This window comes from Solanum dulcamara, chromosome 10, assembly GCF_947179165.1.
Source record: "Solanum dulcamara chromosome 10, daSolDulc1.2, whole genome shotgun sequence".
Lineage (NCBI taxonomy): Eukaryota > Viridiplantae > Streptophyta > Magnoliopsida > Solanales > Solanaceae > Solanum > Solanum dulcamara.
Window position 1 is genome coordinate 72,237,884 of NC_077246.1, and position 128,808 is coordinate 72,366,691.

General features: G+C 33.6%; 21 protein-coding genes, 2 long non-coding RNA genes, 3 other non-coding genes and 1 pseudogene across 29 annotated transcripts in view; 19 read left to right on the forward strand and 8 right to left on the reverse strand.

Annotated features, from left to right (window-relative positions):
* Positions 1-658, forward strand: part of LOC129869960 (leucine-rich repeat receptor-like serine/threonine-protein kinase RGI4) — a 1,101-nt gene extending 443 nt beyond the window's left edge. Inside the window, exon 2 of the mRNA XM_055944513.1 lies at positions 250-658. Within this exon, the coding sequence (XP_055800488.1) occupies positions 250-658 (409 nt within the window). The remainder of the gene's footprint in view (positions 1-249) is intronic.
* A 263-nt stretch (positions 659-921) lies between these two features.
* On the forward strand, positions 922-3,702 carry LOC129871607 (receptor kinase-like protein Xa21). Its single transcript, XM_055946565.1, has 2 exons — positions 922-3,034; positions 3,111-3,702. The coding sequence occupies exons 1-2, from the start codon at positions 922-924 to the stop codon at positions 3,455-3,457; spliced, it is 2,460 nt and encodes an 819-aa protein (XP_055802540.1). The 3' UTR covers positions 3,458-3,702.
* Positions 3,703-4,418: 716 nt separating this feature from the next.
* On the forward strand, positions 4,419-21,062 carry LOC129870749 (tropinone reductase-like 3). Of its 3 annotated transcripts, XM_055945607.1 has the most exons (7): positions 4,419-4,609; positions 5,449-5,565; positions 5,785-5,919; positions 6,113-6,238; positions 6,326-6,427; positions 14,064-14,131; positions 20,751-21,062. In XM_055945607.1, exons 1-7 carry the CDS (start codon positions 4,460-4,462, stop codon positions 21,016-21,018), a joined length of 966 nt encoding a protein of 321 aa, XP_055801582.1. In that variant the 5' UTR covers positions 4,419-4,459; the 3' UTR covers positions 21,019-21,062. The 3 variants fall into 3 exon arrangements, with proteins under 3 accessions (XP_055801582.1, XP_055801583.1, XP_055801584.1); XM_055945608.1 differs by lacking the exons at positions 14,064-14,131; positions 20,751-21,062 and adding an exon at positions 6,518-7,318 and having other exon boundaries at positions 4,424-4,609; XM_055945609.1 differs by lacking the exon at positions 14,064-14,131 and having other exon boundaries at positions 4,426-4,609; positions 20,751-20,878.
* On the reverse strand, positions 10,724-11,208 carry LOC129870750 (uncharacterized membrane protein At1g16860-like). The gene is made up of 2 exons (XM_055945610.1): positions 10,964-11,208; positions 10,724-10,867 (listed from the first exon to the last, which is right to left on the reverse strand). Exons 1-2 carry the CDS (start codon positions 11,071-11,073, stop codon positions 10,738-10,740), a joined length of 240 nt encoding a protein of 79 aa, XP_055801585.1. The 5' UTR covers positions 11,074-11,208; the 3' UTR covers positions 10,724-10,737.
* An 8,332-nt stretch (positions 21,063-29,394) lies between the features above and the next one.
* Positions 29,395-30,603, forward strand: LOC129869961 (probable leucine-rich repeat receptor-like protein kinase At1g35710). The gene has a single exon (XM_055944515.1). The coding sequence runs from the start codon at positions 29,395-29,397 to the stop codon at positions 30,601-30,603; it is 1,209 nt and encodes a 402-aa protein (XP_055800490.1).
* Positions 30,604-30,766: 163 nt separating this feature from the next.
* On the forward strand, positions 30,767-33,045 carry LOC129871550 (receptor kinase-like protein Xa21). The gene is made up of 2 exons (XM_055946493.1): positions 30,767-32,367; positions 32,511-33,045. The coding sequence occupies exons 1-2, from the start codon at positions 30,780-30,782 to the stop codon at positions 32,855-32,857; spliced, it is 1,935 nt and encodes a 644-aa protein (XP_055802468.1). The 5' UTR covers positions 30,767-30,779; the 3' UTR covers positions 32,858-33,045.
* Positions 33,046-34,203: 1,158 nt separating this feature from the next.
* LOC129869999 (tropinone reductase-like 3) lies at positions 34,204-37,124 on the forward strand. The gene is made up of 6 exons (XM_055944558.1): positions 34,204-34,478; positions 35,314-35,430; positions 35,649-35,783; positions 35,977-36,102; positions 36,190-36,291; positions 36,397-37,124. The coding sequence occupies exons 1-6, from the start codon at positions 34,236-34,238 to the stop codon at positions 36,544-36,546; spliced, it is 873 nt and encodes a 290-aa protein (XP_055800533.1). The 5' UTR covers positions 34,204-34,235; the 3' UTR covers positions 36,547-37,124.
* A 692-nt stretch (positions 37,125-37,816) lies between these two features.
* Positions 37,817-43,088, reverse strand: LOC129869998 (uncharacterized membrane protein At1g16860-like). The gene is made up of 4 exons (XM_055944557.1): positions 42,161-43,088; positions 39,468-39,623; positions 38,444-38,655; positions 37,817-38,313 (listed from the first exon to the last, which is right to left on the reverse strand). The coding sequence occupies exons 1-4, from the start codon at positions 42,902-42,904 to the stop codon at positions 38,121-38,123; spliced, it is 1,305 nt and encodes a 434-aa protein (XP_055800532.1). The 5' UTR covers positions 42,905-43,088; the 3' UTR covers positions 37,817-38,120.
* A 6,636-nt stretch (positions 43,089-49,724) lies between these two features.
* LOC129870529 (serine/threonine/tyrosine-protein kinase HT1-like) lies at positions 49,725-54,451 on the forward strand. The gene is made up of 3 exons (XM_055945341.1): positions 49,725-51,028; positions 52,497-52,952; positions 53,951-54,451. The coding sequence occupies exons 1-3, from the start codon at positions 50,603-50,605 to the stop codon at positions 54,200-54,202; spliced, it is 1,134 nt and encodes a 377-aa protein (XP_055801316.1). The 5' UTR covers positions 49,725-50,602; the 3' UTR covers positions 54,203-54,451.
* A 4,565-nt stretch (positions 54,452-59,016) lies between these two features.
* On the reverse strand, positions 59,017-59,998 carry LOC129870796 (uncharacterized). Its single transcript, XM_055945657.1, has one exon. It carries the CDS (start codon positions 59,904-59,906, stop codon positions 59,373-59,375), a length of 534 nt encoding a protein of 177 aa, XP_055801632.1. The 5' UTR covers positions 59,907-59,998; the 3' UTR covers positions 59,017-59,372.
* A 683-nt stretch (positions 59,999-60,681) lies between these two features.
* On the reverse strand, positions 60,682-64,516 carry LOC129871124 (mediator of RNA polymerase II transcription subunit 11). Of its 2 annotated transcripts, none has more exons than XM_055946003.1 (4): positions 64,375-64,516; positions 63,117-63,312; positions 61,642-61,758; positions 60,682-61,221 (listed from the first exon to the last, which is right to left on the reverse strand). In XM_055946003.1, the coding sequence occupies exons 2-4, from the start codon at positions 63,168-63,170 to the stop codon at positions 61,024-61,026; spliced, it is 369 nt and encodes a 122-aa protein (XP_055801978.1). In that variant the 5' UTR covers positions 63,171-63,312; positions 64,375-64,516; the 3' UTR covers positions 60,682-61,023. The 2 variants fall into 2 exon arrangements, with proteins under 2 accessions (XP_055801978.1, XP_055801979.1); XM_055946004.1 differs by having other exon boundaries at positions 63,117-63,271; positions 64,375-64,509.
* Positions 64,517-66,857: 2,341 nt separating this feature from the next.
* Positions 66,858-70,530, reverse strand: LOC129871293 (uncharacterized). Its single transcript, XM_055946198.1, has 3 exons — positions 70,078-70,530; positions 67,683-67,841; positions 66,858-67,410 (listed from the first exon to the last, which is right to left on the reverse strand). Exons 1-3 carry the CDS (start codon positions 70,372-70,374, stop codon positions 67,342-67,344), a joined length of 525 nt encoding a protein of 174 aa, XP_055802173.1. The 5' UTR covers positions 70,375-70,530; the 3' UTR covers positions 66,858-67,341.
* A 1,082-nt stretch (positions 70,531-71,612) lies between these two features.
* LOC129870748 (60S ribosomal protein L6-like) lies at positions 71,613-73,795 on the forward strand. The gene is made up of 2 exons (XM_055945606.1): positions 71,613-72,196; positions 73,509-73,795. The coding sequence occupies exons 1-2, from the start codon at positions 71,663-71,665 to the stop codon at positions 73,662-73,664; spliced, it is 690 nt and encodes a 229-aa protein (XP_055801581.1). The 5' UTR covers positions 71,613-71,662; the 3' UTR covers positions 73,665-73,795.
* LOC129871869 (small nucleolar RNA snoR109) lies at positions 72,794-72,884 on the forward strand. Its single transcript, XR_008762336.1, has one exon. It is a non-coding gene; the product is annotated as a small nucleolar RNA snoR109 (small nucleolar RNA).
* On the forward strand, positions 73,242-73,332 carry LOC129871870 (small nucleolar RNA snoR109). Its single transcript, XR_008762337.1, has one exon. It is a non-coding gene; the product is annotated as a small nucleolar RNA snoR109 (small nucleolar RNA).
* A 181-nt stretch (positions 73,796-73,976) lies between the features above and the next one.
* Positions 73,977-74,067, forward strand: LOC129871872 (small nucleolar RNA snoR109). The gene has a single exon (XR_008762338.1). It is a non-coding gene; the product is annotated as a small nucleolar RNA snoR109 (small nucleolar RNA).
* A 2,586-nt stretch (positions 74,068-76,653) lies between these two features.
* On the forward strand, positions 76,654-80,599 carry LOC129870533 (fumarylacetoacetase-like). The gene is made up of 14 exons (XM_055945344.1): positions 76,654-76,981; positions 77,719-77,797; positions 77,916-77,974; positions 78,052-78,176; positions 78,303-78,377; positions 78,531-78,606; positions 78,683-78,782; positions 78,868-78,927; positions 79,094-79,164; positions 79,231-79,293; positions 79,394-79,458; positions 79,591-79,687; positions 79,813-79,938; positions 80,348-80,599. The coding sequence occupies exons 1-14, from the start codon at positions 76,778-76,780 to the stop codon at positions 80,408-80,410; spliced, it is 1,263 nt and encodes a 420-aa protein (XP_055801319.1). The 5' UTR covers positions 76,654-76,777; the 3' UTR covers positions 80,411-80,599.
* A 1,250-nt stretch (positions 80,600-81,849) lies between these two features.
* On the forward strand, positions 81,850-83,342 carry LOC129870413 (BAG family molecular chaperone regulator 5, mitochondrial-like). Its single transcript, XM_055945198.1, has 2 exons — positions 81,850-82,188; positions 82,918-83,342. The coding sequence occupies exons 1-2, from the start codon at positions 81,898-81,900 to the stop codon at positions 83,260-83,262; spliced, it is 636 nt and encodes a 211-aa protein (XP_055801173.1). The 5' UTR covers positions 81,850-81,897; the 3' UTR covers positions 83,263-83,342.
* A 1,414-nt stretch (positions 83,343-84,756) lies between these two features.
* Positions 84,757-85,392, reverse strand: LOC129871348 (guanine nucleotide-binding protein subunit gamma 4). The gene has a single exon (XM_055946244.1). It carries the CDS (start codon positions 85,259-85,261, stop codon positions 84,944-84,946), a length of 318 nt encoding a protein of 105 aa, XP_055802219.1. The 5' UTR covers positions 85,262-85,392; the 3' UTR covers positions 84,757-84,943.
* A 1,819-nt stretch (positions 85,393-87,211) lies between these two features.
* Positions 87,212-91,305, reverse strand: LOC129871467 (rho GDP-dissociation inhibitor 1-like). Its single transcript, XM_055946376.1, has 5 exons — positions 90,646-91,305; positions 89,569-89,635; positions 88,376-88,594; positions 88,147-88,271; positions 87,212-87,557 (listed from the first exon to the last, which is right to left on the reverse strand). The coding sequence occupies exons 1-5, from the start codon at positions 90,886-90,888 to the stop codon at positions 87,480-87,482; spliced, it is 732 nt and encodes a 243-aa protein (XP_055802351.1). The 5' UTR covers positions 90,889-91,305; the 3' UTR covers positions 87,212-87,479.
* A 6,883-nt stretch (positions 91,306-98,188) lies between these two features.
* LOC129870942 (uncharacterized) lies at positions 98,189-99,497 on the forward strand. The gene is made up of 2 exons (XR_008762162.1): positions 98,189-98,368; positions 99,106-99,497. It is a non-coding gene; the product is annotated as an uncharacterized LOC129870942 (long non-coding RNA).
* Positions 99,498-103,947: 4,450 nt separating this feature from the next.
* On the forward strand, positions 103,948-106,013 carry LOC129870658 (uncharacterized). The gene is made up of 3 exons (XR_008762112.1): positions 103,948-104,159; positions 104,897-105,020; positions 105,730-106,013. It is a non-coding gene; the product is annotated as an uncharacterized LOC129870658 (long non-coding RNA).
* Positions 106,014-107,607: 1,594 nt separating this feature from the next.
* Positions 107,608-107,919, forward strand: LOC129869962 (cysteine proteinase inhibitor 1-like). Its single transcript, XM_055944516.1, has one exon. The coding sequence runs from the start codon at positions 107,608-107,610 to the stop codon at positions 107,917-107,919; it is 312 nt and encodes a 103-aa protein (XP_055800491.1).
* Positions 107,920-109,592: 1,673 nt separating this feature from the next.
* LOC129869963 (cysteine proteinase inhibitor 1-like) lies at positions 109,593-110,000 on the forward strand. The gene has a single exon (XM_055944517.1). It carries the CDS (start codon positions 109,593-109,595, stop codon positions 109,998-110,000), a length of 408 nt encoding a protein of 135 aa, XP_055800492.1.
* A 1,801-nt stretch (positions 110,001-111,801) lies between these two features.
* On the reverse strand, positions 111,802-112,555 carry LOC129869964 (uncharacterized; annotated as a pseudogene).
* A 260-nt stretch (positions 112,556-112,815) lies between these two features.
* LOC129870809 (cysteine proteinase inhibitor 1-like) lies at positions 112,816-113,525 on the forward strand. The gene has a single exon (XM_055945673.1). It carries the CDS (start codon positions 112,978-112,980, stop codon positions 113,380-113,382), a length of 405 nt encoding a protein of 134 aa, XP_055801648.1. The 5' UTR covers positions 112,816-112,977; the 3' UTR covers positions 113,383-113,525.
* Positions 113,526-115,347: 1,822 nt separating this feature from the next.
* Positions 115,348-119,552, forward strand: LOC129870450 (inositol monophosphatase 1). Its single transcript, XM_055945252.1, has 12 exons — positions 115,348-115,474; positions 115,582-115,637; positions 115,752-115,802; positions 116,813-116,893; positions 116,990-117,093; positions 117,193-117,277; positions 117,372-117,426; positions 117,509-117,552; positions 118,467-118,535; positions 118,607-118,707; positions 118,772-118,828; positions 119,152-119,552. Exons 1-12 carry the CDS (start codon positions 115,462-115,464, stop codon positions 119,246-119,248), a joined length of 813 nt encoding a protein of 270 aa, XP_055801227.1. The 5' UTR covers positions 115,348-115,461; the 3' UTR covers positions 119,249-119,552.
* Positions 119,553-128,808: the final 9,256 nt, after the last annotated feature.

The window sequence follows — 128,808 nt, forward strand, 5'->3', positions numbered from 1 at the left end:
GGATTAATACATTTGAAACATAAATCCCTTTGCAGCAATATATATATATAGTAACAGAATGAAGAAGAACATTGTCTTATTGATTCTTCTCTTTGTAATTCAATTTTCTATATCACTTGCTTCCTCAAATGAGACTGACCAACAAGCTTTACTAGCTTTCCAAAATCTTGTTACAAGTCCCACTCATTTTTTGGCCATTAATTGGACCAACAATACTTCTTTTTGCTCTTGGTTCGGTGTCACTTGCAGTTCAAAAAGGCAAAGGGTTGTGGCCTTGGCTCTTCCTAATTTGCAACTGCAAGGCACAATTTCCCCATCTTTGGCCAATTTGTCCTTTCTCAGTCTTCTCAATCTCGACAACAATCAGCTCCAAGAAAGTATACCAGCAAGTTTATTTCAACACCGCAGAGTTCAAGTAATTTCATTGGCCTTCAATAAACTCGGTGGTGAAATGTGGAAAGGGCCATGGTATGTACCCGAACTCAGGGTCTTTGATCTCACCAACAATAGCCTCACGGGGATAATCCCTCCTTCTGTCGGAAATGCCACAAAAATGATGAACTTCAGTTTGTCTGGGAATAGAGTCAGTGGCAACATTCCAAAGGAGGTCGGTAATCTAAGCCAACTTGCAGCCTTGTACTTGTCTGATAATCTTTAACTGGTTCCATTCCCGCAGCACTTTTTAACATTTCGTCGCTACTTTCCATATATCTGGGATACAATATTCTTTCTGGTCCTTTATTGCTAGATGAAGGGAATACTGTGTCAAATCTGAAGTATTTAAATATATCTCACAACCAAATTTCTAGTTGCATTCCTTCCAATATATGCCAACTCACAGAGCTCAAAGTTTTGTCCATATCTTACAACAACATAACTGGAGACATACCCAAAAATATTGATTGTTTATCCAAGCTCGAGATGTTCTATATTGGAGATAATTCAATAAAAGGGACTATTCCCACTTCATTGGGAAATATTTCCACTCTGCAATTTCTTTATTGTGGAAACAATCGCATAGTGGGTCAAATTCCTCAAGAATTAGGGAAGCTATCAAATTTGAAGGAATTGAGCTTTAGTCAGAATTATAATCTTATTGGTCAAATTCCAGAGGCTATTTTCAATATATCTTCCTTGGAAATAATCAATTTCCGTTTCAATAACCTCTCGGGGAGAATTCCAGCCACTACAGGTCTTCATCTTCCGAGCCTTAAAGGACTTTACCTGGGAAAAAATCAGCTGGAAGGGGAAATTCCATTGTTCATAACAAATGCTTCCAAGCTCGAGAAACTGGTGCTAGCAAGGAACTTTCTCACAGGCGCTATTCCTACTAATTTAGGAAATCTTCGTGAGCTGCAATCACTGTTTCTACATCATAATCAACTTACCAATGAACCAAGAGAGCGTGAGTTGCGATTCTTCAATTCTTTGGCAGAATGTAGGATGTTGAAATATCTAGAAGTGGGTGCCAATCCGTTGACTGGTGTTCTGCCCAATTCTATTGGGAATCTTTCATCTACAATTGAAGACTTTACTATAGCAGATGCACACATCAACGGCATCATCCCCACAAGTATAGGCAACATAAGCGGTCTAATGCGCCTAACCTTTCAAGGAAACAACTTGGCAGGGAATATTCCTTCTGAGATTGGTAAGCTTAAGCAACTCCAAGGGATGAATCTACAAAACAATAAATTGCAGGGATATATTCCAGAGGCAGCATGCCATTTGTCTAATTTGTTTCAATTAATTCTGGCTGGTAATGAGCTCTCTGGATCAATTCCAGAATGCTTAGGAAATCTTAGCATGCTACAACATCTTTATTTGGGTTCTAATAAATTTTCATCAAAATTTCCGTTGAGCCTTTGGAAGATGAGTGGCCTTCTCTCTCTAAGCGTGTCACAAAATTCTATAGAGGGAGAAGTTCCATCAGATATTGGAGGACTGAAAGCCATTATAGAACTAGATCTCTCCAGTAACCACTTTTCAGGCATGATACCAACCAGATTCGGGGAACTCCAAAACCTGCAGTCTCTTGACCTATCGAACAATTCATTTTTTGGCCAAATTCCATTATCCTTTGCCAACTTGATAAGCTTAGTATTCTTGGATTTGTCTTTAAATGCATTGTCAGGTACTATTCCTAAGTCATTGGAAAAACTCTCGTCCTTGAAAAGCATTAATGTTTCATTTAATGGTTTAGAAGGTGAAATACCCAGTGACGGTGTGTTTGCAAATTCCACTCTGAAATCATTTCTCGGGAACAAAGGTCTATGTGGAGCACACATATTGGAGATTCCTTCTTGTGCTATCACGAATCCTGGACAACAATCAAAGCTAAAGGAGATTGTGCTAAAAATTGTTACTCCAGTGATTATTTCATCCTTTCTGATATTTTTGTTGGTTTCAATTTGGATAATGAAACGACAGAAGAAAGGAAAGTCCAAAGATGTGGAAAAAGTACCGGAGATCGGGACTTATCAATTTATTTCTTATCACGAGATTCAACGAGCAACAAATAATTTTGATGAATCAAATTTAATTGGTGTGGGAAGTTCTGGCTCTGTGTACAAAGGCACATTATCTAGTGGAAGTGTAGTGGCGATAAAGGTTCTGGATTTGGAAAATGAGCAAGTATGCAGAAGGTTTGATACTGAATGCGAAGTGATGAGAAATGTTAGACACAGAAATCTTGTTCCGGTGATTACTACTTGTTCTAGTGACTATATAAGAGCCTTTGTTCTGCAATATATGCCCAACGGGAGTCTTGAGAATTGGTTGTACAGAGAAGATTGCCACTTGAACTTTCATCAAAGAGTCGCCGTAATGCTTGATGCAGCTATGGCAATTGAATATCTACATCATGGTAATGTTACTCCAATTGTTCATTGTGACCTAAAGCCAGCCAACGTTCTTTTGGATGAAGATATGGTGGCTCGTGTTGGTGATTTTGGAATCTCTAAAATTTTAACCATAAGCAAGTCCATGGCTTATACTGAGACATTGGGCGGCACTCTTGGATACATTGCACCAGGTATAAAAAATCTACTCTCTTTGATTTTCTCTTATCATATTTCGATTGAGTAACTTTTCTTCAATCCTTTTTTAAGAATATGGCTCGGAGGGAATAGTGTCCGCTAGTGGTGATGTTTATAGTTACGGCATCATGTTGATGGAGGTTTTGACCAAAAGAAGGCCAACAGATGAAGAGATATGCAATAAAAATCTTGACTTGAGGAAATGGATCACACAATCATTTTCAGGGACTATGATGGACGTTGTGGATGCCAATCTTTTTTCCGAGGAAGAACAGATCACTTCCCAAAGTGAAATCTGCATAGCCTCCATGATAGAATTGGGTTTAGACTGCACAAAGGAAATGCCAGAATTAAGAATAACCATGAAAGAAGTAGTCAAGAGGCTTAACAAAATCAAGAACACATTTCTGGAAACATAGAAGTGATCAGCATCTCTTTCGATAGTGTTCTTTTCTGATGCTTTTTGGTTTCTTTAGTAAAGTCGTCGTATAGTATTGACTTGGAGTCATGTATTGTTTGTAATTTCATTTGCGTGGTTTTGAACCTGTTCTACTTTTAGTTATTTGTAATTATGTTTTGAATGCTAGCTATAAAGAAACCAGAATGAAATTAATAAAGGTGTTTAGCTGCACTATTTTGCTTTATGTTCATTAGCTTCTTCATTTGTATTCAAGTTTCTGTGATAGTGTGGAAAAAAATAAACAATTAGTGAATTGAGAATTTAATTTATTCTTGGAATTTAGATGCAGGAAATGAGCTAAGAAAGGACATGGAAAGGTAATTCAAAATTTTAAGTATTTTTTTTGTGTTAATCAACCCATTTTTCCGAAAATTTGTTGACCGACTTCGTTGGCTTCGAAACTTGGCTAGCTACGCCTTACAAACCTGTTGATCGATACTCATTGAATGATCATCAGTGGCGTCTCTTTTTTCAGTATTAAGGTGTCACAAAATAGAAATTTAAAATTTTAAGAGATTTTTTACGTGTGTTAGTCCACAATTTTTTCAAAAATTATTTGATCTACTCTTCTAGCCCCAAACTTGTCCAGATTGGGCCTCACGGTCCCGGTGACTAGTACGTATTTCATCTTAACAAATGATGTCTCTTTTTTATCGTTTTGGTGCTACAAAATAGAAATTTAAAATTTTAAGTGTTTTTTTGTATGTTAATCCACTGTCCAAACTTGACCAAGCCAGACTTCACAAGCCTGGAGGACAGTACTTATTACTTTTTCATCAATGACGTCTCTATTTTTCAGTATTTTAGCATCGCCAAATAAAAATTTAAAATTTTAATTATTTATTTTTATATGTGTTATTCCATTAATTTTTCGGAAACGTAACTTTAAACACTCTCAAAACAACCTTTGAGCTAGAGCTATGTCATGACATATTGTTCCGCCTAATTACAGTTGACTTCGATGATCTTTATAATTGGATTATTAAATTCAGAACATCCTCATCGTCTATCCTTGGTCATTTTAGTTGGATTTGATTTGAAGGTGCTTCTGTTGTTATCTCAGAGACTTGGATTTGAAGGTGCTTCTGTTGTTATCTCCTCTCGCAAACAGGTTTTTTTCTTCGCTCCAATTTTTTTTTAAAATTTTGGGTTTTTTTTTTTTTTTTTGGCAAAATTTGGATGATTCTTCAATTGGGTGTTTCAGATTTTGCTTAAAGTTAATGTCTTTATCCTTTTATCTGGTTGTATATGCTAAAAGATTTGTTTCTTGCCAAGATTTGAGTGATTCTTCAAATGGGTATTTGCAGATTTTGTTAAACTTAATGCCTTTATTTTTCATCTGGTTATATATGATAACAAAGGGTGTTTGATGAACTGAAGAACTTGATCTTTTTTAGAATTTCTCTCTCACACACACATGATCCCTATGAATGGCGGATTGTTGGGTTAAATAAGCTCAAAGATCCTCTTTAACATGGTGTGATATTGTCCAATTTGGGCCAACCTCTCACAGTTTTCCTCAGAAAGGTTTACACCATTAAGAGATCCTACATCTCATATGTTGCTTCCTAATCTTTTCAACTACCAATGTGGGACTTTGTTTGCATAGAGGATGAACACATCTAATTCCGTGTGTATTCGGATATTAACTTTTTAGTGCCTTAGGTGTCAATGTTCAAATCGCATTTGTCCAAGCCTTGGTGGGCAGTTACCTGTGTGGATTCGGCAATTAACGTTTTAGTGTCTTAGGTCTTAGGTTCAAATCGCATATGTCCAAGCCTTGGTGGGATATAGTAGGTACCCGTTTGTTACAAGTAATTTGTAACAAAAATAGCATCAAAGAAATAGAAAGAGTGTCACTGTTTTTTTGGGACTTTTCTGTAATTGTGTATTGTTTACTCCCTTCATATCGGGGATTTGACTTTAGGTATTGTCTATTTCATTTTACAGGAAAATGTAGATGAAGCAGTAAAGAAACTGAGAGATGGAGGAATTGACGTGTTGGGATTAGTATGTCATGTCTCAAATGCACAACAGAGGAAGAATTTGATAGACAAAACCATTCAGGTATGAATTGAATTGATACTGTCTTAAATTAACATTTCTTGGTCTGTGCTTGCATATCTTGGAGGTCAATTGTCTATTATTTTCTTCGGAATGGTTTTTGATCTAACAATTTATGTAAAGCTAATTGCTTTTTCTGATGTCTAACTACGGAAAATGAGAAGTCAATGCTTTCTACTTTGTACGATCCAACTTTGTCAATTGAAATTTATAATTTTTCAGAAATATGGGAAACTAGATGTGGTTGTGTCAAATGCCGCTGTCAATCCTTCAGTAGATGCAATCTTAGAAACTAAAGCATCAGTCCTTGACAAGCTTTGGGATATCAATGTCAAAGCGTCTATACTATTACTACAAGTAAGTTGGTGAGAAAAATTTCACGAGAACAACATTGCAAATGCATGTGTTACTTCGTGTAGCATTTATTGAATACATTGGAAGGCAATGACTACTAGTTCTAGTATCACATATTTCCATTTACTTCTAATTCCCGAATTCCTTCATGTTTTGGCCTTTGCACTTAATATTTTGTTCTTTATACTGTTTATAGGATGCAGCTCCTTACCTTAAGAATGGTTCATCAGTTGTTCTAATTTCCTCAATTTCTGGTTACTCGCCACCAGCTTCAATGGGTATGTATGGGGTGACAAAAACTGCGCTACTCGGACTTACAAAGGTACTAATGTTTAACTTGGCGTCCCTGGCACATAACTACTATATCCTATTAAAAGTTTTGTTCTTGTTCTCTTATTCGGAAAGCCAGGCTCTTGCAGCTAAAATGAGTCCAGATACTCGTGTAAACTGTGTAGCACCAGGTTTTTTACCTACCCATTTTGCTGATTTCATCACGAGTAATGAACAAGTGGTAAGTTCTTATTAAATTAAATCTCTTATTCATAGTAAAATCTGAGGAATATTCACTATTTACTTACTAACAACTTGCTGATTGTGTTAGAGGACAGAGATTGAGGGTAAGACATTACTCAATAGGCTTGGAACAACACAAGATATGGCTGCGGCTGTTGCTTATTTGGCTTCTGATGATGTTGCTTATGTAACTGGAGAAACTCTGGTTGTTGCTTGAGGAATGCCTTCGAGACTCTGACTTCTCGATTGCAGTGCCTCCCCTTGTGGTTTTAGCTCGCTTGCGTCGGGCTAGGAGGGACATGCTTATGATGTTATGCAAGTCCTGTGACCGGTACCAAGGGGAAGCATGAATCAGACCAATAAGACACTGCTCTCTGCATGTCGTTACAACAACAGAAGCCCACACTGGAATTTCATTACCTTATTCCTTAAACCACTTTTGTAGAACTTCTTGCTTTTATCTCTCTTCACCTTGAGAGCAAATGGCAGGGTGTCACGTCCCGAGAGGGTACCCTAGACATGACCGGCACTCAGAAACCATTTCTGGCTCCCAAGCGAACCACATAGCCGAATCACACATCCGTTCATTCATTCAATCAGCGGAAGACTTAAAATAAAGAGAATATATGGCGGGCAACTCAAATCATCAATCTAACTCAAGAATAAAGGTCGTGGGCCAACAAATCAACTCCAATATTTGTCATTTAAAAATAGTTTAACAAGAATAATTCAAGGAAAGAAATGCTCAATCGACCCATTACTATCTAGTCTATGAAGCCTCTATCACAACTATCTAATTGGTACCAATGACATGTTCATGGCTACCTCAAATTAAAATGGAAAGGGCTAACTCGACGCGAGAATAACATAAGTGGTGTCCCCCAAATGTAGGGAAGGACTCACCAATACGTTGAGTGTGTACAGATCCTCAATGGTGCTCGTATTGACGATCTCTTAAATCTGTCTCTGCATCATGAAACGATGCAGGTCCAAATGGACGTCAGTACGTGGAATGTACGAGTATGTAATATGGCAGAATGAAACATACCTCAAGGAAGAGTAACGTTGGTTCAAATATCTCAACTCAGAAGGAATAAGATAGACTCAATTAAAGTGGCATAAGTCTAAAGTAAGAACACAGTTAGGCAGAGACCAATCATAAACCATCCAATCCAGTCTAATCATGTACGATACAATTCAATCAAATCATTCAATCCAATTCAATCATATATCCAACCAAATCATGTACAATCCAATCACAATTCGTCTAACCCAATCCGATCATATACCATCAACTCAACAATCAACTCAAAGGACTCAACTCAATAAATATGCAAATTAAACTATGCAATGTTTTACCATTCAACTCAAACATCTACAATCGCAATCAAGCCAATCATATCAAGCACAATTCATTCAATTTGGGAGTTTCTCTAACCGACAACTATCACCATATGAGGGAGTGATAGTACAACAATCCGACGTTGTTGCCACGTCCGTCCATACTTTGCCAGGGTATGAACGATCAACCAATCATAGATCCATAACCAATCAAGTCCTATCATGTCAGGACAATAAAATGGGAAACATCCGACTTTAACGGTTCAATCCCATGGAAAGCATCCAACTTTAACGGTTCAATCCCCTCCTACGTTTGACGACGTAGTTTATTGGTTAGAGTATGGACTATACTCTTACCCAATTCGGTGCTCGATACTCCTCCCAAGACTCAATATGCTCATATCTATCAAGTGAGTAAAATACTCAAAATACTTATTTAGTCTCATTGGACTCTTTTCAAAACTCAGTCAAATCTGGCCTCATTGGACCTTCTTTCCAATCAACTCATCTCAATCATCAAAATCTTATTTTAAAGATTTGATACCATCTCAACTCAATAAATGCAGAAAATATTAGATGTCTTTAAAACATAACTTCAACTCCTCAACTCAAACTCAAAATAGACATTTTACAGTAAAAATGCTCAACTCATTTATACTCAAAATACTCGTGTTCAAAATGATCAAAAGACTTCTCAAACTCAACTCATGCTTAAACTCTCTTTAAATCATAGATGAAAATAATCATTCTTTAAACTCAAATAGTGTATAAATAGTTTATGCAAAAATGTTCGTAAATCATCTATTTAAAACTCCTTCTCAAGGATCGTTCATTTTCAAAATGCTCATAAGACTCCACCACATCAAATTAGGTAAATCACATATCACATAATCACATTAGGCTCCAATCCATTTCATCACACAACATCCTCATCAACATAACCTCTTCATCAATCATTCTACATATGGTAAATAACCACCATTCACATCATCACTCACACCATCATCAAAATATCACCATTCGCATCATTATCAAACATCATCATCCACATCATCATCAAATATTATCATCACATCATTATCAAATATCATCATCACATCAATCGTCAAACATCTACTCCACAATCCTTATTTTAGTCCTATGTTCAATATATAGAAACAAAGGGACATTCTTAACTATCCAATTCATTATTTTCATTCCAATCAATACATATATACACAAAACCATACATCTCAACCTCAACACAATTATGATAAAAGAAATCTCATCTTGGGTTCATGTGAATGAAACATGAATCCATACTCTCAACAAAACTCAACTCAAGAATACCATCAATCCATATTAATTTATAAACAACAATTTATTTGTAGTCTATAATATGAAGGATAACTATTTAGTAACTCAAGTCATGAAATCATCTATCAATTTCTAGTATATAAAGATATTCTAGGGTTTAGGAAATTTCAAGAAAAATCTTCATAAAATGTTTAAATCTTTCACAACTTCTATCCAACACATCTATGGGCATGTGGAAGAACTCAATCCATATTTTTAGGTTAGCCTTACATACCTTGTGAAGACTTTGGAGGAGCCTTGATGTTAGGCCTTCAATGGAAGACTTGAATTCTTGAAACTCTTGAAGGCACCCTTTGTTGGAGAAGGATTTGGAGAAGAAGAAGAAGAGAGATGGACATATTAGGGCTTTTAGAGAGAGAGAGAGGCTGAAAAAAATGGTCCCAAAAACGTTCAAGGCTGGTGTATATATAATTTGGGAAAATACCCAAATTGACCTTTCTCCAAAAATCTGGAAAACAGGCTAAAACGCTCCTGGCGCGATAGTGGCGCGTCGCGCCACTGCGGCGCCAAGCCCAGATTTAGGCTTAAAACCTGCACATCTGATAGTGGCGCATCGCGCCAAGGACCAAACTATTGAGGCTGTTTTGTGGCGCGATAGTGGCGCATCGCGCCCTTACAGCGCCAAGCCCAAGTTTTCTGGGTTCTGGAAAATAGGCTTGAAAATCCTGCATATCTCGTAGTGGCGCTCCGCGCCAGGGACCAAACTACTGAGGCTTGTTCCTGGCGCGATAGTGGTGCGTCGCGCCACTGCGGCGCCAAGCCCAGATTTCCAGCAGTTGCAACCCAAGCCTGAAATTCTTGTCGTGCTAGTTCGTCTTAGGATAGTCATAACTTTTGACTCTGAATTCCAAAAATTACGATCTTAGCGGCGTTGGAAAGAAGACTCAAAGACCTTTGGTTTGATAGGTCATGGGCCACCCAATTCATCCTATTTTGGGAGATATGGTCGTTTGAAGTTGACCCTTATACTAATTCATTCGAAAACTTAATCGAATAGAGTTTCCTTAGACTCGACTTGGTGTTAGAGATCCCTTATGACCCTTAAACACGTCTAACACACTTCAAATACTTAGGAATTAATCATAACTCATGTGTAAAATTACGAGTCCTCCGGTCCGAGTCTACACTCACGTGAAGGAATGTTCGAGTCTTTGCAAAAAAAATTCCGGGGTGTTACAGTTACATTATTATGATGTCATAGGCAAACCGTGTCTTGTCCAGTAGTTGCATGCATTATGATATTCATATAGTCAACCTCGACTTATTTGGGACTGAAACAATAACATGAGCATGAGCTATAAGATTTTTATCTCAATTGATAGATAAAAATCATCAAAAGTTTGAGATAAAACTTCTCCAGCATTACAAGGTGAATAGCCATAGAGGGATAGTTTGGAAAGTGTGCTCTTAATTGAATTATTTGTGTTAGTAGTTTTGCAAATAACAGATTGCGAGGTGATAATAAACACACATGGCCTTGAAAATGCATCTATAGGACACTGATATGGAAACTAAATATTCTACAGAGAATCCCACAGGCAAATGTGCATATGAAATAAAAGCTGAACAAAGATATGAACATATATAAACACCTTGATAGTCTTATGTACATTATACAGGGATCACATCTACATTTTGACATACTGTTGAAATAGGCTCTACTGGTGGAACAATCATTACGACATTCTCATGGCGCCTTACAAGCCCCATTACACTTACAGTGCTTCCTTCTTTGATGTAACTGTCATTAGGAGCCACCATAAAGAATCAGTCAAGTCTCACAAAGTTGTCACAAATTTGTGAAATTGCTGAGATAAACCCACAATCCACAACTTACCCTTCTTTGAGGCGCATTATGTGGTCATCACTTGAGAGGCTCCGATCAGGGAGTTGGGAAACAACTCTTTGTTGACTTGACAAATGGGACAACTTTTGCTCCGTAACCATATTTCACGATAGCTCTTAATCCAGACTATTCATATACACTCCAATTCTAACTCGTAATATGACATTTGCGAGATTACTTGCTTGAATAATTAAGTTAAGAGCACAATTTTCAGATTATGCACTAAAGACAATTCATCTTAATAATGCTGGTGAGTTCACATCTCAGACATTTAATGATTATTGTTTATCCACTAAGATAACAATTGAGCATCCGGGTGGAATCAACTATTTGAATTATCTTTTATTGAACTAATTATTTTGAATGTCCTCATTATTTTTCTTCCTTTTTTCTCCCTTATTTTGTCATAAGTCAAAAAAAATAATTTAAAATTGTAGACAAGATTCCAAGAAGAGAAAAAATGGAAGAGAGAGGGAGTGAAAGAGTAGGAATGTGATTTTACTATTCAACCGATAAGGACCTAAAATACCGTTAAACTATGAGATTTGGTACAATATTGCCCTCACATCTACCTAATGAGTGTGGGCTGTTAAAATAAGGGTATTTTTTAGCCAAAAGATTAACGTCAGGGGTATTTGGGGGCCAAAAGGTAGACGGAGGGTAATTTTATACCAATTCAAATAGTTGAAGGGCATTTTAGGCCCTTCTCCGTTAATTAAACACCTCCAATTAATTGTTAGACCAATGCTTATGAGAACAAAACTTCTCATTTTATTATGGGGTCATGCTATTTTGCATGCAGCAAGTCTTGTGCGGATCAGTCCCACAAACTATCATAAAGTCTCTCCATTACAATTGGCTTTTGGTTAGGAGCTGAACATTTTTCATCTTAAAATATTCAGATGTGCGGTATATGTTCCAATTACTCCACCACAACGTACAAAAATGGGTTCCCAAAGAAGGTTGGGGATATATGTTGGGTATGAATCTCGTTTTATCATAAAATATTTGGAACCTATGACTGGAGATTTAGTTATTGCAAGATTTGTTGATTGTCACTTTGATGAATCACTATACTCAACATTAGAGAGAGAAAATAAGCATATTAAAAAGGAAATAGATTGAAATCTATTATCACTATCTCATTTAGATCCTCGTACAAACAAATGTGAACTGGAAGTTCAAAAGATAATCTATTTGCAAAATATTGTAAATCAACTGCCAGATGCATTCACTGACATATCAAGAGTTACTAAATCTCATATCCAGCTGCTAATGCTCCAATTCGAGTTGATGTCCCAGTAGGACAATAAATTAATGTAAATGAGTCTAAACCGCGCTTAAAACGTGGTAGATCGATCAGTTTCAAAGATAAAAATCCTCGAAAAAGAAAAGGAACAAACAATCAAGATGGTCATAATATGGAAGAACCTGCTCAAGAAAGCGAGGAAACATAACAATTGATAAAACCTTGGAAGAGGTTGAGGCGCCTGAAAATAATGAAGAAATTTTAATAAATTATGTCTCATCTGAAAAAATAAGGAACCGAAATAATGTAATTGTCAACAATAGTTTTGCTTATAATGTTGCTATTGAAATAATGAGCTCGAATTCAACCTAACTCAACATTACTCACTTGAAATTTCTTCAAAGTTTTAAAACTTTAACCTCCTTTAACGGTAGAATCTTTTCCACAACTCCAAATCATTTGAAGTTTTGAACATAGACTCAAAAAAATAATAGGGAACAAGGAGCTAGTGTCAAAAACAACAACAAAAACACGAATCAAAGTAGATTTTTAAAATTTTGGGACTGATTTCTATTTTTTTTGGAAAGTTTTTCTAATATGGGTGAATTTTTTTGATTCCACAAATGATTTTAGAACTTTGCCTTTTAAAAAAAATTAATGACTGGCCGAAATATAATTCGCCACGTATAAAAAATAATTTTGTAAAATCGGAGTTAAAAACAATGGCATGGATGAACAAAACTTTTAACGAATGACATAAAAATAAGTAATTTTTTTCAAAATTCGATGACATATTTAAGTTTTTTTCTTTTTTAAAAATGCAAGTAATTCGACTGACCATATAATATAAATATACTTTTTTCTTTCTTTCATTCTTTCTTTGTCAATCAATTCACCTGTCTTCTTTGTGCCTTTAACGTGATGGCATTAAAGGTTGTGGAAATCACAACCATTCACTTTTTATTGGTCCGTTCAAAAAAGTTTAACAACCAATTTATCTTTATCTAAAAATTTCACCTAAATAATTTAAAATTTATTTCTACTAATTTATGATAACGTTTTAATATCTTTTCTTGAAACATACATGTTTTAACAACTCATATTAATTTCAGCAAATAATTTGTATTATATAAAAAATATGAAGACCCTTAAAATGTTGATTAAACTTTTTATCTTCATTAAAAGACTTTGATTTAGATAAAATTATCTTTTCACTATTTTCTATAAATTATTAATTAATTATTGATTAAGGATGAAATTTCTAATGACAAAAAGGAAAAAAGAGAACACGTACATTATTTGAGATAGAAGTCTTAGTCTCCTAAACTTAGAAAATTATTTCTAACAACGTTATCGTATGTCTTTCTGGCAATGTTAGAAAATTACTTAAGGTAGAAAAATCTCCTAAAATTAGTTGTACTCTAAGATAACTTTTTTAAAAGTTACCTTTAAAAAGTTTTGTAATTAATAATATACGTACACATAACAATTTATTTTTATATAAATATATTAATAATTAACGCGATATACACGTGCAAAGCACGTACGCTTGGCTAGTTTTTAAAAGGGCCATATTAGTCGAAGAGTTGTTGAGACTGAAATACGTGCGATATTGATATTATCTATTAAGTTGTGGAAACATACATGACTTACGTGTTACCTGAGTTATATATTCATATAGAAACTGTTAGATTGAGTTGTTCTGCTGGTAGGTTATAGTTGTGGAGGTTCGGATGAGGTGTCAGAATTACCTGTTCTATTTAGCTTTATATGTGTTTATTGTATTACTTGTTGAGTATTGTGTTGCTCCGTACTCACCCCTTGCTATCTACACCTGTGTAGGTTTCGAGCTCGGACTGTGATTCAGAATTCTCGTTCCTCCATCCGCGACTTTTGGAGTTACTTGAGAGGTAGCTGTTGACGCCAACAATCTCTCTCGTTTCTTTTACATGTTTTGCTCCATTTGAGAGACAAATTGTCACGCCCCAGGAGGGTATTCTAGACGTAACCGGCACTCAGAAACCATTTCTGACTCCCAAACGAACCACATAGCCTGATCACACATCCGTTCATTCATTCATTCAGTGGAAAGTTTTAAAAAATAAAGAATAATTTAGCGGGCAACTCAAATCATCAATCTAACTCGAAGAATAAAGGCCATGGACCAACAAATCAACTCTAATATTTGTCATTAAAAATAGTTTGACAAGAATAATTTAAGGAAAGAAATACTCAATCGACCCATCACTATCTAGTCTATGAAGCCTCTATCACTACTATCTAATTGGTGCCAATGACATGTTCATGGCTATCTCAAATAAAAATGAAAAGGGCTAACTCAATGCAAGATTACATAAATGGTGTCCTCCTAAAGTAGAGGAGGACTCACCAATACGGTGAGTGCGAATAGATCCCCAATGATGCTCCTATTGACGATCTCATAAACCTGTCTCTACATCATGAAATGATGCAGGTCCAAATGGACGTCAGTACGTGGAATGTACGAGTATGTAATATGGCAGAATGAAATATACCTCAAGGAAGAATAACGTTGGTTCAATTATCCCAATTCAGAAAGATAAGGGGGACTCAATCAAAGTGTCATAAGTCTAAAGTAAGAATACCTTTTTGGCAAAGACCAATCATATACCAAACAATCCAATCCAATCATGTACAATACAGTGCAATTAAATCATTCAATCCAATTCAATCATATACTGTGAACTCGAGGTCAATCACATATCATCTAATCCAATCAATTCACATATCCATCCAAATCATGTACAATCCAATCACAACTCGTCTAACCCAATCCGACCATATACCCTTAACTCAACAATTAACTAAAAGGACTCAACTCAATAAATAAGTAACAACTCACTCAAATGTCATAAGTCTAACAAGAAATGGTTTAGACGGGACCAAATCACCTACCACTCAACTCAACTGACTCGGAGTACTATCAAGACCTAAATGGGAGTTTCTCTTATCCGACAACCATCACTTATGAGCCAGTGATAGTACAACAATCAGACGTCGTTGCCACGTCCGTCCATACCTTGCCAGGGCATGAACGCCTCCCTAATCATGGATTTCATCGATTAGTCAAGCCCTATCATTTCAGGATAATAAAATGGGAAACATCCGACTTTAACGGTTTGATCCCACGGGAAGCATCCGACTTTAACGGTTCTATCCCTACCTATGTTGGCGGCGTAGCTTCTAGGGTTCAAGTATGGACTATACTCTCACCCGCTTCGGTTCTCGATACTCCTCCCATGACTCTATGCTCATAAACTCCATCCAATCATCTCAAACAATCCCTCACGGCTAGTTTCATTTAGGACCTTGCCGACTCATCAGCTCTATCCTCAATTCAACTCAAATGAGTCATAATGGCAAGTCTCATTGGACTCTTTTCAAAACTCAACTCAAATCTGGCCTCATTGGACTTCTTTCAAATTGACTCATCTCAAATCATCAAGCTTTTCTCTTTAAAATTTGTACAATCTCAACTCAATGAATGGAGAAAATATTTTGTACATTAAAATATAATTTCAACTTCTCAACTCAATCTCAAAATAGATATTTTAATGTAAAAATACTCAACTCATTTAAAGGCTCCTCATACTCAACTCATATTTAAATGTGACATCTCAGAATTTGTTTCGCAAAGACTCAAACATTTCTTCACGTGTGTGTAGACTCGAACCGGAGGACTTGTAATTCTACACATGAGTTAGGATTAATTCCTAAGTATTTGAAGTGTGTTAGATGTGTTTAGGGGTCATAAGGGATCTCTAACACCAAGTCGAGTCCAAAGAACTCCAATCGATTAAGTTTTTGGACGAGTTAGTATAAGGGTCAACTTCAAATGACCACATCTCCTAGGATATAAAGAACTGGGTGGACCACCACCTACCAAATTAAATTTCATTGAGTCTTCTTTTCAACGCCACCAAGAATGTAATTTTTGGAGTTCGTAGTCGAAATATATGAAAATCCTAAGATGAACTAGCACAACAGCAGGGATTTTCAGGCCTAGGTTGCAATTGCTGGAAAATTGGGATTGGCGCCGCAGTGGCGAGACGCACCACTATAGCGCCAGAAACATGCCTCAGTAGTTTGGGCTCTGGTGCGGTGCGCCACTAAAAGGTGTGCAGGTTTTTTCAAGCCAATTTCCACAACCTAGAAAATATTAGCCTTGGCGCCGTAAGGGCGCGACGCGCCACTATCGCGCCAAGAATGTGCTTCAGCAGTTTGGTCCTTGTCGCGGCGCGCCACTACGAGATGTGCAGGTTTTAGGCGTAATTGGCCTGGCACTGCAATGGCGCGACGCGCCGCTATCGCGCCAGGTGCATTTTTGCCTATTTTTCAGAACTTTTGAGAAGGGGCAATTTGGAAACTTACCCAAATTATATATGTATCACCCTAGACTATTTTGAGACCACATTTGCAGCCCCTACTTTCTCTCTAGAAAAGCCCTAGAAAACTCTCTCTTCTTCATCTTCTTCTTCTTCTTCTCCATTTCCAACAAGAAGGGTCCAAGAGCTTCAAGATTTGAGTTCTCCATTGAAGACCCAACGCAAGGTTTTCTTCAGAGTCTTCAAACAAGGTATGTAATGCTAACCTAAAATATGGATTGAGTTCTTCCATATGCCCATAGATGTGTTGAATAGGAGTTGTGAAAGAGTTGAACCTTCTAAGAAGGTTTTCTTGAAGGTTTTTCCTAAGCTATAGAATGCTTTTAGATACTATTGGTTTATTGATGTTATGTGATGGAGCGGATTGGAGTCTTATGAGTATTTTGAAAATAAAGGATCTTTTGAGAAGGAGTTTTAAATAAATGATTTGTGAGCATTTTTGCATAAACTATTTATACACTATTTTTGAGTTTAAGAAATGATTATTTTCATCTATGATTTAAAAAGAGTTTAAGCATGAGTTGAGTTTGAAGAGTCTTTTAATTATTTTGAACACGAGTATTTTGATCATAAATGAGTTGAGCATTTTTACTTGTTAATATGTCTTATTGATCTCTTTAACCATGTGATTATGTTGCATAAGTCAATTTTCTTGAATGTATTATTCCACTTGAGTTGTTGGGCTAAAAGCTATAGAGTTGCGATGAATCTTGAGGAGATGTCATAAATGCTTATCTAAATGAGGCTTGATTGAGTTGATTTGAGGATGGAATTGACGAGTGGACAAAGCCCTAAATGAGGCTTGCCATTATGACTTAATTGAGTTGAAATGAGAATAGAGTTGATGAGTTGGCAATATACTAAATGAAACTAGCCGTGAGGGCTTGTTTGAGTTGATTGGATGGAGTTTTATGAGCATTGAGTCTTGGGAGAAGTATCGAGCACCGAATTGGGCAAGAGTATAGTCCATACTCAAACCCAATAACTGCGTTGCCAAACGCAGGGGGGATGGAACCATTAAAGTCGGATGCTTCCCCGAGAGATTTATCCTGACATTATAGGACCTGGTTGAATTGGATCCATAATTTGTTGATTCGTTCATACCCTGGAAAAGTATGAACGGACGCGACAACAACGTCGGGTTATTGTACTTTCACTGGCTCATAAGTGATGGTTGTCGGTTAAGAGAAACTCCCAAATAGGTCTTGATAGTACTCTGAGTCAGAGTGAGTTGAATGGTATGTGATTGGTCCCGTCTAAATCATATTTTTGTTTAGACTTAGGACACTTGAGTGAGTTGTTACATATTTAGTGAGTTGAGTCCTTTGAGTTGAATTATAAAACGTTGCATAATTTAATTTGCATATTTACTGAGTTGAGTCCTTTGAGCTGATTGTTGAATTGAATGTTGAGTTGAGTGTATATGATTGGATTGGACTGTATGGTATATGATTGATCTTTGTCTAAAAATGTATTATTACTTTAGACTTATGACGCCTTGTTGAGTCTCTTGTATTTTTCTGATTCGAGATAGTTGATTCGATGTTATTCTTCCTTGAGGTATGTTTCATTCTGCCATATTACATACTCGTACATTCCACGTACTGACGTCTATTTGGACCTGCATAGTTTCATGATGCAGAGACAGGTTTAAGAGATCGTCAATAGGAGCATCATTGGGGATCTATTCGTACTTAGCATGTTGGTGAGTCCTCCCCTACCTTCAGAGGACACCGCTTATGTAATCTTGCATCGAGTTAGCCCTTTCTATTTTTTTTTGATTTGAGGTAGCCATGAACATGTCATTGGCACCAATTAGATAGTAGTGATAGAGGCTCCATAGACTATATAGTGATGGGTCGATTGAGTACTTCTATCTTTGAGTTATTCTTTTCAAACTATTTTTAATGACAAATATTTTAGTTGATCTGTTGGCCCATGGCCTTTATACTTCGAGTTGGATGGGTGATTTGAGTTGCCCGCTAAATTATTCTTTATATTTAAACTTTCCGCTGAATGAATGAATGAACGGATGTGTGATCAGGCTATGTGGTTCGCTTGGGAGCTAGAAATGGTTTCTGAGTGCCGGTTACGTCTAGGGTATCCTCCCGGGGCATGACATTAAACTCTTTTCTAAATCAAAGATGAAACTAATAATTCTTTAGACTCAAAATAGTGTATGAATAGTTTATGCAAAATGGTTCACAAATATTTTATTTAGAGCTCCTCCTCAAAAGATTATTTATTTTCAAAATACCCCTAAGACTCGAATCAACTTAAATTATGCACATCACATACCAAAAATTTACATTAGACTCCGATCCATTTCATCACACAACATCCTCATCAACATAACCTCTTCATTCACATCATCGTCAAATACCATTATTCATATCGTCATCAAACATCATCATCACATCATCATCATCAAACATTATCATCACATCATCATCAAACATTATCATCACATCAATCATCAAACATCTATTCCAAAATTCTTATTTTAGTCCTATGTTCAATTTATGGAAGCAAAAGGACATTCTTAACTATCCAATTCATTCTTTTCATTCCAATCAATACACATATACACAAAACCATCCATCTCAACTCAAGACAAATTATGACCAAAGAAAATCTCATCTTGGGTTCATGTGAATGAAACATGAATCCATACTCTCAACAAAACTCAACTCGAGAATATCGTCAATATCTATAAATCTATGTACAAAGATACATTTGTAATCAATAATATGAAAGATAACTATTTAGTAACTCAAGTCATTAAAAAACATCAATCAACCAATAGTATCTAAAAACATTCTATAGTTTAGGAAAACTTTCAAGAAAACCTTCTTAGAAGGTTCAACTCTTTCACAACTCCTATCCAACACATCTATGGGCATATGGAAGAACTAAATCCATATTTTAGGTTAGCCTTACATACCTTGTGAAGACTTTGAAGAGACCTAGTTGTTGGGTCTTCAATGGGAGACTTGAATCCTTGAAACTCTTGAAGGCACCCTTTGTTGGAGAAGGATTTGGACAAGAAGAAGAGGAAGAGAGAGGATCTTTCTAGGGCTTTTCTAGAGAGAGAGAGGGGGGCTGAAAATATGTCCCCAAAATGTTCAAGGATGATACATATATAATTTGGCACAAATTCCCAAATTGCCTTTTTTCCAAAATTCTGAAAAATAGGCTGAAAATGCTCCTAGCGTGATAGTGGAGCATCGCGCCATTGCAGCGCCAGGTCGATTAGGCCTAAAACTTGCACACCCGTTAAGGGCGCGCCGCGCCAAGGACCAAACTACTGAGGCGTGTTCTTGGCACGATAGTGGCGCGTCGCGCCCTTATAGCGCCACGCCCAAGTTTTCTGGGTTCAGAAAAATAGGCTTGAAAAACCCTGCTACCCAATAGTGGCGCGTCGCGCCAGGGATTAAACTACTGAGGCATGTTCTTGGCGCGATAGTGGCGAGTCGCGCCCTTGCGGCGCCAAGGCCATATTCCCAGCAGTTGCAACCTATGCCTAAAATTCTTGTCGAGCTAGTTCGTCTTAGGATCGTCATATCTTTCGACTCCGAACTCTAAAAATTACAGTCTTGATGGCGTTGGAAAGAAGACTCGACGACCTTTAATTTGGTAGGTCGTGGTCCATCCAGTTCATCATATTTCAAATGATATGGTCGTTTGAAGTTGATCCTTATACTAACTCCTCCGAAAACTTAATCGATTGGACATCTTTGGACTCGGTTTGGTGTTAGATATCCCTTATGACCCCTAAACACATATAACACACTTCAGATACTTAGGAATTGATCTCAACTCAAATATAAAATTACAATTCCTTCGGTTCGGGTCTACACACACTTGAAAATGTTCGAATCTTAGCAAAAAATTTTGGGGGGTGTTACACAAACGCATTTTTGAGACTTATAATTATTTCATTTCTATTGTAACAGAGACTTGTACATGTGACAACTAATCCTTTGGGGTTTTATAATGATTAAGACTTGCGCATTTTCGTATATTTCTATCTACTTGAACTGTTTTCGCTTTATTTGTGCTTTATTTGAGTTTTGGCTGACTTGTCTCGCTGGATTGAAATAAGTGTCATCGCACCCGGATTCATGTTGCGACAAGAACTCAAATGGGCAGAAAGATGGTGTAAATGCAAGAGTAGTAGGGCTCAGATATACAAAATAGCCCTGGCAGCAACAATATATCATGTATGGGAGGAGAGAAACCGAAGGATATTTCAGAAGAAGTGTAACAACATTGATACAATCTTGCAACAGATAGCCCAAGAAGTGTATTTCACAGCACATTTGAAGCCACAACAGAGACAACATATACAAAAACTTACTTGCTATCCATAGTCTGTAAAGTTAGGAGTATGTAGTAGTGGGATATAACAGGGGCTGGGCCTGTCCAAACCTGTTTTCCTATACATAAACTTGAGCTTTAAACTGTCATACTTGGTAATCAAATGCTTTATTTACCAAAAAAAAATATTCAATAAATATTATTAATATTGATAGATTTTAAGTGGTATTGACAAAATATACCTACGTGTGGAGTTTGAGAATTATATATATTAAAGCCCCTTCTACAAGAATTTCTCTAAATTGTGTCATAAGGTAAATTTTTTTTTCATCAGCAAGTGTATTTATCATCATCTACTTCACTAATTTGTTCTTTCTATTGATGTATAGCTCTTTTATAAGTAATTAATTAATTGTTAATCCTTGTCATCGATCTTATGCGTATTCTGTGTAACAAGCTTGATTATTTCCTTGAAATTTATAAATTTCAATTGATTATTTTCATGAGTTATTTTTAGACAGAGAATTTTATAGGAAATTTCTTGAAATATTTTTCTAAAAATAACTTATGATTACCATATGATTGAGCAAATTATATTAGACATACTAATTATTTTAACTAAAAGATTTGGAGGGAATCTTTAGATTAAACAACAGTATTAGAGTTATCTATATATCAGTAACTATATAGTAAGCCAAGTGTATAAAATTCTTATATATAATTTTTTTTTACGGGAAGGGACCCTACACGAGGCTCCCACCTCTCGTGCACAGTCAGGGGTTGAGCAGCACCCCCAAGCCTTATCATACATAAAATATAAAGATACAAAGAGGGGGATATAACCTTACCTCCGAATTAAGGTGGTTCATAAGTCTGCAAACCTACTAAGGTCGGCTAACTCATCCCCGATACTAGAAAGTGCTTCCTAAATACTAGAAAAGCAGTAAACCTATGAGAGGACTCCTCTCGATACAATGCGACTAGGAAAAACCATAAATGAGGAAGACTCTCCCCTTCCATGTGAATACAAGAAAGATACCTACACTAGTCCTATTCAAATAAGCTACATTTTATACATAGCTAAATGAAGAAGATCAAGTATACGATACATCTTTCTCTTCCCAATTTTGTCATATCAATTTTGTCCAAGTTAGGAACATTAGAGATAAAAAATGTTCAAGGAGGTTGTTTTATCCTTTTTAATCTTCTTCTCCTGAAGCTTGCCATTCCTATCTTGTCTAGCTTTATGTAGCCCTTGGTTTCTTGTGGAAGTTGTTGAAGGTTGTAGAAGTGTTGTGTATTATCAAGTGTATGGCTGTACTTAGATAATGTATCAGCTGGAAAATTTGCTTCCCGAAAAACATGTTTGCATTGGAAGAATTCTAGCAGTTGGACCAGTTGTTGGAGTTCATTAACGTAGTTTTGAATGTTCCAGGGTGGTTTGATGTCCAGATTCAGCCACTTGATCACAAGTTCAGAATCTACTTCTAATATTACTCTATTATAACCATGTTGAATGCACCAATTAATGCCAAAACTGGTTGCCTGCACTTCCGCTTGATTATTGGTTCCAACTCCCAAAGGAGAGGCAAAAGCAAAAGCATATATCAGATTACCCTTATGATCCCTTATTATGCCTCCTGCTCCTATCTTTCCTGGGTTGCCTATGGCACTCCCATCAGTGTTAAGTTTAACTATGTTAGGGGGGGTTTGAGCCATTTAACCTGGATTACTTTTATGTCATGCTTATAGTTTTCTATCCAAATAATTAGATCCTTCCAAGCTGGTGGCCATGGGATATATGGAAAAGCTGTAGTAATAAGCATGTATATTTCTTTGATTATATTGAACTTTACTCTAGTAGTACTAGATTTCTTTCCTCCATATTTACTTGCACACTTGTTCTTCCAGACATTCCAGCAAATAAATATAGGGAGGGCTTGCAACATGAGTTTATGTACAACATTGTTTGGTTTGTAGGTCCACCATCTCATCAAGATGCCTCTAATGGAGTTGTGGTCCTGCATGATTCCCCCCTAGTTGGAGAAATATGTCCAGATGTGTTTAGCAAAGCTTCCAGAGACAAATATGTGATCTATGTTGTCCAAACCAGGCCTGTAGCAGCATGAGCACTCTGCAGTTTCTCTCCCAAAAGAAATCAGTTTATCATTGGTTGGCAGTTTGTGTCTCAATGCTCTCCAAAGCAAGAATGAAGCCTTGAAAGGGATGTTAGTATGCCAGGTCATCCTATCTATCAATGTCTTGTTTTTTTTCTTTCTCACATTTTCCCAAGCTAATTTACAAGTGAAATTTCCATGTGATTGCAGCTTCCATTGAGCTTGATCTAATGTGTTTTGTTGGTACATGATTTTAGTATTGAGAATTGTGTGTATCATGTGTTGAGGGGCCTGTTGCCTCATTTTCTCTTCATTCCATTTTCCATTTGTCAAGAACATGGAGACAGTGGAGTTGTTGAATCTTGGAATATATTCATAGTGATTGGCTAGAGGGCCAATACCCATCCAATCATCCCACCAGAAACTGCAGTTCCCTGAACATAAGGTCCACTTAATGTGAGGTTCTATGTCACCTTTGTTCTTCATCATGTTCTTCCACATGAGAGATTGACCTGTGTGCCACTTTTTTGTGACAGGGTGAGCTCTTTGGCAGTATTTAGCTCTCAAGAAATCCCCCCATAAAGATCTCTTAGTTCTGAACAACCACCAATATTTGTATTGCATTGCCAGGCATATATCTTCCAAGTTTTTTACACCAATACATCCCTCCTCATATGGTAAGCTAAGGGTTTCCCAAGAGGCCCAGTGGTACTTCCTTTTCTCCTTATCCCAACCCCAGAAGAAGTCAGCAATAAGGCATTTTATTTGTTTCAAAGTGGTTCTGGTAGGGGTTATGGCAGATAACATATGTATAGGAAGTGATTGAAGCACTGATTTGATCAAAGTGGCTCTCCGCCCATAGCTTAGCATCTTTGTCTGCCACCCTTGAATTTTAGCAATCACTTTTGAAACTATACCAGTGAAATATATGACCCTTTGTCTTCCTATATACAATGGACATCCCAAGTATGTCATAGGCCCATGAGTGCATTTATAACCAGTGATGGTCACTACTCTATCCATTATATCATCAGGTGTATTGGTAGGGATTAAGATTTGGCTTTTGTCCTTATTAATAAGCTGTCCAGAAATACCTTCATACATCTGAAGAGTCTTCATGATGAGTTGAAGGGAATACTTGGAAGTTGAGGTGAAAATAATAATGTTATCTGCAAAACTCAAGTGGTTAATTTGAGGACCCCTTTTCTCTATTTGAAAACCAGTGTATAGATAGTGCTGATGAAGGTTGTTTAACATTCTGGTCAGCACCTCTGCACCAAGAACAAAGAGAGAAGGAGAGAGTGGGTCTCCCTGTTTGAGACCTCTTGTTGAGTGGAAAAAACCATGCCTGCTGCCATTTATGATGACAGAGTACCAATTGTTAGACATTATTCTCCATACCATGTCTATGAAGGTTTCCCCAAATCCCATCTTTCTCATGACAAGACAGATAAAGGACCATGAGACTCTATCATAAGCCTTGGCCATGTCAAGTTTAATAACTACATTATCTCCAATTTTGGGTTTGTTTATGTTATGCATAATTTCTTGTGCCAGCATAATATTCTCAGATATGCTCCTTCCTTGGACAAATCCAGACTGATTATCAGAAATAAGATGTGGAAGGATGGGAGTCAGTCTGCTACTAAGGAGTTTGGAGATTATTTTGCTACTAAAATTGCTGAGAGATATAGGTCTGAATTCAGATAGTCTATTAGGATGTTCAACTTTTGGGAGTAGAACCAGACATGCATGGGAGACGTATTTTGGGATGTCATGGCCATTAAAGAAAAACAGAATCAGCTCCAAAAGGTCCTCACTGATAATGTCCCAGCATACCTGGAAAAACTTGTCACTCATCCCATCAGGACCTGCAGCAGAAGTACCACTCATAGAGAAAATCACTTTCTGTAACTCCTCTTTAGTAGGTACCCTTTGCAACATGTGGTTTTGATTGTCACTGACCTTTCTAGGTATGTACTTAAGGAAATCTTCATTGATTTTCTTGTTGTCTGTAGTAAATATCTTTTCAAAGTAATGACATGCAGCCTTGGCAATTTCCTCATTTCCCTGAATACTATTACCCTAATCATCCTCAATTTTGTGAATATACAGTCTTCTCCTTCTCCCTCTAATGATAGCATGGAAGTAATTGGAGTTGGCATCCCCTTCCTTAAACCATTGGAGTTGAGTTTTTTGTTTGAGGATGGATTGCTCTATCTTTAGATACTTGATGTATTTGGCATTGATCAAGTTCAACTTGGTTCTATTATATTCGGAGTTATCACTGATTATTGCATCCTCAGCCTCTTTAACTTTTGTCTCAAAATCAGTGATGGAAGAGAAAATATCACCATATTCTTGTCTTGACCACTTACTCAGAGTGCTTCACACTCTTTTCATTTTTTCCTGAAATCTTCTCATAGGATTTCCTGCAGCAGGTTTTCCCCAGCACGTTTTCACTACATCAAGGAAGCTATCATTATCAACCCAGCAGTGTAGAAACTTAAAATACTCAGGGGCATTGTTCTGTCTCTCTGCACACTCCATGAATAAAGGGCAATGGTCTGATCCAGTGGAAGCTAAATGAGTAATAGTAGTCATAGGCATCATGTCTAACCACTTATCATTTACCATAGCTCTATCTAGTCTCTTCCAAATCCTGGCATCATTATCTCTATTGTTACACCATGTATACTTTGCACCATGAAAATCCAAGTCTATGAGTCCACAAGCTTCAATAGTACTTATGAATTCAAAACTTTTGTTCATGTTGTAGGGTATGCCCCCCAGCTTCTCTTCAATGCCAGTGATTACATTAAAATCCCCTATTGTACACCATGGTTTGCCTACACTGGAATATAACAGTAGTTTATCCCAAAGATCTCTTCTCAAATGATCTTTACATTTAGCATAAACAAAGGTTGTGAGATAGGTAATATGCCATGTAACATGTTTGATCTCACAGGTAATCTGCTGCTCATCCTGATCTATAATGGAGCATGCTACATCTTTATTCCACAAGAGCCAAATTTTGTTGTTGGAATTATGAATAGCACTGTCCATATTAAGCTGAATTTTATGGGAATTGAGGTGTGATTGGTTTGAGAATGGTTCAAGAATTGCCATCATAGATATTTTGTGATAGTCTTTGAGTTTTTGGAGTCTATCCAGTGAACCTTGAGTATCAATACTCCTTGCATTCCAGCATATGGTATTAATCATTGAGACTTATTTGATTTGGACCTTGTTTTGATGCCACTTTTGCAAATAGCATTATCAACACCTATGGGCAGAAAGATGGTGTAAAGGCAAGAGTAGTATGGCTGAGATCTACAAAATAGCCCTGGCAGCAACAATATATCATGTGTGGGAGGAGAGAAACCAAAGGATATTTCAGAAGAAGTGTAACAACATTGATACAATCTTGCAACAGATAGCCCAAGAAGTGTATTTCACAGCACATTTGAAGCCACAACAGAGACAACATATACAAAAACTTACTTGCTATCCATAGTCTGTAAAGTTAGGAGTATGTAGTAGTGGGATATAACAGGGGTTGGGCCTGTCCAAACCTGTTTTCCTATACATAAACTTGAGCTTTAAACTGTCATACTTGGTAATCAAATGCTTTATTTACCAAAAAAAATATTCGATAAATATTATTAATATTGATAGATTTTATGTGGTATTGATAAAATAATTTTAAATTTTTACTCTAAAATAAATTACAATATACATTTGTGTGGTAGTAAATCATTTTATTATATTTTTGCGCAAATTTAATGCGAAGAGACCCATTGAAATGTACATAATTAAAGTATTTTTTATTAAACGTTCTTTTTCACTCAAAGTAATTACAATTTTTTTACAAATGTTACCGACATTCAAAATAATAAAGCCATAATTAAAGAATTTGTATTTAAAACTAAAGGTCATAACTAAAACAGGTTCCAAAATTTTGAAAAAATTGTACACTGATTAAATTTAAGTAGAACAAAAAAAAACATTTTTTAATTTTTTTTTGAAAATGTCCTTACTGAAGCAAGCACGTCGACGGAGACGTGTCTGATTCAACCTCAACTCACTCTTATATAATAAGAGAAAATATATATATATATGTTTTTCTATTTCTTTCCTAATAGGGAAAAAACTCAAATATGTCATCGAACTTTGAAAAAAGGCTCATTTATGTCATTCGTTAAAAGTTTGGCTCATCTATTCTCGAGAAAAGACTCATCTATGTCATTATCTTTTAACTCCAGTTTTGCGAAACCATTTTTACACGTGGCCAATTATAGTTGGAGCACATCATTAATTTTTATTCTTTTTTAAAAAAACCCAACCTAACTCAACAAGACCCCAGACAACGTTTAACACTTTTCAATTGAAGTTTTGGATTAAATGTACTCTTTTTGCTTCTTCTTCCTCAATAACACATGAAGAACAACAAGAACTCCCAAATTTCCAACTTCTTCAATTCTTCGCAAAATCACCTTAAAGAGTAGCGTTCCTCCGAGCTAGATATCAAAATTCAATATCTTTTGAGCTCGAATTCAACCTAACTCAACAAGACCACTTGAAATTTCTTCAAGGTTTCAAAACTTTAACATCCTTTAACGGTAGAATCCATTCCACAACTCCAAATCACTTAAAGTTTTGAACACAGACTCAAAAAAATACTAGGGAACAAGAATCTAGTGTCAGAAACAACAATAAAAACACGAATCAAAGCAGATTTTTAAAATTTTGGAACGGATTTCCATTTTGTTTTTGGAATATTTTTTCTAATAAGGGTGGATTTTTTTAATTCCACAAATGATTTTAGAATTTTGCCTTTTAAAAAAAAATTAATGACTGGCCAAAATATAATTGGCCACGTATAAAAAATAATTTTGTAAAATCGGAGTTAAAAAATAATGGCATGGACAAGCAAAACTTTTAACGAATGACACAAAAATAAGTCTTTTTCTCAAAGTTCGATGACATATTTAAGTTTTTTCCTTCTTAAAAATGTAAGTAAATGAATGACCATATAATATAAATATACTTTTTCCTTTCTTTCTTTCTTTCTTTCTTTCTTTGTCTATCAATTCACCTGTCTTCTTTGTTCTTTCACCTTTATAAAGTCGACCAATGTATTCTTCAACGTGATGGCATAAAAGGTTGTGGAAATCACAACCATTCACCTTTATTGGTCTGTTCAAAAAAGTTTAACAACCAATTTATCTTTACCTAAAAATTACACATAAATAATTTAAAATTTATTTCTACTAATTTATGATAACATTTTAATATGTTTTCTTGAAACATACATGTTTTAACAACTCATATTAATTTTAGCAAATAATCTGTACTATATTAAAAACATGAAGATCCTTAAAATATTGATTGAACTTTTTGTCCTTTATTAAAAAAATTATTTTAGATAAAATTATCTTTTCACTATTTTCTATAAATTATTAATTAATTATTGAGTAAGGATGAAATTTCTAATGACAAAAAGGAAAAAAGAGAACACACAGATTATTTGAGATAGAAGTCTAAGTCTCCTAAACGTAGAAAATTATTTCTAACAACGTTATTATATGCCTTTCTGGCAATGTTAGAAAATTACGTAAGGTAGAAAAATCTCCTAAAATTAATTGTACTCTAAGATAACTTTTTAAAAAATGACCTCTAAAAAGTTTTGTAATTAATAATATAACGTACACATAACAATTTATTTTTATATATATTTATTATTAATTAACGTGATATGCAAGTGCAAAACATGTACGCTTGGCTAGTTTTAAAAAGGGGCATATTGGTCGAAGAGTTATTGTATAGGGGGTAATGAAGAGTTTTAAAAGAGAAAATTGACTAAATGACATATTAAAGACTACATACTACTAGTCCTAGCAAGACTACAAAAGCTTGATTAATGTTTAGTCGACTCAACTTGATATAGACACTACTATTGAGACTTGGTTAATGTAATTTGTTTAAATTAAAGGGTTAGGTGTAATTTTTTATCTTATAGATGTGTAAATACAATGATTTGGTGTAGTAATTCTTACAATAAATAAATCTTCTGTATAAGAAGAAATTATAAATTACCATGTTAAGTAAATAAAATTAAATACAATCAATTCAAATTGAATAAATGATATATTAAAATTAAATATAATTTCCAATGTTTGATGCCGTGAAGACTTGGGAAAAGACCAATTGCTCTGTCATGTCAACAACATAAGTGGTGCTATATATATATAATGGATTAATACATTTGAAACATAAATCCCTTTGCAGCAATCTATATATAGTAACAGAATGAAGAAGAACATTGTCTTATTGATTCTTCTCTTTGTAATTCAATTTTCTATATCACTTGCTTCCTCAAATGAGACTGACCAACAAGCTTTACTAGCTTTCCAAAATCTTGTTACAAGTCCCACTCATTTTTTGGCCATTAATTGGACCAACAATACTTCTTTTTGCTCTTGGTTCGGTGTCACTTGCAGTTCAAAAAGGCAAAGGGTTGTGGCCTTGGCTCTTCCTAATTTGCAACTGCAAGGCACAATTTCCCCATCTTTGGCCAATTTGTCCTTTCTCAGTCTTCTCAATCTCGACAACAATCAGCTGGAAGGAAGTATACCAACAAGTTTATTTCAACACCGGAGAGTTCAAGTAATTTCATTGGCCTTCAATAAACTCGGTGGTGAAATGTGGAAAGGGCCATGGTATGTACCCGAACTTAGAGTGTTAAATCTCAGGAACAATAGCCTCACAGGTATAATCCCTCCTTCTGTCGGAAATGCCACAAAAATGATGAACTTTAGTTTGTCTGGGAATAGAGTCAGTGGCAACATTCCAAAGGAGGTCGGTAATCTGAGTCAACTTGCAGACTTGTACTTGACTCATAATCAATTAATTGGTTCCATTCCTGCAGCACTGTTTAATATCTCATCATTGCTTGCCATAAGTCTGTACAACAATAGCCTTTCTGGCTGTCTCTTGCTTGATGAAGGGAATATTGTGTCAAATCTGAAGTTTTTAAGTATAAGTTACAACCAAATTTCTGGTTGCATTCCTTCCAATATATGCCAACTCACAGAGCTCAAAATTTTGTCCATATCTTTCAACAACATAACTGGAGACATACCCAGAAATATTGGTTGTTTATCCAAGTTGGAGTTGTTCTTAATGGGCGTTAATGCAATAAATGGGACTATTCCCACTTCCTTGGGAAATATTTCCACTCTGCAATTTCTTGATTGTGCAGAAAATCGCATAGTGGGTCAAATTCCTCCGGAATTAGGGAAGCTATCAAATTTGAGGAAATTAAACTTTGAGCAGAATTATAATCTTATTGGTCAAATTCCGGAGGCTATTTTTAATATGTTTCTTTGGAATTCATTGCATTTGATTTCAATAACCTCTCGAGGAGAATTCCAGCCACTACAGGTCTTCATCTTCCGAACCTTAAAGGACTTTACCTGGATAACAATCAGTTGGAAGGGGAAATTCCATTGTTCATAATAAATGCTTCCAAGCTTGAGATACTGGCACTAGACGAGAACTTTCTCACAGGCGCTATTCCTACTAATTTAGGAAATCTTCGTGAGCTGCGAGCGCTGTTCCTACATCATAATCAACTTACCAATCAACCAAGAGAGCGTGAGTTGCGATTCTTCAATTCTTTGGCGGACTGTAGGATGTTGCGATATCTACAAGTGGGTGCCAATCCATTGAATGGCGTTCTGCCCAATTCTATTGGGAATCTTTCATCTACAATTGAAGACTTTTATATAGCAGATGCACACATCAACGGCCTCATCCCCACAAGTATAGGCAACATAAGCGGTCTAATGAGCCTAGACTTTCAAGGAAACAACTTGGCAGGGAATATTCCTTCTGAGATTGGTAAGCTTAAGCAACTCCAAGGGATGTATCTACAAAACAATAAATTGCAGGGACATATTCCAGAGTCGGTATGCCATTTATCCAATTTGGTTCAATTATTTCTGCATGGTAATGAGCTCTCTGGATCAATTCCAGAATGCTTAGGAAATCTTAGCATGCTACAAAAGCTTTATTTGGGTTCTAATAAATTTTCATCAAAATTTCCATTGAGCCTTTGGAAGATGAGTGGCCTTCTCTCTCTAAGCGTGTCACAAAATTCTATAGAGGGAGAAGTTCCATCAGATATTGGAGGACTGAAAGCCATTGTAGAACTAAATCTTTCCAGTAACCACTTTTCAAGCATGATACCAACCAGATTCGGGGAACTCCAAAACCTGCAATCTCTTGACCTATCGAACAATTCATTTTTTGGCCAAATTCCATTATCCCTTGCCAACTTGATAAGCTTGGAATTCTTGAATTTGTCTTTAAATGCATTGTCAGGTACTATTCCTAAGTCATTGGAAAAACTCTCGTCCCTGAAAAGCATTAATGTTTCATTTAATGGTTTAGAAGGTGAAATACCCGGTGACGGTGTGTTTGCAAATTCCACTTTGCAATCATTTCTCGGGAACAAGGGTCTATGTGGAGCACACATATTGGAGATTCCTTCTTGTGCTATCACCAATCCTGGACAACAATCAAAGCTAAAGGAGATTGTGCTAAAAATTGTTACTCCAGTGATTATTTCATCCTTTCTGATATTTTTGTTGGTTTCAATTTGGATAATGAAACGACAGAAGAAAGGAAAGTCCAAAGGTGTGGAAAAAGTACCGGAGATCGGGACTTATCAATTTGTTTCTTATCTCGAGATTCAACGAGCAACAAATAATTTTGATGAATCAAATTTAATTGGTGTGGGAAGTTCTGGCTCTGTGTACAAAGGCACATTATCTGGTGGAAGTGTAGTGGCGATAAAGGTTCTAGATTTGGAAAATGAGCAAGTATGCAGAAGGTTTGATACTGAATGCGAAGTGATGAGAAATGTTAGACACAGAAATCTTGTTCCGGTGATTACTACTTGTTCTAGTGACTATATAAGAGCCTTTGTTCTGCGATATATGCCCAACGGGAGTCTTGAGAATTGGTTGTACAGAGAAGATTGCCACTTGAACCTTCATCAAAGAGTCGCCGTAATGCTTGATGCAGCTATGGCAATTGAATATCTACATCATGGTAATGTTACTCCAATTGTTCATTGTGACCTAAAGCCAGCCAACGTTCTTTTGGATGAAGATATGGTGGCTCGTGTTGGTGATTTTGGAATCTCTAAAATTTTAGCCATAAGCAAGTCCATGGCTTATACTGAGACATTGGGCACTCTTGGATACATTGCACCAGGTATAAAAAATCTACTCTTTTTGATTTTCTCTTATCATAATTAAGTCTCTCCAAATTCTACAAAGTAAAAAGAGCAAGTTTTTATTTATGCAAAATTATTGTTGTATTTCGATTGAGTAACTTTTCTTCAATCCTTTTTTAAGAATATGGCTCGGAGGGAATAGTGTCCGCTAGTGGTGATGTTTATAGTTACGGCATCATGTTGATGGAGGTTTTGACCAAAAGAAGGCCAACAGATGAAGAGATATGCAATGAAAATCTTGACTTGAGGAAATGGATCACACAATCATTTTCAGGGACTATGATGGACGTTGTGGATGCCAATCTTTTTTCCGAGGAAGAACAGATCACTTCCCAAAGTGAAATCTGCATAGCCTCCATGATAGAATTGGGTTTAGACTGCACAAAGGAAATGCCAGAATCAAGAATAACCATGAAAGAAGTAGTCAAGAGGCTTAACAAAATCAAGAACACATTTCTGGAAACATAGAAGTGATCAGCATCTCTTTCGATAGCGTTCTTTTCTGATGCTTTTTGGTTTCTTTAGTAAAGTCATCGTATAGTACTTACTTGGAGTCATGTATTGTCTGTAATTTCATTTGAGTGGTTTTGAACCTGTTCTACTTTTAGCTATTTGTAATTATGTTTTGAATGCTAGCTATAAAGAAATTAATAAAGGTGTTTAGCTGCACTATTTTGCTTTTTATTCATTAGCTTCTTTATTTGTATTCAATAAACTTGTTTTGTACTCTCTGTGATAGTGTGAAAAAAAATAAACAATTAGTGAATTGAGAATGTACTGTATTCTTGGAATTTAGATGCAGAACAGGAAATGAGCTTTAATAAGAAAGGACATGGAAAGGAAATTCAAAATTTTAAGTATTTTTTTTGTGTGTTAATCCAAAAAACCTGTTGGCTTCGAAACTTGGCTAGGCTACGCCTTACAAACCTGTTGATCGATACTCATTGAATGATCATCAGTGGTGTCTCTTTTTTCATTATTAATGTGTCAGAAAATAGAAATTCAAGATTTTAAGAGGTTTTTTATGTGTGTTAGTCCACAATTTTTTTGAAAATTATTTGATCTACTCTTCTAGCCCCAAACTTGTCCAGATTGGGCCTCACGGTCCCAGTGACTAGTACGCATTTCATCTTAACAAATGATGTCTCTTTTTTATCGTTTTGGTGTTACAAAATAGAAATTTAAAATTTTAAGTGTTTTTTTGTATGTTAATCCACTGTCCAAACTTGACCAAGCATGGAGGACAGTACTTATTACCTTTTCATGAATGACGTCTCTATTTTTCAGTATTTTAGCATCGCCAAATAAAAATTTGAAATTTTAATTATTTATTTTTATATGTGTGAGTCCATTAATTTTTCAGACCTTTAAACACACTCAAAACAACCTTTGATTGTGAGTCCATTAAGAATGACGTTTCTAGTCTCCTTGTATAGTAATGTCTTCAACATTCTCATTTGAATTGTGCTATTAATGGCACAGGAAAAATATGGCTAGGCAGAGCATGGGGAGCATATGCTACTGTTATTTTCTCAAAAAAAAAAAAAAAAAAAGAAGACAGAAGAGGAAATTATACAGAATTAGGAAACTCTAGGCTTTGTGTATATGTTTATAGAGAGAGGAGATATGGGCTATATCGGAAATGGGCTTTAGGTGAAAGAAGCTCCCTCTCTTTTTTGCTCTTTCTTTCTGCATTGTACTATGAATTTGGGTAATAGGCCCAAATGAGTTTGTATTTATTTTGATATTAATAAAATACCAAAAATTCTCTTAAAAAAACAAAAAGAAAGAAAAAAGAAAGAGCTATGTCATGACATATTGTTCCGCCTAATTACAGTTGACTTCGATGATCTTTATAATTGGATTATTAAATTCAGAACATCCTCCTCATCGTCTATCCAAGAAGAAGAACCAAATCTCCTATTTCTCTCTCTATAATCACAAAACTCATATAACAATGGAGAAAATTGGGAAAAGATTTGAAGGGAAAGTGGTGATTGTAACAGCTTCTACCCAAGGTATTGGATTTAGCATAGCTCAGAGACTTGGATTTGAAGGTGCTTCTGTTGTTATCTCCTCTCGCAAACAGGTTTTTTTCTTCGCTCCAATTTTTTTAAAAAATTTTGGGGTTTGTTTTTTTTTTGGCAAAATTTGGATGATTCTTCAATTGGGTGTTTCAGATTTTGCTTAAAGTTAATGTCTTTATCCTTTTATCTGGTTGTATATGCTAAAAGATTTGTTTCTTGCCAAGATTTGAGTGATTCTTCAAATGGGTATTTGCAGATTTTGTTTAAGTTAATGCCTTTATTTTTCATCTGGTTATATATGATAACAAAGGGTGTTTGATGAACTGAAGAACTTGATCTTTTTTAGAATTTCTCACACACACACATGATCCCTATGAATGGCGGATTGTTGGGTTAAATAAGCTCAAAGATACTCTTTAACATGGTGTGATATTGTCCAATTTGGGCCAAGCTCTCACAGTTTTCCTCAGAAAGGTTTACACCATTAAGAGATCCTACATCTCATATGTTGCTTCCTAATCTTTTCAACTACCAATGTGGGACTTTGTTTGCATAGAGGATGAACACATCTAATTCCGTGTGTATTCGGATATTAACTTTTTAGTGCCTTAGGTGTCAATGTTCAAATCGCATTTGTCCAAGCCTTGGTGGGCAGTTACCTGTGTGGATTCGGCAATTAACGTTTTAGTGTCTTAGGTCTTAGGTTCAAATCGCATATGTCTAAGCCTTGGTGGGATATAGTAGGTACCTGTTTGTTACAAGTAATTTGTAACAAAAATAGCATCAAAGAAATAGAAAGAGTGTCACTGTTTTTTTGGGACTTTTCTGTAATTGTGTATTGTTTACTCCCTTCATATCGGGGATTTGACTTTAGGTATTGTCTATTTCATTTTACAGGAAAATGTAGATGAAGCAGTAAAGAAACTGAGAGATGGAGGAATTGACGTGTTGGGATTAGTATGTCATGTCTCAAATGCACAACAGAGGAAGAATTTGATAGACAAGACTATTCAGGTATGAATTGAATTGATATTGTCTTAAATTAACATTTCTTGGTCTGTGCTTGCATATCTTGGAGTCAATTGTCTGTTATTTTCTTGGGAATGGTTTTTGATCTAACAATTTATGTAAAGCTAATTGCTTTTTCTGATGTCTAACTACGGAAAATGAGAAGTCAATGCTTTCTACTTTGTACGATCTAACTTTGTCAATTGAAATTTATAATTTTTCAGAAATATGGGAAACTAGATGTGGTTGTGTCAAATGCCGCTGTCAATCCTTCAGTAGATGCAATCTTAGAAACTAAAGCATCAGTCCTTGACAAGCTTTGGGATATCAATGTCAAAGCGTCTATACTATTACTACAAGTAAGTTGGTGAGAAAAATTTCACGAGAACAACATTGCAAATGCATGTGTTACTTCGTGTAGCATTTATTGAATACATTGGAAGGCAATGACTACTAGTTCTAGTATCACATATTTCCATTTACTTCTAATTCCCGAATTCCTTCATGTTTTGGCCTTTGCACTTAATATTTTGTTCTTTATACTGTTTATAGGATGCAGCTCCTTACCTTAAGAATGGTTCATCAGTTGTTCTAATTTCCTCAATTTCTGGTTACTCGCCACCAGCTTCAATGGGTATGTATGGGGTGACAAAAACTGCGCTACTCGGACTTACAAAGGTACTAATGTTTAACTTGGCGTCCCTGGCACATAACTACTATATCCTATTAAAAGTTTTGTTCTTGTTCTCTTATTCGGAAAGCCAGGCTCTTGCAGCTGAAATGAGTCCAGATACTCGTGTAAACTGTGTAGCACCAGGTTTTGTACCAACCCATTTTGCTGATTTCATCACGAGTAATGAACAAGTGGTAAGTTGTTATTAAATTAAATCTCTTAGTCATAGTAAAATCTGATGAATATTCACTATTTACTTACTAACTATTTACTTACTAACAACTTGCTGATTGTGTTAGAGGAGAGAGATTGAGGGTAAGACATTACTCCATAGGCTTGGAACAACACAAGATATGGCTGCGGCTGTTGCTTATTTGGCTTCTGATGATGCTGCTTATGTAACTGGAGAAACTCTGGTTGTTGCTGGAGGAATGCCTTCCAGACTCTGACTTCTCGATTGCAGTGCCTCCCCTTGTGGTTTTAGCTCGCTTGCGTCGGGCTAGGAGGGACATGCTTATGATGTTATGCAAGTCCTGTGACCGGTACCAAGGGGAAGCATGAATCAGACCAATAAGACACTGCTCTCTGCATGTTGTTACAACAACAGAAGCCCACACTGGAATTTCATTACCTTATTCCTTAAACCACTTTTGTAGAACTTCTTGCTTTTAGCTCTCTTCACCTTGAGAGCAAATGGCAGGGTTACATTATTATGATGTCAGAGGCAAACCGTGTCTTGTCCAGTAGTTGCATGCATTATGATATTCATATAGTCAACCTCGACTTATTTAGCACTGAAACAATAACATGAGCATGAGCTACAAGATTTTTATCTCAATTGATAGGTAAAAATCATCAAAAGTTTGAGGTGAAACTTCTTTAGCATTACAAGGTGAATAGCCTTAGAGGGATAGTTTGGAAAGTGTGCTCTGAATTGAATTATTTGTGTCAGTAGTTAGCAGATTGCGAGATGATAATAAACACACATAGCATTGAAAATGCATCTATAGGACATTTGAATTTTCAATGATTTATCTCATCATTATTTATCTAGGTCCTAGGATGACCTAATGATCATGCCAAAGCACAATTGTGATAATACGACGATTCATTGTTTACTTATTTACTGGTGTTTAGAGGCTGCAGCTGTTGCTTATTTGGCTTCTGATTATGCTGTAACAGGAGAAACTCTGGTTGTCGCTGGGGGAATGCTTTCTGGACTTTTTAACTTCTTGATCGGTTTTATTTGGGGACAACCGATAAAATTGGAACGAAACAAAGATTTTAATCACTTGATTGTGGTGTCTTTCCCTTCTGGTTTTGGACTTGCTTATGATAAGCCACGTCATACCGTGTAGCACACTAGCATTTGTTTGCTTTTACCGAGGAAATGATCACTTATAAATTGAATAGAAGAAAACGATCTTCTCAAATGTCATATGTATAAAGAGGACATAAAACTAAAAATAAATGGAAGTGTTTACGGAACCTTACCCCTGCCTTGCAAGTGTAGAGAGGTTGTTTCTGATGAACCCTCGGCTCAAGTACAGCAAAAAGTGAGAAATAAATTCTTAATTACTAGTTGGTGAAGGCAGATATTAGGAATTAATGAAATAGTAATAGTAAAACTTATACAATTATAAGAGAAGCTGAATCATTACACTGATATGGAAACTAAATACTCTACAGAGAAACCCACAGGCAAATGTGCATGTGAAATGAAAGCTAAACAAAGATATGAACATATATAAACACCTTGATAGTTTTATGTACATAATAAAGTAAGTAGCTGAAATCACACAAGATATAGCACGCTTTTATCCTCCTCATTTTCCGGATATCAGCTAAAACGTGGGAAGATAAACTTTAGACATCTACAATCTTCAGTTTTTCTCTGCTCATGTTCCCTATGGGTATTATCAGGGGAATAACCGATCGAGGCTATGCTGTCCTCGCATTGCCATCTGCTCAAATCTTTCGCCATGACTCATCAGAAATCAAAATTGAAACTATATGAGCAAACTTATACAGGGATCACATCTGCATTTTGAGTGTCGTCACATGTCAAGATGAGACCTTCGATGTAAGTAGGGAGAAGACAACGGGTCCACTGACATCCTGTTGAAATAGGCTCTACTGGTGGAACAATCATTAGGACATTCTCATGGCGCCTTACAAGCCCCATTACACTAACAGTGCTTCCTTCTTTGATGTAACTGTCATTAGGAGCCACCATAAAGAATCAGCCAAGTCTCAGAAAGTTGTCACAAATTTATAATGAAAGCACGTAATATGAGCTATCAAATTTGTGAAATGGCTGAGATAAACCCACAATCCACAACTTACCCTTCTTTGAGGCGCATTATGTGGTCATCACTTGAGAGGCTCCGATCAGCAAGCCAGCGCAGGAAGTTGGGAGACAACTCTTTGTTACTCTTTGTTACATCAATGACTGTAGTTGCCTTGACAAATGGGACAACTTTTGCTCCGTAACCTGCCTTCACGATAGCTCTTAAACCAGACTGGAAGTCCGAGATGTAGAAATCAGCCACATATTTCTGTTATCGAAAGGTAAAAACAACCCATGAATTTCCGATAGGAGTTTTGGACAAAATATTTGGAGTTGGTGCCAATGCAGAAACCCGGTTGGCAAGAAGCATCTATGTCTTGGGTGTTAATACAGCACAAGAAGAATTTACTATCACTAATACTGCAGCAACAGAAGTCAACAGCCATGCAAAAGCTAACCAGCCGAAGCCTTAGTCAGGAATTTACCATATGATGAAGTTACTGATATTTAATAAGTCCAATTGTTAGCATATGATGTTGATCAGGAGGCCTGTTGACATTATACAAACTTGCAGGAGTTGGCATGTCATGTAAATTTGTTCAACCTTGAACAGTGATGGCCAGCCCATGGCAGGCTTTTTGACATTCTATGAACTTGCAAGGGTTAAGATGCCTCACTAAGAAATAATATCAGCATAACTAATACCAACATTACTAATACATCATATCCCGCACTATTCATATATACTCTACCAAACGACTCCTAATTGTTCAACCTTGAACAGTAACAGTCTATGGGCTCCCACATGCCCTGGCTCCCAACCTATCAGGTTGCTCATAAAGTTAATAGAACTTCATTTAAGTTCCTACATAATAAAACTATAATACTATAGCAGTCACTTGGAAGCATTACAAAACTTCTCATGGAGATAAAGTCATACAAGGACCCAGCAAGTGTATCTTTGCAACTGTGTTATAAAAGAATAATATGATACTTGAAATAAAACACCGACATGGTTACTACCAATTCAGTCTTCCAAATAAGCCTATAAATGCAATATTTAATATATGCAAAACTAACCTCCGAATGTCTGCGGCCCCATGAGAAGCAACGGTGGCTAGGATTTGCTGATTTTCCACCCCAACCTTTGTATTCATCCAGTTCTGTAGAAGCATATACACATCTTGGTGTCCGCTGAAAAGAAGTTTCAAGTGGTATACTTCCACAAGTGACAACCTACACAAAACAATATATTATATACCCTTCATATAATTGTCGGAATTTAATGTATAATTGGATATCTGACTACACCCTAACAGCATGCTATGAAAATTCAAACAAACATTAGTAACTGTGAGCTAATTTCTGTAGAGTTCTCTTTCAAAGGCTCTCGAATGTGGGGAAAAAAATTTAATCAGAAAAATGTGTAAGAAATTCTGTATAGTGTCCAGCCAAATATGTAGAACCCACCTCATATGCCCAATTTCTGAACTCGAGAGTAATTCTTAAGGAGGAATATAAAATTCATTTTGGATAATAGAAGTAGTTCAATCCCACAGGTTAACCATCATACTCTAAGTACTCTTGCAGTCTGAGAAGGATGATTACCATGGAACCTTAAAAATGGACTCCTGCAAACTGATTTATAACTGAGCGATTTCCAAGGGAGAGCCGAAACAAGGTTTGATGCTTGGTGAATAATGGACTTGTCCCTCTACCCTTCTCCATTTATATACAAAGATATCACCAACAGGATTCAAATTTGTGACATACTCCTAACCGACACATCACAGATTGTGCTCTTATCACTACGGTGTCCAGGCCAGTTGCTACACACCTCTACAATTACACAGAGTTGTCCTACTAAAGCATTTCACATTTAAAAGAGCCTTCAATCATAGTTCCCAGAGCTTAGTTCTAGTGGCAAAGGTTGAAGGACTTCTGACTTGGGTCACATGATCGAGCCTTGCACCATGCTAACTAAACCTGATATATAAGACGAGAAGCTAAGAGGAGCGAACTCATTAACCCCGAGTTTCGAAGACTGCTGTTGGACCCACACAAATTTTCTTGCTCATCAAAAAAAAAAAAAAACTAACCTTACATATATTCAAATACTTTCTCCACTGAATTTTTGTCTGACTCAATGTATTTCAGTTTTTCTTAAATTTGAAATATATTTAAAAATCTTCCGACCAAAAATTGCATAAAATACAGATTCGGTGCCTAGCATTAGTGAGCAGTGTGGCTAGTAGATTACATCGAGCTTCCACACAGAGGTGAGCCATCCACTCTTCTACTGTGGTGGCTCTGCTTAATTTCTATTTTTGTTTCATTTATGTCATTGAGTTGTGTCCAAACCTAAGTTGCGCGGACTCTTCATATTTGTTGCTGCACCCGTGTCGACACGAGACGGGTGCGGGTGCGGATGCGGATGCGGGATACGTGTGGGATTCGGTCAACCCACATCGGATACTTTGACCACGAGTCCATGGACAACCTACATCAGATACATCAAACACCACGGATGTGGGTGTGGGTGCGGGTGTGGGTGCAGTCAACCCACATCAGATATTTTGACCAAGATATTTTTCCTCTTGGTCAATATTCGTAGCTTCATGTTTCAAGCCAAACAAAGAGACGCTAAATATTCAAGCGGTTGTGTTCCGACTTATGGTAGACAGTAACAATGGTTTGTAAGGAGAGTTGGTTGAAGGTCTTGAATGACTTTCTCTATCTTTTCTGAGGGGAAGAATATCTTTTATCTTTATAATTATATTTTTATAATATTGAATATTTTTAGCCAAATCCCCGCACCCGTATCCATACACAGATTCGCATCCCCAAATCTTAAAATTTAGATTTTGCCGAATCCAACTCTCGGATTCGCATCCGTCTCAGACACCCGCACCCGAGTCCGAGTAACTTAGGTCCAAACTAGTACTTTGGATTATATCAGCGTACTGTGGGATTTATTTAGCTAGTATACTCTTATATTATGGATTATAGGCCAGGTTGGCTCGGCAAGGGTGGTGCCAGGTGCCTGTCACGGATCCCATAGTTTGTGTCATGACACTATCCCCTCTGACATTCCTACAACAAATCTGCCCCCATTAAGAACCTAGAAACTCTTTAGAGTATCTATACTTTTGCAACCACAGATAAAGTTATATGCTTTAACCCACCCTTAAGAAGAATCTTGGTTACTTCTAACTAAACCAATAGGGACATATTTTTCTGTCTAACTCAAAATCAAAGCACAATAAAGATCCTCACATATAGAATCTCATTCCAGAACATAAATAAGCAATCCTTCTTAATCTATACCTCCAAGGACAAAATGGTAAATCTCAAAACTAGCATTAATTATGTCCTGCTAAACCAACTACAATTAAGTTAATAACTACCACCTAATGACAAAACCATAACTAAAGACAAGAATTAGAACATCAACCTCACCAAATCATACTCAACACTTACTTCGTTTCCATTTATTTGTCATACTTTCTTTTTTAGTCCGCTTCATAAAGAATGTGTCTTTACTTTTTTTGGCAACCCTTTAATTACTTTACACCTAGCATGTTTAAGACCACACAAGATTAAAGTATATTTTAATACATTTTGAGTGTAATTAGTTTAAGACAAAGAGATTCAGATTCAAAAGTTTCTTCACTTTCATAAATTCCGTCTGAAGTCAAAACCAGACAAACAAGAATGCAAATTAGAATGAAATCACTAATATAAGCAAAGCTAGAATATGGATGTGAAATTACCCCAGTGACCTTGACAAATTGTCCATCAATGGCACCTCTAAGCTCAGCATCAGGATATCTCTTCAGATAACCCAACAATCCTCGTTCTTTATACGCGAAATTCCACAGTAAAATCACCACCAATGGAGCTAAAACTCCAGCTACTGCAACAAGAATTATCGCCTTTTTCACTGCCACCATCAGAAAAGCACCCACTACTAAACCCATCAACACCACCACCAGAAACACCCACATTGCCACTTTTGAAACCCTAAAACCCAGCTTTATCTCATCATTTAAGCTTGTCACCGACGAACCATACACAACTTTCTTAAACGAACCAGCTGGTTCAAGCTGACCCGACCGCCGACCCGTATTAGAACTCAACGGACCAGAAGTAATCAGACCAGTAGGTTGAATCGGAGTCATAAGCTGACCGGAGAAAGACCCAGATGATTTCTTCGGCATCGAACCGGAGTTAGTAAGTTTATGACCAACCGGACCGGAATTCGGACCGGATCTCACCGATCCACTGTTATGCTGTGAAGCAGATGATCCCCTTGACGAGGGTTTCAAAATGGGTGGTGGGCCCGGGTAGTCCCCAACACCATACATTTTCCCAAGCTCACCGGATTTCTTGACATCACCGCCGGTGTACGGCACTGCACGGGAACCCATTGTAGGCTGACGTTCCTTGAGCTGTTCGGGTCGACCCGATACTATCAACCCGTTGCTTAGCTGGTGTGACCCGGTTCGAGAACCCATTTTTTAGAGAGAGAGAGTGTTGAGTGTGAAGTTGCAGAAGCAGAGTGTTTTGGAGTGAGTGTGAAATGGTGATGAGAAATGGAGGTGATGGAACTGTGAAAAGACGAAAAAGGACATGAAGATTAGTGATAATGATGCTTATGTCCCTCGTCTATAAATTTTCAGTACAACGTGAGCTGTCTTACTACTTTGTTATGTCGCTGTATTACGCGCTCTTCAAATTTAAAGCTTTATTTCGTGTTCGAGCTTTTAAAAAAAAAAAAAAAAAATTGATAAAGAGTGTTGTTTCAGAAATAGATTCTTTAATGAATGAATTTATATTTAATTAAATTTTAATATAGATATTAAATATCAAATAAGAAAAATTACAATATTATTATGTTCTTTGAAATATACGAAGGTTGCAGAGAAAATATGACGTTCGTGACGCAAAATAGAAGTAGAAAGAGAAAATTTTAAAAATGACTATAGTTTGGTTGCATATTACGAGTTTTAGTTAAATTTTTACTAGTTATAATTTGTAGTAAAATTTGGTTGCCATGCAATTGTATTTATATAGTATTAGTGAGTTTGTTCGCGAAATGAATACAATCAAAATAAAATACATATAAAAAATCATAAGTATATACAATAATAATAATATTTATTTTTTAAAATCAATATATGATATTAGGATTGGGGTTCAAATAAGGATTATAAGGTGGAAATTAAATTTCTCTACGGTAAAGTAAAAGTTCAGATAACCAACATAACTATTAAAATTCAACCACATTATAGAATCGATCTATATTTCCAATAAAACTTCTTTTATTTTCATAAGCTCAACTTCGAGACTTTAGATTAAGAATAAAGGGATCGGATCGAACCATCATTCAACTATCCATATTGTTAAGCACTTTCTGTTTACGTTGTTTTTTGTGTTAATATAAAAAACAATGACGTTAGACAACATATCTTGATTTGACAGTTTACTCCATCAATTTTTTGGCTTTTTATGATGATTAATTTAAATAATCCTTAAATTATATTTTTTTTATTTCTCTTTTTTATTTTATTTGTGTCGGTGGCAAATACTAAAACTATTGGGATCTCTATGTCCTAGAATTATCATGTGAATAACTTGGGTCAAGGTCCCCTACGTATTATTATTATTATATTATTCAAAGTTTAATTAAATTATTAAATAGATATAAATAGATCCTTTAGTAAATAATGTGTTTAACTTGGAATTTCGATTAGTGAGTAAAGGGAACAATACGGTGCACTTGGGACTTAGCTTTTAATGTGAATTCTCGTTTAGTCGATTAATTTGTTTGATTAAAAAAATAATTAGAGGTAAAAAAAGATATCGATATAAAATAGTTAAAGATTTTTTTTTCGCTTTAAGACTATCACTCTATTTGCTTTGAGCCAAAGTAAACACTGTCCATGGAGAGCCTTTTTCGTATTTACGCAGGATCCGAGAAAAATTCACACTTTAAGAAATATGATGTAAATAATCTATCATTAGTGATTGCTTTCACGGTTCGATCCCGTAAGATTTTGGTTAGTGAGTAATCTCTATTACGGATATTATAAAGGAGGTATAGTCAATTTTCTTTATAACAATGTCGTTTTTCCAGATATCTTTTAGGTACTATGACAAAATGTTATTTTAGAGGACAAATAATATAACGTACATTAAAATTTAATTTCAAAGAAAACTTGTCTATAATAGCAAAATGTCACTATAACGCAGTCCTTAGTTACATAATTGTGTTTTAAATTAAATTTGAGTTTCTTATATGTCCTTCACTTCATTCCGATTGATCCTCAAAAAGAATTTAAATTACTCGTATAAATTAATTGTATTATTAATATTTTGATTATGTATTTATATTCATCAATTTTTAAATAATGATATTTATATTCAGATTTATACGTTTTATTTTTAAAAAAAAATAAAATCGTTATAAAGGAATCTATATTAGAGATTTAGAAGGTACCCAAATGAAATGCAAGACATATAATTGATGTTTGAATTTCTTGTTAAACTTAATAGTCACTTTCAAATCTTGTGTCCAAAAAGGGTGGTTGACCTTTTGTTATCACAATTTGGACTCAAATTAATGAAACACATTCATTTTTTTTAAGCTTAATAAACTCCACATTAATATAGGACAATTTTGCAATTATCACATCGTAGTCAAATATACCAAGATACGATAATGTAGTGGTGAACAAAAATATCCTCGAATTTACCATCAAAAGTTATGATAAGGTGATACGTGTCCTTCATTTTGAATCAAAAATTTTAAATCTGCTTCCGAAAAATGAAATTCATCTTGATATAGCAATTCACCACCAGCAATAGCGATTAATATTGACATAATGAAAGTAAGTATACGTCGATCAGTTAAACATTTGAAAGTATTATTGATGATCAAAGACTATATATATTAATTAAAAAAAGAATTATTAATTATGTTTTAATAGATAAATTGAAAAAAATTACAGTATACTGATGCTTGACAATAAAACACTTTGAAAAATCCATATGATAGGAAACTTTTTGTTGCAGTTGGAAAGATAAGAAATATCACTCTTATTAATATGGAGATTGAAGTGGAGTATGAAAATTAGGCGCGAAATGAGTTTTTTTTAATGCAAATTCAAATTAATCGATCCTCAAAAATAAATACCAAATACAAAATGAGAAAAAAAATTCTAGATTTCCACCAATTTCAATTTTGTATACAAAATTTGAGATAAATATATCCAATAGAAATTTTCTTTTAACAAGTCTATAATATACATTTTCCTTTAGAAAAATTGTTCAATAAAATAAAATTACACGTTTAAAGGACTCAAGAAATCTATTCAAGTGACTATACAAATGAAATAACTTGTTTTTTTTGTACTTATTTATTTCAATTTGTAATTTTTTATGGGACAGATCATTTATAACTTGGTAAGTATTTATTTATTTAATGTTTCTTAAAATAGCAAGGTTGTTATTTGACGTAGACAGAAATTAATGCATTTGTTGACTAAACATGGGCAAGGTTTCTAATTTTAAAATTTTAAAATCGTACCAACCAAATCATTCTATTAAATAACTTTGGCTAATCATATGCTTCAAAAAATTAATAATTTTAATAAAACACCATCAATTGTGAGGAATCAACCTGGGTCGTGGTTGAAATGGTTCAGAATTTCTTCACTCTTAATTAAAAGTCTCAATCTTTGACTTCTAAGAATGAAGAAATCGTGTTGAAAGCGTTTTCCTAAAAATTAAACTCTAAATGTGTGAAATTAAATTTAGTCAAATTTTAATGTGAATATCGAATATCGAATGAAAAAAATTATCATAGGAAAACTTGAGCCGAAGGAATATACAAATACCTAACTTTAGGCTTAAGAAAGCTATTTTTGTAAGTTATGTTTGGTACTCATTATTATAGACAATTGATGATTGTTAGCTACTAACTATGATAGTTAGCTACTTAGCTTCTATCAATTAAAATTAACAATAACGGCGAATTCAAAATTCTCACTAAATAAAATATTTTTAAAAAATACATGAAAAGCCAACAAACTTTAGCATCTATTTTATATGATAAAATATTTTAACCTTTTATATATAATATAATTTCTTGATAAAGAAAATTTGATTGAACTCTCTACGTCCCCCCTAAATCATCCATGTTATTAATTAAGCATAACAAAATGACTTTCTAGCTAGAAACTCTTAACGAAATATTTGAATTTAATTACAAGATCACCTTTATAATTATTTTTTTTCAAAATTTATTGAAATTTGTGTTTTCAACTCAAGTAGAGAGTATTATGATTTAATCAGAGAAAGGTTAACCAATGATTGATACTAATCATATTCATTTCTTGATCTCTTACTTTATTAATTAGTTGATAATGATTCATTTAAAGGTATAAATTCTCTACTATTTATTAACACGAGTACCTACCAACTATGAAAATCGATAGATGTATAATTTTCAAATTATTTGAGGTGTTTTGTCAACAAAATTAAGTACAAGGAGAAATGTGATTTCAAAATTCAAACTAGTGGGGGCTCTTCATTCATTTCCTATTAGGAGAAAATAAATTTGGTATTGCCAATTAAATTTTGTAAATAGTGTTGCTGCATTTAAAAAAAAAGAGTATAAATTAGTTATGGTTGATTTATGTAAATGTCCCTTTTTAGGTCATCACGTAGATATTATACTTATTTCTAAAACTTGTGCCAATATAGCCTTTGGAGAAAAATATAATATTAGATTGTCGTCTAAGTCTATAATGTTTTGAGCGTGGTCTAACGTTTTCATTATTTTTTATATGACTTTTTTATTAGTATTTTTTTTTTCAAACTAGCTTTGAAATGCTTTACTTGAGTCGGGAGTCTATCGAAAATAGTCTCTCTACCTTTACAATGTAAGGGTAAGATTTGCGTACACAACACCCTCTCCAGACCCCACTTATGAAATCACATTAGTACACGAAAGGTCTAACGTTTTGACATAAGTTATTTAGTTTTGTTCAACAAGATGTGTATTTTTACTATAGTCTAAAATGTCCATGAGTTATAAGAGAAATAAAAAGATGATCATTTCTTAAACATTTATTTGGGCTTCCTCCTAAGCCCAGAACAATTTTGTGTTTTCAAGTGTTGGGCCTGAAGTCACTCCAGATCCATCATCTTCCTGGTGGACCATCTTTTGGTTGTTCTTACAAATTGAAATTTAAACCCAAGATGAAATATTTATTTGTCCATCTTACAAAATGAAATATTTATGAGATTTGTATATTTCTTATTGTTTATTTTATTCCATATTTGTACCATATCGAAGGGGACCGTTGGAGTAACTGGTAAAGTTGCTGTAAAAAAAAGTTGGTCTGCACCTATTTTTTTAAAAAAATTTATAAACTGCTTAAAAATAAGTCAATCCAAACAGGCTAACAGTGGTAGATACAGATAGGGCTACATTTGTTGGGGTAATGCAAATGATTGCCCCCTTCCCGATTCTTTTAGACTAATAGAGTGATTTAAAAGGGTTCTTTTCATCTACGATCACTTGGAGTGAAGGGTTAATATTGACCCTCTTAACTCTCAACTATGTGTTGTGCCTTCTTAAAAATTAATGGAAAAAATTGACAATTTGGAGAAAAATGACAATGCGTTGTATACCATCTTGCTCTTTGTCATTTGAAGACAAAAAAAAAGAGAAGAATTTGTGACAATGTTCGTGAAGAAATTAGGGTAATTTTTTTGATAAATGATCACTACGAAACAAATTCAATAGAATTTAATTGATCCTATTTTTTTGACGTTAAGGTGAAAAACTGAATTAAGAATTCTCTTTCTTCAATCAACTGTTCACGAGAATATGATCTTATCCTGTCTTAAATAGGAAGGTATCCTACTTGAAACAATTCCAAGCTTATAGGAATTATTTTGGAATAGTAGACTAATCTCACAAGCAAATTGAAGACACATGAGGCTATACTTTGATTCCCTTGCCTAATTTAGGATCTCCTAGCTATATCTTGATTCAAAATTTTCCAAATCAAACAATAGAATATTAACAAGAATAATCAACTTTTTAGTAAAGGATTGCCTATTAAGGCTTCTCTTATCCTTAAGAATATAAAAAGTGTTGAAATGACATTGATGAATTGCTAATACCATATACAAATAGTTCTTGAATATTTTTTTTCCATGCAGTTGTCACTAATTATTGTGTAGTTTATTATACTACAAAAAAATAATAAGATGTAATATAGACATGAAGGGAATCAAAGAAAGGGATGGAAGGCTAACATAGTCTTAATAAAAATAAACAATTCTTACTTCAAAAATTATAACATTGATATATAATTTTGAATTAGGTATTCACCTTAGGGTCACGACTATTTCAAATTCGCATTGTGTAAGATTCATTAAAGGGAAAGCGCTACATACCTACCACAATTTTTCTTGTACCTATGGCTTGAATTCCAAACTTCTAATTAGGTGGAGGAATCATATTCATTCCATCATAACCCTTGGTGGTTTAATCTTCTTCAACATTATTAATCTAAAGATGCTCTTAATTTTTGATTAATTATCTAGGAATTGAATATTCAGGTCCCACTTGTGGGATTACATAAACTCTCTAATCCGTATGTGTACACAGTAGCAGATTCAGGATTTTCATGCAAGGGTTCAAAAAATAAAAATATAAATGTCACACCTACCAAGAATTGAACCTACAAATTAGGGATAGTATTTGTGGCCCAAGTTGCACAATGTAGTACCATTGGGCTATCTCTCTTCTTTGATTTAGGTGGTTCGAAATTAATATATGTACAAAAACATAGAAAATCTATCATATATATAGTGTAATTTTTTGTCGAGGAGGTTCGGGTGAACCCGACACCCATGTAGGTCTGCCCATGTGCTTACATACTATCCTCTTCAGATTTCACCTATGGACTACATTGGATAAGTTGTTGTATATTATCCTTGTCAGATTCAATGAGATTAGACTGAGTATGTTGTTGTTACATTGAAAATCGAGAAAATTTTCAAAAATAAAAATAAAAATAAGAAGTGATAATTTATAAACCTTTTGACTATGTGGCCACTTTCCCACTTTTAAACATTAATTGTTTGATGCAAAGGGAAACAAGAGAAAGAGTTGGATTTTACATACAAAGAACTTTTTTAAGACAGTCACAAGACATCCCTGAAAAAACTCTCTGCTTTTTAATTGCATTTTCATGAGCCTTCTTCTTCTTTACTACTATCAATTTTACTTTTTTCCATTTCTGTTTCTTGTAACTTGTTATAACTCTTCATGGAGTTTTTTCTTTTTTGGAGATTAACTTTTATTTGATAAACTTCACTTCTATTTAACTCTTTTTTTTCCCCTTTTGGAATCCATGTTTCTTGAATCACTTCATGCATTTCTTGAAATCAATGCAAACATCCAGAAGAAGAACACCCTTTGAGAAAAGTTCCTATCTTGACACTTTTCAAGTGAAAAATATTTGATCTTTTTAACCAATTTTTCTTTTGTTGTTTCTTGTAACTTGTTGAAAGTCTTGATGGATTTTTTTCTTCTTTGGAGATTAACTCATCTTTCCTTCTTTTTTCACAGATACATGAATAAAGTTCACTTCTTTTTAACTTATTCCTTTTGAAGTCCATGTTTCTTGAATTAGTTCATGCATTTCTTGAAATCCAAAAACACAAACACCCTTTGAAAGTGTCTCTATTTTGGCAATTTCCAACATCTTTCTTTTGGCTAAAAAAAGATTAGATTTGATCTTTACCCAATGTTTGGTTTATGTCAAATGGTTACTTCTTGTTAACACTTCCCAACATCTTGATAAAGACTTGATCTATAACCAACATTTGGTCTTCATTTAAATGGCTACTTCTTGTTAACACTTTCCAACATCCTTTTAGGCTGAAACAAGTAAAAAAGATTTGATTTTTAACCAACATATGGTTTCCATTTTTATGGCTACTTCTTGTTAACACTTCCCAACATCCTTTTAGGCTGAAGCAAGTGAAAAAGATTTGATCTTCAACCAACTATTGGTCTCCGTCTTAATGGCAACTTCTTGTTAACACTTGCCAACATCTTTCTAGCCTGAAACAAGTGAAAAAGACTTGATCTGTAACCAAGAATTGGTTTCTATTTCAACTTTTCAATGGCTACATCTTGTTTCAATCCGTTTAGGCTGAGAAGATCAAGGAGAAAACCGTTATCAGTTCCATCCTCCTCCTCAAGAACACAGTGGAATTCATCCAATATAGAAACAATGGAGAAGAAAAGATTTGATAGTTTGGAGTCATGGTCAATGATATTGGAATCTGATAATGTTGAGACTTGGGAAACTTCAAAGGAGGATCAAAAAGAAGAATGGACAGCTGATTTATCTCAGCTTTTTATTGGTAATAAATTTGCCTCAGGTGCACATAGCAGGATTTATAGAGGGATTTACAAGCAGAGAGCAGTAGCTGTGAAAATGGTGAGGATTCCAACTCATAAGGAGGAGACTAGAGCTAAGCTTGAACAACAGTTCAAGTCTGAAGTTGCTTTGCTTTCTAGACTCTATCATCCCAATATAGTTCAGGTCAAATTCCTTTACTTATATACCATTAATTCTTATTTATGTGACGTAGTTTGACTCGATATAGAGTTTAAGATAGAAAGGAAGAGTCTTGAAACTTGTGGTCTAAAACGTGTTGTAACATTTGTGTGGATGTATGTCTTTTGAAACTTGCATTCTTAAATATGTCGTAATATTAGTGTGGTTGTAAGAGTTTTGAAACTTGTAGTCTTAAACATCTCATAATACTAGTATGACTATAAGACTTCTGAAAGTTGTGGTCTAAAATGTGTGGGAACATTTGTGTGGTCAAGTGTTATGAAACTCATCATCTTAAACAAGTAATAACGTTTGTGTAGATAATAAGACTTTTGATACTCATTGTCTTAAATAAGTTGTACCGTTTGTGTGGCCGTAAGTATTCTGAAATTTGTAGTCTTAAACATATCATAACATTAGTGAAACCATAAGACTTTTGAAATTTGTGGTCTAAAATGTGTCGTAACATTTGTATAGCTGTAAGTGTTTTGAAATTCGACATCTTAAACATGTAACAACGTTTGTGTAAAATGGAAAGTTTAAAGTTAAATTGTTTAATGTTTCATCTTTTTCGGAACATAATAAAAAGGAAATGCTGACACTGGAACAGAGTGAGTATAACATTTACTTGTCGTCTTCCGGTTGAAACTTGAAAGCACAATCAGAACCTACAAATTCACAAGTAAAGGTTTTTAGATGATTATTTAAGAAAGAATCATAGTTGAATTGAAATATTTTTATTTTTGGCATAATACATAAACAGATACTTAAAATTAATTTGAATTGGCAAATAAATACTCCAACTCAGAGAGTGCACGTCTAACCACCTCAACTTGATTTCAATTAGTAACTAAATACTCCAACTCGTCCCACTCTGTCTCGTATACAGCCGATGTTGAGGTGTCTAGATGATTGTTCAACTGATACACTGAGATGAGTTGAAGTATCTAAATGTACATACTCAAAATTGAAGTATTTATTTGTCATCTAACTAAGTTTGAGTGTCCTTTTTGTATTATGCTTTTTTTGTTTCAATTTAAAGTTTCTCTATAGCACTTGGTACATTCACATCTAGTATATTTTTTTGTTTCCAAGTATAAAGGAGCATGATTTGCCTTTTTAATATTTTTCCTGTTCAGTTTCAGAGAAGTTGCTCAAGACCTATTTGTAGAAAGTTCACAGAGAACATTGTCACACAGTAGTTATATTCAACATGAAAATTTAATAAATTTGATGTAGCTTCAGCAAATTAAACCATAGCATTTATGTTGCTTGGAATCTTCAAAAATATTGTCGGTTAGTGTGTGTTGGTCCATCCAAAAGTTATGCATTTTTAGAGCATCTGACACGGGTGCAGTAACATTTTTGGAGGATCCGAGCAACATAGCGAGTTATAAATGCTTGCTAATGAGTCCAATTTTTCTTACTAAAATATCTCTTGTTTATCTTACAGTTCATCGCCGCATGTAAGAAACCTCCTGTATACTGTATCATCACAGAGTACATGTCACAAGGAACTCTGAGGATGTACCTCAACAAGAAAGAGCCATACTCACTCTCAACAGAAACAATTCTGAGGTTAGCCCTCGATATATCACGAGGAATGGAGTATCTTCATTCACAAGGGGTGATCCATAGAGACCTGAAATCGAGTAATTTACTCTTAAATGATGAGATGCGAGTTAAGGTTGCAGATTTTGGCACGTCGTGTCTTGAAACACAATGCAGAGAGGCCAAAGGTAATATGGGAACGTATCGATGGATGGCACCAGAGATGATCAAGGAGAAATCTTATACGCGGAAAGTTGATGTTTACAGTTTCGGGATTGTGTTGTGGGAACTCACAACAGCTTTGTTACCATTTCAAGGAATGACACCAGTTCAGGCTGCTTTTGCTGTTGCTGAAAAGGTTTGCTTAATTCAAAACTCAATTATTATTTTCCATATTATGACTTCATAGTTGATTTTGTGTTTTTAGATTAATTGAAATTGGCAAATTGACCTGTTTCTTGAGCTAGGCCAAGTAGCCAAGGGTGCAAATTGCCTTTGTTAAATGTTACTTCTTGCGGAGGTGGATTCAGAATTTGAACTTAATGAATTCGAGTTCAAAATTCTTTTGAATAAGGTATTAGTGTTGGATAGTTTATGTTCCTAGAAGCACAAAAAACACTGAGAAAAGTCTCAACCAAATGTATGAGAAGTAGAATTGACTTCAACATTACATCAGAAGTTTTTTCCTTACCTAGGACCCGGTGGAGGACGTAGATAATAAGTTAGGGGTTCAACCGAACCCAACATTTTTGACACGGAGCTTAGATATATATATATGTTACATTTTGATACCATAATTCTAAAGTTATAGCAGGTTGAGTAGTAAGAATATGAAGATCTAACTCATCGTGCTTAAATCTTGAATCCGCCTACTAGAATCATATTCGTAGTGATAGGCCACCTTTCAGCCAAATGAAAGTCATGACCTTAGTTTCTTTTACTTTTACCTGATTCTTAGATAGACGTGACAGGTTTGAGATTAAGATGTAGTTGGTTGGTTTATTGATTGATTAATGTTCGTTATTTTGAATCTTGAATCTACCTCTGGTAGAACCGTGTTCCTGGTGATGGTCCACCTTTAAGCCAAATGGAAGTCATCCCCATTTTTCAAATGTTTTTCGCGTTTTAAGTTGGTGTCAAGATTACTTGTACTTGATTGATTGATAAATATTTGTTAGTTTGGATCTTGAATCCGCCTATACTAGAACCTTTTCAGCCAAATGGAAGTCTTGGCCTTAGTTTCTTTTACTTTTATCATTACACTAAACATTTCTCAATAGTTTTTCGTATTTAAGCTGGCTCCAACATATTTGAGACTAAGATTTAGTTGATTGATTAACGTTCGTTATTTTGCAGAATGAACGACCACCCATGCCAGCAAGTTGTCAACTCGCGCTTGCACAACTTATAAAGCGTTGCTGGGCAGCTAACCCTTCGAAGAGGCCAGATTTCACATACATTGTATCTGCACTCGAAAAGTACGATGAATGTGTCAAGGAAGGGCTTCCAATGACCCTTCATTCAGGGCTAGTTAGCCGGAACGCCATTATTGAACGCTTGAAAGGTTGTGTATCCATGAGTTCTTCATCTATACCTGTAAATGTCTGAATCTTTTATCAATCAATCAATAATAATTCTTAGTCATTTAATATATCTTTCTAATTGTTCAATAGGTACATTGGTAAATTAATTAACTAGCTACTTGTATAGTGTTTATTTGATGTAACATTGTGTTGAAGAAAAGTCTAACATTATTGTGAATGATCTCATGTAAAATAGAGCCCCTAGGCCACTATTTACGTCTCTGTCTTTGAAAAATAGTCACTATCTTGGAGTTTCAAATTACACAGGTGAAACTCTAGAATTGTCATAGAGTTTAGAGTTTCATCTGTAGAATTTGGAACTCCGTGACAATAATGACTGTTTTTCTACGATAAATTTTAAGAAGTGGTTATTTGTGAATTTTGTTCTCTCTTCATGCATTCACTTTCTTGAACTAATAATTGATAAAGGTTATAGAGTGGTAGGGTTAATTGACTCTTTTGATACACTTTGATAGTGTAAATATTTTCTATATGATCCATGTTGTTTAACCTATTATAAGATTAGTTATCATTTCTATCAAATTATCATTTCTATTAAATCACTAATTAATGTATATCATACAGATTATCTGGAACTAATTTATAAGTGACTCACTTATCAAGTCACTGATTTATTGTATATCGTATAGATTTTCTGTAATTACTTTATAAGTGATATGATCAATGTATTCTCCCATAGTGTAACGGGTGACAGACGTGCTATAATTGACTGAACAAAGGATCGCGATCCTCCAAGGATAAGTTGACCTAAAAACCCATCCTCAATTTAAATTGCAGGCTTCAACTCGCCTGCATTAAGCCAAAATAGTTGATAATCACTGATCCGCTTAATTCATTTTCGGATCTTGTACATACCGTCCGTCACACTAGGGAGACATCTCTTGATGCTTCTTGTACTCAAGATTAATGATGTCATACTTTAAATAACTCTCCTCATTTATGAATAAAAATCACTTTCCTCACACTTATTTTAAATTTCAACTTCATATTATTCGTTCGAACTAATATATAATAATATGAACTTTAATATTATTCTGTAGGACCCAAAATTTTCATCAAAATATATACTCTCCTATATTCTAATATTATAATGGAAAACATTTTCCACTTCTGTCCATAGTACCAAAAACACTAATTTCAACATTTTTCTTGACTTGTTTCATACGTGGAAAGACTCATTCAAACAACCAGTAGATTTAATTTTTACTTAGTCATAATTCACTAATAAGTCAAATAAAGAAAATTAAAAGCCTTTATGACAGTTATGTGTAATATTTGATAATTTGTAGTGATATAGAATATAGACTAATGACCAATTCAAAGATAAAGTCTATGACTATCTCATTTCATTTTAATTACGATATCTTTACTAATGATAAAGATCATGATGATCTTTGATGCTTAATTTTCACCAACTGACATACTAAGCAATTCGAAATAACATTGTATTCCCAAAGTCTAAAATATATTTTATGTATATATAATGCTAAGGTAACCTAAGATAAATTTATAATACTGACATGTTGTAAGGAAATATAATATCATCAAATTGAAGTTTTTTTATTAAAAAAATCCAACATCCAACAATTTGATGATTGTAGGACAAAAAAAGTATTGAAGTTTTTTTTATTAAAAAAATCCAACATCCAATAATTTGATGATTGTAGGACAAAAAAAGTATTTAAAAAATGGAGAAAGGCTTAAAATGCCATCCAGATACTCTTGACGTCAATTTTTTGACTCAAAAATACCTTTATTTTTAACGGTCCATACTCATTAGGTGGATGGGATGGCAATATTGTACCAAATCCCATAGTTTAAGGGTACTTCGGACCCTTATCCGTTAAATAGTAAAATCACTTTCTCACTCTTTCACTTCTTCTCTCTTCCACCTTTTTTCTTATTGGAATCTTGTTCACAATTTTAAATTTTAATTTTTTTAAACTTATGACAAAATAAAGGAGAAAAGGAAAGAAAATAATGAAGACATTCATATAAAAATAATTAGTTCGATAGAAAATAATTTAATAGCATCTTTTATTTTGTGGGTGCCCAAAATTTAAAAATAAACGAATAAAAAACTAACTTTTCGCCTATCCCCGCCCTTACCCCACCACCATCACCAACAACCCAGTGAAATCCCACCATGATAATAATATAAATTAAAAGAATATAAACATCTAGGTTCATTTCAAGTTTGAGTCTCTGATATGCTAATTATGAACAAGAGATTAAAAATGAATCAAAAGAGGGAATGAATAAGGCAATTGGATAATTAACAGAAAAATTCGTGTTAATAAAAAATAATAATATTTTTAAACGGACATTCATGCGCGGATTTTAGATGAATCTCCAGTTATGAGTTAGGTTATAATGAATTGGGTATAATCTAAAATAGGCCAATAGAAATATATCATGAAATTAATATAATTTTTGAATATTATTTTCAAGCGTATCAGGTCAAAATATGAATTATATATGATTTTTGTTATTTATTTGAGAATGATTTGAATTTGGGGACCAATCAAATTAGGTAACATAATAAATAAATATTTAATGATTTTATGTTAGGAGGAGAGTTGTTAAAAATTAGGGCAGATATGAGCCAAAGGGTTAATATCGAAGATATTTTTGAGCCAAAAAATTGACGTCAAAGATATTTATGGGCCGAAAGATGAATGAAGGATAATTTTATACCAATTCGAATAGTTGAAGGGCATTTTAAACCCTTATCTCCTTTTAAAAAAATGGCACATGGCAAGGAGCTATAATACAAATAAATATTTAAAGATATGGTTTTGATTATTTTTATGCAACATTAAATAATTTGATGACGGAATAGGAGTTGAGATCAATATTCTTAGCAAAATAATAGTTTCTTAAAACTGACATATAGCGTGGAATTATAATACTATTAAATTAAATATTGGATTCTGATTATTTTTATTTTATAAAAAAATCAGTCTGATATACAAAATATTTCGCATTTTAACGATGAAAGATAAGAGTCGCGATCAATTTTCTTACCAAAACAATAATTTCTTAAAAATATATAAGATATGGCAAGGAACTATAATACCATTAAATTGAATATTGGGTTCGGGTTATTTTCTTTTATTCAAAATAAAAATAAAAAATCAGTCTCATACACAAAATATCTCACGTTTTGATTATTTTTATTCTAACATCTAATAATTTGATGATGGAGATTGGTGGGAATGGGACTTGATCAAGTTCCTTAACTAAAAAACAGGGACATATAATGAAGAATTATAATATCATTAAATAAGAGGTTTGGTTCTGATAACAATATATAATAATTTGATTATGGAGGGAATAGGAGTTGAGACCAACATTCTTCACCAAACAAAAAATGTGGGGTTTTAATTAAGTAACAATAATTGATCAGTATAATAATGAAAAACTTATAATTATACTAAAATAATTAATTTAATTTAATTAAGATAGTGTTGATGCAGGGAGCAAGTTTGCTGTTAAAGAGAGAGGGGAACATGACCTATCCCAATTTTATTATAAGATAATTAAGATTTTTCTATTATTGATCAATAATTTCATATTTGAGTCCTCGAAAATGAAAAATTCTTTAAAAAGATTGTTTTATAAATATATTTTGCAATGTTGGACTGGTGCCAAATGTAGCACACAATTTTTTGTCCTTGTCATTTTCTCAAGGCTAATAAAAGGTCAATGGAGTACTACTTTTTCAATTTCACAAAAAAAAAAAAAAAATTAAAAGTAATTGTGGCTGACCTATTCTAATTCTTCAAAGATGACAAAAAATTCCATCCTCTTTCATTGGCCATAAATAAGAAAAATTCTCCAACTCTGGTATTTATGGGAATAGGGTAGAGAAAACGTCTCTATTATCTATGAAATTTTGAGTGAAAAAAAGTAAAAGAATGAGTTCATTATCACTCTCTTGTTGTAAAAAAAGTCGAAAAAAATAAATGTTTATGAAATTCACTTTTACTGTATCTTGCCTATAAAAAGATATCGTATCTGCAATACAAAATACACTCAACTTTCTCTTTTTCACTTACTATATTTTCTTCTTATTAATTTATTAAGTTAATTTGTTTTATAATATCCTTTCTAAATTTATATTTAAGCGAAAAAAGTAAAGGAACGTGTCCATTAATTATGAAGCTCTAAACGTCTGTCACTCTAAATCTATATTTAAGTGGAAAAAAAGAGAGTAGAGAGGTCATGTCTACTATTTAATTAATTTTGAACGGTGCATCACTGTTTAAATCTATATTTAAATGGGAAAAAAAGTAGAGAAATGAATTCATTAAACTCACCTTCAAGAATTTCTCTATTATCAAATAAATAAACACAATCACCTAATATTCCATTTTTTCAAGAATGTAAAACATATAACTAAAGATTTAACACTTCTCTTTGTTTTCTATTTTTTTTTTTGAATTTATAAGCAGTAAAATTCCAACACAATGTATCTCCTTTACAAAATATTTCCTCGTATAGAAGCAAACTCACTTTTTCATTTTTGGTTTATTTGTCATCTCAATTACTCCATAGATAGTCTCTTAAGGAAAAGAAGAAAATTAAAAGGAAGTTCTAACTAAGCATTAATAAGACAATATGAAGACAGAATAAAATTAAAAGTAAACATTCAAAAAGGACCATATTTTACATTGTTAAGAAGGTATTTACAGAACCCAAAAAATTAAAAATTAAAATTAAAATTAAAATAAAAAGGGAACACAGAAAAGTAAGAAACAACAAAACTTCTATAGAAGTGAAAAATGAGCAAAATCATGCATAAGGGTCGCAACAGAATGATAATTACTCCTTTATTCTTAATCAGGATTTCAGATACGAGTTTTGTATATGAAATCTCTATTATTAGGGAGCACTTAGCTCCAATATGAGACTTTAGGCACAAATTTATATTTCATCAGACCCAATACGAGTATCGAACATCAGATGAAAAAAAAAACATCCGTGAGAATTGAAGTGAAGTAGTAAATATTCCTAATCCTTAACCAGAATTTTGTTCAAATACGAGCTCTGAGTATGAAATCTTCTTTAGACTTTCACGCGCGAATTCATATTTCGTGGAATCCCAATATAAATAACGAACACTAAGAAAAAACAACCTAGATTGTCCCAATATTACCTTAAAAAAAAAATCAGACATGCCAAACACTCCAAATACTTTCACCAAGAAAACTCACAAATCTTCTAACAGACCCTAATTCCTCTTCTCTATTACCATCATAACTTCTTGAATTTTCCTCTAAACATTCAAATTCACAAATTTCAGAATTTTTCTCAACTCCACAAGAACCTCTGTTCTTATTCCTCCTCTGTTTCTTGTTTTTTCCCTTTTTTTTCTCCAACCCCATATTTTCAAAAGCATCAATAATCTCATGAATAAGTTGATGGTTTGGAGATGAATCCCATTTCACCCAATAACTCATATAACAATTAAAACAATAACAACTTTTGTTGTTGTTGTTGTTGTGAATAGTACAGTTTCCAAGATTGTTGGAGAAATTACTAGAAGAACAGGAAATAAAATATGACAAGATTTGTTTGTCTTCTTGAGATAAAGATGATGTTAGTGTCAAGATTGTATTTGGTAATAAAGAAAGTTGGTCTGGTAATATTAATGGTTGAGTAATTGGATCAACTGTGGATTTTCTATAAAGATTGTTCTTCATAGTTATATTTTCAAATTGAAAATATTAATGGGGGAAAAGGAAGAAAATAGAAAGAAATGAGTTTTTTTTTGTGTGTGTGGTTGAAGAGTTGATGAGGTCTAAGTTTTATAGAAGTTGATGACAATTTTTTGGGGGATTTTATAGTGAATGAATGATGATAGGATTTGGGGATATGTTCACATGTGGACAAGAATTGACTTGTCATAATATTTGTGGCTTAGTTTGAATTTATTATTTTTTTTTAATTTAAATTTAATTAAAGTCATTATCATATCAAATAAAAATAAGTTAAATATATAAATAATAATAATCAACATGAAAGTTATTTAATGATACTAAATCCTATTTGGCATTAGTAGATATCACCTATATGAATCTTATTCTTCCATCATATTATATCTTTACCGAAGTTTGTAGTAATTTCAAGAATTTGTAAATCTTCTGAGATAATTCTCTTTCATGTAATTTTAAATCTCTCTCATGATTTTTTACACTTTCACTCACTATAGTTTCACCAATGCATCGTAGGTACGAACATGACAATCATTTCAAACCACCTTCTCTCATTTTATATTCAATGAGTGCTACTTGTACCTTCTAGCGACTATTGCCATTTCTCATCTTATGATCAGATATGATCATGAATGAACGCACATCCATCTTAGTATTCACGTTTCCGCAACACTCATCTTGTGAATATATTGAACTTTAGCGGTCCAGCAAAAGTCAAAACAAGAAATGTAGTAGATGATGTCCATAGTTAACTAATAGTAACTTTGCAACATTAAGCAAAATTCATTGCATAAACAATATGGATACAAAATGTGCCACGACCACAATTCAACAGCAGATACTGAGCTAAAGTATTGATGGAATAAGATACAAATCCAGCACCATAGGGACATTTAAGAATTGTTTTAAAGAGAAGCTTTGATTCAGGATTCAAGTAAGTCAACTCATCTTTGCTTGCTGAACGGCCAAGACCAGGGTAAGCCTAAATAAATAAACCTGGGGAGAGTAGCCGACCCCAACTTGCTTGGAATTGAGGTGTAGTAGTTGTTGTCGTAGATATTTATGTTTCCACATGAACAAGAAGCAACACCGTGTATATTACCTACTAATCGAGGACCATATGGTCTGATGCTGCAGCATGATACCCCTCAATTGTCCGCTTCATATCATCAAACTGAGAAATGACATACTCTAGTTTCTTGCAACAGATCTCGTTTGATATTCTTGGTACATAGTCACACTTCTCGAAAGGACGATATTCACATGCACTTTTGATTTCTTCTCGAAGTGTGACCTGAATGTCCTGTTGTAATTGGTAAAATATCATCCATTTAGTTCTCAAACTGAGCTAGTTCAATCAGATCTCAAGTTACAGACATCATTTCCGGACAAAAGATAATGTTAAACTGGCCATGACAACAGCAGACTAGCTAGCTCGCAACGTAAAAGTTCACAAACCAAGCCAGAATTGTCCATTTTTACCTTGTATACATGGAACAAAATTTCAAATTTAATACTAAACAGCAAATCAATACACATAAAAGGAGGACCAAAAAAACAGTACATAAACATGAGAATAGTCATCGAATCATACATTCAAATGCCAGGAGCGACAACAAGAAAGTTTAATGGCTTCTTATTACACATTTAAATGGTTTTCTTTCCAGTTTCTTACAAAGATTTCAAGAATATCCAGGTGCAAAGAAGTAAAGAATGTCCTAACCTTGATTAGTTGCATGAACTCACTGCAATGGTTGTTAATAAGCTCCTTCCTGGGGCCGCTCGGATTTGCCATTTCATCCATTACACCTCCTGCTAGCTCCAGAACTCTGACTATCCTCTGCAAACATGTTAGGAAGATACAGCAACAGATGATATGTGTCAGTACTGTTTCAGTTACATTTTTTTTATTAAGAAAAGTGATTACTGATTCCCCATTGAAAATTAAGATCATCATTTCCTCATCAAGTTACAATTAGTTGCCTTTGCACTTGACATGCTACATCATCCCACGTTTTAATCTGAAGAAAACCAAAGACTAGGAAACAAAAGAGATGCTGTTTCCACTAGACCAGAGAAGATTCGTGTCAGAAGATATTAAGGGCATATGACAGCATGATCTAGAAAACAATTTGATTTCCCAACTGTTGAAGGTCAGCCAGGAGTTTGTGGAAGATACTTAATGAGCCAGACAGGAAGAAAAGAACCAATAGAAGCACAAGTTTGAATAGCCCTTTCAGACCCTATTCTCGGTCCACAACCTCTTTCATTTATTCATCATTGTCGTCATCAACACTATTCCCATCTTCATTCTCTGACTTCGAGTTATGTTTTTTTCTGGCTGATTTGAGGGGTCATGAGCTTGCTGCAATGGCCCTTGATCATCATTAGATTTTTCGGAATTAAGAGAACTGTTTTGTTTGAATCCCACAGCATTGTCATCCTATCCTCTCACGGTTTCTTGATGGAGGAAGATCCCACGGCACCTATATGGCTATTAGTTTAGATAATTCGGCCTAGGGGAGTGGTAATTAGCCAGAGGATCAAATGGCTTATAGGAGGAATAAAAAATATAGTTGTTATATTGACCATTGTGAGATTCAGACGCATAATTGTAGGAAGAAATAGTTATTCTTCAAGAACAATGAGAAGTTGAATTTACTGAACTCGTTTTAGACCCAAGATTTGAGGCTTTGTGAGGGTGGCTTTCACAAGAGCTAAATGTCTCATTCCTTTAAGCCAGAATTTGCTTTCTTGGAAGCTGCAGATATAGGCGGGTGACATGAAATTCTTAGTCATGGTTTTCTGGCCAAGCAGTTCTTGTTCTCGTTCATTTCTCTTGTCCCAGAAAGCGAAGGATCCGGAACTCCAGAAGGCTTAGGAGAGCTCGATGGTGGAGTCCGTTTCCGAGGCGTAACATCATCCATATATCTTCAAGCTTGTCTATGTGTTTCACCCAATCAATGAAATATGGATTTCACCAAAATTTAGAAAGCACTCTCCTCTTTCTCTTTCTTTCTTGAAACATTTTGGTATACATGATAGGAGAGCAAGTACAAGGACTCGGGTAAGGAAGCAATAATATTTTAGTATCAGTTACTGAAATCAGAACTTGAAAGTAATTTGATGAAAAAGATGCAAATGTAGCAGCTACTGAAATCAACCCATCTTAAGTCTATAATTCTGTAAAACATTTACCTTCTCAACATTTTGCAGCCGCTGCAATGAAGTATTCTGGCTTTGCGAATCCATGGTATTCTGAGGGAAGTTGTCAGGACAGGTGAAAAAGATTACTGAATTCCAACGCCAAAGAGCGAGCTAGATGTGGAGAAATTAAACAGAATCTAGAAAACCTGATTCAGTGCAGTTTTCAGAGATTTAGGTTCTGAGGTCTCTGCAGTCAAAATTAAGGAACAATCAGAAACCTAAACCTTCTGTAATCAATCGGAAAATAGAAGAGAACCTACGTCTAATAAGTATTATGTCCATTAAACTTACCACCCTATACTCTTCCAAGGTACGGGTTTCGCCAAAATCAACAATTTCCGTCCAAACCCTATATTTGTCTTAAGAAATCTATTTTAATATTTATAAATTATCAATTTAGAACCCAATAACTTGGGATTGTTTGGTTGATGGGATAAGAGATCATTTTATCCTACGTTTCGTTGGCAGGTTACGAGATAACAATTTCATGGGATATGTACTAAAATGGTGAGATTATCTATCCCATGGGAAATTCTTGTCTATCCTATCCCCATACCAAACGATCAAGGACTAGATTCTTGAACTTATAAACTTCAAATCCTAGCTCCGCCTTTACCCCCAAGACCTGCTGATTATCATACAAGTAATCCTACCATTTCACTGTCTTCCTCTTGCATTTCTGCAAAGTGGCTATTTCCTTCCACACTCAAACCCATTGTCGGACTTGATTAATCACCCTTTGCTGTTCAAACTGAATGGTTTCGTTTTTTTTGTAATTTTCTAATTGTTTTGAAGTCTTATAAGTTGAATTAATCAAAAAATCATTTTTTCTCCTTCTATCTCGTAGTAGCCAGCCATTCACTCGAAACTGCTCCGAGCTTTTTCGAGTCTTTCAGTAGCCCCGAGCATGAGATCTGCAATACCTCACTAATTATTTAACTTCTCAGTTCCAAATTTCTCCTACACTCTCAAAAATCTCACCAATTTCATATTCCATTTACTTCATCAAATCTTTGTTCATCTTCTCTCTTTTCCAATTTTTGGGGAAATTCATCACTCATAACTTTGGCTGCTTAATTGCATCACCTACAATACCTTTCTCTCCTAATTTCAATAATTTTCTCAGTAATTTGTTCATAAATCTATAACCGAAAATCACTCAATATACATAACTGGGAAAAGGAAACAAAAAAAAAACGGCGAGTGTCTGTTATCGTCATCTACAAGTGAGAAATCAATCATACGTTACCTTAGACGGCGGAGATAATTAGTGGCAGAAGAAAGGTAGTCACCGGTCGGTCGGACGGAGATGGATTTTGCTCGGAGTTATGTGAGCCGCATAATAGTAGTATAAGTTACAGTAACTTGGGGCTTGGAATTAAAAGAGAATTATCTCAACAAATTTTAAAAATTAGCTAAAAGGACTTTTTATTAATCAGTGATAATGACACATATTTTAAGAATATATAAAAACTTTTAATTTATAAAAGACCTCCTCTCTTTTTTTTCGTGTCCCTCATCCATCCCTCAGCCCCATCCTCCCCTAACTTCTCATCCTCCACGTCATCATCGCCTCCAAACAACTAGCAGATGTTTAAATATTTGCCTAAATAATTAATAAATGTTTTCATATCTCGATCTCTAAAACAATTAGCAAATATTTTTATATTTCTCCAAATAACTAGCTGATATTTAAAATATTGTAATTATTTTAACTAAAGAATCATAAAAAACACTTAAACAACTTAGGGTTGTTTAAATATCTTCTGGTTGTTTGAACTAAACAACTTTTGATTGTTTAAACAATTTTTTGTTGTTTAAATAACTTCTGTTGTTTGAACTAAACAACTTAGGGTTGTTTAAATAATATCTCTTGGTTGCTTGAACAACTCCTGTTTATATTAACAACATATCCTCTCTTCTCTTCTCTTTTCATCAATTTTTTTTATAATTTTCACAATCAAATCGGAGTGAAAAAATTGGAGAAAAAAAAAAGAAGAGAGGAGAGGAGAACAGATAAAATTGAATAAAGAAGAATGAATTGAAAAAAGAAAAGAGAAGAGAGGAGAACAGAGAAAATGAATAAAGGAGAAAGAATTGGAGAAAAGAAAAGAGAGGAGAGGAGAGGAGAACAAAGAAAATGAATAAAGGAGAAAGAATTGGAGAAAAGAGAAGAGAGGAGAGGAGAGGAGAACAGCGTTTAAAAAAATGGGGGGATTGAATGGAATTTAGGATTTTATTAAAAGTTTTTGATCTTTTAATTTTTACCCTAAACTTTTAAATATTCTAATTCAACCCCATCTCTTCATAATTAACCCCTAATTAAATCTTTATAACAAAAGAAAAGGAAAAAGAAATAGAAATCCTATATCCTTCATTCCACTCTCAAATATTCCTTTTACCTCATTTTCTCCAGTAACTTATATGTTTAAAACTGTTAAAAAAATAAATGTCAATTAGGCGTGTTGAGTACGGATCATAATGGATTGAAATAATAATTGGATCAACTCAAATTAGTTTGGGTCAAAAATGGATTATGTAATGGGTTATATAACTGGTTAAGACCCAATCCAACCCAAATTAGTTTGGGTCAAAATGGATTAGGTTAAAATAAGTTAGGTAATGAATTATATAACGGATTAAGATCCAATCCAACCCAATTTTTACTAAGCTTAACTGTTTAATTTGTTGTTTTAAACTATTTTAGTACCTAATAAAATTATTTTTTTCTTTATTATGGCTATATATAACATATCAAATTGAAAAAAAAAATTAAAACATTTTTTAACAAAATTTCTCATGAACAAAATCGGGTTATATATCAACCCAATTTTTTATGGGTTGAAATGGATTTGGTTGAAATGAGTTGAGCTAATGAATGAGCGGGTCAATAACCAATCCAAATTTAAACGGGTTGGGTTGAGTTGGGCGGGTTGGGTTTGATTTTGCTACCCCTATAAAGTTGTTTTCAACTTATAAGCCGCTTAAAATAAGTCCATCCAAACAAATTCAATTATTTATTGAGGCTTATTTTAAGCACAAAAAAACTTTAAATTAACTAATCAAACACTCAAAATAGTTGAAAACAACTTATAAGTCAATCCAAACGAGCTCTTATTAAATTGACTTGTAATAATTTTTGGGGTAAATATTTAAAATGCCTGTGCCAAATTAAGTTGATTTCTCTCGATTTATGATTTTTTAAACTTTATTTATTTCCATTTATGAATGATTGTGGTGTTTGGATCAGTTTTTGCATATCTGAATTAATTTCACGAGTATAAGTAACTTTGTCCACCAGAAAAAGAATCACCTAGTATTTTTCCGCTAGAATGATTTTTTAAACTTATATAGGACGTTTCATTTACATAGAAATTTATGAAGAGAATTTATCGAAATAATTTCTCCATCTTTCAAGATAGGGATAAGGTTCTTTAACATGCTACTCTCACAAATATATGTTGTTGTATGTAGGAACTTCAAACAGACATGAAATTTTTATAATCACTAATCAATTGTCACCTTCTTTTTTTCTTTGTAAGCCATAATTTTGAGATGCACAAAAGTTATATAACCTTTTTAGTGAAATTTTTGTACATTGTCATCATAATGAAATAAAATAGTTGATGTTAGCTAACTCCAATTAGAAGATTGGGAGAATTTCTCCGTAGAAAGTGCTTCCCCGAATCTTACGCGAATTTGAATCAGCCAAAAATGAGTCAGACAGATATATTTGGGAATCTAGATGGTTAGACATAATTCATGTAAGCACTGAGTACATCAAACACTGGAAGCATTGGTCATTTCTAATGTGATTTTTTTATAACCGAGAAATCAAGCTTCTTGTCTGAAGCAAGGTTCGAACCCTTAGTGAGTTCAATCCTCTACTATTCTCTATTTAAATACCAAGCTTCTTGTCTGAAGCAAGGTTCGAACCCTTAACATGCACCTAACCGACACCTCACACATTGTGCTCTAGCACTTCAATGTGATAGAACAACATTAAAGTTTTCTGCTATAGTTCCCAGAAAAATTGAATCCTCTACAAAGTAAACACAATAGCTTCTGAATACAATTACATTAAGCCAGTGTCATATGAAGACACAGGCTGTTTAGTCATCACTCAACTGATACAGGCAACATTTTTGGCTTGGTGCTCCGGGAGTTCACTTGCCTGACCTATTTTTGAGTCGGAATTGGTTTCATCGCAAACTTTCTAGCCCAAAGACAAGTCCAAAGTCCTTTCATTTAAGTCCTGTCGTTCTGGAGGTTTTCTCTTTGGAGCCTGAAAGATAAAAACTCAATTTAGACATTCGTGCACATTATCTCATGTTCATTGTTTAGACTCATGAAATCTGGATTGTGTTTCTAGCCAGACAACTGGAGTGCATAACCAGATACAGTTCAAAAAGAAGAAAAAACGAGGGAGGGAAAGAGAAACCATTTAGAAATGAAAATGCAAACAGCAAATAACCATGCTACCTTTTTCTTTAATCTCTTTTCCTTCAAGTCTAGTTTTTCACAAATTCATACAGCAGTCTCAAAATTTTGAAGTACCTGATTCTCTTCCATGGGCACGTCATTGATGTCAGGTTTTTCATCAAAACCATCCGCCTGCGATGTTGGCTCCTCACTATTTGTGTCACTCTCAAATGGTTTAATATCATCCTCAGCTTGTTCTGATACATCATTCTTTTGTTCTTCAAGCATGTTAATCTATGTCAACCATTTTCAGAAAAAATGAAAAAGTATACTCGCACAGCACAGACCAATCCTATTATCTTTACTGACATACAAGAAGCAATCCACTTAAAGGAAAGAAATATTAAAAAAATTGGCACAGTGCATATTACTTTGGTATAGATCAAGTACGCTTCACCACCAGAATACGGACAATGCATAACTCACACAATTAGCTGTAGCAGATTAGATTTGGCATTGCCTCTTTATATCCACCAGGCAATAAGGCATACTGGGAATGTCCATAATTCCAACTATGACATTCTAATACTTATTAAAATCCTTGGCTCAGCTACTGTCTTGCTAATCTCCTCATTAACACAACAAACAAATCAGTGGCATGAGAACCACCACATAATCACATAAGGAAGTCTAATAGTAATTCTGTTTTATCAGTAGGATATCTTAAGTATACTTCTCAGCCTTCTGTCATGTTTGGATCTGCACAACGGAAAAGGGGAAAATAGAAATGGAAAGGAATGAATGAATTGGTCTTACATAGATTAGTCAAACTAAAGTAGGAGGAAACGAAGGGAGATTATACTTCTCGAGGAGATAAAAATGAAATTTCTTTGGTGCCATAGAGAGGGAAAAATGGTTGTCAATAAAAGCTTGTACTTCACTACCATATAGAAGTCAAAAAATATTCATGCCACCAACAATTCTATGATTATTGTGCCACAGTGGATTTTGAAGATTTTACAGTTTGTTCCCCAATTTATGAAGAGATCCATATTCTATATATCAACTTAAAGAGCTCTGATATTACCACATTTCAGGACATAATAGCTAAATCTGTGCTTCATGTTTATTTGGAAAACTATGCATATCAGTTCTACAGCTTTGCACTTTTGCAAGCTCACTATAGAAGGTAAGAACATATCCCTTATGTCCAACCAATCTATATATCTATATGAAGTTGAGCATAGACTCGGTGATATGGCATCTCTCTATGCCCAACATTCCTATTTATCTTTTTTCTTATTTTTCTTGCATTTATTACTCATTCTTTTCATTTAATTATTTTTTGAAAATTCCAAATTTCATTATTAAAGGAGAAGCCATTACTGGAGAGTCCAACAATCACTATCAATAGCCACAGCTGTTACTTAAGACAACGCCTATCAGAAGCCCAGAAATATTTGTCGGGTTTTATGTTTGTGTTCTTATTCTACTTGTCTTTTTTTTTTAACCCATATTTCTCTCTTCTTTGTCATTAAATCTAGAATTGTTATGCTTTATTAGAATGGTAGTTTTAAGTTTTCAACATTTATATCCTAAACTTTTATTTCTTTGGTAGAAACAATTATTTAGACTAAATGTAGGATTACTGTCCATACCTTTATTTTACTTATCTACGTCAAATTTTTGGACTTCTCATTTTTCTTCCATTAAATTTACAATTTTTTGTATTTGTAAGGGAATCTTTTCCACAGCCGCATGCAACGCGGGCAGATACACTGTTAGTATCTAGAAGCAAAGACAGATCCAACATTTAAGTCACTGCAAGCTATTTGATCGAGATTCGAAATACCCTTCCTCTAGGCCACCTTCCTTCAGAGGTTAGCCTGATTGTGATCTTACACTTCCCTTATCTTTCTTTTATTGATCCAACCAATACCTATTTCCTCTTGCTTCACACGTCCGAGCCTTTACCTCGTAGAAAATCCTGCTTAGGAAGCTATCTAGTGTATCACTATGCCTACTACTCTCTCAAGACAATGGTTGAACTTATCAGGTCGAATTGAAACCAATGTGTGATGTTGCAAACACAACTCCAAACGTCACACATCTGCTGCTTTAACTTCTGATAATTGGGTGGCACTCACGAGATCTAGCTAACGCAAGAAACTTCATGTCCACTCCAGTTTACTACAGTCTCATGACCTTAATCGAAACACTCTGTCCGCCAATGCTAATCAGTTCTTCCAGACCCAACTATAAACCAGAACCCTAAACACCTAGTTCATTTCTTCGAAAAAATCTGATCTTTTCCAGAATACATCCCACAAAAAGAAAAAAAAACATTAAAGCTGGTTCAAATTGCACAATATTGAAGAATGCTTATATGTTATATACAATACACAGCGCCAATTTGGACTATTCAGGCTGGTAGGTTCGTTATACCGGATGTTATAGCAAAAAAATATATACATACACACAATACATACAAATTTGGGATTAAAAGAAGTAAAATTAGTCAGATTAGTACCGGAATGTACTTGAATTTGCGTTTAGGTGGTTCCTCCATCGAAACGACGTCGTCTTTAGCGGAGTTGTCAGTATTGTTCTGGCTCGGTGTAACTGGTATCCACTTGAAAAGCAAGAGATGAGAAACGTTACTGCCGTTAACTCCGCCGTTAGCAGTGGTTCTACCGTGGTTATTCCCGGAGCTGGGCGGCGTTCCGTGGATCCATTTCTTCTTCCACCTACGAACCGGACCAGTAAATACAGTTGTTGGTGCGTACCTAGCTGATGACCGGCCGAGCCTGGCACCTACTCCATCCATTTACGACGGCGAACCGGTGTTATCTCGGCAGCTAATTGTTTCTTCTCCGATCAGTCGTTTATCCTTTTTGATATTCTAATGGAATTTTTTTTCCTTTTTGTGAAGTGCTTAGCTGGGGAGCAAAATAAACAGTTTTGCTATTTTGATGTAAAGAAAATAAATCTAAACTATAGCATTTGTTTTTTTTACGTACTTAAATTATTGTTATATTTTTGTAAATTTCATACGTCAATTATTACTTTGTATTTAAACACCTGTAATATTGAGTTGATCTAACACACATTTATTATTGCTTAAAAATAAATATTTGATAAATTTAATACAAAAAGAATAATAATGGGAGGTGATAATTTTTTTATCATTATGGCATCGAGTTATTTTCCCCTGGGACCTTCCCTAAGCGGAGTTTAAACATCAAATTTAGAATAAATTGGTGTGGTTCTTTTACGCTTAAAACACCAAAATATTGAATCATGAACAAAGAATGACATGCGAGAAAAAACATAATCGTCCTTCTTCCCAAAACGACTTTAAGGATATTCCTCAATGCCCACGGCTACTCATGGAATGTGAGAATCAAATGATTAATCATCGTTTTTTAAAAAAAAGTTATTTTAACAATCGTATAATATTTATTCGTTCTTTTTTCTTAAATAAATTATTAGAACTTCATTTGGATTCGCTCTATCACACATAAGCTCAAGCTCTTGCATATAAGACAAAACTTATAGTCAATTAAACAAGTTCATCATGTTGAAATATCTAAAAGTCTTATAAGTAAAACTATTTTGTTGTCCACAACTTATGTCGATGGATAACAAAAGCTTTGCCAAATGAATTTTCTAAAACAAAGGTCATTTCTTTAAAAAAAATTATTAAGCGAGACGAGAAAATTATGATCGCCACCTTCGAAGGTCATTTATGAACTTAACCCATTAATGATTTTTTTTTTTTTTTGATTTCCTACCTGATATTTGGAATTCGCATAGCCTCGATTAAATTCGAATCGCTCACTCCAGGGTCTATTCGGGGGGTGACGCTCCCAATAATTTTTTTTTCATACCAAGGCTCAAACTCAAAATCTGATTTAGGGTGATATAATTCCACCACTACACCACGATCCATATTATTATAGTGACCGGATCTAATTACACCAAATGATCCACTAAATCTAAGTTAAGCCCAAAACAAGCCCAGCTGACATTTTAGGCACCAACATTTAACCCTAGCTCTATATAACAATCTGCTAGGTTAACTGTTATCTCTCTCTCTCTACAGAGCTTCAACAATGGCGGCCAAGAAGACACTCCGTAACCCAGAGCTAATACGTGGCGTGGGAATGTTCTCACGTTCCAAAATGTACCACAAAAAGGGTTTATGGGCAATCAAGAAGAAAAACGGTGGAAAATTCCCTCAACACCAGAAAAAAACAATCTCAATTCCACAAACTGAGAAACTCCCAAAATTCTATCCAGCTGATGACGTGAAAAAACCCCTTGTAAACAAACACAAACCAAAACCCACAAAGCTAAGAGCAAGTCTTACTCCAGGGACAGTGTTGATTATCCTTGCTGGAAGATTTAAGGGGAAAAGAGTTGTGTTCTTGAAACAGCTTTTTTCTGGGTTGCTTCTTGTTACTGGACCTTTTAAGCTTAATGGGGTTCCTTTAAGACGTGTTAATCAAGCTTATGTTATTGCTACTTCAACGAAAGTTGATGTAAATGGTGTGAATGTTGAGAAGATTGATGATAAGTATTTTGCTAAAGAAGCTGAGAAGAAGCAGAAGAAGGGTGAAGGGGAGTTTTTTGAAGAGAAGAAAGAGGTTTGTTCATTTTCTGGTTTAAATTAACTGATTTTAGTTTAAAGTCTTAATTTTTAGTGATTTTCTAGTTTTGTGAAGCCTTTAGATTAACTCAAATAATAAATTTTTACTAATGTTGGAATGGTTTGGATCTGAATATTGTGCTAAAGTATACATATTCTAAATTAAGTATACATATTCTAAATTACCTTTAAAAGGACAGAACTTTTATACAATGGATACAAATAGAGTGAAGTGGAAGAGGGGAGTTCATGTAGCTGGTAGCAGGTTGCAACTTGGGGGTAGTTTGATTCTTATAGACCCTAAACATGTTCAAAAGATGAGTTATTTAGCTGTGATTGAATGAAATGGGCACGGATAAGGTAGAACGGGTATAGATAGATCTCCTGTTGAAAATGGATATGCAGAATTTAAATAGTTAAGCTTTGCTAATTTTGGATTGAGGTTGTAGCTATATTGTCTTTGAAGGTGTTGGCACTGCAAGTTTGTCAATAATTGATGTATCTGTCTCTAATATTAGAAAAGATTAAAATGTAATGAGCTACATGTACCAAGAGAAGGGTGAAATTCAGTACCCTTTGATCTTGATTGCCAATGTGGCTGTAGCCAAATGAATTCAATTTGAGTGGTTTACTGGCCGGTTGTCGTTCTGCTGTCGACTTATCTGCTTACCGAACTTCTTACATTTCCTATATTAGTTGTAGTTATGGAACAGATATAGTGTTATTCCCTTGTAAAAATGGATATGGAGAATTCCCAAAGCTGGTCATCTTAAATAGAAGTTTAGAACGTGAAATGTGAGATTTCCTGGTCAAAACGTTTTAACTTCCAAAGTTATGACTAGTTATATTGTCATCTAAGATGTTAGCAGGGGAGTACCATTGCTCGTGCACTTATAAATCAAACATGTGGACACTGTGAAAATGGCAATAAATGATTGATCTGCCTCTGATATCAGAAAAGATCAGAAATGTAATGCTTGATTGAAAGCTACATGTACCAAGATAAGGGTGAAAATCAATACCCAAGATCTTGATTGCCAATGTGGCTGTAGCTAAAAAAATTCAATTTGAGTGGTTTACTGGCCGGTTGTCGTTATGCTGTCGACTTATCTGCTTACCGAACTTCTTACATTTCCAATACTAATTGTAGTTCATTTACTTGTAATAGAATTAAATGGACGGAAAGATATGTAGAATTCCCTTGTTAAAATGTTTATGGAGAATTCATGTAGCTGAGATTAACTAATATCAGAGTTGAGGTGGTGTTGATCGATTTTGACTGAGATACTGATGAATCTGATCTGTTGCAGGAGAAGAATGTGCTTCCACAGGAAAAGAAAGATGACCAGAAAGCCGTAGATGCATCATTGGTCAAGGCCATTGAGGCTGTTCCTGATTTGAAGGATTATTTGTCTGCAAGGTTCTCACTCAAGTCAGGCATGAAAGTGCATGAGCTAGTTTTTTAGGCTAACTAATTCTACAGTACTCTTGTTTGTTGAATTGATCTTGTTATCTCTGTCTGTGTTCTTACTAAAGATTTTGTTGATGAGAATCATCTTAAATTATAGTATGCAATATGAGATTTTCCCTGTCGGAACTATTTATTCTTTATTACTAGCTATGTTGAGTGTCACAATCTGGAATATTTCTTGCTCTGATATCTTGCTTCTCTCATTATGTGTGTTTGTGTACACAATATGTGATGTTATTCTTGATTGAAAGTTACATGTACCAAGAAAGGGTGAAATTGTGTACCCTTGATCTTGATTTTGCCAATGTGGCTGTAGCAACATGAATTCATTTTTAGGAGTTTACTGGCTGGTTGTTGTTCTGCTGTCGACATGTCTGCTTACCGAACTTCTTACATTTCCAATTCTTGTTGTCGTTCATTTTTAATGATCACACACACACACACAACACAGACAGGATATTAGGCTGTTGGATGAGAAGGGTAGAAGAAGGAAATGGCATAGAATTTAGCTTTTTCAAAATACCCTTCTCTAAAACCAAATCATCTGTGCACTTTCCAGGCTGACTGCTTCGACTTCCAGCAGTTGGCGTCTATAGGTGCATACAAGAAAACACCCTAAAATTCTTTCTTTTCAGTTCTTGCATTATTTGAGAAGACAGTAAAGTTTGATGTGGTGAATTTTTTGTGAAATCTTTTTTCATAATTAAAATTCTTTAACCAATGTATATCATGGAATTAGTGGTCATTCTAGAAAGGTCTACATATCTATGTTACTGCACTCATGTTGGATTCTCGAAAAATGTACTACTTTTGGAGTATTAGACACAGCCGTCCACATTTTTGAAGAGTAACATATATACATATTGGCTCTTGCTTTACTCTCTAAGAACACTATTGATAATGTGTAGGAATGTTTCTTTGCAAGTTTGCTTTGCTTTTATCACCAATCTTGGGAAAACTAGGAATCAATTTCTCGTATGACACTAACTAAGACAACATAGAGCAAGAGACCACTATTCTTCTCTAGGTATCTCCAACAAAAAGACCCTTTATAATCTCCTTTCCAACATTTTCTCCAACCTCTCTCTATCCTTGGATAAAACGTCTTTTCGAGGAAAGAGAGACGAAAGAAAGTATGAACCTAAGCCAAGAGCCTACTTCAAATTCATAACATCTTCTGCCATCTGAATCAAAGATTTAGCGTCTATAATTGATTTCCTCTGTTATCTATTTTCTTGTTGGAACAAAATCATTATAATTATGGGTGCAAAACTCTGTTGTCTCAACCAGCCAAATTCAGAAGTCCATGAACCACAAAAGATCAAACAAAATGACCCTTGTTCAAGAAATCTTGAAAATACAACTAGTCCTCTTCAAGTTCACAAAACTTTGAAAGATATCCTCTTTGCTTCATCAAATATTAATCCTGGTGTTTACTTTTCACCAGAGTTCATGATCAATAAAGATAATTTGTTTTCTCCAAGAATTAATATTTCATCTGAAAGATTAGTTGTTGAAGATCATGTTGGAGGAGAATTAGAGTACTTTGAAGCAATGAGTAAAAGTCCAAGTGGAAAATTGAAGAAGAAGGTGACTTTTAGGTTACCTGAAGAAGCAGATATTATCATATTTTACTCCCCAAGTAGTAGTAAGAGTTTTGAACAATGAGGGTGTCTGTCTGTGTTTGGTACGAAGGTAATAATCCTGTTTCAATCGTCGAAAACAACCTCTCTAAATTGTGCGTACAATCTATTTTTTCAAACTCCACTAGTGAGATTACAAATAATTATTCAATATTAAATGGTTGTTTCAATTATGATTAGTTGGTAAAAATGCTAGAAGAAAACCACCAAACGGGTTTATATCAAATAAACCCCACGTAGGGAACAATAAATAAATAAATCTATGCTTTTAACTTCGTTTACTCTTGTCAATTGAAGCTAATTCCAATATAATAATGATTTGAAATTAAATATAGTGAACAAATTTTGTTTTTAAGATACTATACTTGTTTTCATAGGGTTTTTAATTTGTTAGATAAATATTAAAGGGATATGGTCAAATCAAAGAGGAAAAGTTGTTTGATACTATGCTTATATAAGTGGTCCAATTATTGATACTTTCGTGTATCGTAAAAATTTATTAATATTCGATATTTATATAAAATAAAGCATTAAAAATTAAAGTATCTTATATCATTTGAGTACTGGACACACCAAATACGATCGAAATTTTACCATTCAATTAGCTTGCGACGTTGATTGAAATATGGTTGAATACGTGGACAATTGTTTAAATTTATTGGTAAAATTAAATTTAGAATTATATTTTATTATAATGAGACATGGTGAGACACATAATAAAGTGTTTTTATTAAATATTTTCGATTTAAAATTTTGAAAAAGTTTTTGCGCTTGGTGTTTTTAAGTGTTTATGTAAATAAATTAACATAAAAAAAATGACGGGATACTACGATATCCTATTATTTAGACATTCGAATTACGATGATCTTCACTCAAATTTTAGAAAAACTTTTATGTATATTTTTACGCGCTCACTCTATTCATGCTTTCATCGTATGTTTAGACAGACGAGCTCCATTCCTTGTATGCATTCTCGAAGGTGGAGGCATGGTAGTCTGTAGAATCTCAGTGCTGGCGACATTTCTTCGACGGACGGATTTTGATCCAATATTTTCAATTTTATTTTACTCTCGGCTCAAATATTAAAAAAATAGAACAATGTATAAGAAGACATAAAATGCGATCAGAAGATACAATTTATGTTATGAATTTTTTAATAAAAATTCTGATAGTGCGACTGCTCGTGATGATACATGCAACGACAAACATTTACAGTAGCAATAATTTCACTGAATTTATCATATGCTTCACATTTCTCAAAATAGGTTATGCTTATTTTATTCAAATTCATGGCTTGTGTCATAAATTATGTAATCTTCTTCAATTATTTCCATTGTTTAATTCCACTATATAAAAAAAAATACTATAATTCAACCTACATTATTGTTCCTCCCTAATTTTCAGTGCACTGTTTTAGTATTGTACTATTGGCCGGAGCTCAAAACGGTGCCGTTCTCCGGTAAGCATGGGAATGAAATCGTTCGTTGAAGTTCAATCGGATTCCCAATTTCCGATCGAGAATCTTCCGTACGGTGTTTTCCGGCCGGCGCCGGATTCTGAACCTAGAACTGGTGTTGCCATCGGAGATTACGTTTTGGACCTCTCCGTTATTGCTTCCGCCGGTCTTTTTGACGGTCCTCTTCCCAAAAATTCTGATTGTTTCAATCAGGTTTCTCAATTTATTCACTTCTTCCGTTTTTTTTAATCTTCTTAGATAGTGTTTAACTAAATATGGAGTTTAAGAAAAGTATTTTTGAACCAGTGATCTTAAACAAAAAAAAATATATTGAATGTACCAAAATATTTCTTAAATATATTAGGTGAAAAGTTAGACTTTGAGTTTGCTAGTCATGGTTGGAGGTAACTTACAAGCACCTCGATCAAAATGTGAAAATTTTGATGTAAAGGGGCGGTGGACTAAAGCTCGCGCTATGCGCAGGGTGCAAAAAAAGGTCCCGGCTACAAGGGTCTATTGAACGCAGTCTTACCTTGTATTTCTACCACAACTCCTGCTCACATGACAACAACTTTACTATTTACCCCAACTTTAAAATGTTGATGTAAAGTTAGCCAAATAGAACTTATCATCAATCATTTCTGGTAGCAACTTCACTTTCTTGATTATTTATAGAATCACATTTCCGAAAAATATAAATCACCTTTGTCTTTCTTGTAATATACTCTGCAAGAGAACACAATTGGAACCATTTTAGTATTGTAGATTGATATTGTTGATGGTCGAGACTGAAGATTTCGAACTACTACACACTGGCTTACTATTCATTTTGGCTCTCTCATTTATTACGAGACTAAATCTTGCTCTTTTATAAGTGTCTTACATTTTGTTTCATTGAGTTAAGGATTGGAAGCCAGAGTTGGTATTAATTTTTCTCATCGATGGTGCAGCCTAATCTCAACAAGTTCCTGGAATTGGGACGGCCAGCATGGAAGGAAGCTCGTGCTACATTACAAAAGCTATTGTCTGGTCTGCATTTTTGTTTAGTAACTACTTTACATCTGCCTGAAGTTTACTATGTTCTCTATCAGCAGAGGATCAACTTTGCTAATGTTCGAGGTTCATGTTTTCTACTTAATCCTTATAGATACTGAACCAACATTGCGTGACGATGCATGTCTGAGGCAAAAAGCTCTTCAGCCTATGGTAAGACATTTTCAGATTCATCAAAATGTAATAGAGAACTCTATTCGTGTTGGTCTGGCTTATACGTAATTTTGTAGGACAAAGTGGAAATGCTTCTTCCTGTTGCAGTAGGAGACTATACAGACTTCTATTCGAACATTAATCATGCCACGAATTGTGGGCTCATGTTTCGTGGCTCGGAGAACCCAATTAAACCAAACTGGTATGAGACTAAAATAATTAAACCAGATGTCAATATCCCAATGAGATCTCCAAAAATGAAAAAGTAAAGCACTTTATTATTCTTTTATGTGTTCTTTAACTAATGGATTTATCAACTTACTGTCAGGTTTTGTCTTCCGATCGCGTACCATGGACGTGCCTCATCTGTTGTTGTATCGGGCACTGACATTATAAGACCAAGGTGAGACATATTCTCCGATCAAGATTAAGAGAAGTCTCGGTTCTTATCTGAAGACTTCTTATTGAACTTCTCTGATCCTTGAAAGGCTCACTGCTCATAGACAGATGTTAGTTGGATTTCTTCTCATGTTTCCCTATTCCTATGTTTATTTAGAGGACAGGATCGTCCCAAAGGGAATTCACCGCCATATTTTGGACCATCTCGTAAAATGGACTTTGAGCTAGAAATGGTAAGAGCCCTTATGACTGTTACAATAACACTAATTTAGACTTCCTTTTCAATAATTTTCTAATTTGTGGTTGAAGGCTGCTGTAGTTGGGCCGGGAAATGAACTCGGAAATCCTATAGATGTTAATGAAGCTGCAGATCACATATTTGGCCTCGTCTTGATGAATGATTGGAGCGGTATATGCATCATATATTTCGTTTTGTTTCTACTTCATCCGCTTTAAATGTTGATAACATACTAATTAGAAGCTGAGCTCTGCAGCTAGAGATATCCAGGGTTGGGAATGTGTACCTCTCGGTCCCTTTCTTGGGAAGAGCTTCGGTAAGGAATTTTGTACTTGCTACTTACGTTGCTCACATTATTTGCAAAAGATATAAACTTGTCGGCTCATTTCACATTTCCTAAAAGATCTTCATTCCTAAATATTACATCAATTTTGCTGTGAACATCTTCCCTCTCTAATTACATGGTAACAAATTTGTATCAGGCACAACTATATCGCCTTGGATTGTGACTTTAGATGCTCTGGAACCTTTTGTTTGTGATGGTCCAAAGCAGGTAGCTTTAGTACTTTAGTCACCACAGAAATTATGCTATCAAATACTAATACATTTTACATAGCAGAATCCTCCTCCCTTACCATATCTTGCGGAGAAGGAATCCAGAAACTACGACATAGAGTTGGAGGTATTCTAGCGTTTCTGCTATATGTCATTGTCTGCACAAGTTATCTAATAGTGCTATATAATTCCTTACTGTGGATTTGATGATTTCCTTATGCTTAAAGGTTTTCATTAAACCTGCTGGACAAGAACACTCCTATGCTGTCACGAAAAGCAATTTCAAGCACTTGTAAGAATTCTGTCTCCACCACAATCATTCTCGTGATCACAAAAGTCCGGAGTAGTTATGTTTTTGAATTACTAATATTGTCTTGGTTTCTCCTTAGGAAGTGGTGACATTATTTCTTTCTTGGTGGTACAGATATTGGACAATTTCGCAACAACTTGCTCACCATACTGTCAACGGTTGCAACCTCAGGCCCGGTGATCTTCTTGGATCCGGAACCATGAGTGGACCTGTAAGATTTCATGGTCAACTATATTTAAAGTCTTCCATTTTTCCTTGTTCATGTCTTGTTAAGTCAAGTCTCGGAATGTTCTTCTTTTGTTGGTATTCTGAAGTAATGCTTAATATTCCGTCCAGGAACCAGGAACTTACGGAAGCCTTCTTGAACTAACGTGGAATGGAACAAAACCTCTGTCTTTAGGTGGAGTTACTCGTACGTTCATAGAAGATGGAGATGAAGTTATATTCACCGGGTGTTGCAAGGTTCGATATACAGAATCTTTTTTTGTTTGATACAATTAGGAAGAGCCTTTTTATATCTATCACCTAATTGTTGGGATCGAAATAACCAGGTATCATGCAGAAGGTAACAAAACAAATATTAGCCTACATATGAGCGATAATATAAGAGAGAGCATAAAAATATCGACTAGACATGTAAATTTCAGAAGTACTACTACTAGATTCAGCATGTCAGCATAACAAAGTAACAAATTGCTCGTTTATACAAAATGAAAAAGTTAAACGAGCTAACTCCTTTATCTTATGTTTTCGAAGTTTCATTTCCTATCTTAGATCACCTATCATCAGAAGTATGCAACTCTCGAATTGTTGTTTGCATAATTGATGGTGCATTGAAAATTGATGAGACTTGATACATTATTGTATGCAGGGAAATGGCTATACAGTTGGTTTCGGAAAATGCTCTGGTAAAATTCTTCCATCACCATCCTGAGACCATGAATCTGTTACCCCGATCCAGTCTTCTTCAATCTCGTCAAAATAAAACCAGGAGGATACGAGCAAACACTTGCATAAAATCCTTGTACTTGTAACATGTACCGCGAACTATATATGCAGTATCAACAATTCGAGCAATAAAACTATTCAATTGTGGAAATATGTCTTGGCTCCTGGCAGTATATGTTTTTTTTCCCTTCCTGTTGTCATAATTATGCCTCTTTCCTTCCAGCATTGAGGCCAAGATAAAGAGCAGATTTTGCTGGGTGGTTATAGGTTCATGTGAACATAATAGCTTTTGTCCAAATCTCGTATATATATATATATATATATATATATATATATATATATATATATATATATATATATATATATATATATTAAGAAATCTACTAAATATATATGAATATTTGATGGTGAACCTGATTATTAGTGTAGTATTAACTTGACGTCATTATAGAAATCCATAAAATTTGCAAACTCTTAGTAGGTTTTTAAATTTACAGAAGCAAACTGCTCTTCCAATGTTCATATATAGAGGACAGAGCAAAGGATGAAACTTTCTTTCATGTGATTTTAAGTCTACTTTAGCTCTCTTTTAACGTCTGTCACTCACTATCATTTTACACCTAATGTATTGACACGACGCACGATAAACCATAGGTAAAAGATGCATATCATGTACTCATTCCTTACTAATTTGATACATATATTATGTATGAATTAGTTTTTTTTCCCTAATGATGCACTCTAAGCAAAATGTTAAAAATAATCGACAGTCTTGAGAATGGAATTTTTTTCATAAAGAACAATTTGACAATAATTAAATTCCGTGTAACATGAATTTAAATTGATCTGATTAATAAGTTCTGAATAATGGGGTTAGGTCGAGATCGTAGTCCGGGTCAGTGGTAAAGGGTGGGGGCCACGTCTCGGTTTGAGGTTATAATAGTAAATATTCTACTAACAATATTTTCTCCTTAATAATCAAACACAAGAAAAAAAAAATAGTAGCTAATTTGGAGGTGAGTTATGCAGGTATTAAATTCTAAATATGTAATATCATATTTGGTAGTTGGGGAAAGAGATAAGTTATTCACGTATAAAATAAATATAATGTTCATTTTGCAATTTAGAAATTCATATAACTAATTCATGTATAAGTTATAAGAGAATTCATGTATTATTTTATAGAAGGTGAAATAACTAAATACATGAGTAACTCTAATCAGCTAATAAATAATTATAAATTCCAAAAAAAAAAAAAAACCGACAGCCACAAGCCTGAAAAGCCAGAAAACAAGACCGTTAAAGTAAAAGCTTTTCTTTTAATATAAAAAATAAAAATAAAAAAGCGGGTCCCTTAACGGTCCCAATGCGCATTACCCGCCAAAAAGTATGATCTCTAACACTAATAAATATAGTTGTTCTACACTCATCCCCTCTTCTTTCCCCTTTCCAAAATTAGTCGAATTAATAGCTATGAAGTCTTCTCGCAAAAATAGCTATTACTCTTCTGTCGGTGTTGGTGCTGGTGCTGGTGTTGGTGTTGGTGCTGCTACGGTTACGTGCTTTGCGGAAAATGACCAATCTACCCCGAAGATTATTCAAATTCCAATTCAGTCCCCGCCGGGAAATAATGAACTTCGGATCGGGAAGGCTGCTGTTAAGATTCAGTCAGCTTACAGATCTTACGTAGTTCGAAACCTTGTAAAGAAGATCTCAGCCGTCAATTCGGAAGCCAATTATTTACAACGTCTCATCCAACGACAGGTATTGACTGATCATTTAATTCTACCACTTTACTATTGCTCTCTGTAATTTTCAGTTTATTTTAGTTCATATACTCTGAAATAAAGAGGTAGATCCAGAATTTGAAGCTGGTATTGTAGTCACAATTAGTGTGAGTTGATGAAATGTTGCCATTATGTATATATATTTTGGGATTCCGTTATTTTCTTTTCGATCCTGGTTTGATTTTACTTTTTTGAGCTAAAGGATTTGTCCAAAACAATCTCTTTACACCCAGCTAGGGTAAGATTTGCGTATGTCTTATCCTTTCCAGTTCTTTCTTGTGGATTAACAACTTTATTTTTTAATGAAGTCCACTATGCAAGCATCATGTTCGATTATGACTCCGACCTGAGCCACCCTAGCCGCTTGTGGGCATTGCCATAGGCAGAATTTTGGTATTATCGAACATATTACACTGAGTATGGTATTGCTGAGAGGAAGGGGGCAGCCAGTTCCCAAACCTCGCATCCCTCATGATTTGGCAAGATCATGATTCGCGAATGAAATTTGGTCATGACTTTTTGCTTTGTATCTTGCTGTCATATTTTTCTTGCAAACATGTTTTGTTTTCCTTTTTTTTTGAACCGAACATTTGTGTAAGATACAATCTTTCTACCTCACAAAGGTAGTAGTAAGGCCTAGGTATATCCTACCTCTCTCCAGATCCCACTAAAATCACGTTCGTGACATGTAACTTATTGATAACAGGACACAGTTGACGCTGTAAGGTCCAGTGAACGAGAGAGAATCAGGATGAATGAGGCACTAATGAGTCTGCTATTGAGATTAGACTCAGTTCCAGGGATTGATCCAACAGTCAGGGAGCTGAGGCGAGACCTGAGCCGCCGGATTGTGGGGCTGCAAGAGATACTAGATGCTGTTTCTGACACTAAAATTCAAAACTGGGATGGATTTCTGATGGATTGGGATGATGTTGTAGAGAGGATGGAAATGGATGTATGCAAAGAGAGAGGCGGTGGCGATGAACTGGAGACGTTTTGTGCTGAGCATTTAGGTTTTCGATGCCTACAAAGGTTTCTCCGCGATCAATGATCTTAATATATGTTAATATGTTATCTATATATGTATCTGGATTGTAATTTTGTTGTATATGACTTCTCTTTCCTTCTTGCCTTCGTTCTGTGCTAATAACCTATGTTGCTCGAACTCTCTAAAAATTACTGTCACACTTGTGTCTAATTCTTCAAAAGTGCACTATAACACACATCCATCGACATTTTCAAAGAGTCCGAGCAACATATGGTGACATTTTCTTTCTATATGTTTTCTAGAAACTTTTTTCCTACACTAGGAAACTTGATAAGGCATGGATTGTACATTTTTCCTCCTGTTCCGCCTGTTTCTGTCAAAGGGTACAAATTACTTCTCCAGTGTACCAAAGTGAGAGTTGCAATCAAAGTCTTCATGATGTACCCCACAACAAAAAACATAAAGTTTTATGGTTAATGAGTATGTCTTATAAAGAGCATTTTCCTATTGTAAAATTTTGAAAAAATACCAACACTGATCTGATAAGAAAAAAGAAAGATGGGAGTGCATGAAAAATATGAACTTGTTAAGTGGCAAGACTTAATGGTTGATGAACCCATCAAGTTACCACCAAGGTTGTGGTGGGATGGATAAGGATCCCTTCACCCTTAACCAGAATCTTGTGTTCGAGCCCCAATATGGGAAAAATCTTGATAGAGAGTGTTTCCCCTTAAATGAACCTCTTTGGAAGGAGCTCCAGAAAAGACTCGACTTCAGAGTGGGGAATCTTCCTCCTATGATTTTTGCCTAGAATGTGTTACTGGATCTCTGCTCTAGAAAGCTATACAAGCAACAATAAACGCACTTTGCTTGAGAAGGTCCCTCAGTTCCTCGAGAGCACCTCATTAGAAAATTGGTGAATCAATGTTTCCATATCCCTCCGGGGCTGAAAATACATGCATAGATAGTTGTTTAATGTCAAGGCCAAAGTTAACAACAGAAGCATTGAAGACTAATAGTGATACACGCAAACACATCCAAGTCCTTTGACTAGTTTGTAGTTTTTTCTGGGGAATTTGCTTGTCAACTTGGACTGTACCCAACGAGAATCTAGATTACTCCATACTCCAACGAGACTATCAGACACAGGATGGGAAACCAAACAAGATTAAGTTTTAAATCATGAATTCAGTGGGACCTCTCCGTCGTGAAAGAAGTAATGAAAGGGAAGCCCGGGGAAACTATGTTGATTGAGTGCAATTTCAAAATTAAGTAGTGAATCTATCGGCACCATAGCAGTGGTATACAACTTTGGACCTAACGGCCGGCCTAGTAACCTTTCGGAATGGGGGATCCCGTTGGCAACAACCACGGTAGTAGTTAGGTCAAATCACAAGTGGACACTAACGAATGAATCAATGATGGTGCGGCTTCCCGCGGCTATGAGCCCAAGGTAAGGGAGGAGCGTCATGGCTAGAGGTCGAAGAAGCTCCAACCCCGGCGATCTAAGTGAGGCGATGCCTCACCTATGTGATAGCTATAAATATCATAGTCCTCTAACAAAGCATGTGCAATTCATTTCAATGAAATAAAATAAGTTCTTATTATTGATACAGTAGCTGCTCATTTCACTTCTCACATCATATAACATGACAAACTAGTCCCTCCAAACAACCTTTTTCTCTTGATTTCTCTACATGACTTGATACAACATAGAACTTACATATGCAAAATGAGACATATTTTACACAGAGCTGCAACTACATTTGCATTGTGACAAACAATTCTTGCAATCTGAAAGCCTTGGGTAGGTACCTTTGCAATCACACTTGCTTATGCATTTGGAACGCGATGTTCCACACCACAAACACTTGGCCATGCAACGCATCATAGGCGCGCATTTTGGACAGTCGATTTTCATGTGATTTACAATGCAATTTTTGCATCCATCACCATCTGTAGGACAACCTGAACTAGGCAAAATGATCATGTCACACACTATTATTAGAATTATCAGACACTCAAAGAGTAATGTCTTTGTTAGCCTCTTTCCCTTTCCCATTTGTCTCTCTTCTATACAATAAAAATAATCTGTATATGTCTTTGCTTATAGACACTCTTTTGTGACTTGTAATGAGAGGGTGACTAGAGGGAAGAGATCTATTTATAGAGGGAAGTCAATGTTGAGTATTTGTTGAACACAATTAGTAGCAGAGCAGATCCATCTCAATTCTTGTTATCCAAACGTTAGTTCCATATTAAATTGTTCACGCTCCAAATGTGCAGTCTCTGAACGGGTGCGCAATACAAAGTTCATGATGCATAACTCATTTGATTCATTTTGTTGGTGTGACCGATCCGAAATAAGTATCTTTTGGGAATTCCAATGAATATGGGAAGGGGGGAGGGGATGAAGAATCCTACATCGGGATTTTACAGGGCGGGTGATCTCTTAATAAAAGTACTTGAATAATTTTCATCTCTTGAGCTAACTTTTGACATTGAATTAGTATTAAATGATGAAATATTTCTTTTTTCTTAATAAAATTTTTTCCTTCACTTTATTAAGTCAATTTTAATTATTATTAATTGAATTGATTTGAGGTAAATATTAAGTTTTTCCTTAATTGTTAGACAGAATTCATATTTTGGCACAGATTTTAACTTACAATTTATCACTCTCTGGTCTTGGTCTTTATGAGTATTTAAGTCCAATTTAATGTACATTGCAGTTAAAAGTTGGCTGTCTTGGTTTGCTCAATAGTGCCTCATCTCCTTGTTATTCTATACTTGCCCCTCTAATCTTCATAGACTAAATGTCATTTGTGTGACACTTATTTCATTCACTAACTAATACTTCTTTTGTCCTATTGTAATGGCCACTTTAGTTTTAAAAAAAAAATTCAAAATAAATATCACTTTAAGACCAAAGTTGCAACTAATTTCAACTATACCGTTAACGTTAAAGAAAGTCTTTTTAAATATTTTTTCAATTTATTTTCAAAACATATAATAAATGAAGGTAAGTCTTATATTTTTTATTTTTCTTAATGAGCATGAAAGAGCTAAATCGCTAATTAAAATGAGATGGTGAAGGCAATTCTTGTCATGATTTTTTTTCATTTAAAATTGTAGATTAAAAATACAAAATTAAAAATTGAAGTTAAACTCTTATCAACAACGTAAAAATTTAGATATCCTCGAGCTATTAAGATTCTCCGCTTTTAATTATGATAGGAATGGAGAAAGGTGGGACTTGTCATGATATGTATGTTTCCCCAAGTTTATCCACTAGTAATGAATTTGAAGTAAAGGAGATGAAAGAAAAAGAGAGACAGATGGACTAATAACTTTTGTTCATTCTGAGCAATCTATCTTTAGTGGTCTTGATTTGAGTAGTTGGTACCAAAAAATCAACCTCAAAATTTCTTTATTTTTCTTTTGGACCCAAATCATTTTGCTATTATCTTCTTTTTTGTTTTCTCAATTATTTTTACGCAACAAGTGAGTCAAAATAATGGAAAGATCTCTTCGATTTTTTGCTTCATATAAAGGAAAGATAACCTAAAGAAGGAGCATCTCGATATACTAAACTTTCGTCAGGTATGAAATTCAAAAAAAAGTGGAACCACAAGAATTTATTGTACGTTGTGTTAGCTTGCATTTCTCAAAAAGCTATATTCACATCTCAATCCGGTAACTTCCCGATCACATGACAACAACTAGCAATATAACACTTGGGGGTTTACAAACAAGTGTCAATCTTTTGTAGGCTTGTAACTAAGAAATGATGAGCAATCATGCCAGTTCAGTTATGGAAAAGTAAAGGAAAGATGAAAGATGGGGGTTGGGTTGGGGGTGGGGGGTGGGTTGGTTGAACCAGCAAAAGATACAAGTTACTATAGGCTAAAGAGAAAAGCAGCCAAAGATCCTAAATTGGAAATCTTTAGTTGAAAGGAAAGTAAAAGAATGCAATAAACTTGTAACAATTGTGAACGAAAGTTTTTCTATCTTCTTAGAAATAATCTCTTCTTGATTTCTAGACATTCAAAATGAACCAATCACATCTAAAGCACATATAAGAAAGAAGAAAAAAGAACTCTTGGTTAATCTAATCATAAACAAAGCTCAGCTTTATTTGAATGACACTCACCAAAACAAAAATCAGCTATCATCCCCCCCCCCCCCCCTTTCCTCAATTGAAAAAAACTGACAAAAAATCAAGAACTAAAACAAGAAGGTCCCGGGGCAACGATTAGAACAACAACAATTTCTTTGCTTCATATTGCCTGCCATTCCTTCTTAATATCAAATGTGTAGTTGATCTCCAAATAGCACTTGTTATCATCATCAAGGAACTACAAAGTAAGACACAAAAACACGATACAATTTAGTTGATACACACAATAGCGTGTGAGATGAAAGACGTGTCTAGAATACCACAAACTTCAGCTTCAGGTGAATGCCTAAATTAAAATTATGCTTCTGAAACCATAACCATGACTCTGCTTCATTTGGCATTTTCATAAACCGGTCTTACGGTTACTTAAGCTTTTACTTGAGCCGAGGGTCTATCGGAAACAACCTCTCTACCTTCTCAAGGTAGGGGGTAAGGTCTATGTACAGACTAGTATGTTGTTGTTGTTGGTCCTGCACTTACTTAAAGAGTAGTAGAAAACAACAGACAAAGAAGCTCAAATGGTCCCCTTACTATAAGGTAAAGATAAGGACCATGTGCAATGAACTGCAACATTACTGTCAATCTATCATAATGAAGAAAAGACTGCTTCACCAAATTTAATACACGATAGGCGTGTTGAATGTCCTTAAAACTAAGCCATCACCCTAGAGGATGCTTCAAAATTCAATTTCTGGGGTACACAGGACGTACTAAGTCAGATGGTAGATGAGAATATGTTAAAAACATGAAATGAGAACTATAATCACCTTTGTCCTAGCTGAGTAAGATCCTCTTGCGAAAATGCCAGACGGGGTAGTCTCTTCTGGCATCTCATGTGTATACGGCTCAGTTTGAGGACTAAAGGCCCCGATCATTTCTTTCATGCTGTCCACTGAGATAAGGTTTGTGAAAAAAGTAAAAATAGATTAATTTTTAGGCCTCACATTGACATTTTATAAAGAGATGGAGATGAAATTAAAGGTGCAGTCGTAGTACCTTTGATACCAGTTTTCCAAACTGTGTTTGTGTATTTGAGACCTGTCACTATATTGTTGTTGACCTGGAACGTGAATTTCAGGTGGTATTTACTCCCTTCTTTCAGGACAAACCATGGACTTTTGGGTTTTCCATCCTCTGGGATTGGGAGAACAATAACAGCTCTACCCGGGGACTTAATTTCAAGGCTCAAGATCTTCACTTCTGGATCGAGTGACTCTACATTTTAAGCAGCAGAGGCAAGAGTCAGAATATTCTATCAAACACATGGTTCGTAGGAGAAATAGAAACGCTTCTTGCATGAATAAGCTAATAACAGGAAATTCGAGAAAATTTTCTTGAATTGTGACATTTTGCACACCACATCATGCAAATGACAGCAACTCTCAGAGGAAGAATTTTACATTAATGTCAAAATTGAACTACCACGATTTAAAAAGCAGAACTTAGAATTTCGTGCCATGACTTGTGGGACTTTTATTAACACTAAAGGTAACCAAATTCTATCTTGTTACCGTATCTACTAATTTTATCCAAAGCAAATCTGTTTCTTAATATCCTACAAAATGTACCTATTGATCCATCTAATTAAACATATCCCAGTGAAACAAGACCCATTCTATGTCCAAATTTCACAAGATTTGTGTTTTTCCATATATTTTTTGCTAATAACAGTCGCGACTAGTCAGCTTACATGGACCTCAACTATTCTACTGTGTATGTGCATCCTCCCACCAGCGTGGATATGGATATGATTTGTATCTTATTAAGATATTCCAAAATACATTCTGATATAAGATATACATTTGAATGTTACTAATTTGATCATGCACTGCTCGTACCAAAAGAAAGATCATGCAGGGAAGAAAAGAGAAACACTACTAAAAGTTACCTTCCCAAGATTTATTCACATAAATCAAACTTAAAAACTACAAAATATGTTCTGTCAATAGGAAAATCTCATATAACATGATATGCTCTTTCAAACTGTCATTTTGTATAGAGGGATAGTCATTGATCCCATAGGGGTAATGACAAAAAATATTACAAAAAGGCAGAAGAAAAGCCATAAATTTCTACAACATAGCCAGCGAAATCCCATGAGTGGGGTTGGGGAAGGCGGTGTGTACGCAGCCTTACCCCTACCTTATGAGGGTAGAAAATCTTGAACCAAAAAAGATAAGTTAAATTACCTCCAACAGCATTAATGTCCACACTTCCAAGAAGCTGCTCCTTCCATCTTCTCAAACTCTCATCATCCTAAATTCCCAAAAGAATTAACATACAAATCACATCTTACAAGCAAAACATATGAAAAGCATATAATTAAGCACCAAGAACCTGTTCCTTCCATCTTCTCAAACTCCCATCATCCCAAATTCCCCAAAAAAATGAGCATACAAATCACAACATACAAACAAAAAATCATATGAAAAGCATACAATTAAGCACCAAGAAGCTTTTCCTTCCATCTTCTCAAACTCCCATCATCCTACATTCCCAAAAAATGAACATACAAATCACAGCTTACAAACGAAAAAACATATGAAAAGCATATAATTAAGCACAAGAACCTGTTCCTTCCATCTTCTCAAACTCCCATCATCCCAAATTCCCCAAAAAATGAGCACACAAATTACAACTTACAAACAAAAAATCATACGAAAAGCATACAATTAAGCACCAAGAAGCTTTTCCTTCCATCTTCTCAAACTCTCATCATCCTACATTCCCAAAAAATGAACATACAAATCACAGCTTACAAACGAAAAAACATATGAAAAGCATATAATTAAGCACAAGAACCTGTTCCTTCCATCTTCTCAAACTCCCATCATCCCAAATTCCCCAAAAAATGAGCACACAAATCACAACTTACAAACAAAAAATCATACGAAAAGCATACAATTAAGCACCAAGAAGCTTTTCCTTCCATCTTCTCGAACACTCATCATCCTACATTCCCAAAAAATGAACATACAAATCACAGCTTACAAACTAAAAAACATATGAAAAGCATACAATTAAGCACCAAGAACCTGTTCCTTCCATCTTCTCAACCTCTCATCATCCTAAATTCCCAAAAAATGAACATACAAATCATATCTTACAAACAAAAACCACATGAAAAACAGACAATTAAACACCAAACAAACATAAAGATGCAATCTTTTTCTAGAAACAAAAAAGGCACCTTATCTTTCTCAAATTATTCTTCAAACATATATGAAAAAGAGACCATTACCTTATCTTTTTCAAATACACCTTACCTTATCTTTCTCAAATTGTTCTTTGAGAGTACATTGAGGACCCAACTCAATCTTATTAGTATTTTCATCTTCCTCTTCATCCTCAGTAGTATACATTGAACTTTCACTCATCTGTCTGCTAACTTTATTCTCATGAACCTCATGTTCAATCTCAGAATCAGAATCAGCAATTCCACCTTTCTTTGCCTCACAAACAGGGGCTGATTCCTCTTTACCCTCCTTATTTTTGTCATCAAAACCCATACTTTCTAATCTAAAAAATTTTCACTCAGGAATTTTATCAAACAGGTTCTTGACATGAACCAAAAAACAAGTTCTTGACAAGAAATTTTACACAAATTTAAAAGGCTTTACCACTTCACGTTAATTTCACTCAAAACGATAATAACAGAACTAGAAAATTCCAAAAAGGAAAAAGAAAATAAATTCAAGACACCTAAAAAGAATCAATCTTTATTAAAATACAAGAAGTGGGTCATCATTAAAAAGAACGTATTAGATGAGGAAAAAATGGTTAAAAAATAATAATACCCAGAAAGGATAAAAGTTGTTAAAGAGGAAAAATACAGCAAGAGAAAAATAATAGAATGAAAGGGAAAAAAGAGAGAGTAATGAGGGGTTATTTTGAGGAAGTTAATAAAAGGCGCCATAAAGGTAGTAGTCCTGTGATGATCCGAATATTTTGAGAAATAATAATAATAATAATAATAATAATAATAATAATAATAATAATAATAATAATAATAATAAAACATAAAAAATGCAATTAAAGTTTTTGGTTCGGATACATAAATAAACACTCAAATTTAGAAAAATGTATGAGAGCGCATATCTAGATATTTTAATTTGATTTCAACTAATATTTAAACATTCTAACTCATCCTTGATATTCAGTGTATTTTGTGGACACTCGATACTGACTGAAACATAAATTTTGTAAGGGTCTAAATGATCATTTTTGTAAGTTGGAATATTCAACAGACATAATGAAGAGGAATTGTGTGACGTGTATGAATGTGCATAACTCATTAAATACTATTTGAATATATGATAAAATATTTTTATTAAATACTTTAGACTGAAATTTTGGAAAAATTCTTACTTGTGTTCTCAAGTGTCTGTTGATGTGGATAAGTTAACCACTTAAATATATCACATTCTTTAGTTATATACATTAGTTTCAATAATCCATAAATGATAAAATCTCAATTATGTTTCAATTGATTCTGATATATATAATTAAAAAAAATAATATATTTTATGTTGCAAACTCAACTATTTAATAGACGTTTAAGAAAAACTCAATTAATCAATGCTGTATGCGTTTTGAGGTAGAATTTTTTCGTAATTTCAGAACGTGTCACTAGTCGTCTAAAGCTTGTTTTCTAATATACTCAATATTTTTAGTGTGTTTTGCTAACTAGACATTAATCTCATTATTTAAGGGCTCCTAATAAATTATTAAAGCTTTCTTATTATATAAGCATATTATATTATTGTAGTTTGATGTAATTGCACAATAACCGTTACTTTTAACTTTTTCTGGTCGTTGTTTTTAGATTCACATGCAAAACTAGACTGGATTTAGATTGAGACACTAGTCTCTTTTTTTTTCTTTTTCATTTTTAAACTAAAGTATATATCAAATTAAAGGCATAATTAATACATAGACGATAGATTATAACATTTATACATCTCAATTCATCTTATAAAATAATTATTTAAATATTTTTAAAATTTATATGTCACATTAATAGTAAGAGTCGATAAAAAAATTAGCAAATTGTTAATAATGAGATTCAAAATTTGGATCATTTAACTTCATATCCTATAACAAATAAGTATCTTACATTTATACAATTTACAAATTTTCTATTTTTAGTTTTACAACTTCAGTAGAAACAAAACAGTGTTCAAGATCTATAGTGTTATCAATTATGTTTTCCATTTGTCATTTACCAAGAATATATATACAACAACAACAACCCAGTGAAATCCCACATCGTGGGGTCTGGGGAGGGTAGAGTGTACGCAGACCTGACTCCTACCAATGTAGGACGGCTGTTTCCGAAAGACACCAAGAATATATATATATATATATATATATATCATTTAATGAGTAGATTGGACATTTCATATGACCCTTCTATGAATTTTCACGTGAATTTCAATTTGGGGTAATTTTTTCTACACCATTTGTCATTTACATTAATTTGTATACCATTTTATCATGCACTTACTATCTTTCGTATTTTTCTTTTTACGCTTTTTAAAAAGATATTAATCCAGAGTTGTTTGGATTTTATTTTTATTTTTTTTATTTATGTTGTAAAATATAATATTTTTTTATTAAATATTTATTTTATTGAAATAGGTGTTTATATTCTTAAGAGCAATTAAATTAAAAATAAAATGAAAAAAGTAACTAATTTTGTCTTGACTAAAATAATTTTTTTAAAAAAATCACAACAGATAATTTGCGAAGACGGAGAAAGTAAATAATTTTCTTTTGGGGGTGAGGGTGGGAAGGGGGGGGGGGGGTCCTTTTGCATTTAAAGTATTCTTAATTACTAAGTTAGGTGCATAATTAATTTCGGACTTTTCAAAGGAGGAATATCTATGAAATCAATTTTGTAATATAGCTTACAAAAAGTTTAGTTTGGTTTAGTACGAGCTTACAAGAAGTTTTTTTAATTATTATTTCTTTTGGTTTTCGTTTAAAATTTGATATTTATATTTAAGTTCGACTAATTTGATTTATGCCACATAGAGCCTCATTCATGAAGAGATGAAACAAAGTAAAGGTTTGTTTTTATTCAGTAAATATTATTATCGCTGATTTTTAAAATTCGTCATTCTATCAACCGCATGATCAATTCGACACAAAATAACTCAAAACATAAAAAGATATCGTTGATTTCTTCATCCTTGTTTGAAAGCTAATCGATAAGAGCTCCAAAAATAATATAATCAATTGTTTTCTTAAGGTGTTAGAGACTAAAATGCCCTTTTAAAATTTAATTTTCACAAAAAAAATAAAAGGGCACTAATATCTCATGGGCTCAGTTATGGATAAATATGGGAGAAAGCAATGGGGAAATAATTAGGAGGGTAAGCAGATATGGAAGTGATTGGTAGTTTAATGTGATTATAATAATTAAGTGGGACCCTTAGGATTTTTTTTAATGCCTAATTGGCTGTTAGATTTTTTTTAAAATTAATTAATTTTGTTTAGTATTTTCAAGTGAACTCCGGACTAAATTAGATTTACGGATGTGTAAGACCCATAAAAAGAGAAATAACATTTCTACCTCAATAAGATAGGAATATGTTGAGTATACATCACTTTTCCAAACCACTCTCGCGGATTATGTTATTATTATTGTATGACCCATTAAAAAGAGAGTCTCTTGATCTCTATTAAGATTTTTTTTGATATTCAGTTTAAAACTGAAAACATCTAATTAATCTGACCAAAAATGGATATTGAATATTTATTTTTTATGTATTTGATGAATATTTCAAAATATATATAAAATTTGAAATAAAATATCGAGGTCAGACGAATTCATAACTTCTTGTTTGATTTTTCGTTTGTTGTATTATTGTACTCTATTTGAGTTCGATTAATACAAATTTACGCTGAAAAGATTTTTTTTGTGCCAACTTCATACTCTGAGCTCAAATTCAAAACAAAATAATATATTTATCACTCTACTACAATCAGATGAACCCATAACTCATGCTTTTTTCTTGTTTACTATGAATGCAAAAACATTATGATTTGTTATTATAGCATCTAACTAACTATTTGGGTGGTTAATAAATTAGTTGCAAGTTGAAAGGACCCTCATTTTGTTTATGTTGTCTTTTCAATCTTCTTCTTCTTTTTCTTTCTCATTTTCCTTGTGATTTGTTAATTAGTTTGCACCTTGCACTTATTAGTTTTCCACTAGAATGTCAATTCATAAAACTCTTTTTTAAAATAATTATCATTTCAATCTTTATTTTCAGTAAGTTGTCATTTCATCTTTTTCATTTTATTAATTTACATAATTACACTTATTTGTCAATCAATCAATACAAATTACTTTTCAAGTTTATATATATACAGTTCTATATAATTATTTATATAATTATTAATTTCTATAAATATTCAAAAATGATAAGATAATAATAATTATTTTATTTTATTTTATTGTTTCGTATCTATGTAGTTTATATTTTTGAATTAATTAGCTTATAACTAAGATAATTAATTCATTTTGGTTAGAATTAAGAAGTTCGTTAATTAATTATTATCGATTCATCTTATTTAATTTTTAGCTGAATTCACAAATTAAATCAATTTTCGTGTGGTCATTTTCCTTATAAATCTAATCATTTTTTTCACTCCACCCTTAACCAAATTTCAAGTCATTATTTAGCTCAAAATCCGGGCCCAAAGTCATCCCAACCTAATATTGTCATCTCGCTCTCTACAAACCCAATAACAACAACAACCTACACTACTACAATAAATATATTATACTTATACAATATTAACCTTACTCCTTTATTCTTTTTCCTTTTTCACCTCCAATCCCATCTAATCCCCTTTTTTAAAAAAAATATTCAAACATCATTATTCTCCTACCCCACCCTTTTCTTTTTCCTTTTTTTTTCATTATCACCCCATCAAACTCATCATTATTCAGAAATCTCATTATTACTCCCACCAAGCTCACTTTTTTAAAAAAAAAAAATACATTCATCTTCTTCAAGAGAGGAAGAACAACATATATCACAAAAAAAAAGAGAATAAATCTATATTCATCAACATTCAAAAACATACAAGAACACACAAAAAAGGGAAGCAAGAACATAATATTACAAAAAAAAATTAGACGAAAAAAAATCATAAAAAATTCTAGTCTCAAATTTTCAATTCTTTTTTTTATCTCTTTCGCTCATTTTTTGGTGGGTTCAAGGAGTTTATCGCCTTTAAATTCATCGTCTCAGTCGCTGCCCAAAAATAGATAAAAATCTTTTCTCGACTTTATTTTATTTAATGAATAATTATTTCATGTCTTCTATTTGTCGATTTGTAATATTGTTTTTTTAGTAAGCATATGTTAGGATTAATTAGATTAATGACAGAAATTTCTTTTCTTGCTTGAAGTGTAGTGATATTTTTTATCGAATATGTGAAAACGCTTAGTTTCATTCATTATTTTTTCAAGTATTTTTTTTGACGATATAGATTTTTACGTTTTCAATCTCTTCTTTTATCATCATTTAGATAATAAATATATGCTTAAGTTGCTTGTTAATTAGAACTTCCATGGCTTAATTGATTTAAATTTTGCTTTGAGATTTGAGTTAGTATAATGTATACGTTAATTTCATGCCCTTTATTTACTCGGATATATTTCTATGTTTCCTTTTTTTTCTTTTTTTTTAGATATATGCATGTTGTTAGTCACTATGTTATTTTATTATGTTCATATGTGATTCTTTTAAGTGTTATGCATATATACACATGCGTGTTTTGATATTTCATTCTTATACCTCAAGTACTCACCATATCAAGTTGAATTTAATGGTAATTTGATCATGAGTTGTGTTGTCCCTATTCATTTACTGTGAAGTTTATTTGTTTGTTTGTTAATATACAGTAACTCATATTTGTATTATTAAATGTTATGCATGAATTTGTCTCTTAGTATAACACATGATTAATTAGAATTAATAAGGTATCTCGTCCTTAGATGCAAGTTTCATATTGGTTTTCTTTAGATCCTAGTGATTACACTTAAAATGAGATGTTTAAGTATCCTTTATTCAATTAATAAGAATCATATCTCAATTGTTTTCTCTCTATTTATTTACTAATGTTATCCATTTTGTTTATTGTATGAACCATCGGTCAAGTCCAATATGGACTTTCTCCATTATTTGCATTCGACGTTGAGCCACGGATGCCCAAGTACCCTCTTTTTTCGAGTCATCATCTTCAAAAAAAATGGAAAGGGATGCTGATTTACAAGTTGCTGGAGCTGAAAATAGGTTATATATAGTGTATATACAGTCCGATATACATGAAAATAGTGTTGTATACACTGATATATAATGTATATACATCCGTGATATATAGTGGAATTGGGCTTAAGGCCCAAAACGCAGGTGACCCAATAACTTAGTTTAGGCGTACATAAACTAAGTGTTGGACCAAATTTTCATACTTTATTCATTTATGTTTAATTCGGGTTGTAATAATTTATTTGTTTATTTACGTTTATTTATACTTGCGTATAAATTGATTTAGTTTTGTTTAACTTAATTGAACCCCCCTACAAGAGAAACCATTTTTCTGTTAATTTCTTCTTTAAAAATAATCTCATTTAAGTGTTTTCTTTTACTTAGACGTTTCAACAAATATAATTTTCTTCCAAATTATCTTAAAGGTTTTTAAGTTGATGTTCTTTCAAATCAATTGAGTTTAGAGTGTCTTTCTCTAAATAGATTTTCCCTAAATAGCTCAAGTGATTTTCCTTATTTAATCAAAGTATTAATCGCCTTTAATTTAGCTAAAATACATTAGATCTACTACTTCTCTTTAAACATAGTTAAAATTCATTTACTTAGTTATATAATAGAGTATATTTTCTTGATAAATTATCTCAAGTATTTCAAGTTGATTTATTGCTCAAATAAATATATTTATCTTTATTACTAACAAGTAATTTTTCCAAAGTTAGTCAAATAATTTTCAAATCGTCGGATAACCGCATGTTAACGGCCATTTTGAGTGCTAACACCTTCTCAAAGTGGAAATTTGAATCCTTACCCATTTTCTTTAATTTTTAAGACTTAAATCTGTTAGGGTCTTTTAAATTAAGTTTTCTTAATTTCTTTAAAAAATTAAGTGGCGACTCTTCTTTTTCTAAAATTATTTTTTTCTATAAAAATTAAAATTAATTTTAAACCGTCTTTTTCCAACATAACATATATCTCACAATAACACTTCAACTATTACGTTAATATATTTTTTTTCGCTACTCTCTCTCTCTCTCTCTCTCTTTTTTTTTTTTTTTAAAAAAAAAAAGCAATTTCATATAAAATGGAGTACGAAAATATGTAATGTCTGCAAAAGCTAAGACCCTAATCTTAAAAAGAAAAAAAAGAGAAGAAACAATAATAAAGATTGTTGAATTATTTAATTTAAAAGTATATAGAGACGTAAACACATTAACAACTAAACATTCTAATTTTTTTCTTTTAGTTTCCGTCTGATATTTGATCTAAATCCGCCTAATTTAAATTTATATCAATAAATCTTATACGAGGAGTAAAACTTATTTTATTAAAGGCGAATTTATCCTCAAATATTGATCAAATCTAAAATATCTGATTAAAATTAAGGAATTATACTTTACTTTTGCAACTAATTTTTGATTTGTTCCTTTAATGTGAGTCATCATATGAAATGTCATTTTGTGTATAGCTTTCAAGATTCTCACTTCTCTTTTTCTATTTGTTAAAGTGTACCATTACTCAATTTTCCATTAAAATTATTAACAAAGTTGATGTTACTCTCTCTATAAATAGCTCTTTCCTCTTGATTTTATTCTTCATAAAACCAAAATCACTTTAACCATTTTATTATTTTCCCTTTAATTCCCAATCTTTTTATCCTCAAGTTTAATTTATTCCTCCTTTTCCAATGGCAAGTCTTGATCAGGTACTTTAATTTAATTTTATATAATTGATTTATTTTCCTCCCTATTTTACAGATTAAATTCTAGCACTCTGATCAAGATCCAACCAAAATTGTTTAGAGTTGAAGCTATATATACTAACCGTTTAAATTTTTGTATTTTTACTTTATAGTATTAGTAAAATTTTAATTGTGCTAGCAGATCAGTTACCATTTTTATCATTTTAAAACTTTATATCTATCAAGAAATCAACTTGCATGTATTTTAAATGATCTAATTGTGTAAATGAAAACTCAAAAAGAGAGAAGATTTCATACATCAAGCAGGATAGAGCGCGATTTATAGATAAACTCTTCTCTAAACTAGAATTAAATTATCTCAATTAATGTCTATCAACAGATTTACACTATTAAAAAAATGTGAATTTTTAACATACATTCTATTGGAAATTGACTCCTTGGCATTGTGCACAAAGTATCTCGCGTTAGCAAGATCCAGTGAAAAATCCTTATTTTAAAAAATATGATGTAGACAATATATTCTAATGCAAATATTAATGACAAATGATACTAAGCTAATTTCTGACCGATGACACCATTGAAAATATGTTTTTTTAGTAGTGATACTTGTACTTACCTAATAAATCCTGACTTGCTTATGTATATGTATTTTATGATATGATTAGTGCACGAAATTTGAACTCTTCTTTCAATACTATTTGTCAATGATAATTTTTTAATTTTTTTTTGTGAATTTTAAGTCGGCGGCTACAGTATTAGAGCCAACTCCAACAACTGAAATTGAAGTGAAGACAACAACAGAGGCACCAAAAACGAAGTCTGAAGTCCCATTAGCAGCAATGGCAACAACAGTTGCTGCCGTGGCTGCTGAAGGTGGTGAGGGAAAAAAAGAAAGTACTGAAGTTCCAGTTGAAATGACTTCAGAGTAAATGATTTAATTACTATGTAAGTACTAATAATTGTATTATTATGCTTTTTGAACACGTTTGTATCTAAGCATAATAAAGTTTGGTTATGAGTGCTTTTTTTTTTTTTTTTTTTTTATTTCTAGCAAGTTGAGAGTGCTAGCTTGATACATGAGATTTGATATCTCACTGTATTTGAATAATAAGAATACTCTTTTTCTTTGTTATATTGTCATGAGAATGTGCTAGTATTTTTTTGTTCAACTTTTGCTCATTTTTAATTTTTTTAATATTCATTGGTCCGACTAATTTAGAATCAGGCGCAATGTAGGATTTGTTAAAAAAAGAAAGAGCTTCCTAATTAACAAGAATTTCTCTATTATCAAGATTTGAATTCGAGGTCTATGATCAATCACCCTTAATTTTTAACTTTTTTCATTTGTGCATCTTTTTCTTATGCTTTTTGTTTGGTCAACAATTAGTAAGATATATTTTTTTATTATTTATTGATCTGGCTATTTAGATTTTGCATTGCATAGCGCCTATTATAGAAGGAAAGCATTTCCTAACTACTTTAAGTTTTCTCCCTATCCAAAGATTTAAGCTCGAGGTTTATGGACTCTTCAAAAATATTATGATCACAAGCGTATCAAATCTTTCAAAGTAATATTTTTTTTTGAATATCCGATATGAACGCGACAATATTTTCATAGAATCCAATAAATGAATTTGAGATGGAAATTAATATGCAGTTAATTGATTGATTAAACGATATGTAGGAATAAACCCCTTAAAATTGTTGCCAAACAAGTGTGTATATATATGGTTTTTTTTCTAGCATTATTGCTATATGTCAGCCCAATACAATTGGGGTGACTTATCATATAGAGATGATAAGATTTAATTATGCATGTCAATCCAATATTATTCGTTTCGATGAATACTTTTACGTTTGTCAAATTTATTTTTTAAAATACTGTTTTGAATTGGAATCTATATGAAATAGTTTTTCTACTTTGTTTCTATCTGACATAAGATAAGAAAAAAATTTGCATGTGTACGCCATATCCTAAATATTATTGTTGTACAACATAAGTGAAATGTGGAACAAATTTAGATATAAAATAGAACAAATAAATTCTAAAATTAATAAAAATATTAATTGATATAAATTAGAATACCTAATCAATTTTAATGTTACGATCACGATTGACAACAACATATATCTATTATTACATAACATCAAGAGCAGATGACATATTTGAAGTTTTCCTCAAATCACAAGTAATTAAATTAACTTTTGCAAACATCAATATTTATGATAAAATAAAACAGTAGAATGTTTTTATTTTATTTTATAGAAGTGAACAACTTTTCTTTATTCTAAATTATTTTGATTTTTGAAATTCTAGAAACCTATTAATTGGGATAACAAACAGTCTAAATCTACCGCAGTTTTGCTAACCTAAATTGAATTCTAAACCTAAATTAAAAAAAAACCAAGGAAGCAAAGAATCCTAAACAAGGAAAAAGTATAAGAATCCTAAACCTAAATGACAATCCAACAAGATATCCTTTGAAGAATTGCGTGAAATAAATGAATTTATCTAGTTGAGGTTTTTCCGGAGCTGGTGGAACAACGCATTCAACAACTCCTAAAACCAAATAAGCACTTTGGAAGAAAAGGAGAGGATCGCTTTTCTATCCTAAACCATAGATATGAAAGAAAAAAGAAAGATAGATATTCCCATGGTAGGAATAGGGTCGGCTTTCGTGGGCAATCGCTTCTTCGAGATCAATTCCATGCGAAAAAAACTTTTTGGATAGACGTCCTTCTATGCCAAGCCTGCACGATAGAGTTCCCCTTCCTCGGACAAAGAGGCTTGGACTATGAGCCCGCTTAGCAAACGAGCGTTGGCCTGATCTGACTCCCTACCCACAGCCCTATCGTATGTTTTCGAATCAACTGCATTGTAAGCTGCTATAGCTCTTTTCAACTACCCTGAAAATGAATCTTCGTCAACTTCATCCATCAGAAGGATGCCTATATTGCGATGCTTGTAGTAGAGAAAATGCTGATAGAGGCAATTATTGTTCAAAGAATTTGAAAGAGCTGAGTCTGTAAAAGGCTTATCGGATGGGTAAGAAAGACTTCAGTCTATCCAATTCATGTTCAAGACTCTTTCAAAGAAAAAAATGTCTATCAAATTCAATCCCATCCTTGGGACTCTTTTAATGGTGGTTGCCACCATGCTCCTCCATGTCTCCGAAGCACAAGGCGGTCGAAAAATAGAAACTATCGTAGACGATTGGATTGACCTACCCAATGTACAAGATCCTAAAGTGGTGGAATTAAGAAAATTTGCAGTCGATGAGCATAATAAAGAGACAAAAACAAAATTAGAATTTCAAAAAGTAATATCGAGACAAAGTCAAATTAAAATTAGTGAGGCAACTAGAAATTTTCGATTAATCATCTCTACTATGGATGGTGATTCACCAAAATACTATGTTGTTGAAGAATCGGACGAGCAATGGGGGAAATCTAGGAACCTTATTTCCTTTGATGAATGTTATTTTCAAGGATTAGAACATGGATTCATATGTCATTTTCATTAATTTAGTTGATAAAGTTACTAGATCTAATGTAATTTATAAAAGTTAATGATATCAATGAAATGTATCTTCAAAGGGTAAGTATACTATCTCTCTCATATTTAGGACATGACTTTTATTCTCTTTTTTATTTCTCGAAATCATCTTAATCATTAATCATCATCAGATCTTTAATTTCTTGATCAAACTCATCTTGATTGTTCGCTTGGGAATCATCACAATTGTCCAAAGAACATTCCAGGCATATTCCATTATACATATAGAAAATGTATTTATATATTTTTTCTATATTTTATAATAGTGTTATGCTCGATAAAATTATCAAAATATCCCTAGACGAAAGAACACTCGCACAATGCATCATCCTTAACTTTTTCGGTCAATCCGAGGTTAGAATGTCGATCAAGGGGAAAAATCATGTAGGAAAATGGTCTCGGTTGAATTTTAGGTCAATTGGATAAAAAAATAATTTTTCGGGGCAAAATTTCAATTCCAGAGAAGTGCGCAATCAGTCCGCGTCGCGGACTTGCTTCTCCATAGTGTAATTTTTTTCGAAATTGGGCCAAAAATCTTTTTCAAGAAAATAAGCCATAAAACGCATTCATCAAATTCTATTTACCCTTTATTCATAAAACGCATTCCTGGAATGCGATTTATGTGTAAATTTTTTCTCCTATGTTTTTTGATTTCATTGAGGGCATTTTGGCCTTTTTTCACCCCTCCTATACTTAATCTATGAATGCTATAGGCCGTTTTAGACCTTATAAGGGTTTCTAAACCAATTCCTTAGACTTTTTACACATTCAATCAAAAGAAATCAGGGGGAAGAAGCGGAGAAAGAGCTAGGGTTCTCTTTCAAGATACTTTAACAAGGTAGATTCTTCTTCATAGATTTCAAGCTTTCCAACCCAAATTCCTTCATATATACATGAATCGCTAAGAGAAATCTTAAATCCTAACCATATGGTTTCCAAGAAAACAAATCCAAGAATTTCAAGAAAGGGTCTCTTGATTGTTCTTCTTCAAGTTAAGATTTTTCATCAAGATTTGTGGAACTTTTAAGGCATGTAAGGCTAACCATAATGTGGATTGAATTCGTCCACATGCCCTACATCTTCATTGATTCGAGTTTAGTTGAGTTTCGAGGTTCCATAAATTGAGTTCTTGAGTTATTTATGATTCCTATTGTGTTCTTGTTTATATATTACAATAATCCTTGATGAGTTTTTTGAATTGAGTGAGAGTATGGATTGGTGTTTGCAATCACATGAACCCTAATTGAGATTACATTTTTATTTTATGCATTGATGGAGTTTTTAAAGAATGATTTGTGAACGTTTATACATTAATTATTTTATGCACTATTTTGAGTTTAAAGAATGACTATTTTCATTTTTGATTGAGAAAGAGTTTGAGCATGAGTTGGGTTTGAGAAGTCTCTTAATTATTATTTTGAGCTTGAGAAATTCCTTAATTATTATCTTGAGCATGAGTATTTTAAGTATAAATGGTTTGAACATTATTACATTAAACCATCTATTTTGAGATTGAGTTGAGAAGTTAAATTATATTTTTATTTTAAATGCATTCACGAGTTTAGATTATGCCTATTTTAAAGAGAAGAGATGAGTTGAGTTTTGAGCTAAGTCCAAAAGAGACTAAATGATGTATTTTGAGTATTCTCTCACTTGACGTATATGAGCATAATACAATATTTTGGGAGTAGTATTCGACACTGATATGGGGTGAGCACATAATGTAACACCCCAATTTATTTTTAAGAATTATTTATTTATTTTTTAAGTTATATTTTGGATGATCTGACTTTAGGAGGGCATAACCCTATCAAAATTTGAAAATTTGGGAAAACCCATAAAATGAAAGTTGTAGATAATTGAAATACCTTTCCAACCATAGGTCATGGGCTTATATACGACATCGGAATAAAAAGTTATGGACATTGCAAGGCAGAAGGGTCAAGATAGGAAGAAAATTTGGCCCAACCCGATTCCAAATCGGGTCAGCCCATATTTATTTCCATGTAAGAGATAAGTTCAGCCTTATCTCTTTCCTTTCATCCAAAATATTTCCAGAACACCATAGAAATATAGAGAGATAGAGAGAGAGTGAATTAAAATCCATTTTTGACCCAAATTCGAGTTCCGATTTCAAAAGCTCATGAAGAGAAAAACGTTGCACGTTGCGTTGTCTTCATTTTGAGCTAAAATTCAGAGAAGAAGGAGTGTATTAAGGTGGTTGACTTATACTTCAAGGTAAGATTTAGTTGTTGTTTTTCCTTATTATCAAACTTGTTTAGAGATTTAACGGATTAGAACGGAGAAAATAGTGTTATAAACTTGTTTGTTGCTTTGTTGGAATTTATGGATTAGGGGATGTTTTGGTTGGATTAAATGGGTGGAATTAGTTAAGTTATGAAGTAGAATGATTGTTTATATTGTTGTTGATGTTCTTGATAAGTTGTTGTTGTCGAAATTGGGGGAATAAACTTTGGTTGCAAACCCGTTTTTGGTTGGGACTGCTGTTAGTAATTGTAGTATAACTCCTTGTGTAAAACTTAGTTTTGAGTAATTCAAGATGTTTTGGAAAGCTATTTCATAGGGCTATAACTTTTATTTAGGATCCAAAATCCAGTTTTGCTTTTATTGACTCGAAAAAGGGTGATGAAGTACAGGGGAGGTGCTGCCCAGATTTTGGTCTAAAAGTCCTACATGGACTGCTGTGGGTATTTTGAGCATATCTTGTTGTACATAATTGCTGTAGGGGTGATTCAAAGTTGTATATGACCCTAAGACATATAGCTATAACTTTCTTTGAGGACACAAAGCCTAATTATCCCATTTACCCCTTCGAAACTGAGCAGCAATACAAGACAGTAGTGCTGCCCAGAATTTCTGTTTTGATATTTTGGGTTGATTTTCAGTGATTTTATGTTTAGTTTCGATATGTTGGAGCTTTTAAACTTAAGTAGATGTTTGATTGTGTATTTAAGGTGTATATTCTCTTATACAAGCTAAGAGGAATTGTTTGACGAAGTGGATTTTGGTTGATCTATGACATAGAGAAATTGAACTCCGCGAGTGGTGGTAGAACTTGTTGTATGCTAAAACGCCAAGGTTCGTGTATAAACTTGAACTTGAAATATTTTATTTTTCAGAAATTTAAAGTATTTTATTGGGTTGTTTCCTTACTCCTTGTTTTATATTTTGGTATGACTATTATCTCAAGTATTGCAAAACTTTCGTTGAATCGCCCACTTGTACGAATTGCTTGATCATTTTGCATTCTTGTTGGGAATTTGTCCTTCTTGTTACGGTGACTTGTCATCGATATTGGCATGCCTCTCGATTCAGATCTTGCCCATCTTGACTTTGGATTTACATTTCGTCTTGACGATGGATTTTCGCCCATTTTTGAGTACGAGTGAAAAGCCACTTTCAACATGGTATTTGATCTTCTTGATATTGGGTGACGACCCTTCTTGATATGGACACTTCTTGATTTTGGGGCTTCGGTCCGTCTTGATATTGATTGTGCTTAGTGTGAAGGCATGACGTACATATGGGGTAAAATTGATTATTTGACTACTCTTTTGAATTAAATTATAAGCATTCTTGGTACTTAAGCCTTTGAATATTAGTATTGGTATTTTGAAACTCTCTAAGATTTGTATTTGATACTTGATATACTTGTTCACTTGGACTTAATGCTACCTTATTGAACCGTTTATGATGAAAAAGAAAATTGAGAATTTTTAATGGCTCTAAGTCCAAAGGTTATACACCACTAAGCTTTATGCTTAGCGATAGTTGTTTCCTATCGTAGGTGATATGCAAGGCGGGATATGAAGATGGTCATGTGGAGTAGACTTTTTGGGAGCTCTTTTGAAGATCACATATGCATATACATCTAGTTTTTGTATATTATTTTGGGGACTTGTACATGATACATGTGTGACACTTATGTACGAAATTTTTAAAGGCTTGTAACTTAAACCATGTGACTAATTTTGTTATTTTAGAGTGTGCTTTTAACTCAAGTAATGCAATATACTAGGTCATATTTTGACTTGTCATTATGCACGAAGGAATATAATATTTTTGTGATAATTACTTATTTGAAGTTTTGTGTATTTTATGAACCTGAAGTATTGTTGAATTGGAAATCATTTTTTTAAAATAAAACTCATATATTGTTTTTCAATAAGTTTTTTTTTAGGGTAAAATAATAGAAATAATTAGTTTTGTTTCGTAAGTGGTATTCTCCTAAAAGGGGATGCTACAAGAGTTGGTATCAGCGTAGCCAGCGTAGGATAAATGATATGTCTTTCTAAGTCCCAAAATGATGGACTTTGAGTAATTTTGGATCCATTGAGTTTTCATCCCTTACCCTAGCAAAGTAATAAGCGACTGTGGCAACGACAACAACTCGTTGTATCATCACTAGCTCATAAGTCATAAGTGATGGTTTTCGATTAGAGAAACTCCCCAAAAAGTAAAACATTATATTTTTATATACTGAGTTGCATTCACTTACTTATGTTTTATAAAACATTCTTTTATACATATTGCATGTTTTATTGAGTTGAGCTATTTTCAGAGTTGAGTATCTTTGAGTAAGTTTCCTTTAAGCTATTTTACATACCGTACATTTCATGTACTGACGCCATTTGGCATGCATCATTTTATGATGCGGACACAGATATTAGAGATCCTCAACAGAAGTACCGTTGAAGATCCATTTCCTTCCTGATAGTGGTGAGACCTCCTTACTTTCAGAGGAATGATAATTATTTCATTCATTGCTCGAGTTGTTTCTTTTGAGGTAGTCGTGGGCTTGTGTCGACACCTTCTTGATAGTTCATAGAGGCTTCATAGACATAAACTGAGTAGATTGGAGTTGATGTCCCTTTTGAGTCTGTTTTTGCAAATACTATTATTTATGAGATTGAGTTGACTTTTAAAATTGTTTATTTAAAAACTATTCCTTTATTGAGTTGTTGAGCTGTTAGCCCACTTGAGTGTCTTATTTTGTATATCTAAGTCTTCCGCTGAGTAATTTAATGAGTGATCAGATCAAGCAGTTTGCTTGGGGCCAGCAATGGTTTCCAAATGCCGGCCACACCTAGGATATCCTTTTGGGGCGTGACATGACAAATAGTAATTAGAGAGGAACAAGTAAGGGAAGGACAAAAGTTGATATTGACAAACTGGAAATTATTTTCAGATGTTTGGAACTTCTAGATGAATATTTAAATTACAAAAAAATTAAAAATAGGACAAGTGTAATGTGTTAATTGAATATAGGATTATTTGGTCAAATCTAGCAAAACAGAAAATAAATCTAGCAAATTGTAATAATGATGACAATCTTAATTATTAAATGTTCATCATAAATAAACAAATCAACAGATAATCCACAAATCAGTGTATCTTTATCCCACACTAACTGTACAATCACTTGAATTGAACTTGTCTTTATTTTTTCTTAAAGCAATTAAATCGTTCTCTACCAACAGAGAAGAAAAAAGTTATGGTATACTAATGACAAAATTCAAAAATAATAAATTTTCAAAGCGTAAATTTGGAAATTCATATTTCTTGTCAAGTATCCGTTCTCCACTATAAATAAGACCACTCAATGAAGTCCTTTATTGTCATAACACAACTTATATTCTACATTCTTACAAAGAAAAAAAAACCAATGTCTATCAAATTCAATCCCATCCTTGGCACTCTCTTAGTGTTGGTTTCCACCGTTCTCCTCCATGTCTCCGAGGCACTAGGCGGCCGGAAAGAAGTTAACGGAGATGATTGGGATACCATACCAGACCTACAAGACCTTAAAGTGGTGGAGATAGGAAAATTCGCGATTGATGAGCATAATAAAGAGGCCAAAACAAAATTAGAGTTTCAGAACTTAGATTGGGGATTAAGGAAAGTTGATAAGGAAATTATAAATTATCGACTGGTCATCATGGCTAAGGACGTTGATAAGCCACATTATTATAAGTAGGAGTGTATATGGATCGAATTGGTTCAGATTTTTTACAAATCAAACCAAGACATTTGTGTCGGGCTATTAAATCTATAAACCAAACCAAACCAATATAAGTCGGATTTTTTGATATCAATTTTTTTTGGGTTTTTCGGGTTGGTTCGAATTTTTTACAAATCAAACCAAACCATTTGTAGTCGAATAGGGTTTTCTAATTACATAACATGTTTTTGGGCTTCCAGTGTTCATTTCCTTATGAGTTTTTTTTGTATATTATTTAGATGTGCTTCTCAAATCCAAATCTAAATGTAAGAAAGAAAACAAAAATTATGAAAATTTTAAGAGAATATTTATAAATTACATTTTAATAAATATTTTTATGTATAGCATAATTATAAAGTAATATATCTATAATCGGGTCGGTTTGAGTTCGGTTTGACTTTTTTTAGTTAAAACCAAACCAACCTTATAATGATCGGATTTTTTTCCAAACACCAAACCAAATCAAACCAAACCACTAGTCGGGTTTTTTTTCCGATTTGATTCGATTTGTGGGAAAATCTAGGAAGCTCACTTATTTCAAACCATGTACAGACTATAGAGTTGTGTAAATGTGTATGTTTGATTAATTTAATTGATTAAAATACTAGATATGATGATCTTTAAGGGAGATCTAGTGTAATTTATAAAGTTAATGATATTAATGAAATGAGTCTTCAATTGGTATGAGTATATTTTGCATGATTTATTTCAAAAAAATTGAACTCATTATTTAAAATTTCAAAATCATATTTTTGGGAGAATTTGGAAATTTGAAATCATGTTCAAATGCTTATTTGAAATCACCACTTCATATCACATGTCCAAAAAAATGTAAATTTTAAACAAATTTCTCTAATGTTTGGCTTTCGTTAGGTGAAACTTTAAATAAAAATGTCTGAACTAAGACACAATTTTCAACTTTGTCACCTACGTATGAAGTAGTTCTAAAAGGAACAATTAATGTTTAAAGGCAAAACAAATTATGCTTAGTGGCCCAAATTATACCCCATGACATAACTTCTGTGGCACAGATTATGTCAAATGACACAAATTTATTGCTACAAGTTATGCACGAAAACAAAAGTTGCATGCGAATCAAATACTACAAAACTTTATACCTCAAGGCATACATCCTCTAAAAAAAATCTTTCTAGCGAAATTAATCAGCCTAGCAAATTTAAGTCATAATTAATGGTACTTTAATCTATAAATTTTCATTAAATGAATATTGGGGACAAAAATTAAAGACCATCCTTAAATAGGGACAATCCGTGCAAAAACTTGGGCCTCTCTTGCCCATGCCAGACCGAAAAAGAATTTGGGCCTGAAGCCCCCCAAGTGTTTTTTGTAATTGGGCTTTAGCCCAAACATTTTACTTACTTAAGTTTTTTTTATTATTTTTTTAACTTCCAAGTGTTGACTAGATTTCCAGTCCTAAATTAAAATAAAGAAAAACGAAATTATGGTAAACTAATTATATAATTTTCAAAATTAGTCGAATTTCATAGATTTTGAAAATTTGTAGTATTAGGGGTGAAATGATTAATTTGAAAATCCTCCACTATAAATAAGACTATAACCAATGAGGTCTTTTCATATTGTCACAAACACAACTTAATTATATTTCCATTCTTACAAAAGGAAAAAAAATGGCTATCAAATTCAATCCCATCCTTGTGACTCTCTTTGTGGTGGCTACCACCATTCTCCTCCATGTCTCGGACGCAAGACGCATCCGGAGAGAGGCTTTGGCCGGAGATTGGAAGCCCATAACCAATATAACGGAGGAGGTGACAGAGATAGGACAATTTGCGGTGGATGAACACAACAAAGAGGCCAAAACAACGTTAAAGTTTCAAAAAGTAATAAAAGGAGAAACTCAAGTCGTTGAGGGAATAAATTATCGATTGGTCATCGCAGCTAAGGACGGTGATTTGACGCATAACTACTTGGCTGTGGTGTGGGAAAAGCCAGGGGAGAAATCTAGGAGCCTCACTTCCTTTAAACAATTATTAGAAGCAAAGAACAAAAATGTATTTTCACCTAAATTTCATTGATAAATTCAAGATGTTAGATTTGAATGAACCAAAGTATGTTGTCTATCTTTGAAAGAAATCTAATGTAATTTAGAGAATTTAATGAAATGAATCTTCAATTGGTATGGATATGTTTTGCATGATGATTTATTTTATTTGATGGTGTGTGATCACTTGATAAGGTTAGCACTATTCAAGTTTATTTCAATCCAACAATAAATTATTTTGTCTTCTAAAGAGTTTTTTTTTTTTGGATTTTTATAAATATCATACTAATCCTATAAGTTTTTAAAACATGATCGCCTGAGCTTTTTTTTAGAGGCAATCTCTCTTCTATTCTATAAAAGTATAGTTGGAGCTCTTTTTTTTTTTCTTTTCATCCGGTGTTAGGAGCATGCATTAAAGTCCCAATAAAATTTGAATCGCACACGGCAGGGTTATTCGGGAAAAATACTCCCAACATGATTTTCTCCATATCCAGGGCTCAAACCTAAGACCTCTGTTTAATGGTGAAACAATCCCACCGCTGCACCACAACCCTGATGGTAGTATAGTTGCAACTTGCCACAAATAAATATTCACATCTTTAATTAGATATTTCATGTTCGAACTTTAAAAATTATTAAATTTTTTTAATAAAGAGTATTTTTTTATGTATATAGGTCCAGGGGTGGACCCACGTGGTATCCAGGGGTTCATCCGAACCCCCTTCGTTAAAAAATTACACTGTATATATAAGATAAATTTTTTAATTTATGAGTATATATTTAACATTGAACCCCCTGAACATAAGCCAAGGGATTAACTCAGTGGCAAAGGAGGTTCAATATTTTGCTTTAGTTTATCTCAGCTTACGGGGTCTTACATGATGTGACTTTAAATTAATCCGCACAATGCATAGATTTGGAATACGAGATGATTAAATAAATAAATAAATAATTGTTTGGAAGTGCAAAGTATAGCCTAGTCATGTGTTAAATATGAGGGGAACAATAGCTTTTTACCCTTTTTTTAGGCTTTGAAATTTGCACAATAGCTAAAGGGTGCATTATATTGTTCAAGTTTACGTAGGATCCCACACCCAAATCAAATTTCTAATTTAAAAAATTTAACATTAAAATTTCTAATAAAATCTAGAAAAGATAATACGTAAACACTATGTTTAGGTTATAGAATAAAAATTACTGAAAAAAAATAAATTCTTAAAAATCACCATAATAAGTTGAAAGGAGTCCTTGATTAACTCAATTTCATTATTCACAAAGGTATTTAGTTCTAAATCTCTCCTATAATGGATTCATGGAGTTTTTCATTATTTTAAGATACCTTAATAAACAAAATCTCTATCAAATATTTAGGAGTTGGCCAATTATTTTATTTTATTCCTTTATATCATTTTTATTAATTTTCTTCGCCAGAAAGTCTTCTCAATCGTAAATTGTGAATTGTTAGGCTTTATTATTTGTACAAATTAATTACTAATATTCTTCCTCCTATAGTCCTATTCTTTTAGCATATCCCTAATCCCACACAAGAGGCCAAAGAAAAGGTTAATATGGATAAAATGCAGCTCCCCTCTTTTTGTAGGAAATCTCACAAGAATAATTGTGTTTTGAATCTACATATAAGGATTTACCATTTTGAAAGATTACAAAAAAGTCAAGATAAGGGAGGTAGACATAATATCATAAATCACCGGAGAAGTGAGTGTTATAGAGCAAAACCTTGAGAGAGGTCTCTGAAATTATTCCTAGACTTTATGTAATGGTAAATAAGCAAAAATTTATAATTATAAGCTAGCTAGCTGCATGTATATACCTCCTTAATCATATCTTAGATTAAATTCAACACTACAAATTGTAAATATTATCTTCACTTGTGCAGGGTTAAGAGGCACAATTAAGAGATCGCCCAAGACACAAGAGGTTGCTTTAGCTACATCTTAGATGACATTTCAACAAGAGCGTGACGTTTCTTCATAGAACTCATGATTACATGTTCAACCTCACCAAAATTGCTGAATAACTATCTCAATCTTTGGCAAGTATAATCTTCACCCATTTTACCCCAAGATACCTTAAGCACCTTTTCCTTGTCTACACACATGTCTGACGACGACTCTTTCTTTGAAAACAATATTTCACGAATTCTAGCAATTTTGCTTAGAAGTTTTATAGCAATTCGTTCCTCCTCTTCTAGTCGAGCCAAAGTAATATCAGGTACAAAAACATGCATTTTTCTACGCATTGAATCTTCTTCTTCTTTTTGTTGTTGTTGTAATTGGATTATCTCACGCTTCATGCGGAGTAGATCATCAAATAACTTTCTTTTGTTCTCATCCTTTAGAATATCATAGTAAGCCTTGAGCTTTTGAAAGTTGATGTGAGCATTGATTGGATCATCGGGTCTTTTGTCTGGATGAAATTCTAATGCTTTCTTTCGATAGACTTTCGATATGTCGATTTCAGAAAGTTTTCCCAACCCTCACCAGAGGGTAAATCCAAAGCAACATAATGATCAACTTCAACAATATCCATTGAAGAACTCTAATTTCTAGACGTAAGAAAATTTGTATATTGTAGTATATATATTGTGGGGACTCATAAACATACTTGTGCTATTTATAATTAATTTTTCTTAATCCTACAAGGAGTCGAATTAATTAATTAGGTTAGAAGCAACTTCTATTCCTAATATATTAGGGAATTCTATACTAACTTGGATGATATTAGAATATCATCGAAATAAATAATTGTTTGGAAGTGCAAAAGTAAGTATAGCCTTGTCATGTGTTAAATAGGAGGGAAACAAGTTTTTTTTTTTTTAAAAAAATTATTTCATATATACAGATTTATTTGTGAAAGGGCAAAATCGGAAATTCAAGTCACTTGACAAGTGTGGGTTCTTCACCATAAATAAGTCCACCCAATGAAGTCTTTTATTTGTCACAACATAAATATTTTCCATCCATTCTCTTCTTACAAAGAGAAAAAACAAAATGGCCATCAAATTCAATCCCATCCTTGGAACTCTCTTTGTGGTGGTTGCCACCGTTCTCCTCCATGTCTCCGACGTACAAGGCTATCGGAAAGACGCTATCGTAGGTGGTATGAGGCCCATAACCAATTTGACTGATCCTGAAGTGGTGGAGATTGGAAAATTTGCGGTGGATGAACACAACAAAGAGGCGAAGACAAAATTAGAGTTTCAGAAAATAATAAAAGGAGAAAGCCAAGTCGTTGCTGGAACAAATTATCGATTGGTCATCACCGCTAAGGACGGTGACTCGCCACATAACTACTTAGCAGAGGTGTGGGACAAGCCATGGGAGAAATTTAGGAACCTTACTTCCTTTGTAGAATGTAGCCTAGAAAATGGAGAACAAAAATGTATGTTTACTTAAATTTTAGTTGATAAAGACGTTAAATCTAAACGAAGTATTTAATCTTCGAAAGAAATGTAACGTATACTTTAGAAGTTAATGAAAAGAATCTTCAATTTGTATGGATATGTTTTGCAAGCTATAATCATTTAATGAATATGTACAATGCATGTTTTGTGATCACTTAAATTTAGGCCTTCTGCTTTTTTCCCTTCTGAAATTTGTATATGTATGTGGATTTACACTTATCAATTGATCAATCAACTACAACTCAATCTTTGATCAATAGTAGTTTGTTATAGGAATCTCCTCTATATAAGGTTGTATAATTTTTTTTCGAGGAATAGATCAGATTCAGTTATTTCTCAAGAACAATAGCTAAATGGCGCATTGTTTAAATTTATTTTACATAATTAATTATCTTATTCATGTTTATTTCAATTCACTAGCAAATTGTTTGTCTTTTAAGATTTTTTTTTTAGGAATTATATAAATTTCATTCTAATTCAATAAGATTTACAATAAAATTGATTTTCTTGAACTTCTTTTTAGAGACGGTTTCTCTTCTATTTTGAAATTATGTGATTGTCACTTAGGGATGTGATAAAATAAATTGAACTCTTTTATTTGTAAATCAAAGATCTTGAATTTAAATTTTGAAATTAAAGCAATTTCTAATAAAAATCGCTTTCCTCTAAATAAATCCAGTACAATGTGAATATGAATTAATCCAACGATAGATTTCAAATAGGAAGATGGTTAATAAAGCAAACAAAAATTTGATAAATTTGTCATGAAGTGCAAAGTAGGCTTGTCATGTGAGTTGAATAAGAGAGAAAAGGACATTTTAGCATCACGAGAATTGTTGTGTTCATTCTCTTTTTAGGATCCCTTTAATTAATTAATGGCAAAACTACTTTAATTTTAAAAGCAAATCTTCTTCTTGAATTAAAATCTTTTTTCTTGAAGACTTTTTAAATTCAATAACTTGAATTAAAATTTGTAAATTTAGCAACTAATCTTGCATAAATAACGTGACACCATTGTAAAAAGAAAGTAAAATCCCCATTTTGCGGCCAATTTTTTTTTTTTAAAAAGAACTATATGTGCCATATGGTAAAATACATCGGATATTAAGTGAAACATGTAAATATTATGCCACCATATAAAAAAAATAGAATTAGCTACAAACTTCACAATTGATCTTCCACTGAATTGTTCACGGTTAATAATTTTTTTTGATAGTTTATTGTCAATTCATTATACATCAAAATAATTGTCGTGATATGAATAAGATTTCATCATTCTTGATAAAAGATAAAGGATTTGAAAAATAAAAATAATTTCATCCTTTTAATAAGCCATACACAATCCAAAGAGATAAGTATTGTGTTTAAATTTGAGAAAATAAAAACAATTCTAATAGAAAATGAGTCCAGTCTCTTTAATGAATCTTACATGATTTAAATTTATATTAGTCCAATTCTAAAAGAATGCAAAATACTAAATAGGTGATTTACAAGAATAATTTTGAAAATAGTTGTTCTTGAACTTTAATTCTTGCTCACCTTGTAGATAAAATTTCAAGTTCAACAAATTTTAACTTTTGACAAATTTATCCAAGATACAAACAAGGGTTAACACTTAAAAATTTAAAATCACCCATTGAAGTTTTTAGGTGGGCAGGAGACAAATTCCCCCCCCCCCCCCCAATCCCCCACTTCCACAAAAAAAGTGCAAAAATAGGTGGTGGTCAAAAGAGTAAAATTTTTAGATCTATACACTTTTAATTTAGTGTGTTATAGTAATAAAATATTAACGTGACACATAAATTTTAAAGTATTTAACTGATATCATAAAGATTAATTGAAGTGTTATAATGTGCACACTCAAAATTAAATTGCTTACTTAACCAAATTGTATTATAACAACAATATATATAAGGAAACATTAAACCTAAACCTGAGATTATAATTTCCCAAAAATTATATTTACATAATTTCTAAAATATAGGAATAAAATCCAAATGACCTAAAAACAAACTCAATGCATCAACTTGACTCTTTTCCAACCCATCACCCAGCAAAATAATATTTGAAGATGGCTCAAAATGGTCACTCCCCATTACTCTATTCTTCAAAAATCACACACTCACACACATTGTAATTGGTATGTCTTGATGTGTTTATAAATCTGTTTTTTTAAAAAAATGAATTTCAGGTTCACTAGAAGAATTCTTGGCTGTTGCAGTTGATGCAGCTAAACGAGCTGGAGAGGTTAATTTAATCAAATTGATTAAATTAATTTATTTAATTTCCATCCAAATTGATTAATTCTATTTTACTCTGTTTTCTTGATTTTATTGTCTCAATTTTTTTGGTCTTTTTCAGATAATCTGCAAAGGATTTCACGAGACTAAGCATGTGGTGCACAAAGGCCAGGTATTTTTTTTTTAATATATGTAAAAAAAAAAATATTTGTGTTTCATGTGCTTTTATAAATCACACTAGTTTGTTGTTATTGTAACTTCCTAAGTATGCTATGTATTGTTTTTTCCATTGTGCTACATTTTGTTGTTGTTAATTTGTTTTCATTTATGTGTTCTATTTTTCAAACTGCTTTGATATGCTTTACTTGAACCGAGTTTCTATTGGAAACATTGGCGAAGTTAGGAATTTTGCTAGGAGTGTTCAGTACTTTAGTATATTTTTCTAAAGAGTTGTTCTTTTTACCTATATACATAGTATTATTTTCTATAAGCACAATGTAATTTTTCGACGAATGGTGTTCGATTGACCACCTTTGGATCAATGTAGTTATGCCACTGATCGGAAACGATCTCTCTATCTTTATGAGATAGGGATAAGGTTTGTGTACCCTCTATCCTCCCCAAACCCCACTTGTGGGATTACACTGGCTATGTTGTTGTTGTTATAGATGATGATTGGTGTTTTGGGTAGTATAGGCTATAAGGAAAGTGTTTGTCATATATTTGAGTATGAAAAGCGATAACAATGTTTACGTTTTGGTCGAAGCAAGTGATTTAGAGTTAGAATTGTGATATTTGTGAAGGAAAATGACTTCTGCATACCAAAGATTTGAACTTTATGGGTTCGCCGTTCAAAATTCCACCAGAGTCTATTTGATGTATTGAGTACAGAATCTATTTTGTTGTACATATACAGTGGTGATGAACTCATAACTTCTCTATTACATTAGTCATGTTGCCTATAACTGAGAGAAGTCATTGTTCCCTTTTCGATTGACAATATTTTTCTTGACGAAAACAATTCGGAAAGTTCAAGTCATTGGAAAACGATACCATCAAAGAAAGCATTTTCCCGGAAAAATATTACCAATCATATAGGAAACACTTAAAGTCAAGTTTACAAGACATTATAGTAGGAGGATTGGGTTTATAGGCTTTGATTTACCCTTTTACTGAATGTAGGTGGATTTGGTCACAGAGACCGACAAGGCATGTGAAGATCTCATATTCAATCATCTCAAGCAACATTTTCCGGGTCACAAGGTTAACTTCTATCGATAGCATTTGGTTAACTGTACTATATTTGAAAATTCAGTTATTCTGTTTCTCATTCTTTACTATAATATCCCTTCACTTTAGTTCATAGGTGAAGAAACAGTTGCTGCTACTGGGGATTTCGAGTTAACTGATGAACCGACTTGGATAGTTGATCCGGTTGATGGCACAACTAATTTTGTGCATGGGTAAGCATAACTTATATATTCCGTGACAAGCTACTTTATATTGTATTATTGCTAGCTGAGCCTCTCGAGCCATTTGTTGGCACGATGTGATCGTTGTAGGTTTCCTTCTGTCTGTGTCTCTATTGGTCTCACAATTGGGAAGATTCCAACAGTTGGCGTTGTTTATGACCCAATTATCGATGAGGTGAGATATTTAGTGCTCCCAAACAGTAACAAAGAGCAGCAAGTAGTAATCTTTTGCTGATATGTAGTAAAAGAGGTTGGTTTTTGACATGTAGCTATTCACTGGAATTGATGGGAAAGGTGCGTTTCTTAATGGGAAATCTATCAAAGGTATGTCACATATCAAACGCAGCATCCCTCTTATTGCATTGTGTTTACACTCTATTGATCTCTAATGCTTTAATATATACAGTATCTTCACAGTCCGAACTTGTAAAGTCCCTCCTTGGCACAGAGGTAATTGACGGTCTCTATAGTTGCTTTATAATTTGATCTCAGCAAGCATCCTTTAGTTCATGAATGGCAACGAAACACAATTACTTCTGCAGTTTGATTATTCTGTTGTCATGATGAAATTTTGAGTAATCGTTTTCAAGACTACTGTCCAACTCCGGATAGGTTCTGATAGACTTGGAAGCAGAATATAATTACAGTTAAAGTGAAGGCATTTTTCAAATTTTATGGACTTAAGCAATCTTTCCCCCTTGAGCTAACTTTTGGGGTTGAATTAGGCCAAGTGCCATATCTTTACATAGTATCAGAGACAAGTCCATCCTTGTTTGAGCTCCGGTCCATGCTCCAGTTGGGTCTGAGCGTGAAGGTGGATGTTAAGAGTGGATTAGAATCCGACGTTAGTTGGGGAATGAACTAGTGGTTTGCTTATATGGACTTGGGCAATCCTCCCCTCTTGAGCTAGCTTTGTGGGGTTGAGTTGGACTCATGTGTCATATCTATAAAAGCTTCAAATCATTTTGACCAAATTTAGTTATTGGTTCCGACTTCTATAAAGATGTAACTACAATGAACCTGCCAATCAACTAAACCTTTAAGCCTGCTTTGTTTGAATTTGGAAATATGAAACATATTTGTTTTGCGGCAAAGAAAATTGTGTGGTGTCCAATCTCTAGCAAAGACTGCTTAAAAAGTCTCTTCTCATTGCTAGATTCACAAGTTGTAATTTTTAAGAAAAATAGGATCATATTATGGTGATGTACGAAATAGGATCATATTTTGGTGATGTACGTAAGATTTAGTAACGATCATCTATAGTAGACCGTATCTGAAATTACATGTATAAATATGCTGATTCGCTTTTGCTGTTTACCTCTTGATATTCTTAAAATCTACTCAAATTTTGTTTACTCAAACAGGTTGGAACTACGAGGGATAACTTAACTGTAGAAGCCACAACAAGGAGAATCAATAACCTGCTTTTCAAGGTAGGCGTCCAAAGTTCAGCTAAGAAACGCGTTTCAGACAAAATAAAATTAACTTGAATGTTATATTACAGGTTAGATCCCTCCGAATGTGTGGTTCATGTGCACTTGATCTCTGTTGGGTGGCATGTGGAAGGCTTGAACTCTTCTATTTAGTTGGATTCGGAGGCCCTTGGTAAGGCAATTTCTTCAATCTAATTGCATACGATATGTTGCTGATGGAATGTTTCTACTTACAGGGACGTGGCTGGTGGCGCTGTAATAGTGAAGGAAGCTGGAGGCGTCCTGTTTGATCCGTGAGTAACACATTTTATTCCTGAGACAGCGTTATATGTTGCTGATGGAATGTTTCTACTTGCCTTGAAAAATGAAGGTTTCTTGAATCAAATAATTAACTACACTTGTAAAGTAAATCATTTATGGAAGTGTTTAAGTAAAGCAGAGGCGGATTCAAAATTTTAAGTTTACTAGGTTCACTCCTGAAGTGAAGGAGCAATAAGAAAAATCCGGCATGAAATGCACAGGAAGTTTGAAATGTCTAATGAAAATAGTTTCAAGTTAGTTATTTCACACTAAAAGAATAGCCTTTGATGTGTAGTTGTGTTTGTTTTTGAATCAGATCTGGTTCGGAATTTGACATCACAGCTCAACGTGTAGCTGCTACAAACCCTCATCTCAAGGAAGCGTTTATCGCAGCCCTGCAGCAATCCGAATGAGTATCATAGGAAATGTAACGCCGATATCCAGAACCAGTTAAGTTCTTTCATTATTGAACTTGATAAAGCTCCATCTTCTGGATGTGAGCGTATTAGTTCAAGAAAATTCACTTCTTGTCCTGCATTACAAGTTTCATCCAAATCATTATAGTTAGCTGAGATATTGCTACTGATTTTCTTTTAGTAGCTACTGTTATCTTGCTATATGCTGTAAGAAACTTTCTTGTAAAGCTCATATGTGACCTCCAAAAATGTCTTTTTGTTTTTGTTTTGCAAGAATCTGACATCAATGATAAAAACATAGTTTGCAAATTTCTTGTCTTTCTAGTAACTTTAGCTTAGATCTTTAGTGGTAAGAGTGTAGCGTGTGATACGTGAATAAGGTGCACGTCATGAGTTTGAACTTTGTTATAGACAAAAAGCCCGGTGTTAAGTGGAGAAGAGTAGAGGGGTAAATCCACTTTCTTTTTTAGCTATCAATGTGGGATTTTGTTCGAACATTTAACAACCCATATTCTAGCTTAGGATAGTACAGTTATGCCTACTAAAACAAGGTACACACTCAAGATTAGAATTCTAGCATATTTGTTTTGGTAATAAAAATTCTAACGTTTGTTATTCACAATAAGGATATAAGTCTCAAATCATGCTTTGGATTCGATTCAGGATCCATAGTCATCAACAAAAAGGTCTCCTCCTTCCTTCAATATCATGATTGGGACGATTAGGCCAGATAACAACCAAAGGTTTGTTCTATGTTGACATTTGTATCTACCTTGTTGTCCTTATTTATTGACCTAGCAAATCATGCAAGGAAGCGAAGTGGAATCTATTAGAATAGAAAATAGTGCAGTTTGAACACTCTATAACAATAAAGCTATGAGGTTGGCATGAAAGTGAGGTCTTGTCAACTCAAATGCCAGCTTTAGAAATTCAAGGAAGCAATTTTACGTGTTACCACAAGTTCTCCACAAATATCATAGTCCCTTAACAAGTGTTCCCTAAACCTGCAAGGTCAATGGGCCTCAAAACTGAAGACAACATCCTAACTCAATTGTAAAAGCTTAGCTTATAAGGGGAAGATTGTTCAAAACTATATAACGAGTCCAAATTTTTCTCATTCCACCGATGCGAGACTTAACACCTAGCTAGTCTCACGCCCAAGGTTGAACATCTGGAATGTGGACAATTTAATATGGGGATCCAACATTGCTAAACCATAAATTGAGATAGGACATGGCTCTGATACCATGTCGAATGAACTTTGAACCTAGCTCAATCCCAAAAGCTAGCTCATGGAGGAAGAATTATCCACGACCATATAAAAGGTCCAGATTCTCCCCATCTTGCCGATGTGGGACTCAACAGAGTTTGAAATGAGTTCACACGATCATGCTCTAATCACGTTAGGATCAAACTACCCTTTGTACTTCTTCCGTGATCGTGCAACTCTAACAAGTTCTCCCGTAGTCACACTCTAACCACAAACTATCAATAAGGCTGATCATGAGCCCTTTTTTCTCCAAAATCTTAGGTCTATCGTCTCTCAATTTTCGCGACCGTCACACATTCCCTTTTTACCCCTCCAATTTTGGATCGCACCGCTAACTTTTCTTGATCGATTCATAATTCGAATCCACCACAATTCAAGACATAAAGTCAACATATGCCATATTATGTATTAATGTTTCTTTCATAGACTTGGACTTTAGTTTAGAGCCATAGGTTTCCTATTTGGTTGTCAAAAATGCATATTTCCTACTAGTCGGTAGTGAGATGACAAAAAATGCATCTAATATTTTAGCTAATAAGTTAAATTTAATTTGACTCACAATATACAAGTGGCAACAAAGGAAGGAAATATTCATTCGTTTCTTTTTGTTTGTCATAATTTAACTCATCATCAAATATGTTTTGAAAAAGATAGATCTACTTATAAACTTACACTCTAAAACATGGTATAATACTTTACTAATTAATTATAAAACTTGTATTCTTAAATAACAATAACTACAACAAATATTATGAAACTTGTGATATTAAACATGCCATAGTATTTGTGTTAAATATAAAAGTTTCTCATTAAAAAAAAATATTAAAAGCGGCATTTTATTTTTGCTTAAAACTCTTCTTCAAAGAGTAGATGAAATGTTAAAATCTTAGACCATAATGCATCTGGAGAATGAAATATCACCTAACAAGAAAGTGAACAGTTGATATTTGGCAGAAGCACCAGAATTTCGATTTTGGTGGATTACCAATTTTTTGTGTGGCGGAGCCAAAAATTTATATAAACGGATTATAGTTGGGATTCGAAATTTCGAATTTATCACCTAAAGCAGCATTTGATCTACTTTTCCAATTACATTAAATTTATTAGTAATTTTAAGAGAATTTAATAGGCCATATATAACCAAAAAAATATTAGTGATAAGTTTTATTTTAATCTTTATGATGTTTGACTAAGTACATTAAACCTCCAATTAAGTGAAGTGATCCACTATTAAACCTTTAGCTTGCGATTATTTACGAATTTACCAAATTATCAATCGCTATGGTATTTATGACCCATGTATAATGTTAATTTTGTATTATTAGTCAATATTGAGGGTAATATTATTTTAAAAGTAGTGTAAAAGGGACCAAAACCACATTTTTGTTAATTAAAGGTTCAATTTACTTGTTCATCGTAACAAAGATTAAAATTAAAGTTAATCAATAATTGAGGGACTAAGATTATCCCCTTCAAAGTGATGAGATGATTATCATGTAAACTATGACAGTCTGGGAGAGAGTGTTTATCTCCAAGAACTAATTTGGATTCGTGCGAGGGCGATCGACTACAAAAGTCATCCAGGAGACTGTTGGAGCAATATAGAGACAAGAAGAGGGACTTGCATATGATGTTCATTGACCTAGAAAAGGCATATGATAAATTCCATAGGGAGTCCTTTGAAAATATATGGAGTCTAAAGGTGTACGTGTGGCTTACATAAGGGTTATTAAGGAGATGAATGATGGAGTGAAGACTTGAGTTAGGAGAGTGGAAGGAGACGCATAACACTTTTTGATTGTGATGGAGTTGCACCAGGGATCAACCTTAAGCCCGTTTATGTTTGCCGTAGTGATGGAGGAATTGACATGAAATATTCAAAAACAGGTGTCGTGGTATGTTATTCACAGATGACAATATTGAGACGCGCAGTGGAGTTAACAATAGGCTGAAAATTCGGAGAAAGACCCTAGAGTCTAAATGTTTTAGGTTAAGTAGGCCTAAAATAGAGGGCGAGTTCAGTGAAGTAATTGAATAAAAGTGGAAGTAAGGATCGAGGTACAAGTCATATCCAAGGGAAGAAGCTTCAAATATCTTGAATCCATAATCTAAGGAGACAAGGAAATTGCCAATGATATCACACATCGTATTGGAGTCAGGTTGGTGAGATGGAGGCTTACCTCCGGGGTACTGTGCGATGACATCAAAGTTTAAAGGTAAAGTCTACAGAGTGGTGGTTAGACCACGATTGTTGTATGAGGCAAAGTGTTGGCCAGTCAAGAATTTTCTCGTTCAGAAGATGAAAATTGGGGTAACAACATTGTTAGACAAAATATAACATAGCTTCACCTGATTGAGGATATGAAATTTAGATAAGTGGATCAGGGTAGAGAATTAGTAGATAGCTTAGTGTTATCACTCATTATGTGGGAGTGTAGGGGCTATAGCCCATTCCTCTCCTTTTCTCCTTCTAGTAACATTATTTAGTTATCGTGTAGTTTCATACCCTTCGTTGTGTATTACTATATATTGCTTCAGTTATTTTGTAATTTGCTATTTTACCATCTTATTTTTTTTTACGATCCCACGTCGAATACTTCTACTTTAAGCTTAGGATCTATCAGGCATATATTGTTGGTTATCATTTAAACTTCAACCCAATGCACAAAGTAATTTATGTAATTATCATAGTTAGTGCTAATATTATTGCCAATAAACAAATATTAAAATTTTATAGTACACAGTTAACGCGTGTGACATGTCTCTAATCATGTGATTTACAAGTGCATTTGGCAAAATATTGTTGGCCGTACCTTAATACACTTTTGATAATTTTCACGTAGCAGTTTACTATAAAAGGACAAACATAATCTTTTTAATTAGCAATAAAAATCTTGTTTGAGTTCATAAACAGCTCAGCAATGTCGCATTTAATAGAAACAAATCACTAGAAATCTTAGGTCCATTATATTGTGTCTAATTAATATTGGCATTATGCAATGGTTCTAATTTGAAATGATTAAAAGAATTAATTGATTTGTTTTTTTATTTTTTACTTTCATTATAAGCCAAAGGAATTCAGCAGGAGCCGCTAAAATGTGTATATTAATAAGTATCTAATTATGCTAGTCATGATATTTAATTATGTATGAATCTTTGGTATTAAGACACTAATCATGTATTTTATGCTCCATTTTAATGATTTTAAGTGCTTATGGACAATATGAGAAGTTGATTCATGATTTAAGTATATAGTTTTTTTTAGACTGCAAATTTCAAAAGTCATTAATTTTTTCTTTTATAAATTGCATAAATACGCCAACAAGGACTTTTTCCACTGCGAATTTATGAGAAATTTGTGTTCCAAAATATGATTTTTCCACTTTATTTTCATCGAACCAACTCACTAGGAAAATGCATGATGAAAAATAGATTCTCATAAAATACTAAAAAGTTTTTTAATTTTCTCATGTGAAAAAACACTACTATTTTTTTTCTTTCACTAAACAGTTTTTAATGAAAGAATTTGATGCAAAAATAGTGATTAGTAATGCTTGTCATATAAATTGAAACGTAAGAATGTTTTATATTTCACTAAAATTAAGTGGTAATTTTATTTTGTTGCTTGATCACGTTAAAGTGTGCAAATAAAAATGTATAAAGAGGATGTGAAACATCACACATTACCTAACAATAAACAGTTAATATTTGGCAGAGGAGAAGTACCAAGTGAATCCCATCATCAACTTGGACATTACTCGTGCATTAAATTTTTTGAGACGAATTCAGAATTTAAATTTAATAGTTTAGGTGAGTAAAGTGAATAATGAATAATTAAGATATGAAATTCATGAAAAAATAATAGTATTAACTATTTTTTTGGGCCGTTAACTTCTTTTTTCTAGAAAAAAAGTCTATTTATATTAGTATATTTATATTATTCAATTAGAAGGAAGTACGTGGGTTTACATCTAGTTTCTTGCACACACATCCTATAATAATGTTGTCTCCCTATCTGACTGATATTAATAATAATAATAATAATAATAATAATAATAATAATAATAATAATATTTTTCCTCTCTTTAATGTCCCTTTTAAGAAACCAAATATATATATGAAATTTCGAGGAAACATCATCTAAGAAAGGGATACTATGATATTGAAAATGAAATATGAATGAGAATAAAATACGTTATCTTTCAATGGCCCAATTGAAAAGCGAGGAGGAAACGAAGCTATCAATGGAACTTAGCTTGACGTTATACAAGCAATTAAATTTGTAGCTACTTCATTACTATTTCTCTCCTTTTTTTGTAATATCGAAAAATTAGTAAAAGACTGAAAAGTTCATTTTTGCATCTTGAATTTTGGTGATTTGAGGCTCGAATTTGAGATTTCTAGTTAAGAATGAGGTTTGAGGTTTCTGAATCATTCCATTACGATCCATATTGATACAAACATTCATTATAGTAATATATATATATATATATATATATATATATTATAAAATAAACTAACCTAGCAAAATAAGAAGGAGTGAGTAAGAGAAAAAGAGAAAGAAAAAGGTGAGAGAATTATGTGTTCTTATACATTAATTGTATAGCAGCAATGGCTATAAATAGCCATTGCAAATTTGAGAACGTAGCAAGTTGATATAAGTTTAGGAATCAACTTGGGCGACAAAAGTTGGTGGAGAAGAAAAATGAGGAGAAAAGAAAGAAAAAGGAAGGGGAGAAGGAACGTCCACAAAGTGGACATCCACTTTCACAACACTCCCCCTTGGATGTCCACGTTTAGTGTACCTCATTAAAAACTTACAAGAAACATTGTACATAGTTATCCTGAACACCCATAGATCTTGTGCCTCGTTAAAACCTTACTAGGAAAAACCCAGTGGAAAAAAGCTTAATGAAGAAAAAAGAGTACACACATTTGATAATACTCCGTGATTGTTGCCTCATTAAAAACCTTACCAGGAAAATCCAGTGGGACAAATCCTTGGTTAAGAAAAAAAGAGTACAACGCGTATTTTACTCCCCCTAATGAAAACCTCATTTGATATTTTGGAGACGACGCATTCCAATCTTATATCTTAGCTTCTCAAAGTTGATGTTGGTAATGCCTTTGTGAATAAATCTGCAAGATTATCACTCGAATGAACTTGTTGTACATCAATATCATCATTCTTCTGGAGATCATGTGTGAAGAATAATTTTGGTGAAATATGTTTCGTTGTGTTTTCTTTTATGAAGCCACCTTTCAATTGAGTTATGCACATGGTATTGTCTTCGAATATAATTGTGGGTACTTTGGCATTATTTTCGAGGCCGCATCTTTCTTTGATGAACTGTATCATCGATCTCAACCACACACACTCTTTACTTGCTTCATGAATTGCTATTATTTCAGCATGATTTGAAGAAGTAACAACAATAGACTGCTTTGTAGATCGTCGTGATATAGCAGTTTCTCCGTGTGTAAATAGATAGCCTGTTTACGATCGAGATTTATATGGGTCTGATAAATAACCTGCATCTGCATAACCAATAAGGTCTGCACTACCTTTGTTAGTATAAAACAAACCCATATCAATGGTACCCTTTAGGTATCGCAAAATATGCTTGATATCGTTTCAATATCTTCACATTGGGGATGAACTATACCTTGCTAGAAAATTAATAGAAAATGTTATATCAGTTCTGGCTGCATTAGCAAGATACATAAGTGCACCAATAGCATTGAAATATGATACTTCAGGACCAAGAAGTTCTTCATCCTCTTCTGGAGGTCGAAATAGATCTTTTTCCATTTCAAGTAATCAAACAACTATTGGAGTACTTAATGGATGTACTTTGTTTATGTAAAATTGTGTTAAGATTTTCTCAGTGTAGGCAGATTGGTGGACAAAGACCACATCTGCTAAGTGTTTAATTTGCAGACCTAGACAAAGTTTTATCTTTCCAAGGTCTTTCATCTCAAATTCTTTCTTTAGATATTTAATCGTCTTTTGGACCTCTTTAGGGGTTCCAATGAGATTTATATCATCAACATAAATGGCTAGTATAACAAACTATGATTCCGTTTTCTTAATAAAAATACACGAACAAATGACATAATTTATATAACTTTCATTTATCAAGTACTCACTAAGGCAATTATACCACATACGCCCTGATTATTTCAGATCATATAATGATCTTTGTAATTTGATTGAGTACATCTCCCGAGACTTAGTACATGCTACAGGCAATTTTAATCCTTCTGGATTTTCATGTAAATTTCATTATCAAGTGAACCATAAATGTAAGTTGTAACTACATCCATTAGATGTATTTCAAGATTTTTATGTACAGCTAAACTGATGAGATATCAAAAAGTTATTTCATCCATAATAGGTGAATATGTCTCTTCATAGTTGACCCCGGGACTTTGAGAGAATCCTTGTACAACAAGGCATGCCTTGTATCTTACAATTTTATTTCTCTCATTTCATTTTCGCACAAAAACTCATTTATAGTCATCTGGTTTTACACAAACAGGGGTTTGGACTACAGGTCCAAAAACCTCACGTTTAGTAAGTGAATTTAATTCTAATTGAATTGTCTTTTGCCATTCTGGCCAATCACATTTACGTCGACATTCTTCTACGGAATTAGGCTCAAGACTCTCACTATTTTGCATGAGGTTAAGTGCAACATTATATGCAAAAACATTATCAATTGTGATTTTCGATCGATCTAAATTTATCTCATCATCGGTAGAACTTATTGAAAGTTCTTCATTCACTTGAGTGTCAGGTTCATTGATTTTTTCAGGAATATCAGGATTACTCAAATTCTGACCTTCTTTAGGAGGTTTTTTTATAGTATCATCTTTATTATTTCTCACGCTTCTCTTTCTAGGATTTTTATCCTTTGAACCCAATGGTCTACCACGCTTCAGACGTGTTTGAGATTCAAAAGTTATGATACTAGTAGATGATCCTTTTGGGACACCAATCCAGATAGGCACATTCACTACAGTGATATGTGATTAGGTATCCGTTGCAAATCAGTAAATGCATGTGGCATTTGATTTGTTATTTTCTGTAAGTGAATGATCTTCTGGAACTCCTGCTCACATTTGTGAGTACGGAGATCAAAATGGATAGTGAAGAAACTTTCCACACAATTTCTCTTTTGGGTTCCTTTTTCTCTCCCCCTAATTGTGGAAAAGTTGTTTCATCAAACCGATAATCTGCAAATCGAGCAGTAAATAATTCTCTTGTCAATGATTTAAGGTATCGAATTATGGCAGGTGAGTCAAACCCAACATATATACCCAACCTTCGTTAAGGGCCAATCTTTGTACATTATGGCGGTGCTACAGTCACGTATACCGCACAACCAAAAATTCGTAGATAGGTTATATTTGGCTTATGACCAAATACTAATTGTGACAGAGAGTATTTATTATAATTTGTCGGTCTGATACATACAAGTGTTGCTGCATGTAAGATAGCATGACCCCAAACAGAAATCGACAATTTTGTTTTCATTAGTAAATATCTTGTTATCAATTGTAGGCGCTTATAAATGACTCTGCAATGCCATTTTGAGTATAAACATGAGCAACATGATGTTCAATTTTTATCTCAATTAATAAGCAATAATCATCAGAAACTTGGGATGTACATTCTCCAGCATTATCAAGGAGAATAACCTTAATTGGATAATTTGGAAATTGCGCCCTTAATCTTATTATTTGTGCTAACAACTTCGCAAACGCCAGGTTGCGAGATGATAACAGGCACACATGAGATCATCTAGATGATGCATCTATTAGGATCATAAAATATCTAAACAATCCATTAGGTGGATGAATAGGTCCACATATATATCCATGTATACCCTCTAAAAAGCCAGGAGATTCGATGCCAACCTTCAGGATTGATGGTCAAGTAATTAATTTGCCTTGATAACAAGCAACACATGAAAATTCATTATTCGTAAGAATCTTCAGGTTCTTTAACGGATGTCCAGTTGAATTTTCAAGAATTCGTCTCATCATTATTGATCCAAGACGATCATGCCATAACACAAATATATTTAGATTAATAAACTTCTGATTTACGATCAAATGTGCTTCAATTGCACTAATTTTTGCATAATATAGGCCAGACGACAAAGTTGATAATTTTTTCAAAATATATTTCTGGCCTGAGACTCTTCGTTATGCCAATGTATTCAATATTCATTTCATTTAGTGTCTCAACATGATATCTATTTTTGCGGATATCTTTAAA

Bases quoted from the DNA above. Each gene is read 5' to 3' on its own strand.
- LOC129869962 (XM_055944516.1), top strand. From the start codon at position 107,608: ATGTCTATCAAATTCAATCCCATCCTTGGCACTCTCTTAGTGTTGGTT.
- LOC129870796 (XM_055945657.1), bottom strand. From the start codon at position 59,906: ATGAAGAACAATCTTTATAGAAAATCCACAGTTGATCCAATTACTCAA.
- LOC129871467 (XM_055946376.1), bottom strand. From the start codon at position 90,888: ATGGGTTTTGATGACAAAAATAAGGAGGGTAAAGAGGAATCAGCCCCT. The intron at 89,636-90,645 runs GTAAGGTGTATT...TTGGGAATTTAG, and splicing joins AACAATTTGAGAAAGATAAG to GATGATGAGAGTTTGAGAAG. The intron at 87,558-88,146 runs GTGATTATAGTT...CTTACTTTGTAG, and splicing joins CTTACTCAGCTAGGACAAAG to TTCCTTGATGATGATAACAA.
- LOC129870749 (XM_055945607.1), top strand. From the start codon at position 4,460: ATGATCTTTATAATTGGATTATTAAATTCAGAACATCCTCATCGTCTA. The intron at 5,566-5,784 runs GTATGAATTGAA...ATAATTTTTCAG, and splicing joins TGATAGACAAAACCATTCAG to AAATATGGGAAACTAGATGT. The intron at 5,920-6,112 runs GTAAGTTGGTGA...TACTGTTTATAG, and splicing joins CGTCTATACTATTACTACAA to GATGCAGCTCCTTACCTTAA.
- LOC129871607 (XM_055946565.1), top strand. From the start codon at position 922: ATGTTCTATATTGGAGATAATTCAATAAAAGGGACTATTCCCACTTCA. The intron at 3,035-3,110 runs GTATAAAAAATC...TCCTTTTTTAAG, and splicing joins TCTTGGATACATTGCACCAG to AATATGGCTCGGAGGGAATA.
- LOC129871348 (XM_055946244.1), bottom strand. From the start codon at position 85,261: ATGGGAAAGGGAAAGAGGCTAACAAAGACATTACTCTTTGAGTGTCTG.
- LOC129871293 (XM_055946198.1), bottom strand. From the start codon at position 70,374: ATGGATGGAGTAGGTGCCAGGCTCGGCCGGTCATCAGCTAGGTACGCA. The intron at 67,842-70,077 runs GTACTAATCTGA...TGGTTGACATAG, and splicing joins GCAAATTCAAGTACATTCCG to ATTAACATGCTTGAAGAACA. The intron at 67,411-67,682 runs GTACTTCAAAAT...TTTATCTTTCAG, and splicing joins TGCCCATGGAAGAGAATCAG to GCTCCAAAGAGAAAACCTCC.
- LOC129869998 (XM_055944557.1), bottom strand. From the start codon at position 42,904: ATGGGTTCTCGAACCGGGTCACACCAGCTAAGCAACGGGTTGATAGTA. The intron at 38,656-39,467 runs GTTAGTTTTGCA...TTTCGATAACAG, and splicing joins GGGGCCGCAGACATTCGGAG to AAATATGTGGCTGATTTCTA. The intron at 38,314-38,443 runs GTAAGTTGTGGA...TCCTAATGACAG, and splicing joins ATAATGCGCCTCAAAGAAGG to TTACATCAAAGAAGGAAGCA.
- LOC129869999 (XM_055944558.1), top strand. From the start codon at position 34,236: ATGATCTTTATAATTGGATTATTAAATTCAGAACATCCTCCTCATCGT. The intron at 35,784-35,976 runs GTAAGTTGGTGA...TACTGTTTATAG, and splicing joins CGTCTATACTATTACTACAA to GATGCAGCTCCTTACCTTAA. The intron at 36,103-36,189 runs GTACTAATGTTT...TCGGAAAGCCAG, and splicing joins CGCTACTCGGACTTACAAAG to GCTCTTGCAGCTGAAATGAG.
- LOC129869963 (XM_055944517.1), top strand. From the start codon at position 109,593: ATGGCTATCAAATTCAATCCCATCCTTGTGACTCTCTTTGTGGTGGCT.
- LOC129870533 (XM_055945344.1), top strand. From the start codon at position 76,778: ATGGGAATGAAATCGTTCGTTGAAGTTCAATCGGATTCCCAATTTCCG. The intron at 77,975-78,051 runs GTAAGACATTTT...GTAATTTTGTAG, and splicing joins AAAAAGCTCTTCAGCCTATG to GACAAAGTGGAAATGCTTCT. The intron at 79,939-80,347 runs GTTCGATATACA...TATTGTATGCAG, and splicing joins TATTCACCGGGTGTTGCAAG to GGAAATGGCTATACAGTTGG.
- LOC129869961 (XM_055944515.1), top strand. From the start codon at position 29,395: ATGAAGAAGAACATTGTCTTATTGATTCTTCTCTTTGTAATTCAATTT.
- LOC129871124 (XM_055946003.1), bottom strand. From the start codon at position 63,170: ATGGATTCGCAAAGCCAGAATACTTCATTGCAGCGGCTGCAAAATGTT. The intron at 61,759-63,116 runs GTAAATGTTTTA...ACATGTTTGCAG, and splicing joins GGCTGCAAAATGTTGAGAAG to AGGATAGTCAGAGTTCTGGA. The intron at 61,222-61,641 runs GTTAGGACATTC...CAATTACAACAG, and splicing joins AGTTCATGCAACTAATCAAG to GACATTCAGGTCACACTTCG.
- LOC129870413 (XM_055945198.1), top strand. From the start codon at position 81,898: ATGAAGTCTTCTCGCAAAAATAGCTATTACTCTTCTGTCGGTGTTGGT. The intron at 82,189-82,917 runs GTATTGACTGAT...TATTGATAACAG, and splicing joins AACGTCTCATCCAACGACAG to GACACAGTTGACGCTGTAAG.
- LOC129870450 (XM_055945252.1), top strand. The intron at 116,894-116,989 runs GTTAACTTCTAT...CCTTCACTTTAG, and splicing joins AACATTTTCCGGGTCACAAG to TTCATAGGTGAAGAAACAGT. The intron at 118,536-118,606 runs GTAGGCGTCCAA...GTTATATTACAG, and splicing joins TCAATAACCTGCTTTTCAAG to GTTAGATCCCTCCGAATGTG.
- LOC129870750 (XM_055945610.1), bottom strand. From the start codon at position 11,073: ATGGTTACGGAGCAAAAGTTGTCCCATTTGTCAAGTCAACAAAGAGTT. The intron at 10,868-10,963 runs GTAAGTTGTGGA...TCCTAATGACAG, and splicing joins ATAATGCGCCTCAAAGAAGG to TTACATCAAAGAAGGAAGCA.
- LOC129870529 (XM_055945341.1), top strand. From the start codon at position 50,603: ATGGCTACATCTTGTTTCAATCCGTTTAGGCTGAGAAGATCAAGGAGA. The intron at 51,029-52,496 runs GTCAAATTCCTT...TTTATCTTACAG, and splicing joins ATCATCCCAATATAGTTCAG to TTCATCGCCGCATGTAAGAA. The intron at 52,953-53,950 runs GTTTGCTTAATT...GTTATTTTGCAG, and splicing joins CTTTTGCTGTTGCTGAAAAG to AATGAACGACCACCCATGCC.
- LOC129870748 (XM_055945606.1), top strand. From the start codon at position 71,663: ATGGCGGCCAAGAAGACACTCCGTAACCCAGAGCTAATACGTGGCGTG. The intron at 72,197-73,508 runs GTTTGTTCATTT...GATCTGTTGCAG, and splicing joins TTTTTGAAGAGAAGAAAGAG to GAGAAGAATGTGCTTCCACA.
- LOC129871550 (XM_055946493.1), top strand. From the start codon at position 30,780: ATGTTGCGATATCTACAAGTGGGTGCCAATCCATTGAATGGCGTTCTG. The intron at 32,368-32,510 runs GTATAAAAAATC...TCCTTTTTTAAG, and splicing joins TCTTGGATACATTGCACCAG to AATATGGCTCGGAGGGAATA.
- LOC129870809 (XM_055945673.1), top strand. From the start codon at position 112,978: ATGGCCATCAAATTCAATCCCATCCTTGGAACTCTCTTTGTGGTGGTT.